Source organism: Balaenoptera acutorostrata, chromosome 3 (genome assembly GCF_949987535.1).
Source record: "Balaenoptera acutorostrata chromosome 3, mBalAcu1.1, whole genome shotgun sequence".
Lineage (NCBI taxonomy): Eukaryota > Metazoa > Chordata > Mammalia > Artiodactyla > Balaenopteridae > Balaenoptera > Balaenoptera acutorostrata.
The window spans coordinates 53,183,233-53,327,411 of NC_080066.1; the positions used below are offsets into that span (position 1 = coordinate 53,183,233).

A 144,179-nucleotide genomic window follows, 5' to 3' on the forward strand; every position below is an offset into this window, starting at 1 on the left:
GGACATTATAATAAATAGCTTATAAATAAGGAAACTGAGGTTTGAAGAATTTCACTGACTTGCCTAGGTCACATAATTAGTAAGCAGGAAGGAGCTATTCAAATCTAGGTCTGTCTGCCTTTCTAGCCCATGTTCAGTCCACTTCATCATGCCTTCACCCCAAGAGTAGAAGCAAATTATAGATTGACTTTTGATCTTTTGCTATGATACCAAATTAACATATTTGCATATTTTTATGGATTCAGAAACACCTCCAGGTGACAAGGACTCTGTAAAGGGCTGATGGAATACAATAGGAGAATAGAAGGTTCCAATCATATATATATATGATTGTATATATATCTGTGTGTAGGAAGGCAACAGAGTTCTGGCTTTCTCACTTCCCTATTATACTGCTAAAATCTCACTGAGCCTAAATTTCCTTATCTGAAAACTGCATAAGATGAGTCTTATCTCACTGAATTAAACGGGAAATGCATATACATACAGCAGGAACCCAATAAGTGCAGATTCTTGCTAACCCAGAATTATCTTCAAACTTATATAAGTTAATTTGATTGCTTTTAGAAAAGACAGAATATTTTTAATGGGAAGACTATACAATTACAGTCAGTATGAACATACGCCTATTTTCCCCTTCAAGAATTTGTCCCTTTGTCCAGCAATTCTACTGATGAAATTTTAAGTGGAAACCCCTTTTTTAAAAAAGGCTTGTAGGGGAGAGGAATGAAAGGTCTTTAAAGTCTGAATCCTCACTCATGGTAGAGAAGGACCTTGGACATTATAGATTAATGAATAAATTAATATTCATCATCTGGTGAGTCCCAAAGGTTTCTTTCCTTTGCTCTGTGTAAGGCTTTTCAGGAAATAAAATTGCTTAAAAGAACATCTTCACTAAACATGGGTTAGAAAAAATAAAGTTTTGTTTTTGTTTCATTTTTCTGCACAAAGCTGGCAGTTTTAGAATTAATCAGCTAATGTCTTCTGGACATGACATTGAGACTATCTCCCTTAAGACAGAACCAGCTTAGAAAACCTTGTTACTGTGAGATGAGCAAATTCTGCCTTGTTCCAAATTTAAGACGTTCTGAAATGGCTTTTGCTATGCCGCCTGGAGATCCTCAGTGACCCTTTGCATTTCAGCTTGAGTCAAGGCTTTCCAAATAAACCAAGCTATGCCGATTGAGCGTTCAGCCGCATGTGATTTCACTCTCTGAACAATTCTTCCTGTTCCTTCAATGAATCAGTTTAAACTTGCCAAAGAGCAAGTAATACAAGTTAGAAGTAGAAGTTTGAATTCAACATTTACTCTCCACTACTAAAGACTTCTGAAGTAAAACTCATCAAGCAAATGGCTTCAAAACTCTCTTTTCTGTATCTCTCCCACAATCAGGCCAAAGACAAACATTTTCATCATTTCTCTCTCACTCTCTCTCTCTCTCTCTCTCTCTCTCACACACACACACACACACACACACACAGAGCCAAGGCCAACTTGGTTTTGAAGGTTCTCAAATAGTAACAACATCCACAAGATGATGCTTACCTTTCTGAAACCTCAGTCCACAAAGATGCCCCTTGGTTGTGAAGAGAGACAGAGCCAGACTCCCAGTGCTCCAGCCAGCTTTGTTCTCATCAGAGAGCAACACACCTCAGCTCTGTGTAAGCTCTGAAATTCTTTCAGAGACCCACCCTCTAAAGTTGCAGGTCAAGATTTCTGACTGAGGGCAGTGAGTGACGTTAGGCACAGCTACTGGATGGTACCTTCAGATTCTTCCTGATGCAATGCTGTTTCCTGTTTGACCACTTGGAGAGGAGAAAACTGGAATTCAGTGGGACACCGAGTCACAAATGTATCAACTGCTTCATCATCATTGCATTTCAGTGCACACAGTCATTAGTCAACTACTGAACAGGACAGTCTTGCTGTTTGTATTAAAAGGAAGGGGTTTGTGTGGCGGAAAGAGACCTGAAACACTGCTGACAGCCCTGCACTATCCTCCGAGCTGGTCTGACAGCCGTAGTACTCTCCAGAAGCCTGGAACACAGGCAGGGCTTTTTGCTAACTAAATCACCACCACTACCACCAGCACTGCACCACAAAACTCATTACCAAGGAGCATCAGTCTCAGAAATGCAACTTTTCCACCTGTTTCCTAGCAATTGAAAAAAAATCCCTTTTTTGAACCATAAAATGACCAAAAAAAGAAAAAAAATCAGATCATCTTTTCTTTTTAGAATAGTTGGATGCAATTCGCTTTGTTTTTATTTGTGTCTCAAAGAACAATCATCACAGACAAGGAAAGACAAACCTATTAGTAGCACAATATAAATGTTGTTTGTCTGCTTGAGGCACTTCAATATTAAAGGCAAGTGTCCCTCATTTTATAGTGTTTATTTGAGATGTTGCACCTTTTGGGGCCATTTTCACTTTCTCTTGCCTGAAGATGAAACTACTGCAGGCATGGATTATTTAAAGTTGCTTTGACAAGTAAGAAAACTTCAACAAGTTTATTCCTGTCCTTCTTATAAGCCAAACCTTGCCTCCCAGGAGGTCTGGGCAGGAGGTGCTGCCTCCTCTGAATGCCTGATTCGAAGCTCTTCTCATTGGCTGACTTCAACTGCTGAAAGACAGCTTTTTTCTTCTATCAGCTTAATAGCTGAGAGCAAATTAAAAGCTGACTAGAGGCAGAGAAGGGGAAATGCCAGTTTCAAGTTCTTTGAAACTCCATAGTTTCTCAAATTTCTCTAATGAATTTAGTTCAAAGAAGGAAGACTGGTCAAGGCCCTTTCACTCAACACTTGCTCACTCAATTCTCCTAGGCTGTTTTTCTCTTCCCAGACTTTCTTTTTTCTATTAAGGTGGTCATAAAATTTAAAGCTCATCTGGCAGGTGGTGAACTTCCAGCAGAGTGGGCACTAAATGCACAGATTGTGGTTCAGACCCTCATCAGATCTTGCCAGGAGACTATGAAGAATTACCTCACACTATCCATTTCTAGACTATCATCTTCTAACTGCCACCAGACTTATTGTAATAGGGACGAACAAATCTTGTTTCTTTTTCTTTAAACCTTGTATTCTATTGCTTTGGCTACAAGTTAAGAATGCTGCCTATAGCCTGAAATATACAGGATAGCTCATTCACAAGGCTCTGACCTTTAAAGATATAACACTTTTCCATTCACATGGAGATAAAAAGTTGCAGAACAGAGAATAACATTTGTCTTGTTGCAAGTTTATAGGAACATTGTGACTGGACCTCTGCAAGAACAAAGGATTCTGGCACCAAGAAATTGCAGCAACCAAACGCACCCCCTCGCCTTTTAGTATAAAAGAAGCTTGAATTCTAACTCAGGGAACATGGTTCTTTGGGACACTAGTCCACTATTTTCTTGGTCTGCTGGCTTTCTGAATAAAGTTGCTACTCCTCACCCCAACAACTCATTTCTCAGTTTATTGGCCTGTTGTACAGTAAGCAGTAGAGCTTGGACTTAGTAACATTATCTACCCAATTAAGTTTTTTTTTTTTTTATCATGTCTCTTTCCCCTGCTGATAAAGCTCTGCCAGCCACCTTTTCCTATAGGTCTCCTTAGCAGAGGAGATAGCTACTCCTCCAGAATCTTCTCTTGTCCCTCCCACTAACTCCCAGGCAAAGCAAACAGGCAGCTTCCATGCCCTTCCATTGACTGCTCTCTGCCCTCTCTGAGTGATGAAAGTCTGACTCCCCTGCCAAGTCCTGCAGCTTTCAGCCCTCCCTGTTCTGTGTTTATACCTATATTACAATGCTCACTCTACTATTACAACTTAGCTGGTTTTGTATCTGCTTCCCCACTACACTGGGAATCCCTCTGGGACATGCCTTACACATCCTTATATTCCTGGAGCTTAGCACAGTGCTGATCTGTTCAATACTTGTCAACAGTTAACACTTGTCAACAGTTAAATTGTGGGCATCAAACACTCAATTTCGCTCTGCAGATATCTGGGGAAGAGGATATTCCTGAACTCTACTCTGGATGCCCTTTCTCAGAAATAAACAAGCCAAAAGAGTATTGTAGGACCACATTTTTTGTTTGTCAATTGTATAACTAAATACATGTCATCTACTGATGAGATACAATGTTCAAATCAAATATGAAGTATTTATACATAGCTGAATACCTTCTCTATCATTAAAAGAATTTCACATCTGTATTTTTTGAGTCAAGGTCAAGGTGTAGTTCCTCCTTCTTTAGAGACAGATGAAAAACCTATGCAACAGGGGACAGCTAGAGGGATGGAAGTGAGGAATTTGAGTTTCAACAGCTAGAGGGATAGAAGTGAGGAATTCTGGAGGTTTGCTAGTTGTGACCTGGGGGAGCTGTGAATTGGGGGAACTCCCAGACATGTAAGCCTCATGTCTGGGAGTTCCTCTGAGGAAGATAAATAAATATAAACGAGGTTCTTTCCAGGACTCCTAAGGTAATGCTTTTCTTTTTCTCTTTTTTTTTTCTTTCTTTCTCACTGTGCTTCATGATAAATGTATCAGTTCGTTGCTAACAGAAAACAGAGAACCTGAAGGAAGCATGATAGAGCAAGATGCATGTGTGGGGGTCACTTCTAGGCAATACTTAACTGTTTCATTTTATGAGAAAACTTTAGGAGTTAAGATATTGAATCAGTTTTATATATCTGAATCTCCATTATAGATATTAAATCATTTATTAAAATCTTAATGATCATTGCATTTTAAAAAGTGAATATTACCTCTGACAATTAAATGTAGGCAATTAAGCCTGATAAGAGTGGAGAAGTTTCAAGGGGAGCAATAGGGGGTACATTACAAAACTGATGCGTTTTTACACACAGACCAATCTTGTCACTAACGGTTACTAAAGTAAGAAAGAGCGTGAAGGATATTTCACAGAATAAAAGAGGGGTGGGGGAGAAGAGCAGTGTGGACCCAGGTAAATCCAATCAAGACTCCGGAGGGCTACTTAGGCTCTCAGAAGAGGAAAACAGAGGAAGCAGGACACAGGAAAATGGACTGTGGGCCCCAGCAGGAAGCAGACAACTAGACACAGTGCCACAGCTCTGCTAGCAAGCAACAGAGGGTACACAGCTGCACGCGGGGTGGGTGTGGAGGAAAGGGAAGTGGGGCAGCTTCTGATATTCTAAGCTGCATGTTGTGTTTGACATTGAACCTTAATCTAACTTTCCAGAGAAGAAAATACAAGTTTAATAGAACTGATCTGCTTCTCTCCTCAAAGGAGAAAATCCCTTCCAAGAAACATAATGAATACAATTTTGGCCATGTCGATCTTAACCTAACCAGTCCAATTTTCTGAGCTTTTGCTATCAACAAACTCTGTTTTCTTGTAATGTTTCATCTCATCGTTTTCACAGATTTTTCAAATGCAAAGGTTTGCTCAGAGATAGAAATGTTAACTCAAAATGCTACCAAACCGTGTATTCTTTAAATAGGTATATGGGAAAACTCCTGTGGGATATAATGAAACAAGGAAATGTCTGCACAAATACCTACGCTGATTGAATATTGACATAAAATAGTCCCCCTGTCTCCATGATTCAATCTCCACAGTAGATTACAGACTGTAGAAACTGAATTGTGTCTCCCTTACCCCACCCACCAGGGTCCACACTTCCCCTGGCCCAGTGTTGAAAGGGTCCCTGACAGGTGATTTGAGAGGCTACTTTGTGAGAAAGTGAGGAAACTGAAGAGAGAATCATCAGAACTAAGGGTTCTCCTGCACTCAAGTGCCCTCCCTTTCCCAAAACTCCATCCTCTCTCCTGCTTTGTTTCCCCTCGTCACTCCTCACTATCTCTTACTTATTTGTTTTACTGTCTGTCTCCCCATTAGAATGGCAGCTCCACGAGGACTGGGACTTCCATCTGCCTTGTTCACTGCTGAGTCCTCAGGAGTCCAAATAGTTCTTGGCAGAGTGGACACTCAGTGCTGAGAGAGTACATTCAGTTATCTAGCTATTTACCATCCTCTCTTCCTCTCTACCACAACGGGTAGTTACTTTCTCAAAGGTAATTCACTGGGCTTTTTCACAATTGAAAGTCGGCATTTGTGTGTCGAGAAGATGGCCAGTTCTACTTTGAGCTTGTTAGGAGAGGGGGAGAGTCTTCCCTTGAAGACTTAAGTCTGTCACGTATTGAGCATTTGAAGCAAAGGATCTTCAGAATGCAGCTGGCACATTCTCTGGGAAGGCTGTGGTGTCACGTGCCAGCCAGATCACACATCGTCATGTTAGCGGGCTCTCCACAGCTTCGTTTACCACCCCCAGTGATGGCCAGCAGCTGGTCTGTGTCTCAGTGACGGGGCAGGCCACATCTCAACTCGCCTCCTGCAGAAAAAGGTTTTGTTGCTAAGCCCCATTGCCACTTTGTGCTCATTATGTGATCTTATTCTTATTGACTGTGTGACTCCAGACGAGTCATTTAACCTCTCAGTTCCTCAGGTTTCTCAACTGCAAAATGGGGACGATAACAGCAATACCTTATAGAGTTAAGAAAACAGTAAATTAGTTAATATCCATAAAAGCACTTAGGAGAGTACCTGGCGTATAGTAAGCACTCTGTGAAATTTAGCTATGATTATAATAATAATTATTATTAATATATTTAATCTATAGGTTTTATTCCTATGTTTATTCCTAATAGACTTTATTTCTTGCACATAGACTTAGTTTCTCCAATTAAATCTTGAGTATAAGGACTGTATAAAGTTTCCAAGTAGCACCCATTACCATTCTCTGAACAGAGTATTTGTTCATTTGTTATTCAATGAATAAATACTCATTCAGCAAGTATTTATTGGGTTCATACTAGTGCCAGGCACATCACATTATGTCTTTTGAAGGAGCTAAGGATCTCACGAATAATAATATAGCATGACTGCCCAAACTGACACAGACGCATACTCACACAAATGAGCAGAACTGTTCAATAACCCTATTATACAGAGTGTAGAGGGAAACAGACACATGTGTACGTGTTGCGGGTATATTTATATGCTCTACCCAGGTACAAATTGGGATGATAGAGGAGATGGACTTCAAAATTTATTATTTCATATCCTTTGTGCATGCCAGTGTAAGCCATGGATTTTAAATGAGGAGCTCAGACTACACAGTATGGCATCAGGAATCAGACTGGAGTGGGCAGATAAACTTTTCATCCTCAAAATCATTAATCCCATGATTATCTCAGTCTGTGAAGGCTGGACTTGGTAGCTTTAACATCTACAGTCCCTTTATCCAGCATTGTGCTGGGCATTCCATGTGCTTTATGAGTTGCATCAGCACTAAACAGGTAGGAAGGAAGAGGAGGTAGGAAGAAGATGAGTGTTTGAATAAATATCTGGGCCATTGATACCATGTTATGTGTGACTAGACAGTAAGGAAACAAAATGCCCCTTATCCATCCGGCCATCATTCATTCAACACATTTATTATATCAGCTGCTTGAAACACAAAGATGAACACAAGACCCCTGACCTCAAGGAGCTTACTGTCTATCTTTTCCCTCCCATTCTCCCTCTTACCCCATACCCTACATGCCATCTGCTGACAAAGAACTGGGAGAAGATGTGCTTGGCAACCTGAGACCCCCAAAGATGGGTACCTCTCTTCAGCTTATGAATTTTAGGGAGCAATTTTTTAAAAATCAGGATGGAGTGCTTTATGGAAAACACAGGCTGGACTAAATTTCATGAGATCAGCAACTAAGACTCATTCCCGAGAACAAGAACTCAAACTTCTGCCTCATTGTTAATAAAAGACTTTGTTACTCCACAGGGCATTAGAAACACGGACAGGCTTGAGGTTGGGAGGGAGCATGTGTGGTTCTGTGACAGTTGAACACACTTGGTCACCCTTTAGTCATTTCCAGACCCTCCTAAAGTGAAGTTCTAGGCCAAAGGCATTTCCCCTCATCAGTTGCTTTTGTGCCACCAAAGCATCCAAAGTGACCAGAACATCCTGGTGTGACTGAAAGTGGTGCTGAGGTTCCAATACTGGGGGGCTGCTTCCTGTTCCTTTCTGGTCCCTGAGGGAGAGCTGCCCTCCTGCTTGCAGCTACCAAGTACTCTCAAAACACAGCCTTCAACAAAATGCTTCCTTGCTCCAGAACTTATGGCTTCTTTATGCTGGTTACATGAAATCTAACTTCCATGACTATCTATTTCCTAACCTCTCCTCCAAAATATAATCTCCACCCAGGCTATCCCGCTTTACTCTCCACTGTACCCCAATACCAATCTCCCCTTGGGCTGAGCCAGTGGCTATGCTCATGCCCCACCTGTGATCCCTCCTTATCCCAGCCCCATCCATTTCCTCTGGGAAACTTTGCCTCTCAAATCAACCTGAATCAACCTTTCTCTTTCTCTTTCCAGTTATTATCCAAATCACACCATTAGCCCCATTTTATGTGCAGCCCCATTTTTTAATAGTACTGCACAAAATCCTCCTGTAACACAACTTGATCAATATGTGCCTTGTCTCCCCTAGGCTGTAAACAGCCCATGAGCCCAGAAACACTACCAGGTTCATAGGAGACCCTCAATAAATATTAGTTAAGGATCTGATAATACTCTTTCCCCCATGTTTTAAGCTATATATACCTTCTGCTGCTGCTCTTCCTCCTTCCATGGTATTTTCATTCCTTCAACAATTATTTATTGAGCACTTCCTATGTGCCTGAAAATAGGAAATCACAGTGAACAAGGCAGCTATGGTCCCTGCTTTCTAGCTACTTAAGAGTCTCAAGCTTTGGCTATGGCTGGAAAAAGCAAGTACATTCCCTGAATGTCCGCAGTCATTTGCTCTCTCTCTGTGGGAGACTATCAACAGATCAGCTGAACTACACAGCAATTGCTGGGGTCTAACACTTTGAAAGAGACTAAAGGGATATGAGCAAAATACCACATACCAAGTTGATTATAAAATGCCCCTCACTGGCTTCTCCTGAGACCTCAAATAAGGAAAAATAATACCCCCTCCCCCTTTTTTAACCTCTTTTGTGTTAGGCTGGTTTTGAATTAGAAATTCAGATGTCACATAACTTGTTTCACTGTTAGGTGCTGTTTGAAAGTGTCCTGTAGGACAAGATGACTTCTATTCGCTTATCTCATTTAAAATAGATGCTTTATAATTTCTCTGGACTAAACCTGCCAAATATGTTTCTCTTAAAAGAAACCAGTTTCTCTTAAAAGTTGCTATGCAACTACACAACCTTTCCAGGTATAAAAATTGTTTTACTAAAAACTAATAATATGTATCACCAAATGTTAACATGAATAATTTATAGTGTTCATTCATTCACACATTTATGGAATTCCTATCATAGCAGTTACTACACCAGTAAGCATGGTTAAAATAAAAATATAATAGTTTGCTTGATCATGTTAAACTGTCTGCAAGGCCCATTTGCAAAATAAAATACTAGCCATTTACAATTAAATGTCTGGCCTAAACATCAGAGGATAAATTGTACACTGGGAAATTAGTTTCAACAACTATAGTCCAAACTTATAGTTATTTAAATCCTTAAAATCAAAATTAACCAACTAATCATTCAACAAATAAATACAAATACAAAATATAAAAAATAATTATTACAGTAAGAATTAAGAGCTTTAAATTTTAGTCAAAAATTTAAAAAAAATCTTTTGGGCCTTCCCTGGTGGCGCAGTGGTTAAGAATCCGCCTGCCAATGCAGGGAACTCGGGTTCAAGACCTGGTCTGGGAAGATCCCACATGCCGCGGAGCAACTAAGCCCGTGTGCTACAACTACTGAGCCTGCGCTCTAGAGCCCGTGTGCCACAGCTACTGAGCCCGCATGCCACAACTACTGAAGCCCACGCGCCTAGAGTCCGTGCTCCGCAACAAGAGTAGCCACGGCAATGAGAAGCCCGCGCACCGCAACGAAGAGTAACCCCCGCTGGCCTCAACTAGAGAAAGCCCGTGTGCAGCAACGAAGACTCAACACAGCCAAAAATAAATAAATAAATTTATTTTTAAAAAAAATCTTTTATCAAAGCTGAAAAGAAAAACATCTTTCAATAGCAAAAACCCTTTGACCTCAGATATGCTTTGCATCAAGTTTTCAGAGAAAGTAACATCATAACTAGAACAGAACAGAAAACTCTCAGACTGTTAAACTTCATCGCTGGCTTTTAGCAAGGACAATGTAAAGCAAAGATCTTCATATGGTCACACATGGTAACAACAAACATAACCTATAAATCATGCATATTTTCACAGTAACAATGATGGCTTGTGGCTTCTATAATCGGCAACCACCAGAGTGTCTGATCTCGTATATTGGAGCAATTCTGCCATTCCATTCCTTACACATCAGCAATGATCCATAATGAATGTGATGGATCAGATACCCAAATACATGCCATGCTAATACCATGTAAAGTAAATATCAAACATGAAGCTAATTAGGGCAGAAATACCATTTGACTCTTTCATAGTTCCAATCTTTGCAAATAATTGTTATCAAGATAGATTATTACTATTGCAAGGGTACTTTGTATATACATAACATATTTGTCCTGATCTAAACCTGTAACTTAATTTTTTAAATGTAATTCACAATAAATACATTTTGCATCACAACCTAGTACAAATACACCTATAAATATATATATATAACTGAAACCAAAGTTTTGCACAACAATACTTATCCATACTATTTTTGATGTACTCTATTGTCTATTCTAGTCTAATCTTTTAGAAAAATGCTGGTCTGGACTTACTAAATTGGTTTACTGACCTATTAATGGATTATGAGGCACGATTTACAGTGCCCAAACCAACCTAACTGGATCGACTTACCCTTTCTACAACTCCACATACTACTTAGATGTTTCCTCCCCTCATTTCAGCTGATTTAAAGACATTTTCTGATGGGGTAAAAGAAAAATTGGAGTAAGCATCAAATATCGGAGGGTGATTTAGGCCTCCAAACTATGACTGTGGGGAATAGGATGGGTGCCTTTTTCATTATTGAGGTGCCAGCACCCAGATCTCATACTGGGTCTAAGCACATACTGGGTCCTTGATAAATTCTGTTGAATTTTTAGAGTAAATAAAAGGGTATTGTTAGAGTTTGTTTAAAGTCACATAGGGATAATAACTTTCACCTGAGAAAAAGCCCACACAGAAAGATGTCCTGGACAGGAGTACAAAGGCCACAGTGGCCTGTGGAATCAAGTCTAGGCCTTCAGTCCACTTCCCGACAGTCTCTGAGGTTCCCTTACTTCGAACTCGGCAGGTATCTGGGCTTGACCTCTACTCACCTGGGTGAGAAGGTGGAGCCAACCCAGCAATTCACAAAAACCCATGAAGGCAAAGACAAAGGCAAAGATGGAAACCTGCTTGGCACTGTAGCCCTGGGACGCGCCTAACCGACTTTGCAAGGCCTGGTAAGCAGGGGCTGCAGCAGGAGGGGAAGAGACTCGGCCCAGGACGCGGCCTCGGCCTGCGTGGGCACAGGGACCCAGACTCGGCCTCGGCCTGCGCAGCGACGTCTCCCGGCGGTGAGGTCGGGCCGCCCGGCGCACACCCGGCCGCAGGGCCCCTGAGCCGCATCGTTCCCACGTACCTTTCTCCTCCTTTGTCCTGAGGTCGAGCCTCCAATTGCTAAGCCGGGCTGGGCGGTCAGCGCAGCGGTGCATCCTGGGACGCGGGCCGCTCGAGGCCTGAGGGCGTGGGACCCCTGGGTGGGGCCGAGAGGGAGGCCCAACAGGCCAGCACGCTGCACCATAGTAACAACAGCTTGCTTTTGGTGGCAGGAATTTACCTGGGCCTACACCTCTCGTAATAGGCACACTGACCTCGCAACACAGGCATATAATGGAGGGGCTAAGTAACTTGCCCAAGCTACACAGCTCGTACATAGCACAGCTGGGGTTCGAATCTGGGTTTTTCGTGAGTCCAAACCCAGTTCCCTTGCTACTCAACTACACAACGTTTCTAGGGGGAAAATAACATTGTAACTGGCCTACAGACTGTTCACAATTCGGGAGGTAAGGAGAGGAAGAGGAAACTTCTAGAATAATTACATAAACCCAGGTCTGCAGTGATCTCTCATTACAAGGTTGAATTAACAGAGATAGATCATAAATAGAAGATAGATAAAATGGGGCAATGAAAAAAACCCCTCCAGTAAAAGGGGGAGTATTATTCCTCTGAATATTTTATTAAATATAAACCTATGAAAATCATTTATAGAGAAGATAGTATAGTGTAGTAAGGAAAGCAGGCTTTGGAGTCAGACAGCCCTGGGTTTAAACTACAACTCTTCAACTTATTAACTTTGGGATGTGTGACCTTGGGCTTTTTAATAGTCCTTTTAAATGCTACTTTCCTCATGAGTAAAATAAGGGTAATAATTCTTCCTTGCAGGGTGTCCTGAGGATTAAATGAGGGGAAAAAAAGTCTAGAAAGCATTTAGCATAATATCTGGAAAAATTAAGCACTCAGAAAATGACAGCTATTTTTACTATTTGAGCGCACAAAAAATGTAGAAAATTATGTTCTTAATAATGAGCAACTTAATGATTAAGTCTTATTAAGTGCTAAGTCTTAATTAGTTCTCCATGAAATAAAAACAAAAAGGCATCAAGGAGAGCTCAGGATGAGATAAGAAAACAAGGAGTTGGGATGCAGGTAATATATGAATAGAGATGGATGAAAGGAGATTTCAAGGAAGTAGAAAAATAACCATAATTTAACAACCTGCTTTGGACGTAATGAGCTGAACTGACATTGTAGAAGATCAAATCAGGTATGAAGAAGGAAAGAGTTCAGATATTCCACCAGAACACTCAGAAAAAAGAACAAAGATGAGGGTGTTAAGAGAGGAAAGTAAGCATGGAGATTAGAAAGCAGAAACTCAATCTACAAATGATGATTTAAAAATGAAATGTAAAGAATACTGAAGGAATGGCAAAAGAGAACCTAGAAAACATATCTGGGATGGTATGTAAGACTCATCTTGTTCTAGGGAAGAATACTCAAAAGAGAACCATATGTAGTCAGAACCTCAGGAAATTTCTGGGTTTCAAGGACAAGAAATTATTTTGGTTGCATCCATCAGAAAATCAGCTAACCTAAACATAATCAAATGAGGATGGTCTCAGCTTTCTTCTCCAGAAGCTAAGGATAGAAAACAAGAGCAAAATGGCAATGGTTTAAGAAAAGTTGTAACACAAAAACTATTCTCAAACAAGTTGTTATTCAGGTCAACAAAGGAATGGCAACCAAAAGACACTCAGATATATAAGGTCTCAGAAAATATATCCCCCTTCCTAGAAAAATTGCTGAGAGACATACCCTAGATTTCCTTCATGGAAACATTACCCAAGAGGAGCCAAAATTGAGATTAGTTCATTGGACACATTGTGAAACAGAGTTAAGACTAAGTAATAAATAAATATAATGGTGATAATAAAATGGAATGTAAAAGGCAAAAGTAAAATTGGGAGAAGCTATATAATGTACAAATATTGGGGGAGCAGCAATTTGGTTTATGAATTCAGATGAAATTAACAATGGCCAGAAAACTGGAGGGGGCAGGAAAAGTGAAAGTGAACTAAATTTGCATATAATCGAGTCTACACTTATGGCTTCAGTCTTGGCTTTGATGAAAAAGGAATTTTCAAACATTTTTTTTGAAAGCATAAAAGGTAATGATTTGTATAGTTAAAAAAGTAGGTATGTTTTCCAAATAACTACAAGACATAGTACAAATTACTAACAACCCATCTGCAACCCAAGAGAAAACAAAGGAAATAACAAGAAAGAATAAACTGTAATGGCAAAAATGTAATTTATGACAAGAAAAATCATTTTAAGGTTAAAACTATGTATGCTATACTTCAGTAAAAAGGAACAACTTTTCAACTATTAAAAGAGAACAACTTTTTGATTGTTTATAATATAAAGCCCATTTATTTATTGTCTGCTGCTTGTACATGATCAGACCAAAGAACTCATACCCAAAGGTTTAGATTAAAAGTCACATAATACAGTTGGAGCCTCAAACTCTGGTCTTGGATGGTCCAAAAGCACTTTTCTTGAGATACTACAGTGATTTCTTTTTCATCAGCTGGTCCACAAATCAAATTGCACAGCCCGGGTGTATAACACAGATGGCATAAGAGTTCTAGCATCATATTTTCTACTTATCACTATCCCACATGGCATGCTACTGTGTTTGTGAGTCCAGCCTCCCATGGTGGGTATGTCACCACTGACCCATAACACCTGGAATGACATACCTTTGCTGCAGATGACCCTTTGCCACCCTCCATAAGACTATTAAAGAACAAAATAAACAATACTGTTAACTAACTTTTTATAATGCTGTTAAAAGAAATACTTCTGATGGAATCTTGGTTGTTTCTTCTCTCTCCATGCCGATCTAGGAAGTACAGAGTGCTGTTCAAGATCCATTTCCAAATCCCCATCTGGAGGTGTACTGACATACTTTTTTGGCCATACGGACCTTTCAGAGAATCAGGCTGTTTGTGATTACTCCTAAATGTTACTCTGATTTCACTATTAGTTTTTAATAAAACTCATTCGTATAGTGGAAAAGCTGTTGCCAATCAATTTTATTTTCTAGTTCACCACTCATTTTCACTTCCATATAACCATCAAATCATTCATTGTACATATTAAAAGTGACACACAAGAGGACATATGCCATATTCAAGCAAAGAATGCTCCATGACACCAAAAATGATTTACTTGTCAACAATCTAGTAAGGGGAATCTTTCCACTTTATTACAGAAAAAAATAGCAAAATCAGAAAAAAAATTTAAAAGACAATTTATAGGAAAATTGGCAGTCAAAAATCCAATTCTATTTTACAGTAGTGGGCTATACTACTCTTATGTTTTACAGAAATGAACAAAGTCAGCAATTTAGAAATGGAGAATAAACTTCCTTTCTTAGCAAATAAAAAAAAGTTTAGCTGCAGGAAAACCTGTGCTTCCTTATTATAGTTTGTTAAATAACTTAAAAAACAAAGTCATAAGCAATCATAAATGTGCTGCTGGTGTGTTCACTTTGTGGGCCTCAAGGGAGAAATGTGTCTGGCAGGAGGTCTAAAGCACTTTAAAAAAAAACCCCACATGCTATCATGATGCCACAGACAATCCCAATCCCCACTCCTAGACAATATCTTTAATGTAAACCCATGTTTTAAACTCTACGGCTTTCAATGATTAGGTAGACTCTTGTCTCAAACCAGACTAAAAACACCTGAACTTTTCTCACTGGAAAGGAAATCATACCCTGATCACATTCCATTTTTCATTTCTTCTAAGTATTAGAAAACTGTACTTTCTTTGAAAAAATAGCAAAACTCCCAAAGAGAAAAAAAACCCACAAGCAATCCAGGATATATATAAACATGTATTTTACCCAACACAGTAACTGTACTACAGTTTAGTCAATCTTCTCGAAAAGGTTAATGTCAATGGCAAATTTAGAAGGGGAATCCCTGTTTTTTCTATATCTTAAAAAATATACTAGTGAGCTGTATAATTAGGAGGGGATACATGGGGTTAACTGTAAAGGCTTTGATCTGCTTTGTTCAGCTCCACTTTCCTTAGAATAATTAGAAAAACTTACAGTTGATTTGCTAGTCTGACCTATAATAATATAGTCAGAAAAGGCATTTTATCAACCACAATTTTCAAATGAGTATTTTAATATAAGGCAAGACAACTCTATATGGTGTCACAAATGACAATTCATAAAAGACCAATTAAAGTTCAGTATTTAGGTCAAGTTTTTCCAAACCCCTGGGCAGTCCAAGTGGGCTAAATGCAGCATGAGTGGACCACATGTGCCCTGAGGAGAGGTCAGGAGGCAGGTCAGAATCCCAGCAGGTGCTTGGTGACCATTGCCTCCGGGGATGGCATTCAAGTCAGTGATGACACAGTCATTTCACAGGTGCCACAACAAATCCCAGTATTCAGATGGCACCGAAAACACAAATAAGTTGAAAATCACTGTCCTTGTGGTTTCTACCTCCTCTCCCTCTCCTCTCTCCAGGTCCAACTAAAGCTGGTTTGTCACAAGTGACCAACAGCTTCCTGATGGTCAAAACGCCCAGTGTCTTCTTCTCAGATACTAAACTCCATATACATTTCCCTTCTCAAAGCCCTACCTGACCTTAATTTCTGCAAAGTATTCCTTGTTCTCTTGCCTCTGTAATTTTTTTCACTCTCCTTCTTCATCCAGACCTCTTTCCCCTCCTCTCTCTAGTCTCAGGGAAATCAGACCTTCTCCTGTGATTTTCATAATGCATCGGCAAATGACTCCTATGTTTTGCTCTAATGCTGATATTCTCATTTTCAACACAGGATTTCTCTCTGTCTGCTGGGCATCAACATGTGCTGAAGACAGTGCCCAATCACTCAGGTGAAGATGGAACTCATTTTCCTCCTCGAGACTGTAACGATTTCCGTGAACAGCAGCAGCTGCATCTCCACCGTGCAGGTGCGAGTGAGAAAACAGCTCCTGCCTCAGGCTGATCCTCTCCCTCCTTTGTAAAATTTAGGTGTATTTTTTTTTTCCAGTTATATATTCACACATTGTTGAAAGACTCAGTCTTTCAGTTCTGGAAATTTTTCCTGGATTACTTTAGTACTTTTCCCTCTCTGTTTCCACTTTTCTGTCTAGAACTTCTGCTATTCAGTTATTGAACCTCGTGAACTGTCCTCAAATTTTGTCATTTCTCGTTATTTTCCAATTTTTTTTGTCCTGCTGTTATACTTTTTAGAAGATTTCCTCAACTTACTATATTTCTATTGAGTTTTTCATTTCTGCTATTGCATTATTCATTTATAAGAAGTTTGTTTCTCCTCCTGAATATTCTTTTTTTTTATGTATTATCTTTTACAACCATTTATCTGAAGATATTACTAGATTAATCTCCTCCTTGCCTAATCTGTCTTGTTTGTTTTGGCCTCTGTCTGTCATGTTAAGAGACTTTCGGCAAATGCCTCGTGATCCTTGGCTGTTCACTCCTATGTAAGAGTTGGGCACATAAATGCCAACTAGAAACTGCCCATGGGTGGTTTGTGACTGTGGGCTTCATAGTTGGGAGACTTGGCCGAGTAATTTCTTTGGGGAACACCCCCCCCCCCCCCCCGACAATGTATCTTTAGATCTTTCCTCTTAAATCTGTGTCAGATTCCACAGAACTCTCTTCTAATTTCCTGGGGGAAAAGGTTAGCGGTGGTGGTGGTTCTCAACATTCAGTATGTGTCTAATTAATCCCATTTCAGTGTGGTAGCCCTGTCCTCAGCTGTGCCTGTTCCTCAGTCCAAAGACCTGCTAAGGATTTGGCTTTCTTGGACTGCTCAGTCAGTGCTTGTGTGTCTCACTGCTCCTTTTCTCATGTCTTAGTGGATCTATGGAGGGAGGTGGCCTGATGCAGGCATTCAGCAAGAAGGCCTTGCTCCCCCTCTTCCATTCCCATTGCCCCTGATGCCAGTGGGACTTCCCCAGGATTCTTTTCAATCTTTCTACTTGTCTGCCTCGCCATTATATTGCCATGGAAGTCACTTTCTTCAAACACAAAACCAGTCACTTACTTGAAAACCACACTGGCTCTCCACTGCCTACAAAACAGTCAAAACTCCTTAGCACAGCACACAAGGTCTTGGATGCTCTGACCCCAGCATAGCTTGCCAGCATGACTTCTCTTCATACCACTTACCACACATAGTACAACGTTAGTTTTAATAGTGCACATGTATCACCCTCTGCTTGAAGACAGGCAGTTATGGAGAGAAGGTTGGAACTAGACTGACTAGATCCACTGTCTCGGCTCTGCCACTTTACCAGTTTACCAAGTTAATCTCATCTGCAAAATAGGGATCATAATAGTACCTATTATTGTGAGGAATATCAGAGCATTTGGAACAGCAGCCGGCATATAGGAAGTGTGACTGATATATGCGTTAAAGATTTTAGGTCTCTGCACACCTGTCTGCCCCAGCAGACTATCAAGTCCTTGGAGAGGACCTCTTCTCATTTGCTCAACATTTGTGGTGTGTTTATAATAATGGGGCAGACATGATGCTGTTCACGAGGGACAATGTAAAAAGAGCATGGCAAATGGAGACTGTTGGCAAATTATTAAAACATAATGTGACAAATGCTACAATACAGGAAAGAGCACAGTGAAGAGAACATAAAGCATGTAAGATCTAATGGTTCAAAACAGGTGGAGAAGGCTTCACAGGTCCAACATTTAATATGGGGCTTGACCAAAAAAAAAAAAAAAAAAAGATGGGGCTTGATGAATGAATATATAAGGCAAAAGGTGGTGCTCCTAAGACAGTGAGTGGGGCGAGAACCACAGGTGAGACTAGAGGAACAGGTTGGGGCCAACTGCACAAGGCCCTGTATAACCTGTTTGAGTCTCTATTTTGTTTCAACCACTGTTTGTCAATTTCACCATCCTAGCACACTGGGAGTGCCATAGACAATTTTGAGGAGTTATAAGTATTTTGTTACTAATAGTTGAAATGCAGCTACTTGGCAATTATTTAAAAAATAAATTAGAACACACTTCCAAATAATGTTGAAGAAACCAGATATAAAAGAACACATACTCTATGATTCCATTTACATAAAAGACAAAACTAGGCAAAATTAATCTATGTTGTCTCAATTTAGGGTATAGTTACCTTTACCGCTGGATAGTGACTGGAAGGGGATCCAAGGGGGACCCCTGAGTGCCAGTAATGTTGTTTCTTGATCTGGATACTGGCTTCACAGGTATGTTGTTTGTGAAAATTCATCAAGTCGTATACATGTATTTTGCTGTGTATGTTGTATTTTAAGTTAAAACAATAAATTAGATTCATGACACTTTGTGGTCACTTGGACACACATGCGTTTACTTGAAGAGGTGGAGTTACAGACTGGAAACTCATCGTGCAAATATCACTAGTTTTGTGTTCCCTTATGGACTACCTCAGGACAGCCCTGGTACTCTGAACAGCCAGGAAAGTTATCACATAGCCAGAGTCAGTCACCTTCACCAATAGTAGGGCTTCAGTGAGGGTGGGAGGAATTGGCTTACCCCTAAGGGTTAGTTATATTGAATATATGTAGCGTCTCTGAAATGGCAACACTCTGCATACATAGGAGATTGCCTTTTCCTCATTTTAGATATAACAAGGGACTGATGGTTCCTTATTAACCTTATAGAGAAACACAGGTCAAAAACACATCTGTATAAGCATGACTTTTAATGCATTTAACATTTATGTACCCTTAGGAACATAAAGAACGTTTGTTTTTTTCCTTTCCTTAAAAAAATTTTTACTAAAAAAAAAAGTACCCAATTAAAAACAAGAGTAGAAAGAGATATATAATGAGAAGTCAAATGTTCTAAAGAGATATATAATGAGAAGTCAAATGTTCTACTTCAGATCTGTTTCCCAGGGCAACCACTATTAGTATTTTCTTATATGTTCTTACATAAATATTTTATAAATACACAAAGGCATATATAAATATGTGTGTGTATTACTCCTTCCCCATGTTCTTTTCTTAAACAAATGGGAGCCCAGTATACTCACTTTTTTTTTTTTAACTGTAGATGTTTCATTTCTGTAAACATGAATACAGCCCATTCTTTCCACAAGTATATATAACTTAGCATACATACTATGAGTATATATATTATGATTTACTTAACCAGATTATTTCTAGTCTTTCGCTTTTATAAACAATGTGGCATTGAAAATCCTTGAAGATACATACTTTTTATGTAGAAGCTGCCCCAATGTACACCCCCAACTCTGTTACCAGAGTTTTTGACCTCTGCATTTCTCTTTGGTTAACATTAGTATCTCACTGTTACTTTGATTAGCCATCCTCTGTTTAGTTCCACTGATATTCCCATTTCTACCTGAATGAGTACTACCCTCTTTTGATTAACACAGCCTTAAAGTATATTTTAATGTCTGATAGGTTCAGTCTCCTTATATTTCTCTATAAAAGGATCATTTAAAAAATATTTTAAGGACATTTCAGATCGTCTTAATGACAGACTGACCAGCACAATATAGTTATGCTCTCAGTATATAAATCCATCACAGACCTTGGAGATATTGCGGGTTCAGTTCCAGATCACCACAATAAAGCAAGTATCACAAGGTGAGTCACATGGATTTTTTGGTTTCCCAGTGCATATGAAAGTTATGTTTACACTATACTGTAGTCTAGTAAGTGTGCAATGGCATTATGCCTATATATCTTAATAAAGAAATACTTTATTGCTAAAACATGCTAACCATCATCCAAGCCTTCAGCGAGGTGTAATTTTTTGGCTGGTGGAGAGTCTTGCCTCGATGTTGATGGCTGCTGACTGATCACGGTGGCCATGGTAATTTCTTAAAATAAGACAGCCATGAAGTTTGCCCCACTGATGGACTCTGCCTTTCATGAACCATTTCTCTGTAGCAAGCAATGCATTTGACAGCAGTTTACCCACAGTAGAAGTGCTTTCAAAATTGGAGTCAATCCTCTCAATCCGTGCCGCTGCTTTATCAACTAAGTTTATATAATATTTTAAATCCTTTGTTGTCATTTCAACAACCTTCACAGAATCTTCACCGGGAGCAGATTCCATCTTAAGAAACCACTTTCTTTGCTCATCCATAAGAAGCAACTCCTCATCCATTAAAGTTTTATATTTGTAACAAATAATGAAAAAGTTTGAAATATTGCAATTACCAAAATGTGACACAAAGTGAGCAAATGTTGTTGGAAAAATGGCACCAAAAGACTTGTATGACACAGGATTGCCACAAACCTTCAATTTGTAAAAAATGCAATATCTACAAAACACAATAAAGTGAAGCACAATAAAATGAGGTATGCCTGTAATGACATGAAAACTTGAATTTTCTGCCTCCTCTCAAAAAGACAGAATATAATTATCCATATCACAATTTTAAATAGGAAAATTACCTATTAAAACTCTTTTTAAAGAATACACTTGTGTTCGTAGACCACATATATACATATAGAGCTAATCACCTCTCTTTAAAAAACTGCTAAGATTTAAGTTTTTTACATATCACATTACACGTAAATACCTCAGGGGGAAATAATAACCATACTCGCTTAAACAGCGTCCCTCCCAAAATTCACATCTACCCAGAACCTGTGAATGTGAGATAGGGTACTTGCTGATATAATTAAGCTAAGATGTGGCCACACTGGATGAGAGTGGGCCCTAACCCAGTGACTGGTGTCCTTACAAGAGGGAAACTGGATACAGACAGGGAAAATGCCATGTGACAACAGAGAAAGAGACTGGAGTGATGCAGCAACAAGTCCAGGAATACCAAGGATTGCCAGCAATGGCCAGAAGCTAGGAAGAGGCAGGGAAGGATTCTCCCCTAGATCCTTGAGAGAAAGTGTGGCCCTGTAGCCATCTTGATTTTGAATTTCTAGCCTCCAGAACTAGAGGAGAACTAGAGAACTAGAGGATAAATCTAGTTGTGAAAGGATAAATCTCTGTTGTTTTAAGCCACCAAGTTTGTGGTAATTTTTACAGCAGCAGTAAGAAACTAATACAATAACTATCCCAAATTTGTGTAAGTTGAACTACCATAAATTTTGAGTGCTGTACAACTGTATCAAGTGACTTGTCATTTGATGTATCTTTTTCAGTCACTAGGCAGCTTCCAAAAGGCAAAGGAAAGGCATGTTAGAAAACCCTTTTGAATTCTTTTTTTTTTTTTTTTTTTTACTGTTATCTCATTAAGGCACAATTATATTAGGGAAAACCAGTTCCTGTTTTACAAAGGCGTCATACTTCTATTATATATTGTCTCAATATGTTTTAACAACTTCAAAAGTGCTGTTGGATTATATGGGAACAGATTTTTCTTCTGCAAACGATAAATGGCACCTTGTAGCTCTTCAAAGCACTTTACTGTTCTGTGAGATATTCCCACTTTAGAAGCAATGTTATTTGGGCCTATGTCACAATCAACAGAGAAGGGAGTATTAGATTCTTTGGAAACCAGAGACCTTGACTGAGACTCCAGGCTAAGTTCTTTTTTATCCCTACTTGTTCCAACTGTGTCCTGGATTTTCTTCATTGCTTCTTGGTGTAAAGATGTTAGTCTACTGTTTGCTAAACGCTGGCCTGTGGATTCTTCTTCAGAATCATCAGAGGTTTCATAATCTACCAGACTTTGAGAAGTTCGTGGGGGAGACAGACTATTAGCCTGGAGTGTGGCCTGGGCCTCCTCAGACATCACAACATGGTTCAGTGGTTCAGAAGAAGCTTCAGAAGCCCAGGAGACCCAAGCATGAGCATCTCTGTGATTACCAAGAACAGCCAAAGGACTAGGTTCTGTCTGGTTGCTGCTTCTGTCTTGGACAAGTGAGGAGATACAACAGCAAATATTTATGTTATCTTTAGATTCAGTTATATCAAAGTACTTGCAAATGGTGAAAAAATTATCCCAGTCTTTTTGCAATAATTTTAAATATCTAACAAAATATTCAAGAAAACAGGTTTCTGATGAAATCAAAAAATCAAGAAGAACTGTAGAATCAAATCCTATATTTTTTAGTAAGAATAAAAAAATACAGTGTGGATTATAGCCATTTTCATGTGTGTGATGGTTCCACATTTCTTTTTCTTGGGTCAAGCTTTCAGTAGCTTCACATTCTCTGAAAACAAAGAGAGCAGAGACTTCAGATTAATGACTGTTTACAAATGTAAGTTTTGACAGATGTAATTCACAAACCATAAATTCTCCTATTAGATTTCTTTTTAATGTATGCATTATTTTAAAAAGAAAAAAAATTTCAAAACCATCTCTTTTTCTACAAACTCCATATAAATCTGATTCAATAAAATAAATAAAATCCATTGACTTTGGTAGTTCTAGTTTTTACCTGCCCAATTAAAGTCCTCTGTCTTCCTGTCTCTTGACATCAGAATTCCTTGTTCCTACAGGTAACTAATTCCCCGTGGTAAGGTGGCAATTAACCTCCTTCCTTTCCTTCCACACTTGCCTCAACAGGGGTGGGCATGTGACCCAGACTGACCAATCAGAGTACCCAAGCTCCTGGCCACCATGATTCCAACATGAATCTGTGACCCACGCAGGCTAATCAGATCTCTCCAGGACTTCTGCTGGCACCATTAAAGATTATAACTGTAAGGCTGCTGTAAGCCTGGCACTGCTGGTGGCCCTGAGAATTAATTCAAAGCCGTGAGATAGAAACAAAGAGAAATAATCAATGACATGGTTTGAGTCATATACAGTTATACCTGATGACAACTTGACCCCTTAGAATTCCCAATTAAGAGCCAATAAATTCCTTTTTTTTTTTTGCTTAGACTAACTTATGTTGATTTCTATCATTTACAGCCAGTCACTCTTAACTAATACAGTTACATTAAAAAAAATACATATGACATGAGCACATGCCTCTGCGAGCACACTAAACTCAAGCTAAGAAAGTTAGAAATTCACATACAAAGTAAATTTAATTCAGAGGCTTCCTCTTTCTTGAGGAGTAAGAAGTCAGCTCTGAATACAACTAAGATATACTCTACGAGGTATGTGCATTCAGACGGAATTTGTATTTGACCGTTTCTAAGCCTAATTCAAATCGCATGCAGGAATTCTGTGTTCTTGATTAGAACCTTTTGAAAATTGGCCCCAAACTCTTACAGTCTGAAAGCAGCCACTGCCAGCAGTGTCATAATACAAGTAAGAACTGGCAGCACAACACTGCACCGACAGTCATTAGTAAGAAATCCCTTTCTCTGAAGCCAAGAAAGAAATGGAAATAAAGCAAATACTTTAAGGTTTTAATAAAGCAGAAGCAGAAACAGTGTAAAAGGTCTTCAGTTATTAACTTCATTACCAATTACAGATATTTGCCACAAGATTGACCCAAGATTGACCAAGTACAGCTGTTTTAATAAACAGAAATAGGATCAGTATAAAATGTCATCAGTAACGTAAGTTCATAATCAATTTCAGATATCTGCCTCAAGATGATATCAATCCCAGTTCAACTGTACATTAAAATGAAAATTTACAAGAGTTCCTTTGATTACTTAGAAGATTGTACTCACCTTTACAAAGGCAAAAATCACCTTACAGAAGTTCAATACAGACAAGTTAGTCTCAGAGGTGAAAAGAGTTCTTAAACATCAATTAAATTAAGACTTAGACAAGTGTATTAACTTATTCCTGATCACACAGGTAAAGCAAAGGTGGAGACTCAGCCAGAACCCATGCTGTCTAATCTCAGTCTAGTTCTAATCCCTAGATCTGCCTAGCCAGCCAGGTTTTCATAATGAGAACTCAAATATAATCTATTTTCATGTAGGGCAGGGTTAAAGAAAGGAATTGGAACTTATAAGGAAACCACAAGATTGTTAGGGATTTTTTTTTTTCCCCTAATGATGGAAAGTAAATAGTATGTCCAACACATTATTAAAAATGTTTTCTGCTTTCCTGGCATGTAGTTAGTATAATTACTTTAAAATATACGAACCTGGTCAACTTCAGGTAGATGCCCATTGCTGTTTTGGCAGCCTCCAGCATGTCATCGTCTTGTTCTATGAAGACCCTAGACAACCACTCACAAAGATTGTGTGATTGCAGAGAGGGCTGAAGGTGAGGCTTTAAGAAGGTCAGTAACTCAGACATGAACCTCTGTAAATCAACTTCAAAAAATGCAAATTTCAAAAGCAAGCAACAGTTTATGAATGCATTTATAATAACTTGCCTATATATAAATTTATAATATCTAGAGTATTTTAAAATTCATTTTCATAATTCACACTTTCAAAAAGTTTGTGAGTTAGGGATTATCTCTACTTTGTATATTAGGAAACTGAGCTTCAGAGAAAAAAAATGACCCACTCAGTAGGATACAGTTAAAATGTATAGCCAGATCATCTACTTCCCACGCTGCCAAATAACTAATTATCTCTGAGAAATAAAAGTTACATAAATTCTTGCTAAATGCATATAAATGAATGAGTAGTAGGCAACAGAAATCACTTCACTGGATGCCACATGGTTTGTTACTAGACACAACAATGCACCCAAACAAAAATAATTTGCCCTCAAAATAACAGAAAAAAATTTTTTTGTTTGTTTAAAATTGTTTAAAGTATTAAAAGAAAGTACTACTATTAAGCACAAAAGTCAAAAAGGTTTTGAGGAGTTTTAACTGCAATTTAAAATTCTTGACATATAACACACGCCATCTAGTGTTGTAAATGATAACTGCACAGGATTATATCTTACATGTTGTTACTACAAGCTAAATGTTATCTAAAGCAATTCAGGGAAGTCATTGCTTACAATTCAAACCTTTCACTGAAACTCTATGCTGCTTGTTTAGAGACGTTTACTATTCATTTTCCTCAAATGAAACAGAGGACATAACCTTCCCCAGCACCTACACTGAATACTTTAAACGGCTCTCTTTGGACTCTTAAGTTAACATCCTGGAAATTTTATACAAAAATTTCTTCATCAATATAACTTCTGACATATTAGTTTCGATTCAACTCCTAATTGTCAAAAATCTGTATTAGTAGATATACCAATTTTATGAAGGAAAATATGAATAATATACTACAAATATCTGAATATGAATTGACTTACATTGCTTACTTCGAAGTGACTCAACAGAATCTTTTTTTTTTAAACACAATTATTAACTATACTACGCAAATTCAGTTTAGAGCACAAAACTGAAACTTTTTTTCTTAAGGCAATTCTAGTTTTTTCTCTTTTTTTTTGAAGAAAATTAATAAATTATAATTAGAATAACATATAGCTTAAATTGTGAAATTACAGTCCTGAGATTTGATAATTATGAATAATTTTACTTCAGTAAATAATTACCCATTACTTTGCATACAAAAGGAGATGAGAGAGTTACCTTTCATTTCATTTGCTGAAGCACCATTTTGAAACTTGATTTCTAAGGATCTAATGATAAGTAAGCTCGCTGCTCTAAGGATCACATGATCTGGACCAGGGACACACTCACATCCAGGTTGGACTTCATCGCCTCCAAAGCAGGAAGGTTTTCCATAGACAGACAGTGTCCTCAACAAGCCCAAATCCACAGCTTGCAAAACAGCATCAGCCAAAGCCAACAGGTCCACATCTAAAGGATGATCTGGTGCCATGAAGGTAGGGACAGATCCCCGAGAAAGGTCTTCACCCACTTTGCAGAGAAGGCACTTTTTGATGAATATGATGAATTTCCTTTTGACAAAAGCCTGAATAGGCCAGGTAATAACGTCGAACACGCAAGAAGGTTTCAAAAATAAAATCCTCTGGCAAGTGAAATGTAACTTCAGGTGGATTCTGGAGGCTATAAGAAGTTCAAGCAATTCCAGGAAACATATCAAGCTATTTATTAGTTTAGAAGTATCTTGGTGGTTTTCAAAATGCTGAGAAAATAAGGAATTGTAAAAGACTTCAAAAATAGTGTCAAAAGGAGTCAGGAACTGCTTTAGAATTTCTGTGATTAAAAAAATAGTAATTATAAGCAACAGGAAAAACAAAGACTTCTTAAAAAACAATTTTACAATTCAATTTTTGTAATTATTATCCCTTTATAAGATGAAAAAATGGATTGGATTGTTTACCTCTAACATGAACAAATGAAGATACACAGACTAAGTAAGAGCTAATAACCATGGCTAATACCCATTTTACAAATATCAGTAACATCAGACGATGCAAAGGATATATAAAAATGAAAAGCTTTAATTTCAATTTTTAATAATAGTGAAGTTTTACATTTTTTCCTTTTAAAAAGGTATCCTCAATCAAAAAATATGGGGCACAATTCTTTAGGTTTTCGTACTTCAAGACAGATCAGACGTTGCAAAGTAAGTTTTACTCTTCATTGTATAACTATAATCCTCCTTGGGAACAAGATAATGACCATTGTTTACGGGGAAACATAATTCATACCTGTTTTTTGTGAACACGTATCTTTAAAGATTTCTTTTATTACAAAGGTAAGCATCCAGAGGCAGTATACTACTTTATCACTTTCAGAATATTCAGAAAGATTTTTTTGGCAGAAAGAAATCCAGGAATTACTCAATGTTATCTAGAAGTTAGAAAAAATTTAAAGGAGTAAGTTATAATACAATATTTTCTTTACAATTACAAATTACCTATTATATACAACTCAATACAACATTGCTTACTCCCTTCCAAAAAAAAAAGTATGATAATATTTGTTAAAACAAGGACACAAATATCCTAATATTCCTTAAATCAAGAAATTCAATATGCCATAGAAATAAAAGATCAAAGGGAACATGAAAATATTAGCAGTGGTTATTATCTCTGGTAGCTGGAATGATATGTAATTTTTATTTTGGTCTTTATACTTTTTCTCTTTTCCCAAATTTTCTACTGCAAATACCGCCTTTTTTAATTCAGGAAAGAATGTTATTTTAAGAAAGGAACAAGCAATTATAGCTGAAAGAAGTCAGTAAATTTAGATTTGTTTATTAACTAATTCAGAGATAAGAGAAAAATCTGATAATTTGTTCATATTTTTTCATTATGCTGAGGACCACTCTTAGAATTTATTTATATTAAACCTGTGAAAATGGTCTTAGTCTCAAGCAGGGGTTCCTAAACCTTTTTTTGGAGGGGAGGAAGGAGGCCCACCTACTCCTTTGACAATCTGAAGAAAGTTATGAACTCTTTGACTTGAAACCCATCTTTTGGGTTAAGAATCTGATCTGTGAAGATTTACAACATATTTAAGAGTCTAATCCTTGATATAAGCCATCATATTATTCTATTCTTACACTTTTGTGGATTTACACGTTATTATGTGAGCAAATATTTTATTGATAAAATATTGAATGCCAGAGAGCAATTTTAAAGAAACTATAAAAGAAACAGTAACATAATTTGATTACTTATCTTACCTTTTCCTTCAGTTGGAAATACAGAAGTAGTGCAAGGCACTTTGCAGCCATGTGAGATAACAATTTATCCGAGGTTTGGAACATACAGGTCTATAAGAAAACAAATAAATTTACCTACTGTTACTGAATGTTAAAACGTATATTTTAAAAATCTAGATCTTAAAATAACCCCCCCAAAGCAAATGGGCTTACTAATTTAGAATCGATGTCAGATGATTTTAAAAGAATTTTAATTATATCTTTATATTTCTCCTTAGCATGCAATTCAGTTTCGACAGATAATATTCTGGTTATCATCACTTTGATCACTGTTAACTGAAGGAGCATTATTTCTCGGGTACTGCTCAACTGAAAATGTCTCTGCAAACACACAGGTGCTACAGAAGGGGTAGCCAAATTCACAGAGGATGGCTGATGCTTGCCCTGAACATCAAGGATGTTTGAACAGTCTGAGGAGGTGGCTGTAGAGCAATCTTGATCTGAAAATGCTGGGTTGAGATAAAAGATGTAATCATGGCTGTCATTTTCAAGTGTGGCTCCAAGAAGTACCTTCCGGTATAATTGTTCTAAAACTTCAAAGAAAGCTTTCATTTTGATTGCCAAATATATCTTACAAGAAGGTCGACAAATCCAAATTGTAAATATTAATCTTAGAAATGGGATGAATCTCTGTTTCTTCAATAAAACCTAAAATAGGAAAAATAATTTAAAAATATAAGTGTTATATACATTACATTACAAGGGAAAGGCATCTGTTTCCCCTTAATCATTTAGTCTCTCAAGGTAAAGGTAATACTGATGGCTTAATTTCTAAAAATGGAAAACTGGTAATAAGATTATTTTAAAACCATAAAAATAAAATTCATGTTTTTCATATAGATTTAAGATCATAAAATTATTTTTAATTTTATTACAGTAAAACTTTAGCTTTCCTCTAACATTTTTCAATGGGCTGTCAGAGTTTCTCAACCTTGGCACTATTAACAGTAGGAACTGGGTAATTTTGCTTTGGGGGAGGTGTCTTGTGCATTGTAGGAAGTTTTAGCAGCATTCCTGGCCTCTACCCACTAGATGCCAGTAGCATGCCCTTGGGAGGCAAAATCATCCAGGTTGAGAACCACTTGGCTAATAACTCAAATTCATTAACTTTTACGTTCAACTTATAGATGAAAACCTAAAGTTAGATTGCTATATGGTCAAACTATTATGGTTATTGCTGGTTAACTCCCAACTTAAAATTATATGATAATATAAAGAAACCCTGGTTATCACTTATAACATTAAATTAAAAAATTTTAAATGCCATCCCAAGAAAAAGACAAGATGTTAAGCAAAAGCAATCCAAACGTGAGCAAACTGTATTTTGTATTTGTAGCTGGATATAAATTTAGACATCCTGGTTTGACCTGATGGAGACCAGACCTGGCTCCTTTGACCTGATGGAGACCAGAAAGAGTGGGGCAAAAGGAAAGGATCAGACGTGGCTTTTAAAGCAGAGAAATGGGCAATCAACTGATAAGTGAATATTAGAGAAAGCATGTAGTTACTATACAGCAAGCGTAGCTAGGAAAAATTAAAGACTTTGGTGCAAGCAAAAGAGATTACTGAATATCCTTTCAATGGGAACACTGGAGCCTCTGGGAATTATTGGATCCTACAGGGCTTGGTCTTTTCACTGCCTTTGAGCTATTTTACACCTTGGTAAATTGTAAGTAACTGATAGCAATGCAAATAATTCTTGTCTGTGGACATGCCCATAATTGTCTGGTGAAGGGGCAACCCTCCCTGCAGTGGGAAAAGCCAGTTTTGCTTCCATCTGTAAACTCATTTCAACATTCCTTTACTCTATATAAAGTCAACTTTTCTTTTAAAATGGTTGTGACATTTGTCTAGCTCTTTCATTAATTAACTAGTTAAATAAAATCGTTGCTCTGCGTTCATTTTATATGGGTCATGATTTTGTCCTTTTAAAATTTATATTTAAGAAAATCCACGGAATTCCCTCCTTTACCCGGACCCACTTATAAATGCCCATCTTTAACTTCCTTCCTTCCTCACTGGAAGAGACCTCTTAGGGAGGGCTGTCACTTTTATCGGTTCTCACTTTTACTATAGGGCCCACTGGCCTGCCCTTGGTCTTCAAACCTCCCTCTCCACTGGTTTCTTCCCCTTGCTTAGCTTGTAAGGAATTTCATTTCCTGGTCACCCCACAAGACAAAGCCGCCCTGTTCTAGTCCTCCAGTGCAGAAATAAATATTAAGAAACCTATAGATTTTAAGGTTACAAATGAAGCTTCTGTAAAGTTTTCACTGAATTCTATTTTCAAACCGTGGTATCTCACACAATTTATAAACATAACTTAATACGGTAATATCAGTAACCTTGTTCCATCTGACAATGTTAAAATTTACCTGAGCCCTGTGCTCCCAGAAAGCAGCTATGGTTAAGAAGCACTGAACCTTCTGTGTTCCAAGGAAGGGCTGACCGTATTTCCAGATAGGACCCACCTTCACCCTTCCTTACTGACTCCCTAGTTTTATAAAACTCCCCATTTCTTCCTTCTTTGAGAGGTTTTCCATTAATAAACATTCTCTCTGTTGCAACAGCTTGAATAAAATCATCTCCTTAATTGTCTGGTATATTTTTGTCTGTCACAGACCAGAAATTAGTTTTCATATTCTACTTTAAAGATGAATTCCATCATACTTATTTTACTTTATATTTTAGTTATAACATTTCTTCCCAATAAAACTACTGACATTTTTACATATAAAATATTCTATTATATAAAATATTCTGTGGCAATATTTTTTATTTTAAAGCTAATTTAATCAGTACATCTACCTAATTAGGTTTTAATTAATATTGTATACTCAACTCTATTCATATAATTTTCAACCACAAATGGAATTATTTTTATTTCAATGCTATAGCAATAAAAATACTTATAATATTTCTATACATCTTAAGTCCTTAAATTTTACCACAAATGAGAATAAAACTGCTGCTATTTCAACTATTTTCAACCTATAAAAAGACCCATTTCAAATGGTTCAATCATTTCAGCACACAAAACTAAAGTGAATGCCAATAAATAGGTAAACAAAAAAGCATTTTGGGGGTTTGGGGGGGGTTGGAGGGGAGGATGGGCTATTTTCTATCACGGTGGGACCCAGGGTCTTGATAAGAGTGGTTATGAGAAATCAGATTGAAATGTTATAAACTTGAAGATACAAAGAGTCAAAATGATGCTTTATAGACAGAAAGAAAAACAAAAGCATCAACTAGGGGTCGCAAATGCCAGGCAGATAACAAATGAATGAAGACAATAGGTGCTAGGCTGCTTCTACTGTGACTATCATAAACCCTTCCTAATTACAGTGTCTTTTAAGATATTAATGCTGGCCAAAGAAACCTGCATTGAAACAAATGTCTATGGTAACCCATTGAGAATTGAGAACTGCAGTTGTTGTTTTAAAGCAATCATAGCACTAAAGCAAAGGACAAATCCTGAAAAAACGAACTAGGGGATTAACCAACCACACTTTTTTCCTCGTAGTGGCTGCTATGAGATTGGGACATCTCAAGCTGCATTACCATGCTGGTCTGGAGGAAGGCATACCCCTGCGACACCAAGCTCTTACGAGACATCAACAAAGCGAAGTGTCTGGAGAAGGATGCTCAGAATGCTGAGAGGCTCTGGAGCCAGCTATCCTGGATAATGAGAGAGATTTGTCTAGCCTGTAACGGACACTAATGTTAGGAGAGACCTAATTAGAAAATGTGAATGAGCAGTGCTTCTCAGAGTTCTTTCAGAAAACGCCTCCTGGAAAAGGAAAGTGAATTCCCATGTCAGGGAGCCTAAGGGGGTGCCCATTACAAGCACAAAATTTATTTAAAGTCTCTCTTTTATTGTTTAAGGACTGTAAACTATCTGAATTTTGCAGTCAAATCCTAACAGAATCATGCTTGTCTTAATATAAAAAATATATTCCCTTGGGGCTTCCCTGGTGGCGCAGTGGTTAAGAATCCGCCTGCCAATGCAGGGGACACGGGTTCGAGCCCTGGTCCCGGAAGATCCCACATGCCGTGGAGCAGCTGGGCCCGTGAGCCACAGTTACTGAGCCTGCGCGTCTGGAGCTTGTGCTCCGCAACAAGAGAGGCCACGATAATGAGAGGCCCGCGCACTGCGATGAAGAGTGGCCCCCACTTGCCACAACTGGAGAAAGCCCTCGCACAGGAACTAAGACCCAACACAGCCATAAATAAATAAATAAATAAATAAAATTAAAAAAATATATATATATTCCCCACCCATCTTCACATAAAATCAATGATTTAGGGATAATAATTGCTGAAGTTTATCGAGCGCCCACTATGTATCAGAAACTGTTTTAAGTGAGTAATAGCGTCATAACAACTGTAATAGGTGGGTACTTAATTACCACACCCATTTTACAATAAGGAAACTAAGGCACAAAGAGATCAAGTTACAGAGCCAGTTAACTGGCAGAATCAGGATTTGAACCCAGAAAGTCTAATTTCAGAGCCAGTGCCCCTTCTCAAATTTCCTCTGATGCTTCAAAGCCTCAGGGCAATGGTTGAATAGAAGCTCTCTAATAAACTTCTTAAGTGTAAGGAGTAACTCACACAGCCTAATCTTTAACAGTTTCTATATGTACTCCCACAATACCTTAAAACAGAATACTGATCCTCAGAATCATTTCTACATGCTGCACAAATTCTAAAATCAAGGCCAATTACAATACAACTTCCCAACTATGCAAATTCCCAGTGCAAACTACAATTAATTTTTTCAAATGATACTTAGCAACCAAAGGTTGAAACATTAATCAGGACAACCATTTGATTGATTTTTTACATTAAATTACTTTTAGTAGCTACATCAAACCCAGGGTGAAAAGCCTAACTATCCACTGATCATACTTTGATATCAGTTCATCAACAGTTTAAAGGCAGTATAAATATGAGTGACTAAGACCTTGATTTAACTTCATTTAAAATAATTTCACCCTTTTACAACAATTAACTCAAGATGAATCACAGGCTTAAAACTTAAAATTAACCTTTTAGAAAAAAAAGGAGAAAATCTTTGGGATCCAAGGCTAGGCAAAGAGCTCTTAGACTTGGCCTTCAAAGCCCAATCCATAAAAGTAAAAACTGATAAACTGGACCTCAACAAAATTAAAAACTTTTGCTCTGTGAAAGACCCTATTAAGAGGATAAAAAGATAAGCACAGACTGAGAGAAAATATTTGCTAACCACATTTCCAACAATGGACTAGTATCTAGAATATATAAAGAACTCTCAAAACTCAACGTTAAAAAAGATAATAATTCAATTAGGAAATGGGCAAGAGACACGGACATGTTCACTAAAGAGGATATAGAGCAAGTAAGTACACAAAAAGATGTCCAACTACCTTAGCCATTAGGGAAATGTAAATTAAAACCACAGTAAATACCACTATCAATATGATTGAAATAAAAATTAGTGACACCAAATTCTGGCCAGAACATGGAGAAAGTGGACCACTCTACATTGCTGGTGGGAACACAGAACGGTACAGTCACTGAAAGACAGTTTGGCAGTTTCTTAGAAAACTAAACATACTCTTACCACGTCGCTCCAGCAACTGCACTCCTCAGTGTTTACCCAGAGGAGCTGAAAACTTACGCCCAGAAAGAAACCTGCACATGCATAATTGCCAAAATTTGGCAGCAACGAAGATATCCTTAAGTAGGTGAATGAATATATATAAACTGTGGTACATCCACTCAATGGAATATTATTCATGCTAAAAAGAAAGTGCTATCAAGCCATGAAAAAGACATGGAGGAAACTTAAAAGCATACTACTAAGTGAAAGAAGTCAATCTGAAAAGGCTACATAGTGTATGATTCCAATTATATGACACTCTGGAAAAGGCAAGACTATGGAGATGGTAAAAAGATCAGTGGTTGCCAGAAGTTGGGGGATGAGGGGAGGGATGAATACATGGAGCACAGGACCTTTAGGGCAGTGAAACTACTCTGAATGATACTACAATGATGGATACATGTGATTATACATTCGTCTAAACCAATAGGATGTAAAACACCAAAAGTAAACCCTAATGTGAACTATGGATTTGGGTGATTATGACGTGTCAATGTAGGCTTATCAACTGTAACAAATGTACCACTGTGGTATCCCATCTGCAGATGCTGATAATGGAGGAGACTATGCATGTGTGGGGGCAGAAGGTATACAGGAAATCTCTGTACCTTCCTCTCAATTTTGCTGTGAACCTAAAACTGTTCTAAAAAATATAGTCTTTAAAACAAAACAAAAAAGCTAAACATGCTACCATATGACCCAGTAATTACACACTTGGGCGCTTATTCTAGCAAAATAAAGACTTATTTTCACACAAATACCTGTATGTGAAAGTTCGTAGTAGGTTTATTCACAGCAGCCCAAAACTAGAGACAATCCAGTTGTCCTTCAACGGATGAATAAACTGTGGTACATCCATACTACTCAGTAATAAGAAGGAAAGAACTATTGATACATGCAATAATTTGGGTGACCCTTAAGGGAATCATGCTAAGAGAAAAAAGCCAATGTCAAAAGGCTGCATACTGTATGGTTCAATTCTTGAAATGACAAAATTAGAGAGCTGGAGAGCACATCAGTGGTTGCCAGAGGTTAGTGAGGGCCCCTCCCACTTGGTGGGTAGGGTCATAAAGACCTTGTGATAACAGAACTGATGGGGAACACGCTAACCTATATATGTGATAAAATTGCATTAAACTAAATACACACACGTAAATGAATAGAAGTAAAAGGGGAATCTGGGTTGGAGCAGTAGATTGATTGTATCAATGTCAATATCCTGGTTGTGATACTGTACTACAGCTTTGCAAGATGCTACCATTGGAGGAAACTAGTTGAAGGGTACACAAGATCTCTCTGTATTATTTCTTACAACTTCACGTGAATTTACAATTAGCTCAAAATAAAAAGTTAAATTAAAAAAATAACAATTTTAGCTATAGACATCAGCCTTCTGATCCTTAGCAACAATATGCATAAGACTTCATTAATATCAACTAAAATATAAACGTAAACTTATTGATTTTAAAAATTTCTAGACTGAAAACTGAGAATGGTATTTAAAAATGTTTTAAAAATATTTTCTTAAAAAGTATTCCTAAGAAATAGAGCTTTTAAGTGCACAGTCTATTCACTAGAAAACATTCTCCCACAACTTAATTTAAAAATTATCAGAAAACAAGCTGCTAGTAATTTACTCCTTTGTTTAAAAAAAAAAAAAAAGATGACTACTTTTAGGAAGTTTTTCTTTTACATAAACTCTACATTAAATTCAGAATACAGAAAAATAATTACTTTCATGGTCAGTACGTAAAGTAAAAAACTGCTTTTCTTTCTATGAGAAGCTAATGGTTTGCTAAGTGACTAGAATCTCTCAATATTGGGCTTTGGCCTAATGGAACAATAGGTTCAAATCTGACCACAGCCAGACAGGTTACTTAATCTCTCTCTCCAATAACGAGGCTGCTGCGATTCTTGAGGCAGAAGTTGAGGCACTCTAAACAAAGGCTGCTTCTAAGATTCCAGTTCCTTCCCCCAACTGAGACGGCATTTACTTTGTGCAAAAAACAAAAAATTAAAGTGGGTCTGGTTAGACTCTACAGCAAGTTGGGAGGGGGCAGGGAACCTGGGTGGCAGTGCCAAGGTTAGGAAAGTCTGAGAGGGCAGTGAAGGCACTGAGAAGGCCCAGAAGATGAAAGGAAAGGGGTTCCCGTCATCCATGTCCACCATCAGGGCCATTATAGCTGGCCAACTCTGATTTCAAGAGCACCTCTCTACCCTAGTGACAAGAGGGGGAAGGATATGTTCCAACAGCACATCCTGTGTTGGGCACCTTCCCTTTGCCCTGCTAGTTCTACTCTTCCCCTTTCTCTGCGTCCCAACATGCTCCTGTAGTAGATGGGGGGGGGGGGAGGGGGGAGAGGGAGAGCAGGAGACTGTTCTTTCCAGTTTCAGGAACTGCTCCTTCTACTTACTTCCAGGCCTAGAGCAGGTACTGGCAGTTACCAGCCCCCAGGGTACACCATCCCTTGCTCATTTCCTTAAAACAAGTTTTAGCTGCCTCAGAATCACTTGCCAAGGCACGTAAAAGCAGACTGCAGGCCTTACCCCAGGAGTTTCAGATACAGCAGTTCTGGGATTGGGCCCCCAAATTTTTATTTCTAACAAGTTTCCAGGTTATTGCTAAAACACTAAGAACGCTTAGACCCTGCCTCATGTTTGTAAATTGTCCTCCTATTAAACTCTTGTTGGCAGGACCCTGATCCAGGTCAGGCATTTTTTTTAGCATAAAGAAAAAGCCTGATAATTAAGTTATAGATAAAAGATAAAATGTATGATTAAGACAATACTTAAAAGTGTTTTTCTGTCAACGTGGTATACTAGTAAGAACCTGGGATCTGGGATCTAGAGTCATATGTCTCAACCACATCAGGGTCACCATGGGGCAAGCTACACCTCAGCTTCAGTCTCCTTCCAAGTTCAAGGGCATAATGACGCTGGGAGGGTTAAGTTAAATGACTGTCTCCGTAGTAATCCCCAGTGCACATCTGTCAGTGTTTTCTGCGCCCCAGGCGGCCCTGTTAAACAAGACAACACACGGCAGGAATGACTCCAGGCCCTGCCCACCCCACTCCTTCCTTTTACTTCCTTTACACTTCTATTTATGGTGTGAAATTGTTAAAAAATGAATGAACATGATTTATTTTGAGAAAAAACAATGCTCCTCCCCCATTTTTTAAAGGAGTGGCAAGTTAAGAAAAGCACAAATAGAAGACACCGTTTACCAGATTCTTTTTTTAATTGAGGTATAATTGATATATAACATTATGTTAGTTTCAGGTGTACAACATAATGACTCTCTCTCTATATATATTGCAAAATGATCACTACAATAAATCCAGTTAACATCCATCAACATAGTTTCAAAAATTTTTTTGTGTGATGAGTACCTTTAAGATCTGCTCTCTTAGCAACTTTCAAATATGCAATACAGTATTATTAACCATAGTTACCATGCTGTACATGACATCCCCATGACTTATTTATTTTATAACTGGATGTTTGTAACTTTTGATCCCCTTCACTCATTTGCCCTCCACCTCCCCCCACCCCACCAATCTCTAACAAACACCGATCTGTTTTCTGTATCTATGAGCTTGGTGTTTTTGTTATTTTCTTTATCATCCATCGACACATACTTAGGTTGTTTCCATAAATTGCAAGCAAAGGAATCAGGCAGCAAATGCAAAGGCAACCTACAAAATGGGAGAAAATATTTGCAAACCATATATCTGATAAGGGGTTAATATCCAAAATATATAAAGAACTCATATAACTTGATAGCAAAAACAAAAAAACCAAAAAACTGATTAAGAAATGGGCAGAGGAGCTGAATAGACATTTTTCCAAAGACATACAGATGGCCAACAGGTAACACTAAAAGATGCTCAACATCATTAATCATCAGGGAAATGCAAGTCAAAACCACAATGAGATAACACCTCATACCTATTAGATTGGCTGTTTATCAAAAAGACAAGAAATAACAAGTGTTGCTGAGGATGTGGAGAAAAGGGAACCCTTGTGGGAATGTAAATTAGTGCAGCCACTATGGAAAACAGTATGGAGGTCCCTTAAAAAAATTAAAACTAGAACTATTATATGATCCAGCAATTCCACTTCTGGGTATTTATCCAAAGGAAGTGAAAACACTAACTTGAAAAGATATATACATCCCTATGTTCACTGCAGCATTATCCACAATAGCCAAGACATGGAAGCAACCTAAGTGTCCATCAATGGATGAATGGATAAAGAAAATGTGATATCTATATATTTATATATCTATAGATATAGATATTATTGTTCAGCCATAAAAAAAAAGAGCAAAATCTTGCCATTTGTGACAATGTGGATGGATCTTGAGGGCATTATACTAAGGGAAATAAGTCAGATTAAAAAAGACAAATACCATATGATCTCTTTGATATGTGGGATCTAAAAACACCCCAAATTCATGGATACAGAGAACAGACTGGTGCTTACTACAGGCAGGGGGTGGGGTGTGGGCAAAATGGTTGAAGGTGGTCAAAAACAAGTAAGTCATGGAACGGAATGCACAGCATGGTGACTATAGTTAACAATACTGTACTGTATACTTGAAAGTTGCTAAGTGAGTAGATCTTAAAAGTTCTGACTACACACAAAATCTGTAACTATGTGAGGAGATGGATGTTAACTAGACTTATTGTGGTGATCATTTTGCAGAATATACAAATATTGAATCATTATGTTGCTCACCTGAAACTAATAATAATGACTTTCTCCAGCAAGGTTAGGTCTTCCTGAGATACTCTCAGTCTCCCAGCACCACTGCTGTCTTACAGAATGTGTCACAATTGTACTTTAAGTTATCTGTGCAATAATTTGTAACACTCCTGCCTTAAGAGGAGTCTGGTTCATCACTTCTTCCCCAGCTCCTAGCACAATGCCAGGTACACAGTAGTATTAACAAATATTTATTGAATATGTTCATGGCTGAATATTCTGCTTCAGTCAAGTTCTCAGGGATTTATTAACTTCATTCAGTGTCCATGAGTAGTGTGTATGTCCAAAATAATCCTAAAATCAGTTCCAAAGTTCATTTTAGTACTGTTTTGATCTCAAGAGAATTTTTAACTGCTGTGTAATTTTTAACTTCTGAATTTTAAAATACAATAAAAATTTCATGTCAAAAAATTATAAATGCAGTACTATCTATAGCAGGGCTTGAGTTCTGAGCTCATTCAGTCTTTACTGTGTTACACACCTAACAATGTGCTCGAGCTGCACATGTTGAAGTCACAATAAAGTGCAAATTAAAACTACCCTTTAGGGAAAAAAATCCCTTAAATTAGCAGAATCAGGGCTACAAGAAGCTCAAGAGCCAGTAGTTAGCTTCCTTTCTTTCAGCATTTTTTTGCTGGGACTGTGAGGTCAAAGAGGAATTTCTCTATCCATCCCCATCCTCCTTTCCTGCCAGGTACTGCTGAACAAAGTTAGGCTAAAAGGCAGATGATGGGACTGCATGTCTGGCGGCCCTATTTACAACACACAGGTCCAGATCTCCCTGCAGTCCCAAGAATGGTGTCTGCTGTCATCAGGGCATAACCTGCTTACTCTCTCCACCAACACTGCGTGCTTTAAGACACAGCCTCCTGGGCAGTGATTCCTGACTTCAGTCACACACTGAACTCTTTGGGGCACTAGGAAAAATGGCTGAGCCCTAGGCACCAACTGAGTCAGAGTTGCTGCAGTGGGGCTTGAGCATTTTTCCAATGATCAAGTCCTCTTCCATGCAGGGTATAAACTCAATTCAGGTTGAGTCAGGGTTTTATGAACTAAAACATCATAAATGTTGATCCTGAATTATTTCATTTATATGTTGTAAAATTAGTGTGTCCATTTGTGTGAATTTGATATCACCTAACTGAATGGAAAAGGAAGTCTGGTGAAATCCAATCAATTTTAACTTGTTAAAAAATATTATGCAATCTAAACTTTTAAATCAATGAAAAGTTATAATTTAAGAATTACCAAACTTGAGAGCACCAATACAATAAAGCAATTTAGAATTATCTAGTAGCACATTCTGTGAAAGTGTGGTAATACCATGTTCCCTGGTTGTGATATAATTGTATGTCAGTAATCTTAAAAATTGTTGCAACCTGAACAAAGGATTTCAAGTGAAAAATAAATGACCAGAGAAGTGGAAAAGCTAGGAAAAATTAGGACCCAACTCAGATACCAGCTTCTGTTAAGAAGCTCATAGACCTTCATGTCTTGGTTGAAGCAGCATTTTGCAAACACACTATCCAAACTGCGTGGGTGCTGAGGATGCTGTAAGACTGAACATGTTCTCCATAACTATTCACATATTTATTCATTCCTTTCATTCTTTTCGGAATTCAAAACTGCCTGATTCTATAATCAGTACACGTTATAAAACTGAACTTATAATTTACATTCCTACTAGTAAAATACCACTTTTAATAGACTTCTTTACATTGGAGTCCCACTGCTACGAAAATTTGAAAATCACTGGACCAGGAGATTCCTAAAGCCTCTATGCAATTCCAGAAACCAAGAGTACTAGGGACGTCAGGTGGCAATCCAGGTTCCCAAGAAAGAAGCAGTAATTATTCAGGCAGAATGCACAGATAAACTCTAGAAATTCATGGCATGAGGTTTTTTTTTTTTTTTTTTTTTTGGCCACGCCATGTGGCTTGTGGGATTTTAGTTTCTCAACCAGGGATTGAACCTGGGCCCTCGGCTGTGACAGCATGGGAGTCCTAACCACTGGACTGCCAGGGAATTCCCCATAGCACAAGTATTGTTGGAACTGTGTGAAATGTCTGAAGACAAAAAGAGTATGCAAAAATACAGTTCGTGGTGGTACTGAAGTTGAGGTATTGTAAGTTGTTTTCCAAACTTTTTGTGATGTTATTTTGTTTTTATAATAAACCAGTAACAAATCATGGCAGAATTGACAGATCAGAAGTTGCTAATATGTAATATCATTTAATATGTCTGAATATAACTGGTTTCTAATTATAATTCAGCTACGTACTTCAAGGAGGAAGGGAAATTTAGAAATTCGAAGTTATGAAATATTGCTGAGAAGTATAAAGATATAAAAAATAGCTTATTTTTTAAAAATTGGGAATTATACATCCAAAAATATGTAGTAGCCTTCAAAGTAGTTTTTTTATGAAGAGTTACCTAGAATAAATAGAGTACCTCTGTTCCATGCTCTTGTTTTAGATATGATACTTTCTGGGTGGATTTGGTTTAAAGAAACAGCCAGAAGTGATTAAAAACTTTTCTTGTATAATTTGCAGCCTGGCTTTTAATAATACACAACTTTAATTTTTTCTAATCTAAGCAAATGTTTAGCAAGAATGTTCTTTTAAGCATTTGTATTTTCTGAAAAGCCTTACACAGAACAAGGGAAAGAAGTCTTTAGGGCTCACCAGATGTGAATATTAATTTAATCATCAATCCATAGAATTTCAGTGCCTTCTCTATCATGCATGAGGGTTCTCACTTTATAATACATCTTTTCACTCCCCTCCCCCTGCAATCTTCAAGTTTTCTTCTTAAAAAGGGCTTCTGCTTACAATTTCATCAGTAGACTTGCTGGCCAAAGGGGTATATTCTTTAAAGGAAAAATGGGCACATGTTTACACAGATAATAATTGTGTAGTCTTTCCATTAAAAATATTTTTGCCTTTTTCTAAACACACACTAATCCTTGACAAGTCAATTTCTCTTGGAGTTCCTTCTTCCTCTCTGGAGATTCCTTCTCAGACACACTTGCTGGACCCCTTTCCTTCTACAGTCATTTCTGGGTATGAGATTGTTTCTGGACCCCTCAGGGATACCAAAATCAGTGGATGCTCAAGTCCCTTACATAAAATGGCATTGTATTTGCATATAACCTATGCACATCCTCCCCTATACTTTAAATCATCTCTTACTTACAATACCTAACACAACGTAAATGGTGTGTAAATAGTTGCTAAGCTGGTGGCAAGTTCAAGTTTTGCTTTTTGGAACTTTCTGGAATTTTTTTCTTTTTACAAATATTTTTGATCTGAGGTTGGTTGAATGTGGAACCCGTGAATACAGAGGGTTGACTGTAGTCCCTTAAATGTTTCATGGACTCTCAATGTCTTCAATTAATATCTACATGCTAACAACTCAGAACCCACAGTTAGGTCTAGCTCTCTTCTGGGCTCCACACTCACGTATCTAAATGCCAGTGGAGAGCTCCACTTGGAGTTTCCACAGCACCTTCAATACAAACTCATCTCAATCTATGGCCTCTCAAACTTGCCATCTCAGTGTACGGCACCTGTATCTCGTAGTCACCCAAGTGAGAAACCTGGCTATGTTCCTGGACCCTTTCTCACCTCACTTCTCTCCATCCTCACTGCCACTGTTACAGTACACCACTCCTACCCTGGACAACCACAACAGAGTCCGTGCTAAGTGGCTGTTTCTTGGCCCACCCTACACCCACTTCCTTCTGAAAAACATCTCAACTTTCATTCGGATAAAGTCCAAATCCTTGAACATGGCTTAGCATGTCCTTTGAGATCTGGCTCTTGGGGTCTTCTTACCTCTGTGCCCCACAAACTTAGCTCCAGGCTTTCTCTGAGGGCCTCAGAAACTCTGTGCACTTTAAGGATTCCCAAGCTTTGCTTGGCCCATTCTTTCTAAATCACACTCAACCATTTCCCTCCCACTCTCAACCTTCAACTAGGAAACCTCCAGTCTTGGAGAGCCTTCCACATATCCAAGTCAGGATTAGAGGGCCCTGCCAAGTGCTCCCTCAGCCTATACACAGTATTTCTCTCACTGCATTGTCCATAACTATTTTCTAGTTTGGTTCCCCTACGCTTGACTATGAGCTTCCCTGGGCAGGCCTGAACCCAGTTTGCCTACCTAAGCCAATAAGTAGCTCATGTAGAAGGCACCAAAACTAGTATTCTTGATAAATGAATGATAATGTACAATAAAATACCAGGATATCAATTTAAAGTGTTTGCAGTGACCCCCATCTGCCACAAAACATCTTAATATATTTTATTAAACAAAAACAGCTGATATGTTGAAATGCATACTTCCTTTATACAATTAGGCCTCTCTTTGAGGACATCGATGGGAGTCAAACGTCTGGCGTACTGGGTGACTTAGTTTAAGATAATGTCAACTACTGCCTGGACTACTACAACAGTCTTTCACATTTGCCTTAACCTCACTCCTAGCTACAGTCTTCTCCACTGAGCAACCAGTGATCTTTTCAAAACATAAACAGATACGATAACTTTCCGACCACCCGCTACAAGGTCTTGCAAGATCCGCAGCCTGTCGCACCCCCCTCCCCCCCCCCCCAACTTCATTACTAACCATGCTCCCTCTTACGCTGCTTGACTACCTGGCCTTCTTTCTTGCAGTTCCTGTCAACAGCAAAGATTATTCCAGCGTCAGAAGCTTTGCGCTTTTGATGTCTCTACCTGAAAAATTCTTCCCTCAGATCTTGGCATGGCTAGCTCTTCCTCACTCAGATCGATACTCAAATGTCACTTCCTCAGAGACCTTTCCTATCTAAAATAGCCATCGCACCCTAGGCAATCTCGATCCCATTATTCTGCTTTTCTTTACATAACCTATCCCTATCGGATAAATAATTTTGTGTTTGTCGGTCTCTCTGTTAAAGTGACGAAAGCAAATGATTGCATCTATCCTATCTTGCTCACCGTTGTCTCCCTAATGGCTAGAACAGTGCTCGGCAGGTAAATACCGGCTAAACGAAAAAATGCACTTAATAAACACGTCCACTTCCCATATTTTCCACTCTTTCCCCTTTCATTCACAGGAATTCGTGAGGGTCGCTGTTCTTGCAGGAAAGCCCTTGAAGCGTCACCGTCACCCCACAGAGAGTCCTCTTTTCCACGCTAGGCGAGGCACGCCCAGCCTGGGAGCTAACGGAACCTCAGGGACCAAGAGAGGAGCCCAGGACCCGTCACTCGCGTCTAAAAAGCTCTGAGGAGAGCGGCTGGACAAGGCGCCCCTCTCCTGGCTTCCTGGGGACTGAGGCCTCCGCAATCCTAAGCCCCGGAACAGCCTCTCAGTCGGCCGCACACACGCCTCCCCCGCCGCCGAGGTTAGCGGCTGCTCCCAGTTACCTGCCAGGGATCTGACTGAAGCCACTATGCTTTCGCACCGCCATTCGAGCGAGCCCCGGCCCCTTCCGAGCCACCGTAGTTCACGGAAAGTACAAGGCGTTTCCTCTTCCGCATGCGCAGAGGGCCTGTTCGGCCTACAGTGTTTCTTAGCAACCGCTTCGAGTCCCTCCGCCAGGGGCGGAGCAGCGGAAGCCATGGGGAAGGGGGAAGTGAGTGAGGCCAATCGGAGACGAGTCCTAACCTCGATCGGCACGCCTCCTCTAACTGTCGCGAATGCACAGGCAGCTTTACGGCAGGCAAGGGGTGGGTGCTGCTGGGGTAAGGAGGAGGGAAGGAAGCAACCAACCAACCAAGTCGCCTCCACCCCCCCCACCCCCCCACCCACCCCGGACCTGGTTTACGGCTCCGGGCTCAGGCTCCAGTGCGGCTGCTGATTGGCTGCTGAAGGCTTGGTCCCATCCCAGTGACCCCAAAGTGCTGGAGGGAGGGGGCGGGGGTGGCTCAGTGCAAAGTGCATCTCGAAAGCCCCCTGCCTGGAGTCCCCGCGGCTGGCACTTTGGACCCTGAATGACCTGGGACCTCGCTGCCCCGAGACCTCCCGTGTCCCCTCGTAGCTGGGAGCCTCCGGCCCGGAGCGCGGCAGCCCCCTGCTCCGAGCCCTCAGACGGGGACTGCCCCCCCACACGAGCCGGGACTTCCTCCCTGCACCCCTGCCCCGAGGCTGCCGGCGGCTAGGACCGCCGCCTCCAGTCTGCTCGGCAGTCTGGATGCTCGCCGGGTTGGGGCCGTGAGGCATCGAGGAGGATCAAGAACACCCGTGTCCGGCCCTGCCTGGGCTGTTTCTTCAATGGAGAAGTTGGTGAGTGTGGAGGAGGCTGAAAGAAAGAAGAGAAGCAGCAGCTGAGGAGACAGGTAAAGTCAGTTACCTCCCCTGAGGGGAAGGGGGCTGGCCTGGGAGGGAGGAGAATCACTGCTTCTTCCTGCTTGCCTTTTACCTGTCTCTTTCTCTGCTCCCCCTTCCTCAGAGCCCCTCTCCTCCTCGCCCCCGGGGTACTGCATCACTCACAGGTTTCTGATTTCCAGGTTTGAGCTGGCTGGCTAGGGGAGGCGAGAGAGCAGGAACGGGGCTGCCCACCCACCAGAGAAGCAGCAGAGAGCCTCTGACCAGCATCCTCCATAAAGGTAATAAGCCAGCCCTCCCCTCCCCCACTGTTTATTCCTGGTCCCTACTCATTAAGCAGTGCTTTATTTTCAGGATAGTTACCTGGGCATGCAACCCTTTCCTGGCTCCCAGTTTCCCAGCAAAAACAAAAACACTGCCCGTGCCCCAATCCTTAACATTTTAATAACTTTTCTTTCCCAGGACCATGTTTTTCCCCTTTCTCTGTGTACAGTGTGTTTCCATGTTTTGCATTATCTTTTGGTGCACTGTACCATTTACCCTGCTCAGAGACTTTGAGACCTTTTTGTAGCTCCCCCTGCCCCTCTTACTCTCATAGGAATTCCTCAGTTCCTTGTTAATGGCTTGTTAATTCTGAATGACTCTGCTTTTCAGTTAAACCGCAACTTTCTGTTTTCCCCTATTCTTTCCTATCATCTTTCCTCTACCTCCATCAGAAAATCTTTTGAGTTACCTAACTGACAAGGGTTTGGTAGAGGAAGGTACAGTAATAGCTTGAAATTTTTGAGTTTCAGAAAATAATGTGACTTTTTTTCTCTAGTGAAAAGTGAATCTGTGTACCTTAGTAGTATGAATGGTATGAAAGCAATACTCCCTCCCGAAGCACTTATGTATAATTAACTCTTTGGGCTTTTGTGTGTTTCTGTGTGACAGATGTGGATGGGCTCTGAAACACTTATAAAAAGATAAATTGTATTTGTTATACCTCATTTTCTAATACTTATAAAACTTTACACAATATCTTGTTAATCACTTGACAGTCAGGAATTTTAAAACAAAAGAATGTTTTAGTGTGTTTAGAATCTAGGGTTTTATTTTGGCACTCTTCATAAGATTTCTCATTTCAAAACCCTTACAGAGAATTTGTTAAATTGAAATTTAAGCATCTAATTCATGTGATCACATTTCTGCTGCTGTATTTCGTTGCTGCCTCTGAAAATGCACTGAAGGTAGGTTTAGGACATTCATGTAAGTCCTAAAGAGGGGATGTGAACAGGGAAATTATGTAAGAGTTAATTCAGAAATTAGCCAAATGAATAGCTTCTCTAACATCCAATAGCAGGAGTATAAAGTGACTTGTTAATCTCAGAGTTATTTTAATATCTCAGATTGTTTAGGGAATTTTAGGTACAAAGAAGTACTTAAAATAGCAGAAGTTGTTAGGAAATCTTTGACTTACTCTGTTCTACTGGCTTTCTGCCTTCCAGAAAAAGAAATTAATGTCTTTCGTGCTTCTTCTAATTGTCAAGGTACAGCTAAAGAGACTTTTAAGGGGCTCTGAGGGTTTGCATATTCTTGAGACCTGGAACTGGACACCAAAATGAGAGTGTATGCTACTGAATGGGATGTAAAATCAGTATCTACCAATGACTATTACACAGTGAACATTTAGGGCACCCTTTGTATGTATGTGTAGGGTCCACTTCATTTCAGTAAAAGCTAGGTAGAATGCGGTTTTCATTATTTAAATATGTGAATCACTAGAGAAATGCCTAATGATTCCTTTAGAACTTTTAAAAAAGTGCTAAAATACTTGAAATATGTTTTTAAGGTAAAAATGAATTATGTATTTTCTATTGAGGCCTTCTCAGTTAAATATATTTCTGCTTTAGATTGAACTCTAGTATGTTTTCATTTCTGAGGGATATTATCACCTGTGCTGAGTCAAGTATGTAAAGTAAAGAGAGGACACTGCTTTCCTCTGGTTTCCAGTCAGTTCATTCTCATTGCTTAAATAATGTTTTGTTGATCCTCTCAGCTTTTAATGATTTTTCTAAGATTACAGAATATATATAAATTGTCGGCATCTGTTCCTAATATTAGCATGATTGAGAGTATTTGGTCTAGATTATGCCAGTCATGTAAAATATTTAATTTAGTACTTCGTTACCAACATGGCCAGTTAGGTAGTTTATCTTTTACAATCTGGTAGTTCACTTTGTGTTAATTCTGTTGTCAGTCACATGGTTTTGAAAAGAAAAAAAATTTAAAAACACCCAATTTTTTTGGTAACCAAGTAAGATTTATGATCACATAGGAAGAATCACTGATTTTAATTGAAGTGATGCATTTTGAGTATGCTATGGCTAGTACTTATTTTCTTCATACCTAAAGTGATGCCATTCACAATTATGACACATATAATCTCTCTTTATTTGATAACACAGAAGTACATACTGTCCCTAAAAAATCTAAAGTCAGGTAGTTTCTATAAGCATATCTAATACCTGACTTTCAGCCTTTCATTTCATTCTCAACAGAAGGCATGCCCTATGTGGAATGCTTGTCTCATTTCTTACAAACTTAGGTACCGACATGAGGTTGCTAAGGTGGTAATGCCAGACATAGGTTAATGAGATAAGATTGACAAGACTTCATCATTTATAATACTTGTGATTTATGCTTTGAATTGGGTCTGGGTAAGTGAATTACAGAATTTCCTCTATTGCCTTGTCCACGTTTCATGAAATTTGTTGGTCTTTCTATTAGAACTTAGGAGACTTATAGATAAGTCTTGCATGATAATAAATCCTTATGTTATATGGAGGCCCAGTAATTTGAAGGAAATACTAATACCCTCACTTGTTTTGAAACATAAACACTATGGTACTTTGTTGAGTGATACTAAAATAACACTTCTACTTCATTTTGGGTTCCAGGCTCTTAGTTATACGAGTAGACCTCGTTAACATCCATCTCACCCATGTCGCACACTTTGGGCATGGTAGTGTTTCTGCATCCATCTTCCTTCTTAGGACTTGTGAACTATTGGTTTTTTTGTTTTTTGTATTTTTTCTCTCCTCAGAGCCAGTATCCTTGGAGTTGCTGATTTTATTTCCTTTCCAGCCTGTATCTCTGTTTACTCTGCAAAGAAATGCTTATTTCTTTTTTTGAGTAGCAAGCTGTTATCTTGTTTCTAGTTTGTGTGAAATCTGAAAGCACAGTTCTAATGTGTGTCACTTAATCAAAAAAATGTGTGGCCTTTTAGTGAAAATAATATGTAAAAAGCCATTAATGACTAATCATTTATGCCAAAGGAAACTGGGGACATGTGGGCAAATTTGGTGGAAGTTATATAATTTCAGACAAATCTTAAATATATTTTGTTTTATAGCTATTTTATTCTTTTTTCTGTGAATATAGATTTATTTTAATTATATGAAACAAGAAGCTTTGGTTTTAACTTAATGAGGTTCACTTGGCATCTATATAGAAATTAGATGGCAACATTTTAATTCCTAAATTTATAGTTTCTAATATGGTCAACATTATAAAAGCTCGGATGCCTAGATTGTTTTCTTTTGTAAGAAAAGTGTAGAGTAGAAAAGATGAATTCGTAAAATTTAAACACACCATTAACATTGGGCAGTAAAATCTTATATAAAAGTGATATACATTGGGAAGCAGCTCATTTTGATATATAATTCTGAAGTCTTCCTTGTTAGTATGTTTTTTTTTTCTTTTTCTGACTGTGAAACCTAGAATGGGATTTCTAAAGATTGCACCCTCAGAGTTTTAGTCATTCTGAGTCAACTTACATTGTACATATGTTTATTTAGAAAATTGCCTCCTTCGTCATATTTTTTTATTTTATAGGTCACTACCATGAGCTATCAGACTTTCAAACTTGCACTTTTTGAGGGGGAATAGACTTTTTTCCATCCTCATCTCTGGGCTTCCTTTGTAGTTTTTAATAGGTAACTTTACCACTGGATATTATATTTACTAAGTTCAATAGTCTTCTTTCCCTGTACTTATACATACATGGATGGTTCTACTCTAATAAGTGCAAACTCTCATAAAATTACACCAAGATGAAATTAACTCGTCTGATGCTTTGAACTATTAGGATATTTTGGTAATAAGTCATTGGCCTTCATAATTTAAGGTATGCAGTTGACAGGGGTCATGTGTGCATGTTATGTGTGTCTATGGGTTTTTTTCCCATAAAGACTGAAGCGATTTTTTGGTTTAAATCTGTGGTTATTATTTATAGAGCTTGGTATTGTCAGAAAAGAGAAAAAGGATCTTAACCATTCTAGGAGTATTTGATTCATTTGAAGTATGCAGAACTCTCTATTAAAGTTCTACCCAGAGATAATACCAGTGGCCAAAGCCTAGTAGTATGCCAGGCATGTGTCAGGCACTCAGTAGACTTTCATTTGTGTAATTGAAGCAGACCGTGTGGGATTATCACAAGTTGCTATTGTTTGTGCGTCTTTCTTATAAGAGAGCAATAATTGAGTCACTTTGACTTTTAACAAAGCCTTTCTTGATATTATTAATAAATTAATACCATTTCATATTCTCTTCAACCCCCACCTCACATGTCTTCCCCACCACTCCGCTGCATTCATGGAAGTGGTGATGGCTATATGGAAAGCAACAACAACAAGAACAAGGACTCTTAAAGGCTCAAGACCATAGAGGGTCATCTCCACTTTTCTTGGGAGGCAGGGAGTACTGAGGATGCACTTAGAAGTAAGGCATTCAGTGGTGTTCATTCTTGCACTGTAGGTGTAGCTCACATGTGAAGTAATCACATGTTCCTTTGTGGAAATGCTGCAGGCTCATCATTGGAGACATTGGTTTGCATTTTTTATTTTAGTACAGTTCTAGATTTATGGAAAAATTGCGAAGGTAATACAGAATTCCCATATACTGCACACTCACCTTCCCCTAATTAACATCTTATATTAATAGATACGTTTTCCACAATTAATGAACCAGTAATGAACATTCTTATTAACTAAAGCCCATACTGTATTCAGACTTCTTTAGCTTTTACCTAATATCTTTTTTCTGTTCTAGGATCCCATCTAGGATATCACATTCCATTTAGTCGTCTCTTTAGGCTCCTTTTGACTATGAGTGTTTCTCAGACTTCTTTGTTTCCTTGCTTTTGATGACCTTGACATTTTGAAGAGTACTGGTCAGGTATTTTGTAGAATGCCCCTCAGTTGGAATTAGTCTGATATTTTCCTCATGATTAGGCTAGGTCTATGGGTTTTGGGGAGAAAGAGCACAGAGGTAAATTGCCATTCTCATCATATCATACTAACAACATGACTTGGCACTCTTGATATTGACTGACCACGTGGCTGAGGCAGTGTTTTTCAGGTTTCACACTGTAAAGTTTCTTCCCCCCTCCCCCATACTATCCTCTTTGAAAGGAAGTCACACTTAAGGAGAGAGGAGTTGTGCTCCACCTCCTTGAGGGGAGAATTTACACAAACTATTTGGAATTTTGCACAGGAGATTTGTTTCTTCTCCCCCTTTTAAAATTTAGTTAGTTATTTATATCAATACAGACTTATTGGTATTTATTCTGTACTTTGGGTTAGACTCTAATAGTACTTTGATTATCTTCTTGTTCGAATTGTTCCATCTTGGCTATTGAGAGCTCTTTTGGTTGGCTCCTGTGTCCCTTTGACATACCCCCATCATTGCATTTTTCTTGGAGCACTTCCTTGCTTTTTGGCACTGTGAGGTGCTCTAGGCTCATCTTCTGTATTTCTTGCCCAGTCTTAGAATCAGCCATTTCTGTAAGGATAACTGTGCATTTTTTACAGCTTGCCATGTAGGAGTTGTTCTGATCATGCCTAGTTCAGTTAGAAGTGTTAAGCAGAGTTTTAAACCAAATATTATTTATTTCCAAGTGCATGTTTGCAAAGTCTTTGGCCTTCCTTGAAGAAGTTTGACAAGGAAAAATAAGGTGTGAAAAGAGGAAAGGGTCAAAGTAGACCATACTAATTTGGATTGGTTGAAAATTCTGGTCTGTAGCCACCACCACCTATGACTGTCACTTTTCTCCATAGCTCATCAGGTTGCCAGGCAGCTTGACCATTCCTTGTTTAAGTGATGGAGGGCTTATTAGCACACCCACCCCACAGGGATGGAGTGGCAGTTCTCCCAGTGAGTAATTCCTAGAGGGATTCTGGTGTAATGCATGGAAGTCACTTTGCCTGTGTTCTTAACCTTAATGGAATTCACAGATCTAGGATTTATTTATTTGACGTGGAGAAAGATCCCTATTCTTTTAGTTGTAGAGAATTTTTTCAGAATCCATATGGAGAAGCTGGCAAGACTGTTTATCTTTTACCTAGTTTGGTGTATGCATAAAGGAATAAAAGTTTCAAAATTATTAACGTGATGCCTTTTGCATGTACGAAGAACCAACATTTAAAGAAAATCTCTTTTTACTTGTCATAGATTCCATTTTGACCCTGGCCACCTATTGTATTGAATGCAGATATATTCTCATTTTAATTGTTTAGAAAGGGTAAGAAACTTGTGATGTCAATTAAAAAGTAATTCAGTACTGAAAATATATTTTGAATAGAGCAAAAAGAAGAATTTGTGTTTGCATCCAAATTCCAAGTGTGTGATTTATTATTTTCCTTATTCATTGAAAAAAAAAAAACCTGCCTTTTTAGAAAAAAAAAAATTCCTGAAAATAAGTCATATCCTATACCACCTTGCAGATTAATGTAGATTTGAGATCATTTTTTCTAAGAATTGATTGGAGTTCTTTCTTTGCTCTGTAAGTTTGTTGTAAAGTGCTAAACTATAAGCTCATCAAAAGGTAGACTACTCAGGCAGCTATGTTTATTTTTTAGAAAATTTCCCGTGATTGTTATTTCATTCGTTTTTAGGTTAAGAAAGAGCTCATTGACACCGGAATCTGGACACACTCTGAGCCCCCTACTCACGATGCTGTATGTGCACAATGGTTATTAGGCAATCCACGTATCAGGAAAAGGGGCATTCTTCCCGTAAGGTAAGTGACTGAGGGTCATAGGTCATCTGTGCTGTTCTGGGGGAAAATCCATTTAGCTTTTATTTCTCCTTCAGATCACCTAATGTATACTAAACACAGCACTTGCTAAAAGAAAATCCAGGTTTGTTTTGATATTGTTTGAATCTTCTTCCTTGCATAGTATGCCTTAAGTGCCAATGTGATCATCCCAATTAAAAAAGAAAAATCTGTTAAAGATGATTGAGTATATGGTAGTAGTTTCTATTAACTCCTTCGAATGGTCTTCATCTTTCCTTATAATGCTAAAAATAAGCAAAAACCTATTCCAAAAGTATTCTTGGTTTTAAAATTTCTAAGACAAGAGACTTAATTTTAGTGTCAGTTGAAAAAGTAATTAAGTGAAGAGATGGGGGAAATCACGTTTATTAAGAAAACACATTGTCAGGAAATTTCTCATTTCCCAATTTTCCTTGAGGAGATAGCCTGATATTTTTAAATTACATTACTTAGTAGTGATACTTAGGAGTTTGTAATAACCATTTTCTATGTATGAAATAAGGTAGGATATGTGATTATACTATTAAGCTGTGATAATATGACCTAAGTTATGACCTAAGTTAGGCTTAAGCTGACCTTTGTACAGTCTATAAGGAGAAGTTTTACAAGGTAAACTGTTATCGGTAACAAGATTATCCCAAGATGTCTAACCTACATATGAGACCAGAATGTCTTTAAAGGACTTTCACATAATTTTTTATTTTTAGAAATGGAAGCTACTAATTAGGAGGTGAGTTTAATCTATACCTTAAAGTTAGCCCAGATGGAATAGCTTCCTAGAATTATGTAGTTTAAGTTTCTGTATGTATTTAAAAGCTTAAAAATGTACTAAAAAAAGTTTTTGTATACACACATATAAGATGTAACTTTTCACCAGTTCAGTTTGGACTTTTCCTGTTTGCATGAAGGAGATCTCATTTTACATTGAGTTTGAGTACACACCTCTTTTGTGACCTATTAGAGAGTGTTGGAATTCTATATACTACTTTTACTTTTTTCATGTGGTTAATCAACAGATTGTTTAGATTCCTTTAGTTTTTAAATATTTTGTATGATCTTGCTACTTTGAGTATGTGTAGAATAAAACTTCTGGAAAATGGAAATTAGAAAAGTGCAAAAGAAATGTGGCAGAAAAAGAGGAGTAGTAAATCATGCCTCAGAGGACATAAAGTGGGGAGGATAGAAAGAGAGACAGAAACAAAAGGAAAGTAAATATAATCTACACATTTTCCTCTAATTTACTTAAACCCCACCCATTTCCCCTTCCCCCCAGCTTTCCACTCTTTGGGGCTAAAAATAAAATATTGTTGAAATACTTTAGGGGACCAGCCTAAAGGTTTTTGCTTTTTTTAAATTTTAAACTACTTCTCATAGCTGAAGGTCTTTAGTCCTCCTAGTCTATGAATTGTCCATTTGATACTCGATATTTACTCACTGATCTGTGATAGAATCATTGAATGGTTTATAACTTAAATTTTCCATGTGCATCAGGTAAATGCAAACTCCTAAGACAAGTACTCATTTGCTTCCTCTGTTGTCTCCATCTTCAGCTGCCCAGCATCACTTTCCATTTTACCTAAAATAAATGTTGTGTTCATTGATGTTTGCTTTGAGTTTACAAAAGGCTGCAGAAGAAATTTCCTGTTTCGGCATTTTAGGGCTTTATGCCTCACTTTCTTTTTGAAATCTTTTATAATCTTAGGGAAATAACTGAAAGTTTTGGTCAAAACTGATACATGTTAATTTGTTGTAGTAGTATGAACTGTCATCACTAAAGTTTACATGATTTAGCAATGGAAAATTCTGTGCTATTTAATGAACACACTGTCAGGTGTCAAGTATTCTAAATTTTATGTATTCTACCTACCCTTCAAGGCTGATCCCTGTGACCTAATGAATCCTTTGTAAAAAGTGGACTCAGCTAGGATGTTACACCACCATTGTCGAAGGAACCCTGAACTCCAGGAAGAGTTGCAGATTCAAGCTGCAGTGGCTGCCGGGGATGTTCACACGGTACGAAAGATGTTAGAACAAGGCTATTCTCCAAATGGCCGGGATGCTAATGGCTGGACCCTGCTTCATTTCTCTGCAGCAAGAGGAAAGGAAAGATGTGTTCGAGTATTTCTAGAACATGGAGGTGAGTTTATTAGGAGCAAACCCTTTTTTCCCAAGGAGAAACTTAAAATGAAATTCTATTTAGTTTAAAATATATGAGTGCTTGTGTATGTAATTTCTAATGCTTCTTTTTGCTAATACTCGAATTCTTATTCTCTCCTTTGTGAAGATGTGTTAAAATTATGCTGAGTCTTGTTTAAAACCAGATTGTCTAAAAAATCAGTTTGTTGAATGTGCTTTTTTCCCCTTGTAACTCTAGTTTCTGTACAGCCAGATTTCCCCAGATTATTTCAGCTAAAAGCAGCCCTTCTTCAGGTTGTCCAGTTGCTTTGTTTCAGAAGCAGAAGTGGCTGTGGTCCCAACAACTGAGAGTTGCTCAAGCTCCCCCGGTTGAGACTTGCTCAAGCCGACTGAGCTGGCACAGGCCCCCTGTCAATACCATGGCCTTCAGGATACCCTATCTTTTGAATTTACTTCTTCATAGAAAAATTTTAGTTGCTTTTATTACTGTTTTAGAGCACTTGCCTTTTCTAGAATTGTACATAGTTTCTAGGTATCCTACAAGATTGGTTAGCTGAGGTCCAATTTTGTGTAAACATATGCAGTTGGAAACTACATTTGACATTTAATGTTTTTGCATGAAAAACTGTCCATTCCTGTAATTAATAGTAACTAATAATTGTCTTAAAGTCATTTACTTTTTTCTCCCATTAGATTTTCACTTAATTTATTTTCCTAAAGATGAACAAGTGTATTTTGTCATTTGTACCCATATTATTTTTGTAAATTATGGTGTAAAACAGTTTGGTTGGGACTCAGGATCCATTATGTACCATTCTAGGGCCTGGATTGCTTATTAACAGTCATTTAGTTCCATTTCTATGGTGTACTTTGTTACAAGACTAGTCAAACTTACTTGCAAACTAATTTGAAGTACAGAAAATGTTAGAAGTCACACAGCTCTCATTAGGGTCTTGTGAATTATGTGAAGATAGGAATACAAAGGCTATGAGCGTGGACTTACTGCAAAGTGCTGCTAAACCTGAGACTAGGAATCATCACACATCCGAGTGGCCCTGAAATAAGAATTATATCCCCGAAATAGTTGACTGTTGACAGGACACCACCATTTGCTAGCCTGTGCCTCCTTTGTAGCCATCCTCCATCCCTCCCTGCCGCCCTTGCTCATATCTCATTTCACCTTGAAACTTGAAAACCTCAGCTCTGAAGGCAACGAAGGAGAAGTGTAAGAGGAATGCCAGGAGAAGGATCTGAAAAAACTAAGAAGTGGGTGTAGCATCAGAATACTTAAAAGTCTGGCAGTGCTTAGTAAAATTAAGACCAAGATCAGAACTCACATTTTAAAATTCTACCTAGTCCCGTTACTTTTCTGTTTCTGCCAGCCTTGCTTTTAAAATATTTAAAATATTAATTAAGAAAGAAAGTTCAGTTACTCAGGTAATATATGAACTTGTCTCCTTAAAACAAATAAAATACATTTTCAAATAAATTACAAATAAAGCCAAAGTCCCCTTTGGCCAACTCCCAATCCTTATCTGCCTACCCCTGCCCAGAAGTAACTCATGGGTAGGAGTTTGGTTTGGTCCTTATCTTTCTAGATCATTTCCTAAATGTGCTTATAGAAAATATGTCTTATTGTGTGTGGTTTTTAGAACATAAATGATATCATACTGACTGTATTATTCTGCAACTGTTATTTTTTGCTCAGCTGTATATAACTTAAGACTTTTTAAATATTGGGTTGGCAAACTTTTTCTGTAAAAGGCCAGATAGTAAAGATTCTGGGCTTTGCGAGCCCTCCTGTCTCTGTTGTTAACTACTCAACTCTGCCTTTGTAGCATGAAAGCAGCCATAGACAATATGTGAATGAGTGAGTGTGGCCGTGTGCCGATAAAACTATATTTATAAAAACCAGTGGTGTGCCAGATTCGGCCTCTGGTCCCAGTTTGCTGAATCCTATTTCCTCACCATCCCCTTCTCTCTTTTTGTGTATGTATGTGTATGTAGATATTTTTAACAGCTTTTATTGAGGTAGAAATCACATACCTTACAATTCACCCTTTTAAAGTGTACAATTCAGTGGCTTTTAGTGTATTCATAGAGTTGGGCATCCATTACCACAGCCAATTTTAAAACATTTTCATTACCCCAAAAAGAAACCTTGTACCTATTCAGTATTAATACATATAGGTTTACTCTGTTCAGCTGCTAGATATAGTATTTATTAGTATGGATATACTATCGTTTGTTTAAACCATTCTTTTTTATTTTTTGAGTGGCTGAAATTTTCTCAGTAGGACATTTTATTAAGAAGGTAACACGTACATATATATACATGGTTAAAAACACAACGAAAGGTGTTACGGACTGTTCCGTGAGGGGGAAATGTCTGCTCTTCAGCACTGGCCCCTCCTCTCCTTCCCAGAGGCAGTCACTCTTACTGGATTCTTTTGTGTCCCTGCAGAGATAGTCTGTGCATATAAGAGTGCCTATTTTCCGCCCTCCATCTTCTAGCCTGCTCCTCTTTTGTTAATCGTCTGTTCTGCATCTTGATTTTTTTCACAAAACAGTTTCTCTAAGTGATAGTTCCTTGTCATTGATTCCATCGTTTGGATGTAATTTATTTAAACTTATTCCCCATTGTTGGACCTTCTAATTTTTCATTTTTCTGCTTCTAGAAACAGTATTACAGAGAATGTCCTTGACTAATCTTTTTACATATGTGAATTTATCTCTTGGATAATTCCAAGAAGTACAATTGCCACATCAAAGGGTTGTTAGGTTTTTTTGTTGTTGTTGTTGTTTTGATGGATATTGACAAATTGTCCTCCAAAGAAGGTTGTTAATGACTCTGCCCTTACCAGGTGGGAGAGTGCCTGGTCCCCTGCCTTTGCCAGGAGTGTATCACTAAGTGGTTTGCTCTTCCTCTGTGTGATTTGCTTGCCTCCTTTTTTCCCAAAAATGACATATGAGTAACAAAGCATTGCAAGACTGGGCTCCTTGCTTGTCTTTTTCTTATGACTTGTAGGAGTTGTTTATGTATTCTCTGCTGTTAGTTATATGTTACAACAGTCTTCTCCCAGCTTGTAGCTTTTCCACATTGTTGTTTTGCTTGTTTTTTTGGGGCAGAAGTTTGCATCTTAAGTAGGTAAACTGTGTTTTTCTTTTGGCTTATGGTTTGTGCTTTTTGTGTCTTGTACATCATACCACAGGGTCATTATTTGCCTATATTTTTTTCTAAAATGTTTCATGGCATTTAGGTCTTTAATCTATCCAGAATTGGTTTTGGTGTATAACATGAGGTGGTCAGGTACAATTTCATACATAAAGGTAGCCTAAATCATCCTTTCTTTCCTCATTGTTATGTCTTGCCAACTCAGGTATAAAGTTTTTATATACACATGGTTCCGTTAGTTCTATTGTCTGTTGTTATATCCCTGGGTCAGTATAATATTGTTGTAAATTATTATTATTCTCTAATAAGTTTTAATATCTGGGGGAGCAAATCTCCTCTCCTTGTTCTTTAAGGATGTCTTGGCTATTCTTAGCACTTTACATTTCCATGTAAAATTTTGAAACAACAAAATTACATATTTTGCAGAAGCCCCTCACTTATTCTTGTATAGCACCTTTTACTTCCTCCTTTTACCCTAGTACAATAAGAGATTTAGGGAGTAGTTTTTAATAGCATGTTATGTATCGATTTGGAAACAGGAAAGGAGACCTCCTCCTCCTCCTCGCTCCCCTTGGCCACATGTGATGCTTAGACTTGCTGTGTATTTAGTCTAGGCCTGGCTTCTGATTTCTAGACCAGTGTACCCAGCTGCCTGTTCAGCTTCTCCACACTTGTGGCTCACAGCACAGCACAGCATGAGCTGCTGCTTTGACCGTGTTCTTTTGCAGTAGATGGCACTACGGCCTATGACTTCTGTGCCAGAAATCTAGAAACCATCCTCCTAAATAGTTGTCAGATCTTTTCACTTCCTTTCGTTGGAGGCACTGCCCCACCTTTGGGCAAGGAAACCTTGTTCCTCACCAGGACGGTTATGAGGTCTCTTTCGTCCCTGCTTCCAGTCCTGCCCCCTTCCAACCAGTCTCTAAATGGAGTGATCTGTTAAAAATGACAATTAAAATATTTCCTTTTAAAATCCGTCGGTGGTTTCCCACTTCTCTTGGGGCAATATTGAGGCCTTGATGTGACCTACAGGGCCCTGCAGCGTCTGCTTCTCTGCGATATCTTTCCAGCTTGTCTTTGAGCCGCAGCCCATCTGCATTCTTTCAGACTCACTGAGCTCAGAGGCGTGTGCCCAGGACCTGCTGGGGTCCCTCCGCTCCCTGCACTGCTGCCACCTTCGCCTGGCTCCTGCCTGCCTCTCCCTCACCTCTCCCCACACTTTCTCAGGAAAGCCTTCCCTTACCATCCGGGCTTGGTCAGATCCTTCTATCATGTGATACTATCGGGCTCTGTACCTTTTTATTGTAGTTCCTATCACAAGCATAATAAATTATTTTTGTAGTATTCTATTTAATTCTATTCTTGTTAGTCTGAGGCTTCATGAGGACAGAACCCGTATCTGTATTGTTCTCAATGAGAGAGAGAGAAAGAGGAAACAAACACCAGTTATCTAAAATAATTGTTCCCCAGCCTTACAGAGACAAGGCTGATCCTTTTCTTTTTATTAAAAAATTTTGATTGAAAATGGGCCAGCCTTCTGGTGGGATTAGAAAAGTCCCTGAATTCATCAGACCTGCTCTTTTCCTTAAACCACAGTTTCTTTAAGAGCTTATAAACTTCCAGTTAGATTGGTCCCCTCCTGTTAATACGTTTATTTTGTGATGGACATTAAGGTGAAATGCAGTCAAAGATTCAAATATGGGAAAGTGAGCAAAGAAATGCACAAGAAACAAGGGTTCACCTTCCTCTTTCCCTCCCTCTCCCCTCCCCCACCTCCGTGCCTGAGATAGAGAGAATTCATATAGATAGTTAGACGAGGATGAGGTGGCCAGTTGGTCACTTATTCATATATTTATTCAGCAAATATTTATTGAGCACGTAAAGTATGCCAGGCTCTGGCCAGGCCCTGAGATACGGACGTAATCATTGTGCTCGCCTTCTGGCACTTCACAGTCTAGTGGGTGGATGGATTTGTAGCCAACATTTGTTGAGCATTTCGTATCAGCCTAATTCTTCACAACTATTCTGTGAGGGTAAGTAGTAATTTTTCCACTGAGAAAACTGAGCCACAGGATGGTAAGTAATTTGCTCACAGTCATTCACCTCATAAATTGTAGAGCCAGGATTCAAACCCATTGTCTTAACCATGATTCTGTATGACCTGTAAGAAAACAATGCAGTCCCAGCAGAGTGAGCTAAGCGCCGTGTATAAAAGACCACCCCAGTTGTTGGGGTGAAGGTGGTGGGAGTGGCATGGAAGGCTTACTAGAGAAGGCATGGTTTGCATCAAGGTCTTGAAAGGTGAGGCTGTGTGGGGTGCTGGAAGGGTGGAGGTGTGGGGTTCTTTCAAACACAGAAGACACTGAGTAATAAAGGGCTGAAGAAGAAAGGGAGCATGTTTGGTTTTAGGAACTGAAAAAAATTCAGTATGATTGGAGCATATCTGGTCATTTATTTTGGGGACAGTGGTGAGCCATTTGACAGAGGAGTGGGAGAAACAGCTGTGTGTTGTAGAAAGCTCACTGGTTGTAGTATTGGGAGCTTAGTGAAAGGGCCCAAGACCTCAGGCACTGCTGCCTGCTCAGGACTGCAGCCTCATTTCCCTGCACCCCACACGTATTTATCGAGCACTACTATGTGCCAGGCACTGTTCTGAGGGCTGGGAATACGGTAACAAAGTAAAGTCCCTGCCGTCATGGCACTTACATTTCAGTAGTTGACAGTAAATATATGATATCAGGTCATGAAGAAAAAGGAAGCAGAGAAGGGATAAAGAGGTACAGGCTTCTGTTTTAAATTAGGTATTCAGGGAAGGCCTCTAATGTGACATGTTAGCTGAGGCCTGAAAGAAATGAAGACCAAACCATGTGTGTATCTGGGAGAAAAGTGTTAAAGGAAAAGTGTTAAAGTAAAAACTCTAGGCTGGGAACATGCTTAGCACTGTCAAGAAAAAGCCAGGAAGATGGTGGCTGGAGCAGAATAATGGGAGAGGGGGACAAACAGGGCTAAGGAGAGTCAGCTGACGTGTTCTGTAGCTCCTAGAAGGCATGGAAAAGACTTTGGACTTTGTTCTGAGTGAGAATGGAGGTGCCGTTGACTACTTCTCAACTGAGGAACGATATGAACTTACTTAAGGGCTCACTCTGGCTGCTCTGAGGGAGATAGATTGTGGAGGAGCAGAGGAGAAATTGGAAAACCTGTCCGGACGCTTTGGAATAGTTCAGGTGAGAGATGTTCGTGGCTTGGGCTACATGATAGCAGTGGATGTGTTGAGAAGTGGTCGGATTCTGGATATATTTTGAAAATGGAGGCAACAATATGTGCTGATAGATTGGCTATGAGGTGAGAGGGAAAGAAATTAAGAATAACTGAGGTTTGGGGGCTGAGGATCAGGAAGAAAAGAGTTGTCATTTACTGAATGAGCAGGGGAAAGTTAGCCAAAGCAATTGAAAAGAAGAAAGGATATAGATGTTTAATATCAGTCGTTTACCCTACCAGAAGATTTTAATCTCAAGTACATTAAAGGATCAGATCTTATAATTAAATGTGTACACCTGCACCATGAAACCACCAATGAGTGATCACACAGAGCTATCAGAACTCAGAGCTAAGAGGCTGCCTGTCTCTGTGCTGTGGTGACAGCCATGTGGCCACAGAGGGAAGCCTGGTTGTGGAGCAGGTATGTGAAGTACGCTTGCTGCTGCTTGGGAGAAATCCAGTTTCATTGAGGAAATGAGCAAGTTTGACTTGAATCGCTAATACTGTCTATATTCCAAAAGGAAAAGAAAAAAAGTGAGGCTCTCTATAGTTTAATCTAAACCTGTGCTGTCTTTAGCACATGTGGCAGCAGGCATACCTCAGAGATACTGAGGGTTGGTTCCAGACCACCACAATAAAGCGAATATTGCAACAGAGGGAGTCACATGAATTTTTTGGTTTCCCAGTGTCTAAAGAAACAATGTACATATCTTAGTTAAAAAATACTTTATTGCTAAAAAATTGCTAGCCGTCACCTGAGCCTTCAGTGAGTCATAATCCTTTTGCTGGTGGAGGATCTTGCCTCATGTTGATGGCTACTGAGTGACCAAGGTGGTGGTTGCTGAAGGCTGGAGTGGCAGTTTCTTAAAATACGACAAAAATGAAGTTTGCCACCATTGATTAACTCTTCCTTTCACGAATGATTTCTCTGTAGCATGCAGTGTGTTTGATAGCATTTTATCCACAGCAGAACTGCTTTCAAGATTGGAGTCAATTCTGTTAAACCCTACTGCTACTTTATCAACTAAGTTTATGTAGTATTCTAAATCCTTTATTGTGATTTCAACAACCTCCACAGCATCTTCACTGAGAGTAAATGCATCTCAAGAACTCACTTTCTTTGCTCATCCGTGAGAAGCAGCTCCTCACCTGTTAAAATTTTATCATGAGATTGCAGCAATTCAGTCATATCTTCAGGTTCCACTTCTAATTCTAGTTCTCTTGCTAAGTAATCTGCAGTTACTTCCTGCACTGAAGTCTTGAACTCCTCAGAGGCATCCATGAGGGTTGGAATCAACTTCTTCCAAACTCTTGTTAATATTGATATTTTATCCCCTTCCCATGAATCATGTATGTTCTTAATGGCATCTAGACTAGTGACTCCTTTCCAAAAAGTTTTCAATTTACTTTGCCCAAATCCATCAGAGGAATCACTATTTATGGCAGCTGTAGCCTTAGAAAATGTATTTCGTCAATAATAAAACTTCATAGTCGAAATTACTCCTTGATCCATGGACTGCAAAATGGATATTGTGTTAGGCATGAAAACAACATTAATCTCATTGTATATCTATCAGAGCTCTTGGATGACTAGGTGCATTGTCAGTGAGCAGTAATATTTTGAAAGGAGTCTTTATTTCTGAACAGTAGATCTCGACGTCGAACTTTATATATTCAGTAAACCATGTTTAACACCGATGTGCTGTCATCCAGGCTTTGTTGTTCCATTTATAGAGCACAGGCAGAGTAGATTTGGTAGAATTCTTAAGGGCACTAGGGTTTTTGGAATGGTAAATGTGCACTGGCTTCAACTTAAAGTCACCAGCTACATTAGCTCCTAACATGAGAGTCAGCCTGTCCCTTGAAGCTTTGAAGCCGCGCTTTGACTTCTCTTCTCTAGCTATGAAAGTCCTAGGTAGCATCTTCTTCCAATAGAATGCTCTTTCATCCATATTGAAACACTGTTGTTTAGTGTAGCCACCTTCATTAATTATCTTCTGGATAATTTGTTGCAGCTTCTACATCAGCACTTGCTGCTTCACCTTGCATTTTGATGTTATGGAGTTGGCTTCTTTCTTGGAACCTCATGAATCAACCTCTGCTAGCTTCAGACTGTTCTTTGGACGTTTCCTCACCTCTCTCAGCTTTCACATAATTGAAGAGAGTTAGGGCCTTGCTTTGAATTAGGCTTTGGCTAAATTAGGGAATGTCGTGGCTGGTTTGATCTTCTATTCAGCCCATTCACACTTTCTCCATATCAGCAAAAAGGCTGCTCTGCTTTCTTATTATTCCTGTGTTCACTGGATTAGCAGTTTTAATTTCCTTCGAGAACATTTCCTTTGCATTCACAACTTGTCTACCTGTTTTGCACAAGAAGCCTAGCTTTTGGCCTATCTCAGTTTTCAACATGCCTTCCTCACTAAGTAAGCGTAATCATTTCTAGCTTTTGATTTAAAATGAGAGACATGTGACTCTTCATTTGAACAGTTAAAGGCCTGATTTCAATATTGTTGTGTCCCAGGGGACAGGGAGGCCTGAGGAGAGGGAGAGAGACTGGGGAACGGCTGGTTGGTGGAGCAGTAAGAACACATAACAACATGTATTGATTAAGTTCGCTGTCTTATTATGGGCGTGATACATGGCAACCCTAAATAATTAAAATAGTCACATCTAAGATCGCTGATCACCATAACAAATATAATAATGATGAAAAAGTTTGAAATATTTTGAGAATTATCCTAATGTGATACAGAGACAGAAAGTGAGCAAATGCTGTTGGAAAATGGCACCGATGGACTTGATCTAGGTGGGGTTGCCACAAACCTTCAATTTGTAAAAATTGCAGTCAGTATCTCTGAAGTGCAATAAAGTGAAGTGCAATAAAATATGTGCCTGTATTTACATTTAAATCAAACAAAAAATTCAATTCCGCAGTCACACTAGCCACGTTTCAAGTGCTCAGTAGCCATACGTGACTAGTAGACATATTAGACCTCGTAGATATAAAATGTTGACCTGTGCAGATAAGTGATATTTTGCTGCTTTACTTTCAAACATCCTGCTTCAAAATGATAAACACTTAGGGTTTTATAATGTCCAAAAATATTAGTGTTTCTACACACAAATGTGATGCATATAATAGTACCTCTGTCCAAATCCTGGTGATCTTTCTGACCAGGTTAGTGTGCTGTTGGAATTATGGGGAAGAGTCTCTACTATAAGAGTGTGAATTTTAAGAAACCCACTATCATTATATTCATTTTCCCATTTTGAATCTTTCTAAAAATTCTAATACTACACTGGACATTTCAAGATAGTAACATTAAGAGACCCTATATTAGCTAGTGTGTTTATTTATCTTCAGATTCAGTGTTTATGCAAACTGACCTGGAGGGCGGTCAGCTGAAGCTCTAGAAGTTAATTCCATAAAACACATCCTGGAGGGCGGTCAGCTAAAGCTCTAGAAGTTAATTCCATAAAACACATCCCTGGAGGAACCTGAGATAAGTGTCTCAGGTCTTCTCTTGGTACAGTAGGTAAAATCCTCTTGATGAAACACAAGAAAATAAATGAGAGAGATAAGTGATTAGAAAAAGCCATAGCAGAATGGTGAGAAATTATTTTTAGCTTTTCAAAAATGAAAGATTTTACAAATGGTAATCCCGAATGTGATGAAACAGGGACATTGATGGTAGAAGTTTATTAAAGCACTTGTGGAAAGAAGTTTAGTAGTATGTTAGATCCTGAGAAATGGGAGATTTTTTTGCCAATAAATCTACTTCTATTAATTTATTCCAAGGAAGCAGTCTTAAGTACAGGAATTATTTTCTGTATGAAAATTTTACCCTTTATTATATATAATTTTAAAAATGGAGGCATTTTCAGTGCCCAAATATAGAGGAAAAATTAAGTAATTAGACTATGATTACAGTTATGAGTAATTTTTTAAAATGTATAGAAGCAAAGCTGAAAGAAGTCTATCATAAGTGTTGACAGTAGTTATTATAGAATGCTGTTTTTTGCTTTGCTGCCTTTCTAAATTTTTAGTTTTTCATTAACAAAAAAGTAATATTTCTTGGGGAAATTCTGTTTGGGAACATTATACCATCTGACTTTCCGGCTCTTTGTTCTGTGTTGAATTACTAGTCAAGTTTTAGGTTTTTGTCTAGATTTTTTTTCTTTCCTCCATCGTTTCTTTTTTTTCCTATAATAACATGGCACAATGCATAACTGGTTTTTAGAACTCCAAGCAGTGCCTATGCCTGTGTAACTTAGCTAATTGCATTTGGTGCTTTCTAAAAGTTTTAAGAAGAGTAATCACGTAAATAGTAAATTAGGTTACAATGCTTATACGTATATTTTGTAAAATTCTGACTTTCCTGCTTTTAGGATTTTGTAATGTCCAAAAGTATTTGAGCTTTTAGACACAAATGGGAAGCATATAATAACCTCCGTACAAATCCTGGTAATGTTTTGAACAGTTTAGTGTATATATTCCAATCCTTAGAGTAACCAGTAAAAAAAAAAAAAGATAATGCAAAGAAGTATAGTTAGCTTTTTCGCAATGGGTTTGTCGCCAGGACACAGGTGTCATGAAAACCACCGCTAAACCTAAGCAAAAATGGGAAAGGAGAAGACCCACGTCAACATCGTTGTCATCGGACACGTAGATTCTGGGAAGTCCACCACTACCGGTCATCTGATCTACAAATGTGGTGGGATCGACAAGAGAACCACTGAAAAGTTCGAGAAGGAGGCTGCCGAGATGGGAAAGGGCTCCTTCAAGTATGCCTGGGTCTTGGACAAACTGAAAGCTGAACGTGAGTGTGGTATCACCATTGATATCTCCCTATGGAAATTCGAGACCAGCAAGTACTATGTGACCATCATTGATGCCCCAGGACACAGAGACTTCATCAAAAACATGATTACAGGCACATCCCAGGCTGACTGTGCTGTCCTGATTGTTGCTGCTGGTGTTGGTGAATTTGAAGCAGGTATTTCCAAGAATGGGCAGACCCGTGAGCATGCCCTTCTGGCCTACACACTGGGTGTGAAACAGCTAATTGTTGGAGTTAACAAAATGGATTCCACCGAGCCACCCTACAGCCAGAAGAGATACGAGGAAATTGTAAAGGAAGTCAGCACCTACATTAAGAAAATTGGCTACAACCCCGACACAGTAGCATTTGTGCCAGTTTCTGGCTGGAATGGTGACAACATGCTGGAGCCAAGTGCTAACATGCCGTGGTTCAAGGGATGGAAAGTCACCCGTAAAGATGGCAGTGCCAGTGGAACCACACTGCTTGAAGCTCTGGATTGCATCCTGCCACCAACTCGCCCAACTGACAAGCCCTTGCGCTTGCCCCTCCAGGACGTCTACAAAATTGGTGGTATTGGCACTGTCCCTGTGGGTTGAGTGGAGACTGGTGTTCTCAAACCTGGCATGGTGGTCACCTTTGCTCCAGTCACCGTGACAACTGAAGTGAAGTCTGTTGAAATGCACCATGAAGCTTTGAGTGAAGCCCTTCCTGGGGACAATGTGGGCTTCAATGTCAAGAATGTGTCTGTCAAAGATGTTCATCGTGGCAATGTGGCTGGTGATGGCAAAAATGACCCACCGATGGAAGCGGCTGGCTTCACAGCTCAGGTGATTATCTTGAACCATCCAGGCCAAATCAGTGCTGGCTATGCACCTGTGCTGGATTGTCACACAGCTCACATTGCCTGCAAGTTTGCTGAGCTGAAGGAGAAGATTGATCGTCGTTCTGGGAAAAAGCTGGAAGATGGCCCCAAATTCTTGAAATCTGGTGATGCTGCCATCGTTGATATGGTTCCTGGCAAACCCATGTGTATTGAGAGCTTCTCTGACTATCCTCCTCTGGGCCGCTTTGCTGTTCGTGACATGAGACAGACAGTTGCTGTGGGTGTCATCAAAGCAGTGGACAAGAAGGCAACTGGAGCTGGCAAGGTCACCAGGTCTGCCCAGAAAGCTCAGAAGGCTAAATGAATATTATCCCCAATACTTGCCACCCCAGTCTTAATCAGTGGTGGAAGAACGGTCTCAGAACTGTTTGTCTCAATTGGCCATTTAAGTTTAATAGCAAAAGACTGGTTAATGATAACAATGCATCGTAAAACCTTCAGAAGGAAAGGAGAATATGTTGTGGACCATTTGTTTTGTGTGTGGCAGTTTTAAGTTATTAGTTTTTAAAATCAGTACTTTTTAACGGAAACAACTTGACCAAAAATCTCACAGAATTTGAGACCCATTAAAAAAGTTTAATGAGAAAAAATTTAAAAAAAAAAAGGTATAGCTAAACTGTCAATGGAGACATTAAAATGGAATGTTAAAAAATGTTCTGATAGTACAAAGAAAAGAAAAGGTAGTAAAGGGAAGAAGAGGGACAATAGAGGAGACAGATGGAAAACAAATAATAAAATGGTAAATCTAAACTATATCAATAATTATATTAAACATTAATGGACTAAACACTCCAATTAAAAGTTAGAAATTATCAGAAAGGTAAGTAGACAAAACTCAATTAATTACATGCTGACTACAAAGATAATACTTTAAATATAAAGGTACAGGTAGGTTGAAAGTAGATGAATGGATGGGATATATCATGGAAATATGTCATGCAAATGGCAAGCATGTGAAGGCCCGAGTGGCTACATTAATATATAAAATAGATTGCAAGACATAGACTATTATCAGAACTAACGAGAGACATTTCACAGTGACAAATGGGGCACTTCATTAGGAGGAATAACAGTCATAAAATGTGCATACACCTAGAAAGAGAACTTCAAAATACATGAGGCAAGAAATTTGAAGGGAACTTCAAAATATGTGTTAAAGGGAGAAATGGACAGTTTCACAATCTTGAATGTTGGAGATTTTAACATCTCTCAGCAATTGATAGAACATCTAGATTTAAAAAATCAATAACTATATAGGGCTTCCCTGGTGGCGCAGTGGTTGAGAATCTGCCTGCCAATGCAGGGGACATGGGTTCGAGCCCTGGTCTGGGAAGATCCCACATGCCACGGAGCAACTGGGCCCATGAGCCACAACTACTGAGCCTGCGCGTCTGGAGCCTGTGCTCCGCAACAAGAGAAGCCGCGATAGTGAGAGGCCTGCGCACCGCGATGAAGAGTGGCCCCCACTTGCCGCAACTAGAGAAAGCCCTCGCACAGAAACAAAGACCCAACACAGCCAAAAATAAATATAAAAATATGTTTAAAAAAAAAATCAATAACTATAGAAAAATCTAAAAAACATCAAACACATTGACCTAATATTTTTGAAAATTGCCTCCAATACCTTCAGTATATACATTCTTTTGTGTGCATGATGTGGACACTAGGGTAAACCATATGCTGGCAGTAAAATATGTGTCAGTAAATTTTAAAAGGCTGAAATCTTAAGGGTATATTCCCTAACTGTAATGGAATTCTGTTAGAAATCAACAACAATAACATGTCTAGGACAAACTCAGATATTTAGAAATCAAACAAATTTTGTACTGAATGATAGTGAAAATACAATATATCAGAATTTGTGGGATGTACTAGAGCAGTGCTTAGAGAGGAATTTATAGCTATAAATGTTTGAATAGGAAAGAAGAACCATCTTAAATCAATTACTGAAGTTTTTACCTTAAGAAACTTGGAAAAAAAGAAATTGAGCCCAAAGTGGCTGTTGCCATTTACCCTCTCTGCTCCCCAACAGTCTCTGTGTCACATTATCACGGGAGCCGGAATCCTTCTCGATGATGGAAGGGACTGACCTGATTTTGGAGCCCATGGGAATTGCCCATGCCTGGATCGTTGTTGAAAATAACTGTGGTCTTGATCTAGGTGGCAAACAAACTGGAAAGGCCAACAGCATAGCTGCTTGACTGAGGCTGTAATACCAGTTGGGGCAAGCAACAGAGCAGCCTCACATTTAACAGGAGACCTGGCAAATGAGAAAGCCATGTGGGCTTTGATAAGCTGCTACATATTTCTGGGAATGTGGAAGGCTGATACATACTTAAGAAAGGCCAGAGAGGACCCCAGTTATCTACTCACCCCTGGCTGAACATGAGGCCAGAAAATGGAAGCTGTAAATTGTAAATTGTTTGTTTTTTGAATGTGTGTCTCAGCCTATACACAGATCTCCTTGGCAAAGGGTGGAAGCCTTACTGGCTCAAATTGTTTAAGCACAACCTCTGACCAGTTACTGGTCAAACATAAGTTATTCCTAAGAGCAGCCCCTAGAAGCCAGACTTTAGTAATAACAACTGAGCAGAGACATTAAGTGGCGGTATACTACAAGGGAGACAGACTATGTAGAATTAGTCTAGGCAATTCACTAAAACAAATAGCAACAGCAGCCCACCTGGAAGAGGTGAGGATCAACATCCAGGGGTGCTATGATATAGTCTAAAATCTTCAATTTTCAGTAAAATTATGAGACATGCTAAGAAACAGGAATGTATTGCTCATACACAAGAAATGAAACTAGCTAATAGAAAGTGTTTATGAAGGGGCCCAGATGTTACAGTTAGTTAACAAAACTTCAGAATAGCTATTATAAATGTGTTCAAAGAACTAAGGAAACCATGTTGAAAGAATTAAATGAAAACATGTGATAGTGACACATCAAATAGGAATGATCAATAAAGAGATAGAATACATACAATTTTATATATGTAAATGGGAATGTATGTATATACATATATATAAATAGAAATTCTAGAGTTGAAAGTACAGTAACTAAAATGAAGAAGTCATTAGAGTGGTTAACAGCAGATTTAAGCTGGCAAAAGAAGGAATCAGTGACCTTGAAAATTTATCAATAGACATTATCTAGTCTGAGGAACATATAGAAAAAAGAATTTTTAAAAATATCAACAACAATAAGATATGTAAGACATCTTATGGCCAAAATAACTTATGTTTGACCGGTAACTGGTCAGAGGTTGTGCTTAAGCAATTTGAGCCGGTAAGGCTTCTACCCTTTGCCAAGGAGATCTGTGTATAGGATGAGACACATTTAATAATCAGACAATTTACAAGTATGCCCCAGCTTTCATTTTCTGGCCTCATGTTCAGCCAGGGATGAGTAGATAACTGGGGTCCTCTCTGGTCTTTCTGAAGCATGCATCTGCCTTCCAAATTCCCAGAAATATGTAGCAGCTTATCAAAGCCCATATGGCTTTCTCATTTGCCAGGGCTCCTGTTAAATGTGAGGCTGCTGTGTTGCTTGCTGCAAGCAGTATCACAGCCTCACTCAGGGCCCCATAGACCTGTGGAACATTATCAAGCATACCAATATATGCATAAGGCATAATGGGAGCCAGAAAAGAGAGGGGAAAGAGAGAAAGGGAAAGAAAAAAATACTTGAAGAAGAAATGACTGAAAACTTCCTATATTTGATGGAAAATGCTAAACTATACATCTGAGACACTCAGTGTCTCCAAGTAGGATATTCATCTAAGAGATGTAATAGTCAAACTGGGGAATGTTAGAAACAAAGAGAAAAATCTTGAAAGCACCTAGAGAAGTGATGCATTATGTACAACGGATCCTCAATGATAAGATTAACAGCTGATTTCTCATAAGAAACAACAGTGGCCAGAAAGCAGTGGGATAGCATCTTGTAATTACTGAAAACAAATAACAGTCAACCAGGAATTTTAAATCCAGCCAAATTGTCCTTCAGAAATGAAGGTGATAGGGCTTCCCTGGTGGCGCAGTGGTTAAGAATCCGCCTGCCAACGAAGGGGACACGGGTTCGAGCCCTGGTCCAGGAAAATCCCACATGCCACGGAGCAACTAAGCCCGTGAGCCACAACTACTGAACCTGCGCTCTAGAGGCCGTGAGCCACAACTTCTGAGCCCGCACGCCTAGAGCCCGTGCTCTGTAACAAGAGAAGCCACCGCAATGAGAAGCCCACACACCACAACGAATAGTAGCCCCCACTTGCCGCAACTAGAGAAAGCCCGCGTGCAGCAACAACGACCCAACTCAGCCAAAAATAAGTTAATTAATTAATTTTAAAAAAAGTAAAAGCCAATAAGAATATTTTTTTAAAAAATTAAAAATGAAGGTGATATAAAGATGTTCCCAGATAAATGAAGGGAATTTGTTGCTCTCAGACCTGCCTTACGAGAAGTACTGAAAGAAGTCCTTCCAGCTGAAAGAAAAGGACCATGTGTAATCCAAGTTCACAGAGCAAATAAAGATCACTGGTAGAGGTAATTATGCATGTAAAAAACAGTATATTTTCTATTGCTGTGTAACAAATTACACAAACATATGACTTAATACAAGACATACTTATTACCTCACAGTTTTAAGGTGTTGGCCAGACTGTTCTCATCTGTAGGCTTAAATGGAGAAGAATTTGCTTCCAAGCTCATTCAGGTTGTTAGCAGATGAATTCCCTTGGATGTATAGGACTGAGGGCCTCAGCTTTTTACTGGCTGAAGGTTGCCAGTAGTTCCTAGAGATAACCGGCAGAGTCTTGGCCTGTGGGCTTTCCCACCAAGGCTCCTTAGTTCATCAAGGCAGCAGTGAAAGTTGCTACAATGAGTCTGCTAGCAAGATGGAGTCTTATGTATCATAACATAACCACAGTAGTGACATTCCATCACCTTTGCCAGATTCTGTTGGTTAGAAGGAAGTCACAGTTCCTGCTCGTACTTGAGGGGAGAGAATTACACAAAGGCATGAGCATCAAGAGGCAGGAATTATGGGAGGGGCCCCCTTAGAATCGTGCTGCCAGAGACAATGGAAATATATTACCCCCTTTTCATCTCTTAAAAGATAACGACATAAAACAATAATTATAAAACTGTTGTTGGGCTTATATAAAGATGTAATATATATGACAATAATAGGACAAAGGAAGGGAGAGGAAAGGGGGCTATCTTGGAACAATTTCTATATACTGCTACAGTTAAATTCAAAGTAAGAATAGGAATGAAATAACAAAGAGAAGAAAAGAAATCAGTGAAAGTGAAAATGGACAAATGATGGAGAAAAGTTATGAAACCAAGAAAAAGCTGGTTCTTTGAAAAGATCAGTAAAATTGATAAATCTCTAGCTAGACTGATGAAGAAAACAAAAGACACATACCAGTATCAAGTATGGAAAAAACTGTTTTCACTACAGATCTTATAAACACTAAAAGGATAATAAGGAATATAGTGAACACCCTTCTGCCATTTAGAAGAAATGAACAGATTCCTCGAAAGACACAATTGGCCAAAACTGACCCAAGGGAAAAATAGAACAATCTACTAGTCCTACATTAAAGAAATTTAGTTCATAATTAAAACTTTACACTAAAAATCTTTAAGTAGGCCCAGCTGCCTTTTCTGTTGAATTATTTCAAATATTAAAGGAATAAACAATAACAGCACTACCCAAACTCTTTGAGGAAACACTTCCAAACTTATTGTATAAGGCATATAGTACCCTGAAACCAAATAAAGACATTGCAAGAAATGAAAACCACAGGCCAGTTTCCCTCATGGCAAAAGTTAGAAATAACCTTAACAAAATACTATCAAATCTCATCCATCATTATATAAAAAAGAATATTACATCACGACCAAGTAGTGTTTATCCCAGGAATGCAAGCTTTGTTTAACATCTGAAAATATGATGAGTAATTTACCCTATTAATAGAATAAAAGTAAATACCAAATGATCCTTTCAATAGATGCAGAAAATGCATGTGACGATATAGTATACCCATTCATCATAAAGACTCTCAGCAAGCCAAAAGCAGAGGACAACCTCCAAACCCTAAGGAAAGGCACCTGTGAAAAACTACAACTTACATCATGGTAAATGGTGAACTGCTGAATTCTTTCCCTCTGAGATTAGGAACAAGGCAAGGGTATATGCTTTTACTACGTTTCGTCAACACTTTATTGTTCAAATAAGAGTCTTGGGATTGGAAAGGAAGAAGTAAAGCTGTCTTTATTTGCAGAGAACATAATTGTATGTTTAGAAAATCGTAAGAAATCTCAAAAACATTCTAGAACTAAAAAGTGAATTTAGCTAGATTACAGAATACACAGGTTGGTATACAAAAATCAATTTTATTTCTCTATACCAGCAATTAACATTTAGAAAATGAAATGTAAAAACAATTCATTATGATAGCAACAAAGTTTAGTAATAAATGTAATGAAAGATGTGCAGTACTTGTATGCTGAAAAGTACAAAACGTTGCTGAGGGAAATTAAAGAAGACCTAAGTAAATAGAGAGGTATTCTGTGCTCATGGTTTGAAAGAATAAATATTATTTAGATAATTTGGGGCAGATTTACATTTTTAGAGTTGGTAGAGTTCCAATCAACATTATAACAGGCTTGTTTGAAGAAATTGGTAGGTTGATTCTAAAATTTATTGCCCAAAACAGTTTAAAGAAGGTTTGAGAATGTTACCTGCTATCAAAACTTACTCTAAAGCTGCAGTAATCAAGACAATCTGGTACTGGTATATGGATACACTTTTAGATCAGTGGAACAGAATAGAGTTCAGAAATAGATCCACACTTGTATGGTAAATTGGTTTGTGGCAAAGGCACCAGGATAAATCATCGAGGAAAAGGTAGTCTTTTAAACAAGTTGTGCTGGATCAAATAGATATTTATATGGAAAATAATGAACCTTGATCTGATCTTACACTGTACACAGAAATCAGCTAGCATTGGACCATTGCCCTAAATGTAAGAGTTAAAAGTATAAAACTTCTAGAAGAAAACAAAACCTATGTGACATTATGTTGGGCAAAGATTTTTTAAACAGGACACAAAAAGCACAAACCATAGAAGAAAACAAATGACAGTAGATTTCACCAAAATTCAAAACTTTTGCTCTTCAAAAGACACAGTATAGAAAATGAAAAGGCAAGCTACAGACTAGGAGAAAATACAAAACATACCTGACAAAAGGGCTTGTATCCAGAATATATACACAATTGAGTTTTAAACTCAATAATGACAACAACTACACAATAAAAATGGGTAAATGATTTCAACAGACACTTCACAAAAGAAAGTATATGAATAAGCCCAGTATCAGAATAAGCCCAGTATCAGTAGTCATCAGGGAAATGTATATTAAAATCCCAATAAGTTACCACTTTATACTCAATAGAATTGGTAAAATTAAAATTACTAATAATGCCAAGTATTAGTGAAGATGTAGAACATTAGGAACTCTCATACATTGCTGGTGGGAGTGTAATATTGTATAGTCACTTAGAAAAACAGTTTGGCCCTTTTTTAGGAGGTCAAATGTACATTTAACATATGACCTGGCAATTTTCTCCTAGGTATTTACCCAAGTGAACTGAAAACATATATCCACAAACAGACTTGTATATGAATGTTCACAGTAGCCTTATTCATTATAGCCTAGGAATAACCCATTTATCCATTTGCTACTGACTATATAAATAAACAACTGTATATCCATATTATGGAATACTGTTCAGCAATACAAAGGGATGAACTTTTGATGAACAACAACAACATGGATGAATTTCAAAAACATTATGATAAGTGAAATAAGTCAAATACAAAAGCCTAATACTCTATGATTCCACTTATATCAAATTATAGAAAGGCAAAACATTAGTGGTTGCCTGGGGTCCAGAGTTTGGGTAAGAAATTGTCTATAAAGAGGCAGGAAGGAACTTTTTGAGATGATGGGAATATTTTGATTGTAGTGGTAGTCACATGACTGTGTACAATTCATCAGAGTTCATCAACCTGTATACTTAAAATGGTTCAGTTTTATTGCACCTCGGTAAAGCTATTGGAAAGAAAGAAGCCATATTGGTAGGGAATGTTTGTCTGCTTTTATTTGTATATACTTTCAAGCTTTTCAAATGGGTTTCTTGAGACTGCTACAATTTGTATTAAATAGGTTGCACCTGGGGGGAGAAAGCTTGCTAAAGCAGACAAAGTTATGAGGTTGATGGGGCTGCCATGTTAGTGTTCAGGGAAGGCTTTTCTGTTGAAGGAACATTTGAATAGACACAGATGAAGTGAATTTAGTTAAGTCAAAGAAGGTCTCTTCACATGTGCCCTGCACATTTCTTACAGAATTTATATCTAGGTGTTTTGTAGTTTCTGCTACTATTACAAATAAGACCTTTTTCTTATCTTATTGCATTGGCTAATAATCCTTAAATTAATTTTTGTTTTCATCTTTGTCTTATATTTCCCATTTGTTAATTTCTTGAGGAAAGAAATTAACAAATTATTAATTACAGTTGTTAACCTACAGTCTTCCTTCTGTGCTGTGTTTCCAGTGTGTGCTCAATTAATGCATTTTAGTGGTTTTTACTTAGACTAAGCAGATCATTGCTGTATTTGTTAATCTTTGTTTTTCCTAGCTCAGTAGAGCACCAAGTTGTAAGTAGAATCTAAAAAAGACCTGAGGTGGAAAACTAAAGATGCAAGTGCAATTTTATGTAACATAATTTTAATTTTACTGTCAAATAAAGCAAGTATAGGATGCACATGAGACTGTTTGCTAGCAACTTTAAAGGCACCCATGGTGGATGAAAGGTGGGAGAAGTGAAAAAGGGTATTCTTAAATTTCACTAACAGATTAAGAGAGAATATCTGGAAGCAGTTGATTGGTCAGGTATAGATTAGGAATGGCCATCTTGGCAAGATTTACGGTTTTATTTGAATAGAAGGGGTTCTTTTAGATTTCATGCCTGTCTTCACTTAGTCTACTTTAGGTAAGTAAGGTATCTGAAAACAGACTTGAGGGCTCAGCATCATCTGTCAAAATGGAAACATTAGTAGCTCATGTTCATGCCTTACCAGTAGATGGCAGCAATGTGCATTGTTTAAATATTCTTGCTCCTTTTTTTTTTAAAATTAAGTAGTGAATAGGTACTGTATATTTTTCTTTTAGTGAAGACCAAGGCAGATATGATACCCTCATTTTCTTTAAACACATAAAAGTCATATTACTGTTGTGTAATGTCAGTTTATATGAAATAATCTTAGAAATACAACTGATATAGCTTACCTAAAAAGTGTTAACTTTTTATAGCTTTTGTTGTAACTATTTCTTAATTGAAATTTGTATGCTCCACAGTATTATTACTATTTTAGATACAGTTTTCTGCCTCATAGGTTTTTCTGAGAGACCAAGCTGTCATAAAATGTTTTAGAACTAAGCAACATTTTACTAAACAAAACGTGAGTGTTTAATCACATGACTGTGGAGGCTTTTCGTTTGTTTGTTTGAAGAACACTTATGAATTTTTCTCTTTCATGAACAAGCTAAAAATTAATGGTGACTTTTATAAGGAGAAAGTATTTTAATCCTTGGTAGTTAGGTCCAACCAGTTATCTTCACACAGAATTGCTGGCCTCCAGGAAGTGACCTACCTATAGCATATGAGGGTTCTTGCCCCTTTTCTGCCCTTGTCCAGGAAGGCTAGTGGGATGAGAGCTGTGTAGAACTGACCCTCAGCTTTAGGAAAGATTGGGGGCAGGTGACAAAAGTCTGTGACTTGAGGAGTCACACAGCAGATAAATCATTTTAGTTTCTTTTCTTCTCTTTTATTTCTTTTTTTTCTTCCAGAAATCTGTCGATTTAGGAGAGAGGTTTGGAACTGTTTTAGAAAATAATATTTATTCAGTGCTGAGGTTTCTCCCAATTTTTCACACAATGTGTGCTGCTTAATTCTTACAAACTCCAAAGTTCTTGTAAAACGAAGAATTCAGAATAGAGTTTTATCTTATAAAAACATGATTTACCAAGATCACTTAACATATATCTTACATGTTTTGGAATTCTTACAGATCACAGAAAACCTTTTTTTTTTTTTTAATTTTTACCTAATACACCCTAAAACAACACAGTCTGCCAGACCACAGTACATCCGTAATTTAGAGCAGCAGATGTTGCTACACATGCTTCTTTTTAAGACCAAGAAGCAGCAGAAGAGAAAATAAAACAAAAAGTTCAAAACAGAAGAGAAACATGAAACAGTACAGAGATGAGGGAGTTGGGAAGCCAAGGGCAATTGGTGAAATTAGCAAAGAGAGGGGATGTGGTGATCTGCACTCTGTGTTTTTTGTATATAGCTTTTAAACGCTTTGTAAGTCATATACTCATCCTACTAATTGAGGTTTGATAACTTTCTACTAAAATGTTTTTTCCATTAAAACGGTATTTCAATTAAGCTAAGGCAAGAAGGACTTGATATTCATTATAGTGTTTAGTCATTTCACATTTCATATGAGAATTGGCTAAGATGTGCTGTGCCATGGCAGAGTTTGTTGCTTTGTCTCAGAGTCTGCTAATGTTTTCATTTTGGTTTTAACTCTAGCTGATCCCACAGTTAAGGACTTAATCGGAGGCTTCACTGCACTTCATTACGCAGCCATGCATGGCCGGGCCCGGATTGCACGCCTGATGTTAGAATCTGAATACAGGAGCGACATTATTAATGCAAAAAGCAATGATGGCTGGACTCCCCTTCATGTGGCTGCTCACTATGGTAGGGACTCATTTGTCCGACTCCTACTGGAGTTCAAGGCTGAGGTCGACCCGCTCAGTGATAAAGGTACAACACCGCTTCAGCTCGCCATTATCCGAGAGAGGTCAAGCTGTGTGAAAATCCTCCTGGACCACAATGCCAACATCGACATTCAGAACGGTTTCCTGTTGCGATACGCTGTGATCAAAAGCAATCACTCTTACTGCCGAATGTTCCTTCAGAGAGGAGCAGACACAAACTTGGGTCGCTTAGAAGATGGACAGACTCCTTTACATTTGTCTGCCCTTAGGGATGATGTGCTTTGTGCACGGATGTTATATAATTATGGAGCGGACACAAACACAAGGAACTATGAAGGACAGACCCCACTGGCTGTTTCAATAAGCATTTCTGGAAGTAGTCGACCATGTTTGGATTTCTTACAAGAAGTCACAAGTATGTAATTTAATTATTACTATTATTACATTTTTAAAAAAATTTTGCATCTTCTGAGGAGCTTAAGGTATTTTTACAACTTAAAATGACCAGACATTAATGATTCTTATTAGCCCTGCTCATTCCATTCATCTGAAATGAACAGAAAGCTCTATATCACAGGATTTCATTAAAAATTCAGTTGTGTTACTAAAAGTAAATGGGGGTAGATAGGGTGTTAGAACACCCCCGATGTTAGATGTTAAGATCGATGCTAGAACAAGGCAGTTCCTACTGGTCATAAACATAGTCTTTCCAGGCTTTCCTGGAATTGAGATTGAGGAATTAGGAGAATTTTGGATCTTAGCATCCATAGCTATGGAAGTGTCCTAGAATTTGTGCTTTATTGCTAAGCTGTTGCTCATGTTTTATTGTTGCTTTTCTTCTTCTTTACAATGTGAACACACATGAAATGGAACAACTGTTATTTATCAGGCATCTTAGTAATGCAGGTTAAGGATGATAGAAATCAGAAAGTGTTGTAAAGAAAAATTTGCTCCCAGTGGAAAATTTGGTGCCACTGTCTCTGGCCCACACAGGATTGTATAACTGACCTGTTTTTGTGTGGGCACTTTTTTTTAAAGCCAGGAAAAGTGTCTGACCCACTGTGTGTAGTGGTGCACGTGTTTGTGTTGTTTTTCAGATAGAGGTATTAGTTTGTGTGGAGTAGCCACCCTCTCCTGTCTGACTTCCTTGTGACCAGTCGAGTATGTGTCTCAGAGCTTAACATCCCACATGAAGCCACAGTCTATAAACAAAACATTTGTCTGTCACACTTTTTAATGAATTCCCCTTCCTCACCTAAGTTTTATGTTTCATTCATTGTTATGGAAGAAGAAACACATTCTGGGTACCATGTACTGGAGGGTGAGGAGTTTACTTGACCTGCTTGTAAATAATCCACTGCCCTCCTGAGAGCTGAATTTGGGAGTAGAAAACTTATGAAGAAATGAAGTGTAATTTGGATTTTGTTTATTCATAAGAAGGGAAGGATGAAATTATTACCGCTAAGTATATTCAGACTCAAGCATAAACAGAAATCACACTCAGGGTCTAACTCATGCTGTCCAATAGAACTTTCTGTGATGATGGAAATGGTCTCTGTGCTGTCGACTGTGGTAGCCACTAGCTCCATGTGGCTGTTGAACACTTATTATGTGGCAAGTGCCACATAGGAACTGAATTTTTAATTTTATTTAATTGTATTAATTTAAATTTAAACATCCACAAGTGCCTAGTGGCTGTCGACTTGTACAGCACAGATACGCCTGCCTGGGGAGAGGTGTTCTGGGCTATCTGGTAGGTGGTCCCTTGCAGAAAGCTTTTGAGGCACACTGATGTACCCAGAGACAGGAGATGTTTTGTGTGCTGATTCCTCCCCAGCTGACCCTTCAGATCCAGGCCACATTTTAGGAAAAGACTACAGCAAAAATTCAAATGCTGATTCTCTCAGCAAATGTTCTAGCAGTTTTCATTTATAGACCGTTAGAGGTGTTGGTGTAGTGAAAGATAAGATTACTCTTGAACTTGAGGTTAGAATTCTGTTGTGGTATGTAGCCTATAAAGTATATCTTATTCTTAATAAATTCTGAATATCTCTTTGTTGTTGCTGCTATTGTTGTTGTTTTGACTTCCTTGTCTGTCTTCAGGAAGGCATTGTTACACACATAAATGCCGCAGCCTGTTTGTTAAATACTTTGCTCAGTGGTTAATGGTGTAGACTAGGGCTAGACTATGTTAGACCAGCCCTGACTCTACCACATATTAGCTGTAACTTTGGGTGGGTTAGCTAACCGCTCTGTGCCTCAGTGTCCTCATCTTAAAATTGGGGTAATTGTATCTGTCTTACAGGCTTGTTGTGTGGATTGAATGAGTTAATATTTATAAAGCACTTAAAACAGTACCTGGCACATTTTAAGTGCTATATGTGGTTTTTTTTTAAATAAAATATTTAATTAAGTGAGGGTAGATGAACAGCAAGAGCTGGCTTGCTACCTACAGAGTGAATCCCTTAGATTCTTATTCTACCCTAGCCTCTATTTTCAACTCTATAAACTGTTGTGTAGTCTGCATCTGGAGACAGGCAGCCAGGGGGATGGGGGGAGCTGCCCCTTTGTCCCCCGGCCCTTGGAGCTGCTCAGTTCCACCATGGAGTGCTGCTGGAGAGCAAGAATGTTGAGTTAAAAAGAGATTCACACGTACCTTTAAAATTAGGGCAGATAGAAAAATCGACGGGACTGCCTCTTTGTGTTTAAGTTCTCCACTGCACCTAGAGCAGAGCCATACACCTAGTAGGTCCTCAGTAAGTGTGGGTTGGCTGATTGGCTGCATCTGTAAGGATGGTGGCTGAGCAAACTTGGGATGCTTTTCAGAAGTGAAGGACCATCTGTCCTTGGAAGGCTGCAGTTATCCTCTGTCTTCAGGTGATGCAACATAATTCATTACTTCTTGACTTTGCCATCAGTGGTGTTTCCTGCCAAAAGCAAATTAAGTGTTTCTGCTTCACCTGTGCATTATTTATTAGACTTTCTTTTCCTAGTGAATAGTTATGTGCTAGAAGGACCAACTGTAGCTGATGCCCTCAGGAGCTCTGTACTGGCTCTCTTGGAAACCAGAGTGAGGCCTTCCCTGGTGGCGCAGTGGTTAAGGATCCACCTGCCAATGCAGGGGACATGGTTTCGAGCCCTGGTCTGGGAAGATCCCACATGCTGCGGAGCAGCTAAGCCTGTGCGCCGCAACTACTGAGCCTGCGCTCTAGAGCCCGCAAGCCACAACTACTGAGCCCATTGCCACAACTACTGAAGCCCACGCGCCTGGAGCCCATGCTCGGTAACAGGAGAAACCACCGCAATGAGAAGCCCGTACACTGCAACAAAGAGTAGCCTGCCGCTCGCCACAACTAGAGAAAGCCTGCGTGCAGCAATGAAGACCCAATGCAGCCAAAAATAGATTAATTAATTAATTAATTTTAAAAAAAGAAAAGAAAACCAGAGTGAAAGATGGTTGGGTGGTTCAGGGAGCCATCAAGTCAAATCCCTGAGCTCCTTTCAGTCTTTACTGCTGCTGAGAGCTACCGCTCTCTAGGCCCCAAGTCCTTGGCCTCAAATCTGAGAACTCAGACTCCTGAGGTGTAAGGACAGCAGAAATGCCACTTGGTGGTCTTTATTCAGGGCCATTTTAGTAGAGAGTGAGTTATTTAAATTGGAAGAGCTCAAGACAATCATAATCCTAGAACCTAAAAGCTACTGTGGCTTTTTAGAAAAATTACCATAAAGACTCTGATACACACTCCATAAAAACAGAGCAGGTCTAGTGGCTTAGTTATAAGGTAGTATCTGTGGGTGCCTTGTTGGTCACAGTAGAGGGAGAAGCCACAAAGAGGTGTTGTTATTCTACAGACAGACTTCCAGAAACCTCTGCCTTCTAGAATGGCTGGAAGTCAATGTGGTCGCCTCCAGAAAGCCAGTCAACTGAAGGAGCAGCTTTTTTGTGCCCTGGAACAGTAAATACAGCTAAGAAGAGCCAAAGATCATACCTGGAGAATGAGTATCACCTTGCTGAGGGAAAGATGTTTCCTGCTTAGAGAAGCCAGTTTTTGGTCTTTTAGTTCTCTTACTAGAAAAAAAAAGAGTGGAGCAAATAAACTAAAGGGACAACAACAGAGAGAGCAATGAAGATGTGACCAATGACAGGTAGAAATGGTGGTGATGACAGACAGCAGCAGACGTTCTGATGGAGGTCCGTTGATGGAGGTCTGTTGGAGACACTCATTCTGAGGGTCATGCAAATGTATGCAGTTAATTAAAGTAGAATAATTTGTACGTAGCGTTTGCGCAGACACCATTTGGAGCTAAGAGGATCATGGAAGCTCTGGCATATAGGAATGGGCAAAAATTCTCTAGCTGAAGATAAAGAGCAGAGATTGTAGGAATGTTTGCCCAATTCAAAAGAAAAAATTAACATTTATGCACAAGAAAGGGCGAGCACAAGAAAATGTTGTTAAAAGAGGTGCAACGTTAAAACTTCAAGAAAGACTATTTCATAAGTAAAGCTTACCCTGAGGAAATGGTTAAATAATAATAGAACTCTCCTTGAGCAAGGGGATTGTAATCTAGTGCTCTTTTCCCCTTATCATCTCCCTGCCCTACAATGTAAACTTTCCGAGTCAAGGAGTTACTCAGAATATGAAAGTTTTTTAAGAAAGAGAGATTTCATGAGAAAGCAGGTTTGCCCTCTCCCCTGTTTCATGCCCTGCCCCCCACCCCCAAATACCCGCACCTTGGTGAGCTAGGAGGACTGCTGTGGCTGGAGTCAGAGAAACGTTTATTCTCCAGGTGGGGTAAGACTCTGGTGAAGTCTCTTCCCTTGGAGAACAGACTTTGTTGTGAAGTTTCTGAGTGTATGTCAGATAATTACTCTCACCCTCCCCCTGGCAGAGCCATGAGGGGGTCTTTATTGGCTCTTCATGTGAGAACCTGATGGGGTTCCTGAAAAGAAAGCTCAGAACATGCGGGGGTTTCCTAAGACTGTGGCTCTCACTCTCAGGCTGGTCCATGCACAGCTACTGGGAGTTTGTCAAAATGACCATTTAAGTGTTCCTACCAGTTTGTGGCTCCAGTAGCTACTGCTGCAGGTGCACAGATTTCAGCTGTGACTCTAGATCTGATTCTCTCTCCAGATTTTATGGTGGAGGTTTGCCCTGCGACATCAGTTTACCGATGGGTCCTAGATAAGTCATTAATTTCAGTTTGTTCAGCTTTTTCTTCTTGTAAGGACTGGAGTGAGGACTTCAAGTTCTTTATATGTTGGAGCTGAAACCTGAAGTCTGTTCATTGTTTTTATCACTTTTACTTACAGTGTGAAAATCATCCTATCCATGGTCCCTTGGGCTGAGTAGAGTTTTGCCCACTTGTATTCAGAGGCACGTGTCTCCCTTATAGCGTCCTGAAGGTTTCTCAGCTGTGCCTGTGTCATGGGTGCTGTTGAATCAACTGAGTCTGGTGGTGGAGAGAGCAGCTAATGGGCTCTTGACCCAGTGTCTGACTTACCTAATAAACTTAGGCAAGCTGCCTAGCCTCCACTTGCCTCATGGATCTGTTTCCTCCTCTGAAAAATGGGGGAATTACACCATAGTCCGTGGGGTCCCTCCTTTTAAAAATTCTTGCCAATAAACACTCTTAAAGGGGATGATATCCTGCTGCTTGTGGTTTTATTTTATTTTGTTTCTGGATTCATGTAGAACAGTGTGGACTCTTGGGGGTCCTCAAGACAGTTTTAGGTGCCCATGAGGCCAAAACTAATTTCATAACAATACTAAGATATTAGTTACCTTTTCTTTTTTTTTTTTTAATTGGAGTAAAATTGCTTCACAACATTGTGTTAGTTTCTGCTGTACAATGAAGTGAATCAGCTATATGTATACCTATATCCCCTCCCTCTTGGACCTCCCTCCCCCCTTCCCCATCCCCCCGCCCCATCTAGGTCATCACAGAGCACGGAGCTGAGCTCCCTGTGCTATACAGCAGGTTCCCATGAGCTGTCTGTTTTACATATGGTAGTGTATTTATGTCAAACCTAGTCTCCCAATTCATCCCACCCGCCCCTTCCCCCTCCGTGCCCACATGTCCATTCTCTGCGTCTACATCTCTGCACTGACTGTTGCACTGATGGTGTAAGAGCGGTGGTGGGTAAAATGGCAGGTACCTCAGCATTAATCAAGGCAGTAGTCCCAGAGGGTACTAGTAGTTGTGTTCTTCATCACAAGGCAATCTCAGTAAAGAGTGTTCCAGGTACATTTAGGAATCTCTTTGATTTAATTTTATTAAATCTTATCCCTTTCAGTATGTACCTTTTAAATATTCTGTGGGATGGAAATTGAAAGTATTCTTACTATGTAATGAAGTGCTGTGATTGAATTGAGGAAAAGTACATCTGTGATTTGTTTGAGCTGAACCAGCAGCATTTTTGGTGGAATACCATTTTTACCTGAAGGATGGACGGACAGCCAAACTATAGCTGTTTAGGCTTTGGTATTTGGTAGACATTTTCTTGAAAATGATAAAGTTCATTTGTCACCTTAAGGAAAACAACTGACAGTATTTATGGTGTCATAAAATCTGAGCTTTCAAGTGAAAATTAGAATTTTGAAAAGCTTGTATTTTTGTATTTGCCACTGGGACATTGACAGTTTCCCAATATGTAAAGACTTTTTTGAGATTAGTAGAGATAATAACAAAAGTAATTTTTTGATATCATGTAATAAATTGGGTCAACATTTGGAAGATCTGCATAATAACCCAGGTAGCCAGTATTTTCCAAACAACTAATGCATGATGTTACAAAATCATGCATGGGTAAAAGATCCGTTCAGAGGGCAAAACAGACCAATGGATTTTAATGTGAAAGAGTATAAAAAAGTTCATTGTTGTGGTTTCAGATTCCATATTGCATCTAACCTTTAAAAAAACACCTCTTGTTGAGTTTTGGTGAAGTATCAAAGAAGATCCATGATTATCTAAAAAGGCCATTAAAATATTCCTTCCTTTTCCAACTACCTATGTGAGTCTGGATTTTCTTCATCTACTTCAATCAAGACAGCATATTACAACAGATGGTACGCAGAAGCAGATCTCTAAATCCAGCAGTCTTCTCTGAAGCCAGACCTAAGAGATATTTGCAGAGATGTAAAACAGTGCCACTCTTCTCATGAAATCTTTCTTGTTCTGAAAAGCAGCTTTTTTTCCCATAAAAACTTATTTCAACTGATAATAAATTTATTACTATTATTTTAAGTGAATCAATAAGTATTTTTAAAATTTCTAAAGTTTATTTTCTAGATATGATGAATATAGATGGATATAACACACTAAACAAAAATTCTTTGAGGTCCTATAATTTTAAGAGTGCAAGTCAGTTTAGAAGACTAGTACCCTGGATTCTAGATCCCAGTTTCAGAGATTCACCATGCACAGCAGCATATCAGAGGTGCCAAGGAGTCCTTGAGTAAGTTAACCACTTAACTGTTCACTAAACACCTTTTTTTTTTTTTTTTTTTTACATAGCATGGCAGGCTCTCATATAAATTACTCTTAAGGCAGAGAATATGCCAGTTGGGTTTGTGTTTAATATCCAGAGGAGTCTAAGGTAATGCAGTGACCTGTGTTTCTAGCAGATGCTGTTCAAATACTTGAAGTAGCTGCTCAGTATACTTCAGTGGTATGTAAAAGGTAGTGCTGGTTTGTATCAATATTTCGATTTGTATGTTTTAAGGAATTAAAGGAGTTAATAAAAAGAATTAATTATTTAAATTAAATTTTAAATAATTTTAATGTATTTAATAATTTAATTTAAATAATTTTAAAATATTTTATTTAAGTAAAAACTTTTTAAATAAGTAAATTGACCAAAAGGAATTTGAAAAATAAAGGGCTCATACTTCTAAGAGTAAAAGGTTAGGTAAATGGGAATGAGTTGGATAAACTGTTTTGCAGAGACTTAATCCATCAAGTACTTAAGATTGTTGCTTTCTAGAACATAAGTTATGGGCATTTAAAAATACTATTTTATAAACACTACAGTAACCTGAAATCACGGGCATTTTAAAATACTATTTTATAAACACTATAGTAACCTGAAATACGCCTTTATTTAAATTTTAGTCATAGTCAAGTAGTATGTTTTAGCTGCAAAGTTTTAAACTTTAAAAAAAGTAAGAACAGGGCTTCCCTGGTGGCGCAGTGGTTGAGAATCTGCCTGCCAATGCAGGGGACACGGGTACGAGCCCTGGTCTGGGAAGATCCCACATGCTGCGGAGCAACTAGGCCCATGAGCCACAATTACTGATATGGAGCCTGTGCTCCGCAACAAGAGGGGCCGCGATAGTGAGAGGCCCGCGCACTGCGATGAAGAGTGGACCCCGCTTGCCACAACTAGAGAAAGCCCTCGCACAGAAACGAAGACCCAACACAGCCATAAATAAATAAATAAATAGATAGATAGATAGATAGATAGATAGATAGAAAAAACTGCCAAATTTCTCTTCACAGAAAAAGAAAAAAAAAAGTAAGAATATAAATCATGACTTTAAGAAAGTGAAATTTAGGCTGTGACTTTCTCAGCTAAGTCCAGCACAGCAACAGGTAGGTATGTAAGCAGATGACCCCATACAACCGCTCGGCATCAGGTGCCCTTACTCCTGTGTTCCTTTCAAATGCTTCTTTAATCAATTTCTTTGACCTTTTTTTTTTTTTAGTATGACTTACCAAAATAGTGTTACTTAGTGTAACTCTTTGGGGAAATAATTTGTGTAACACATTTTAACTAAGGTTATTTTTGATTATTGATTTTTCTTCTCATTGGGGATTTTGCTACACATCTACATTGTAGTCTTATTAGGTTATTTAGTCCCAATTATTAAAATCACTTTTACAAATAAATAGTACACAGTTTTAAGTCAAATTACACCACATTTTAAGGTTCTTTGATATGGAAAGTATTACCTTATTCTGTACTATTTCTATCATATTTGTATTACTTTCTATTTTTTATGTAGGCTTCTAGGGATTTCTGTTATTTGTTAGGAAGCAATATATGCTTTTGTTTGGCTTAGTGCAAATGAGAAAAATAGGTCAAAGCTCGTGCGCCTGTGAAGAAAAGTGTAACAAGTGGACAAATGTCATCAAGGCTGATATTGTGTACTTTTGGATTCTATCTAAGAGTTAAATCAGAGTAGCCTTTTATTTTACAATACCATGATTTTCATTTTGAGGTGAGCTCACAACTACCTTTGTCCTGTAAAATAAGATTTAACACATTTCATACTAAGTCCCTGTGAAGGGAATTCAGAGGCAAGAGCAAAGGAATAAAACGTGTTTATGGTAGGATCTTACAATGGGAAACTGAGATAAAACAAAGAGGTATTGGGAGACCATTCCAGATGTTGACCTAAGATGGAGAGCGCTAAATAAATAAGTTTAGCCTATTATAAATGCAGTGGTTGTCGTGTCAAAAGGAGGTGCTTTAGGATATTTAATTTTCAAAATTATGCTGCTGTAATTATACTAGACCAGACCCTTCAAAAGCTGATTTCCTATTTTATACCAGCCCAATTATTACTAATGATGGGCTTCTTTACAAAATGGAAAGACTAATAACCCTTTGAAGTATTATGTAATCCCACTGTAGTTCATTAGTATGAATAATAGTTTGTAGTGTTTCTGCATCCCGCATAGTGTTTATAATTCCTTAAATTATACTCTTTTTGTGAGATGTCCCCCAAGGCCTCCCCTGTCATCCCACGGACAAGGCAGTTGCTATTTAACAGGACAGGAGTAATTTTCTAAGACACCTGGTAAACAGTGTGCACGTGTGTTGGTTTTTTGCTTTTGTTCCCTTTATTCTCTTTCTCTGCCTTCTTTTCCTCTGCCACCACCTCCTTCTTTCTCTTGCCCCTTTAATCTTTGGGACAGTGCATTTTTAAGTACATAGTAGGTGCTCAGCAAATACTTTTGAGTGATATGTTGACAAGAAAATAAATAATAGGCACATCTCAGAGATACTGCAGGTTCTGTTCCAGACCACTGCAATAAAGTGACTATTGCAATGAAGCAAGTCATACAAATTGTTTGGTTTCCCAGTGCATGGAAAAGTTACGTTTAGACTATATTGTAGTATATCAAGTGTGCAGTGTCTAAAAAAACAATGTGCGTACCTTAATTTAAAAAATACTTTATTGCTAGAAAATGCTAATCATCATCTGAGCCTTTAGCCTAGTAGTAACTTCAAGAAAAGGATCACTGATCACAGATCACCATAATAATATAATAATAATGGCAATGTTTGAAATATTGCAAGAACTACCAAAATGTGACACAGAGACATGAAGTGAGCAAATGCTGCTGGAAAAAATGGCGCTGATAGACTTCCTCAATTCAGGGTTGCCACAGACCTTCAATTTGTAAAAAATGCAGTATCTGCAAAACGCAATAAAACGAGGTATGCCTGTACTTCTTTTCAGTCATAATCTTCTATTCCTAAAATGACATTCCTGAAAAAATGGGTCCTTAAATAGTCTTAGAAATAACAGTCATTACAATTAGTCTTTATTACTCTTTATTATGTAGCCTGCTTTTCACTCAGTGCCACTACCTGGCAAGGTGAGGGAATATCTGTATATTTGTGGAACAGTAGTGTAACGACACACCTCACTTCATTACTGCACAGCTTTTTTATACAAAGTTCTCGCATCTCTGCCGAATCCAGGTCATGTAGTGATTTCCAGAATATGATTTCCATCAATTTGCTCAGGACTGTTTCCCAGGACTAGATTACGAGTTGTTCTTTTACTGTTAAGTTGTCAGCTAGTTTTCTTACCGTCTTAACACCAGGAAGCTTCATCTTCCAAAAAGGAGCCCTCTACTTTTCTGAGAAGGGGAAGCAAAACATATCCTTACAAGTATTTAAAATTACTATTTTAACATTTATTTACCAAATACTCTATAGCTCTTACTATATGCCTGGGTACTATTGTAAGCACTTTACCAAAACTAATTCTTTTTATGCTTGTAAGGCCTATTATGTAGGTGGTGTTATCCTTAGTTCATAGACGCAGAAACCAAGGCAGGAGGCTAAGTAGCTCACCCAAGAGCTACTGGGGCCAGCAGTTGATGCTGGCTGCAGAGTTGATGCTTTTACCCACTCTGGCCTTTACCATTCAAGGTCTTTCTGCAGACAGGAATTATACATGGTCAGGAAATCTTCAAAAGATCACATTCTCCCCAAACATTAAAAGACTGCCACAACACACTGCTTCAGAAGAAGAAAATTCGGTAGCAAATTGAGTAAAACTTTCTGATATTTAGGCATAGAAAGTGCATTTTTCCCTGGGAAAGGCTAATGCACCAATAGCTTCTGAGGGTGGTAGTAAGTATTTCTGTAGCTGCATCCCTTGAATTTATTAAACAATTAAAAGTCTCCCCTTTCCTCCAGCTTCTAGTAACATTTTTAAAACTTTCCTTTAAGCCCTGACCAACAGCCTCGTCAAAGCTTTTCCCCCCTGCCTGGTCCCAATGACAAAGCCACCTATTTTAGATTTTTTTTCTAATGGCAACCCCCTACTTCCACGTCCCAGAATCTCACTTGGTTATCTAATGCTGCAAATTTTAGTGGCTTAAAATAATAATAGTTGATTATTTTACTTCTCTACTCCAAGCAGTGTCATCTGGAGCCACTTGACTGGGGCCTCTCCACTGTCAAAACGGCTCACTCTGATGGCTGGCTAGTTGTGCGGGCACTTGGCTGGGAGCTCAGCCCGGATGTTGGGCAGTGACCTCAGTTCCTTTTTGTAGACTGCTGAGACTTCTTCATGGCGTGGTGATAGGTGTGTGCCAAGAGTGAATGTCCCAAGAGCCAGGTGAAAGCTATGATCTATGAGTTCCACCATAGTCACGAGCCCACCCAGTTTCAAGGAGAGGGAACCTAGATACCGTCTCTGAATGATGGGGTATCCAGTCACGTTGTAAAAAAAGAACATGAGGCATAGGAGGTACTGTGGTCGTTTTTGGAGAGTATAATCTGCCACAAAACGAGACCATCAGAAGATCCCCTATTTGGAACCTTTTGTCTCCATCTTTTCTATCTTAGCTAAGCAAATTCCAATAATACAGGTTTTCCACATTGTTAGATGATATGTTTTCATTTAAGTACACATGTATATTTATATATGTCAATTCTATGTCATCTGTTTTTTGCCTGAATACATAATGGTTGTTCTTTTCATTAATATTGTACTTGAAAAGAAGCTGCCATCTATTAGGAAAATCAAATTCTTTAAAAAAAGAAGATTCAAATCTGATACATATTCTGGTTTGCCTTTGCAGATCAAATACTATAAGCATTTATTGAAAAATGACAGTGATAATTTATTCTCTTCCTAAAGGTAGCCCATGAATGGTGATGAAAAATAATTCAAAACAGGTTAGAAAATGATTTGCCGTTGACATGGGTGTGTTTTGCAGTGAGCTGACTGTTTTATACTTTAAGGACAAGCGTATTAAGTGTTCATTTGTTCAACTAGTATTTGTTGAGTATTGTGTCAGGCATTGGACTTTTGCATTGGCAGCCAGAAATCGTCTTACCCTCATGGAACATGTGAGGAAGATCGACATTAATGGGTAGTCACCAAGTAAATGTAAAATCATAGCCTTGTTAAGTACTGTAGAGAAAAAGAGCTCAGAGAGTATCTGATGGGGAACCTGACCTCATCTCCCTTTCAGCAGTGCCCTTTTAGTAGAGATCTGGACGATGAGGGGGACATACCTCACCAAGAGACTCATGAGTGAGTGCTACAGCCTCACAGGGATCCTTATGCAGACATCCACGGATACACGTGCCCCTAGCTTACAGCCATTTTTAGGAAAGCAGTAGCTTCAGCTGTGATTCTGTTAAGAGACCATGTATTAAGTACCTCTTGGAAAGCACATGTTCATACAGGCCTTACAGAGCAGAGGTCTGTTTTAAAGACCCTTTTTTGTTTATAAAGAATTACTTAATTTTGAATAATGGTGATCCCTGTAAACGAGTACAATTCAAGTAAGTACTAAGTATAGCAGTAGTACTCCACGTATGGCCTCGGGACCCCTGGAGTTAGCCAGACCCTTTCAGGATATCGAGGTCAAAGCAATTTTCATAATAATACTAAGACATTATTTGTCTTTTCCACATTCCTTCTTTTATGAGAGTAAGTGGACTTCCCCAGAGACTGGATGATGTGGTTTCATCATCATCATAACAGATTGAGTGTAAGAGCATATATGAGAGTTCAGCTATCATCTGTTAAGCCAGACCTTTAAAAGGTTTGCAGAAATGTGAAAGAATGCCATTCTTCTCATTTATTTTTGAAAATATTGTTACCTTCATAACAGTGGTATTTATGTTAACATATAATGGGTTTATCTTTGTTATTTTTAAATGAATTAATAAGTATTTCTGAAATTTCTGTTTTAACTTCTAATATGGTAAAGTGTAAAGAGGTTCTGAGACCAAGAAGTTTGAGAATCGCTGAAGTATAGCATCCTGCTTGACTTTGAGCATGTTACTTAGAGACGCAAGCAGTCTGTAAAATGGGGATGATGATCAAAGTGTTTCCCTCGTAAAAGGTTTAAACGAGTTAGTATATGTCGGGAGCTTAATAAGACTACATGGCACAGAGTACACATTCAACATATGTTAGTTTGTATTATTATTACCATTGAATATGAAAGTAGAATTTATGTGAATCCAAACACTTCTGAGGCTCTGTGGCAAAGAATTTTTGCTTGTGTTGTGGTCATCTGTATTGATTTGGTAAAACACAATATTCGAAAGTGAAAGAAATTGCATTTTGTAATTTTTCTTTTGAGTTAGGTTATAGCAGAGGTTTTTATCGGCAGATGGTCTGGGTGGCATGTTTGAAGAGATGGAGATTCAGAATAGCTTGGGGTGCTTTTTCTGCCCCCCCCTTCCCTTCCAGTCCACGCCCTCCCCACAGCCAAGTTCTGCTGTGTCCAGAATCATGGTGAACAGCTGGGCAGATGTCATTTGGGAGAGCTCCCTAGGATTGTGTTCCGTGCCCTGGACAGTGAGCTGACAGGAGGAGCCATGTTAGAAAGCATCTCTTTTAGTTCCCTCACTTTTCAGGTGGAGAAACTGAGGCCCAGAAGAGTGATTTGCCTCACACTGGTTCACCCAGCATATTAGAGGCCTACCTGGGACAAGAACTGACATTCCAGTTTGTACTGGTAGGCATACCAGGCTTAGAGTCAGAAGATCTGGTTTTAGCCTCTGTCTAAAAAGCTTTAATTGGCCGTCTGACATTGAGCAATTGACTAAAATCCCTGATCTTTAGTGTCCCTATTTGTAAAGTGGAGGTGAAAATATCGACCCTCCCAGGAATGTGAAAAGAATCAAATGAGACGTCGTATGAAGGTACCCAGGACATGTCCTCCTAGCTAGAGTCTCTCTGATCCTTTGCATGTAAAGTCCACAGAGAGACATGTCCCAGTGAAATAAACTATTCTTTTCAGAACCTTAAAGCCGGCCTTAAATGTTGTGCTTTGCAGCTTTGTAACATTTTCTTTTTTCTGTCTTTATAGGACAGCCCAGAAACTTGCAGGACCTGTGCCGAATTAAAATTCGACAATGTATAGGCCTTCAAAACCTAAAGCTACTTGATGAACTACCAATTGCCAAGGTCATGAAAGACTACTTAAAACACAAATTTGATGATATCTGATATACACAGAACTGTGAGCAAGATTAGGAGTTATATTCCAGATACTTAAAAGGCTTTTTGCCTTGCACAAAGTATATCCTATGCAATTTCTGATTTGCTGTGAAATCAGAAAGCAGGTATACACTTTTAGGTTTTTTTTGTTTGTTTGTTTGGTTTTCATTGTAGGGGAGGGATGTTTTTATATATATAAACACACATACACACACACACACACACACCCCACATGCTTGAAGGTCTTAATTTGGTTTCTTGGTCCAAGTTTACAAGGTTCAAGCTTTCTATACAATATTGCATTTAAAACAATTGTTTTTCCAAAATGACACAAGCAGGTTAGGAGTGGAGAATTTACCCTTTTCAAATTTATGGTTTCATTGACGTGCACAATATTATAAACCAGCAGAGCACTTGTTACAGTTTGGAGGCACAGTTTTACCCGGGACATCCTGGGTTCTACTGGAAAACGCCCTAAGAAAATTTTAAAGTAACGCTGTCACCTCAGTCATTTTTAATGAGTACAAATTGCCTGTTTCAAACTGTTCTTTTCCTAATTAATGTAGCTTTGGATGACATAAATCCATTACCTCTGCTTTCCTGTTGGTGTGCTCTTGTTTTTAACTTATTTTCTTAACAACTGTAGTACACTACCCAGAGACGTTGCGTCTCAACTTCTGTCTCTAGTTGAATTGTGCTTTTAAAAAAACTAATGGGAAAGAAAATAACTTTGTAAAGCCCATGTATTCTGTTTTTAAAACAGTGCCTCCAGTGCAGTACTCTTTCTGGTGTATTTTATCCATTATTTCACTTGATGTTCCTCATTCCACAGCTGGCTTTGACATGCCTGTGAGAACAGGAACCACCACTAATTTTAATTGCAGAACCATAGTATGTCAGTTGCAATTTCCATTTTAAGCTTTGTCTTTTACTTCACTTTAAGCAGAAAATTTCATGTCCTGGTGGTAGAGTATTCCCTAAAAATAGCCCAAAATATTGTTAAACCATTTGGCTTTAATGGTTAAATAATTTGGGGTGGTTTCATGGTGTTTTTTTCTTCCCAGTTGAAATAAAATTTCTAAAGGGTAAAATTTCTAATGGGTGCACATTTGTAAATCTGGTTAATTCCTAATATGCTAATTAAGCATTTCCTATCTATTTTAAAGTTATACACAGTGACGCTCTTCAGAACAGTTATTTTCTGGGTTGATTGGCATATGTTTGCAGTGTAAACATAAATATGACAAAGTGTCAATAACGATGGTTCTAGAGGCTTTAGGGATCTATGGTGATGCCCTTGGAAATGAGTTCTGTGCTTGATTTGTCATCATATTAATTTCAGAAGAAACTTTAAAAATATCCCAGTATTGTTCTTAGTGCTTTAGGAAATTTCAGAATAGTTACACACCAGTAATAAATTCGTTATCAGAAGTTTACAAGATGAAGGGCTTCTCTTGTCTGAATTTGTCGTTTTAAGTCATTAAGTATAAAGCTGTTTCACCTGAAAAGTATAACCAAGCAGAATTAGGAGTCTACTCTGGCTTTACCCTTTTCAGAGCCAGCAGTGATATTTCCTCAAGCACAGAGTTTATTCTCTTGGATGCAGAGTAGCTGTGGCATCAGATGTCTGATCTGCTGGGCCTAGGCTGGGTACAGGTTTCTGAAGAACAGGCAGCTTCGGGAAGAGGTTGATGTGGGGCATCACGGATGGGCTACGTAGCCTCTTCTACAGGGAGCCACTAAGAGTGTGGCCAGTTTTGTAACCATCCCAAAACTGTAACTGGAACATGATGGATAGAAATGGGTGGTCTGTTCTTTGTTTTTCATAAAAATATCTCCAAAAAGTTATCTTCTGAGAGAGAGTCCTTTACGAAGCTAGGAGCTGAGCTGTGTTCTCATTCTGGAAACCAATAGCCAGGTCAGAGCTAAGACACATTTGCGGCATCAGGGACCTGGCATGGCCAGAAATGAATTGTGTTACTTCTCCCTGAAACCCTGGGCCCAGGGAGACGAGGAGATGGGAGGGCTTGCGGGGTCCTGCACTCTGAGCAGTGATGTTAATGTTACATTTGCACAGGACTTATTTCCTCATGTGTCTATTAATTTATTCAGTTAGTTCAAAATGATTTTCTTTCCCCAGCCAGTCAAAGGTTTCCAAACTAAGTTAGCCACTGAGTTTGAGTCAGGGAATTCCAAGTATAAAGGTCAGATGAAGGTAAATTCTTTGTTCTGTATTGCTGCTGCGACTTCAGAAAAAAATTATGAGCGCTCTTCCTGGAATCAAAATTTCTATTTAATGAAGAAGTGTATAATTCCATTATTTATTGTTTGAGGTTTCATTTTTCTGGAAGTTTAAAAAGAATGTTTTTTTTTTTGTTGTTGTTAATAGAATCCCAATCACATATCATATTTAACAATAACTAAAATGTCTCCAGGTTGGTAACTTGTGGAATATAGGGATGAACGTGCAGGTCTGCACTTGAATTTGATTGGCAGAGAAGCTTTCTGTAGTAACATAATGAGAACAGATATTTTCAGAAAATCAACTGATTGGTTTTTCCAGAATCTTGACTGAAATGTTCACTTCAATCTTGACTGAAATGTTCAGAATCAAATTTGTCACTGATCCTTCTATGTTTCTTTTGAAATTTATTATTTAAGCCTATTACTAAACCTTTATAGAAATATATTTGGCAAGTACACCAAAGAAACCAGCTCATAAAAGATTATGATCATTAATGAACTGCAGACCTCATCTTTTAAAAACAGATTTTTTTGTGTGTAAATATTTGTGTTTATAAATGTACAGCAGAGTAAGTTTTTTAGATTATTTAATTCCCATATTTCTAAACTATTTACCACAGAATAATCCACACTTGTTAGTTTGGAGGACTTGACTATTTTGTTTTTTTAATTCATTATCAGTCATGCTTGGAACAGCATTTCCGCTAGAGAATTCAGTGTTCTGGCAGTAGCAAGAGTACACATCTGGAGCGTGAGGGAGTCTAGCTTGATTTGTCGGATACACACCCTATGAGATGAGAATGTGTAGTTTAATTACCAGAGTGGACCATACAAAAACTGAGATTCTAACTTTCTTGCAGAATTGCTCATCAGCCCAGAATGTGATTGGGATGAGGCCCTTTGCCCACAAATTTAGCTTTCATGTAACTCCTAGTGTGTTATATCATAATGTATTTTGTTCTTCCTTTGTAATGTAAGTTTTGCTTTGGGTCAATTTGAATTAAAAAAAAAAACTTAAATCTGGTTTAAAACATATTGGAATCGTGTTTTATTTCTAGTCTACCTTAACTTTTTAATACTTCCAGCTATTTGGTCAAAAGAAACAGAACTCTGTCTTTCATTCCTCAGCATTTTAGATAATTGGGAATTGTGTAAGAATGTGATACAGAAAACTGCACCATTTTGGATCAGATAAGGAAGCCCCCCTACCTTTTTTAATGTATTCTGCAAATACCTACCAACAAAAGACTATCTATCCCATTCCTGAGTGTGTTGATCCAGCACTGAGCCTTTTGGGGCCGTATTCACCTCTGCCTCACCTTGACTGAAGACAGAGTTTGGACCACAGCATCTCTAAGCACAGAACAGTATATCCAGTTAAACAATGAATTTGAGGTAGTTTATTAGCTTGCAAGAGATAGAAGGAAAATAACTTTGATTTCATATTTCCTCTGTATATAAGCACAGCTTGAGTTAGGAGAGACCTCGGACTAATGTGCATGATGCTGTGCTAAGAAGAAGGGAGGACAGACGACTTAGCACCCCATGCAGAAACGCAGTGTTTTGCTACCATAACCTTGTTACAGACTTGTCCAGGGTTTGGCACAAATGAAAGCCAAGAATGGGACATTTGAAACTGTTCCTAATGATCAGCAGGGGAGTTCAGATGTGAAAAATAGCTGTTGCTTGGAAATCTTGAGGTCATTCCTTTTCCAATATGATGTAAGTAGTGTATTGTTTTTTCAGCTGAAAGACAACTTACAAAAATGGCTTTCTAGCTATTGATAAAACAGATTATCTACTTGATAAAAAAATATTTCCACATCCCATGTAGTTGGGTTTCAAAGGTAAAAGAAAGTGGATTTTTGTATCATCTTTGTATTTATGTAACAATGTAGCTTTGTGTTCTCTTAACACATCTGACAAACTTTGATGTTAGAATTTATATTAGCTTAAATACCAATAAAGATTTTAAATATCCACTGCCAGGTACTGTTATTTAGGTTGATGTAGACTCCTAAGATACAAAGGCAAATTTGTCTTTATTTTATCATTAGTTATTCTGTCATTACCTATAAGGTCTCTTAAGTCTTAGATAAAAAGCAAAGTGTCAGCCAGCATATGGCTCTACTGGAGCCCATGACTCTTCTCGTATGCTGCTGATAAATAGTGTTCAAAATCTTGTACTATATTTCTCTAAGATCATGGTACATTTTATAGATACTTCTTTATCTTCCAGAAAAACTCTTGATTCCTGAGTGACAGTTAACACGCTCAGTCCCATATGAAAAAAGACTGAGGTGCTTTGCACAAGGTCCTATGAGAGATCATCATTGTGTCAATAAAACCTGGCAATAGTGCTGTTGCTGCAGAGCATGGTCTCTTGTCCTGCAGGGGAGTGTCTTCCACCAAGTGTTGCTCTTTCTATTTCTCACTCACCTGTACCCAGAGTGCCTCGTGCTGGGTTTCAGTTGTGCATCCACAAGCTAAATGCTTTATCAATTCTGAAGACCCATAAACCATTAGAAGTAAAGGATCAGATTAAAGCAAAATATTTCTCTTCTGTTGCAGATATGACCTTTAAGAAAAAATCATGTAATCATTTGTAGTTATTGTAAATATATTTTAAATTAAATCTTGGTTTGTTCCAGCATCTTAAAAATCACACTCAGAACCTTTTTTTATGTTTCCTTGTAATTAGGAAATTGTTTTAAATGAATGCAAATGTAATTTATGTTACATTAGGTAGTAATTAAGTGACTCACTTTTCTGTGAAATAGTATTTTATGAATCAGAAATGAGATGGCTTAATTTGGGTGAGGGGATTCAGTTGAAGCTGAGAAACTCAGTTATGTGCTGAGTAGACTGACCCTTTGTGACTGACACAGAGGTAATCCAGCTGCAGATATTTCCTATTTTATCTGGCAAACAGAGTCTTATTTTTCTTGCTGCTCAGTCTTGAGCTGATGTTGCTTTTCTTCCTCTGATAGTTTTGGGTCAGGTCACTGCTCAGTTTTCTTTTTCTTTACTGAAAAAAAAGAACACTTGTAGGGGTGGACTTACTGTACATGACCATTTTATATTTCTCTAGAGGTTTTCTAGATTTTCCCTCTCTTACTTCTGTCCACTTAACCCTTTTGTGAAGTACACACACGTGCATAAAGCATGGCCTCGCCAAGTTGCTTTTTTGATTTTTGAGTTCCCTGATTGCTTGTTTTCCCTGCCTTACCTGGATGGAAATACAGCTTAATATTATTAGGAAATATAGCATAATATCATTTAAGAAGCCTAATGAATAAGTCTGGGCTACATCCATTTCCCATCTTGGGTAGCACCGGAGAGGAACAAATTGCATTTCTTCCTGGTTTATTACGTGTTCTTAAGAAATCATTTTCTGTGAGTCCATTGCCCAGTGAGCTCCTTGAGGATGGACCCTGAGTCTTATTTGCTTGAATCTCAAACAGTATTTGCTGAAAGAATCAGTTTTCCAGAGCCATAGGTACATGTGGCAGTTGGTCCTCGGCCAGTAACTTTATTCCTTCAAGCCTCCAAGGAACCCAGGGCCATGTGGATGACAGCATCAGCATTTCCCAGCTCCAAATCTCAGGTAAGTATCATCCTCCTAATTCCTGCCAGTGTTGTCTTTTGCTGTTCCTTCCTCCCTTCTGCCCCCACCTCTCTGCCCTCCCCTCCATCATGGTCACTGAGCAGTGGACCCATGTGATCAATGGTGCGTGGACACTGGGGTGGCAGACTTCCAAAGAGATGCCACAGGGCTCTGGTCATGGGGAATTCTGCCTACTGGGAGTCTCCCTCCCTGTGCTCCCACAGTGTGTTGAGCCTCTGAAGGATCACACTTCTCCTGAGGACCCTCCATGCATGTCCAGCTCAGAGCTTCCCAGCAGTGACCCCAGCTCACTGATGTGTCTCTGTGGGTTACAGCTGTGCTCTCCTCACATCTCAGGGCAGCTAGGTGGGGACTGAGGTAGAGCCCCTGGTTCGTCACCCCCGGCTGTGCTCTTCCCCACTTTCCCACGGGCAGCACGAACGACGTCACTGTTTACGTAGCAGGGGAGCACTGCATAGCTGGCTGCCGCGTCTAACCGTTGCTCCTCTCCATGGTGCCTGCCACACAGTGCCTTTCACATAGTGGGTGCTCAGTTGTTATTCTTCAAATGAATTAATCTAGTCCAAGCCCTTTCTTTTACAGGCAGGGAAGCCCTTTTTTATGGGTCGAGAATTGAGGTGACTCAGTAACTGTGGCCCTGCCTGTAGCGGCTGGCAGTGAAGGGCACAGCAACCAGGACTCCTCAACCCCTGGTTCTTCAGCGATCCCAGCTTCGGGTGGCTTGGCCCTCACTTGCATCCGGTGTTTTCTGTGGAATAGAAACTGACCCCTTGTTAACAGAGCAATGATGGAATGAGATACATTTTGGCAAGAGTTGGCAAGTCTCAGGACTCTATACGTATACTTCCTGGATTAAAGCCCACACATCCATAAAACTGCCTCTAATGTCCTACAAAATGCTTCCTGAGAGTTCCATCTTGGTCTCCAATGTGCCTTTTTGAAAAATCATGACTGAAAGGGCTTAGGTTCTGGAGGCGACCTTAGGAACGGCATCGCCAGCCTCCTGGGCGTGGGGATAGGAATTCTCGTTGTGCTGTGCTTTGTTTTGCTCTGTGTTTACAAGGCGAGTTGAATAACTGCATATATGAGGCTGCTCAATGATGCCAGTGGCATTTATACTCAGCATTTTTTCCCTTTAAGTTTTCATTACAGGCAGCTAAGAGGTTGATCCACCACTGTCTTTTCATCATATTTTATGATCCCTCACATTCACAGTATGTATTTCCATTGAGAGTTAAAGACACTTGCAGAGGAGTAGAGAGAGGAACTTGGACATTTTGACTTAGAATTAAAGTTGAACTGAAACAAATTGTACAAATCCTTGTATCACATAGCAATTGTTGTGTATACTTTAAAGTAAGCGTTTCTTAACCTGGAGGCCTCAACTGAAATTTTTCTGTAAGAAGCTGATTGATAAATTTTTCTGTCAGGTAATTATCTCTAACAAATAGAAAATAAGACTTGTCTATTTAGATGTGGTGGGCTGAGTGGAGCTGCTGACTTGGAGGATGTCACCTTATTAGTTTACACTAATTCATCAGTCCTTGAGACTAAAGTTATAATGCTTTTATTCCAGAAAGTACTGTCGACTCAAATATACTATCCATAGAACATTTTGAGGTCCCATGGTTAAAATTACAGTGGACACGTCAGTAACGAGGTGGTCATTTCTCTTCCAACTTCCTGTTAAACCCAGTGAAAGTCACCACCACCTCTCCACCCCTGGCAGGTGTTTCTAGGGCATGAGGTATAGGGGGTTAGGGCCTCCACCTGCTGATGTAATATCAGTGGTGGAGAGATGGAAGTCCCTTGCCTCATGCCTCTCCTTGTGGGGAGAGTGGGCCCTGGGAGAAATGGGCCAGGTACACAGCTACAGTCTGATGACAAACAAGGTGCACCAGGAACCTAGGTCTGAGCCAGGCAGAACTGGTAGCAATAACAGCCTTGCCTTGGCTCCTTAAAGAATGAGGGACACTGCCTTGCCTGGACCTGCACAGCATTGCCACTGCATCCTACACCCAGTATGGCCTAGGAAGCAGCAACTTTGCTGCAGCCTGTTCAGAACACTTGTCTTTAGTCCTGATTCCTATTAAATCTGTCCTTAGGCATATCTGCTCCATAATGTGTAAGTGACAAATGTGTGTTGTCATCCACCCCTGGAGGGATGTGTTTGTATGTGTGTGTGTCTTAGAAAGAAAGCCTTAGAAGACAAGGATGAGGTTCTGATGAAGGAAATGTGTTGGGGAGGAGAGTGTCACTCTCTCCTCCCCAGGGAGGGGGGCGGGCCTGTGGCGCCTCTGCAGAGAGGTCAGCTGTGGTTGTGTGTTGTGAGCAGGGCTTCTGTGTTGAGGGCCACCTGTGGACTTACAGTAACGGGCTGGTCAAGTCTGGAAGGGGATGGGAAACTAAGCAGGTGATGGAGGGGGCTGGTACTCAGGTGTGAGTACCTGGTAGCTGGTAGTCCTGTGGCTGGGGAGAGCAAGGGAGGGGTCCCATCCTGCTGGGCACTCAGCCCTAACCCAGGCTGGTAGTCGGGCTGCCCTTCCGACTGCTTCTCCAAGGCATTCCTGTCCCAGCCATGAGGATGCCCTTCCCTCCCAGCCTCCCACCCCTTGGCCCTGCCCCTTCCTTTGGGAAGTCCTAGTTGGAGGCTTTGCCTTGCAGTTCCTCTTTCTAGGGGGGAAAGTGGTCTGCATTTTTGTGCCCACCTGCCATGCCAGAAGCCTCTGGAAGGCAGGGATCTGGCCTTAGGCTTTGTGGCCCAACAACAAGACCAGCACCTGCGAGTAGACAGTCAGTTGCCTCCCAGATGTTTGGGGAGTGAGGAGGTGGGTGTGATAGCCCCTTCAAAGCCCTGGTAGCAGGTAAGAAAGCCGGAAGGGAACCAACACTAGATTCACTGTGTGGACTCTAAGCTGTGTGGACTTATACTTATTCTAACTTACTTCTCACCCCCATACTGCCAGGTAGGCATTTTGGTCATCTTCACAATGGAGAGGCTGAGGTTGAGTCCTCCCCACTCCAATTTTCCTGTCTGGCTCTGCCTGGCCCTGGCCCAACCTTTCATGCCTCCTCGCCAGAGGTGCTTCCCTGAGCTTCCCACCTGGGCTTACTCCCCCTTCCCCAGGCTCCCCAAAGTCTTTACTCCCTCTGTTATCACAGGTACCAGCCACTCGCTGTCTTGTTCTCTGTGTACCTCTGCTCCTCAGGTTCTTAACGCAGAGCTAGGAACCCCTCATAAGGCTGTGCAAATGTTGTGTGCATGCACACGTGGCTTTTCTTGGGAGGAGGGTCTGGGCCGTCAAGTCGTCAGAGGGGTCTGTAGCCCGCTAGTGTCAGAAACAGTACATTGACCGACCCCTGAAGCAGTTCCCGAGCATCTGTCTCCCTGCCAGCCCAATGCCAAGGGCAGCTTGCCCACCACCTCGGGGGCCCTGTCCGTGTCCTTTGCCCAAGTTACACACTGAGCCCGGTGAGAGGTGTAGCGCACACCTCCTGCCTCCTGGACGTGGAGTCCCCATCTGGCCCTGACTGGGCTGGGGCTTGGGGTCTGCTCCCTTGGCCCTCTTCTCCCCGACCTTATCATTTCCTCGCTTAACTGTTTCCACATGGGTCCTGGACGTCTTTCTTCAGTGAGAAGGTTTTAGGGGGCAGAGAGACTTGTTAAGCTGGAGGAGACCTGGGGGATCCCATGCCGCAGATCAGGGATAGGAGAGGCTGGTGGGCTTTGCCCGCAGCCTGGCAGCAGGTGATGCTGCTGGACCAGCCTCCAGGTCATCGCACCGTCAGTCTGTCCTGTGCAGGCTCCCATGTTACCTTGAAAGGAAGACTCGCAGAGCTGGGAGGGAGACAATAGCAACCTTGAGTGTCCTGGATGATGAGGCTTCATGTTACTCACCTGCCTGAGGCCACCTGGAAGGTCACTATATCACCAGAGTAGGCCCTGCAGTGGCCCACAGTGAGCAGGGCCAGTGGGTGGAAACTAGGTTCCCAGCCTTGAGCCAGGCTGGCTCCCCAAAGTATGTAACCCCTCGTTGCATCCTCTTCTGGACACTTTTGTGCATTAAGATAAAAGGGCAAGTATACAGGCTCCAGTATGGAACATCTAAACCCTATATTATATGAGGATCCTGGCTATTCCTTTGAGAATTCTGTAGAAGTGCTTTCTCATAAAGCCTATAATTAATTGGCTAGCTTCATGGAAATGCTTGATGTTTAAGAAGTTATTAGGAGCTTCCAAAAAAACCTGACCTGAGATTGACTGATACCATTACTACCTTCTTCATTTAAATTTTTTATAAATTAAAAAGTGCTTGAATCACCTTCTGTTTTAATGGACAGAAATAAAAATCTTGTTTAGTAGAAGCTCATCATCACATGCTAGACAAGTTGAGTTGTTCCTCCAGTCAGACTGGACCCCTGGTAATGATAATAAAGCTCCTGAGAGCAATCCCTTGGTCTTCCTGATGCAGTAGAACCCCAGCTTAGTGTTTCTGGGAGGTTCCTGATACAACCTTCATAGATTCCACCCTCATGTTGTTTACTGAGATGTTCACAAAATTGGGGAAAGTTTGGAAATGATCAGTTGAGGATTGGTTGTCCCTTCAATACATATTTTTGGAGCACCTGTGCTGAGGGGCCAGCATCGTGCCAGCACTCATAGCCAGCAGTACCTGGGAAAGGGAGGAGGCAGGGCTGGTGCGGGGAGACCAAGTGTGTGGAGATCGGGTAGGGCTATGCTTGACCGAGGGCTCCCACGTTCTAAATTCAAAATGTGTACAATTCCCGAGTGTGGAATTATGGTGCTCCACTGTATACATTACCGGGTGTGGGTCTCAAACTTGAGTGGGCATCAGAATCCCCTGGAGGGCTTGTTAAAGTATTGCTGAGCCTCCCAGAGTTTCTGATGCAGCAGGGCTAGGGTGGAGCCTGAGAATCTGCATTTCTAATGCAGATGATGTGGACGGTGCTGGTCTTGAGACCGTCTTAGAACCACTGCATTTGGGTATTTAGGCTCTTCCATGGCAAATGTAAGAGAGAGCTAGAGAGAAAAATCCAACAGTTACTATGAGATGTTTCAGAAACCACCTACCTACTTATCCATGAGTTGTGCGTATAGTATTTCTAGTGATTCTCAGAAGCCACGTGTGAAATGAGTCCCCTTATTCTATGGGCAGCCTTGAATAGTTCTGTATGTGTTATGTGAACAAAGACTACAAATCTCTCGTGCCACATTACAAGCTGACTCTACATCTGGGCCTCTATGTCTCCAATTATCTTTTGCAACTGCTTAATTTAAGTTGGGCACAGACAAAACTGGTAGCCTGTAGTTCTGTTATCCTGCTGTTATTATTCTTCAACCTAGTTTAGCAGCTCGTAAATAATATGTCTGCCCAACATTAATAATGACAGCCCTGGCCTGCTTGGGGGTGGGGGAGACAATGACTCTGGCTGCTCCAGCCAGCATGTGCCTTGGTACTGCCCACAAGGCAGGCTGCCAATGGCGTGTCCTGAAGATGAGAGAAGCATCAGCAGCTTTGCCCCAAGCACTGATGGCAGATGGGAGACACCTTGCCAGGTCAAGCTGGGTGCAGCCTGAGCTCCCAGAGGGGCCCAAGGGAAGCACAGCACGCACGAATCCTTACCCAGCCCATGGATGCAGCCTGGGTTTCTTGGGGGCTAAGCTGGTGTTACCTGCTTTAAGAAAGAAAAACTAATCTGCTAGGAGATGAGTGTGGATTTGCACCCGATGCCGCTGCTACCGGTCCAGGAGCCACTCTGAGAGCCACTGACATGGAGTCGTCCCTGGATGGAATCTGCCTGCTAAAAGGAAGAATCGGTTACTTTAAAAAAAAAAAAAAAAAAGTTTTATTGAGGTGTAATTATTATAGAAAAAATTGCACATTTTAATGTTAACAATGTGATGGGTTTGATTGTTCTCACTGGAAGGTGGTAAAACAGACAACTTGAAGGAAAGGGAATGTCCCAAGTTCCTCCTCATGGTAGGATAGGCTACTGCGCATAATCCAAGGCCTCAGACAGGTAACGAGTGGCACAAGTTTCTAGTCTCCAGGGGCAGGTGGCCTTGGGGTGGAGGAACAGGTTGAAACTCATGTGGCAAGGACAGTACATAGTGGTGTCCCAAATGTTCTGAGGGAACTCCCTGAGGGAGGCTCAGCCTACCCCTCGCTCCAAAGCCTGGCCTGGCGGGTCTTGGGAGGGGGCTGCAGGCAGCCCGCCCTGCCTTTGTCAGCCATGTGGCCTCCTTACAAGGGTGCAGCTGGCTGAGGTGGAGGTACAGGAGTCCAGAAATCCTTTGTCAGGTAAACGTACTTAATGAAATATTTAGGGTCTTTGGATTCTTGGAAGGATTTTAACAGTCCTATTCTCCAACCCCTGTATCTCCTAACTTACCTAATCGAGTATTTTTCTAAAGGGAAATGTAGCGGAATCCCCAGCCTAGAAGTCCAGGGTCACGAGCAGTCCCTGGCCTGCTGTAATATTGGTTTTATTTGTTTGGTTTTTGGCTTGGGGAGAGACCACGTGAATATGACAAAATTTATATGTCTGGGTTGTGAGTACATGGGTGTTTGTGCTATTATTCTCTGAGCCTTCATTTAATATTTTACCCAAAAATGAAAAGAAAAATTGTCTTCTTGCCCACTTGACTGTAGTTCTTTGCAGACTGGGTCTGTTTTTTCCTTTTTGGATTACAGCACAGAGGCTGGCACATGGCAAACAACCACTCATTAGGTGGAAATTTTGGTCTATTTGAGTAGAGGAAAGTGATTCCTAAAATTCATTAGTTATTAGTATAGAGAGGTTTCTTTCTTTCAACACAGCTGTACCTGGTGCCTACTAACTGCTGCAGTTGGCCCTGTGGTAATCGAAGAGAGATGGGGTCAGGAACCTGCCTTCCAAATGTTTAGAGCTTTGGGGAGAAGAGGAGGTAAACGGAAGTTACTAATGCAGTGGGAAAGGAGGGAGGGCCACAGAAGAGCACCAGACAGAAAGCTGCGGAGGAACACTTCTGATTTTGGCTCCTGAGATGCCGCTCCCTGTTCTTTCTTTCTTTCTTTTTTTTTTTATTCAAACAGAAAGTCACAAAAATTATAATCATCCTCATCAGTTCACTCAGTCCCATGTAATTAATTTTTTTTCATCTTGATCTTTTGTTAGCACTTTTATGAATTCATCAGTTTTCCATTAGAGTTCTGAAAATGCTTATTCATTCAGTTCAGTAGTATAGTCAGTTACAGAAACCTGTACTTGTCAGAGTCTTTTCCCTGAATTCCTTGAAGATGAAACCCTTTTATAGGAACATTTTTGCGAAAGCATCACAGTACACCCAGAACTGTCTGTAAATGACAAAAGACTTAAAAATGACCACGGTAAAAGATTTGATGAAAGTTCATAATAATGCAATTGACAAGGAAATTTAGTTATTTCTGAGATATACATTTTAAAGTAATAACTAGAATTATGACTTATAACATTATACCAGAATGTATAAGATTTTTAGAAATTTCATGTAATGTCTGAAACATTTATATTAACATATTTCCATACAAATAACCCAAAGAAAGTTTAGTATTAGTTGTTTTGTTTGTTTGTTTGTTTGTTTATACTGCAGGTTCTTCTTAGTCATCAATCCAATCGCCCAATTCAGCACACCACCATCCCCACCCCACCACGGTTTTCCCCCCTTGGTGTCCATACATTTGTTCTCTACATCTGTGTCTCAACTTCTGCCCTGCAAACCGGTTCATCTGTACCATTTTTCTAGGTTCCACATACATGCGTTAATATACGATATTTGTTTTTCTCTTTCTGACTTACTTCACTCTGTATGACAGTCTCTAGATCCATCCACGTCTCAACAAATGACTCAATTTCGTTCCTTTTTATGGCTGAGTAATATTCCATTGTATATATGTACCACAGCTTCTTTATCCATTCGTCTGTTGATGGGCATTTAGGTTGCTTCCGTGACCTGGCTATTGTAAATAGCGCTGCAATGAACATTGGGGTGCATGTGTCTTTTTGAATTATGGTTTTCTCAGGGTATATGCCCAGTAGTGGGATTGCTGGATCATATGGTAATTCTATTTTTAGTTTTGAAAGGAACCTCCATACTGTTCTCCATAGTGACTGTATCAATTTACATTTCCACCAACAGTGCAAGAGGGTTCCCTTTTCTCCACACCCTCTCCAGCATTTGTTGTTTGTATCCCTGTTCTTTCTGATTGGCTTGCTGAAGACAGAAAAGGTCTGTGACATGGATGTCACATGGCCTGGGTTTAATTGGCTTTGCTGGTAAATGGCCGTGTGACCCTGGGCAAGTGCTTTGCCAAGGATTAGACAATCTGAGCTAAGGGCTCCTTCACCCACCATCACTGTCTGATTCAAAAGTGACAGAGAAGACAGGAAGGGGAAGAACGGGCACCTGGGACAACAGACCAAATTGTGAGCTCCAGTGGGGGTGTGGGGGGGTGTTCGTTACTCTCCTCCCCTCCCCTCCCCACCCATCCTATTACAGCAGCTTATTAGAGGTGGTTTATGAAAACACTGGAATCCATGCTCCGGGGTCTGTACTGCTCTGGCGGAGGGTTTAGCACCGTAAAACTCACTTTGTAAAAGTGCAGCAGCTGTGATAAATAAGCTTAAGTCTCGGTAATCACTTTTTCACTTTTACCAATTACGCTAGGCTGCTTTGTGACAGAAGTTAATACCAAGTAAGAATTTTAAAGAAGCCTCATTTTCCTTGTCTAATTAAATTAAATACTTGAAAGGTGATTCACATGTTGATTTTCCCACCATTATTCAACTGAAAATTACAGGGTTTTTTAGGAGTTTGAGCCCCGTGATTCTCCTGCTTAGCCTGTAGGGTCAGGGAACCCTCACCCCTGGATGCTCTCCTGCCGGCATCCCACCCACCCGTTTTTTGTGTGCAGCTGTCCACGGTGGGGCTTTTTGGCCGCCACTGCCCAGGAGAATTTATGGAGGGCATGCTTGTTAGTTTTTTAATCCTTCCACAAAAATCTGCACAGGATGCCTTTGTTTCCAGGTGTTTGATATTCCCACCATGCGTCAGGTCTCTCTAGACTGAGAAACCAAGATAGGCTCGTCCTTCCTGGTTGGTCTTTTTTCACCTGGAGAGTTCGTCCACTCAGAGTCTCTAATCTTCCTCCAAGGTGACAATCTGGGTTATTTAAATACCCGTAGGTCCTGACAATTTTATTTCAACAGTGTCACCCGGATGCTATAATTTGAAACGTGAAATACTTTTCTCTATTTTCTGTTTTTACACTATGCTTTCTGCTCCTTGTTTCTGAGATAACACATATGCATGCGTTAGAAAATGTAGCATGCTCCATACAGGTATTTCTTGGACACGTGCCAGGCCCTGGGGCGTATCAGGGAGCCTGGCTGATAGATGGCATTGAGTGTGAGTGAGCTCGCTTTGCCCAAACGTTTGAAGAGTCATCACCTGTAAAGTGACTATCTGGTATAAGTTTTCATGATTGGATCAAATTATTCACCAGTTTTCATGCTCCATTTCCAGGTCGCCCCTCTTGATGCATATAATCATTGTGTGCATATTTCAAAAAGTCCTTAGTATTTCAAAATGAGTGTGTACCCTTAAAATGTAAACAATAAATATATATATTAAGTAAAAAGTGGAAGTCCCTTCTCTTTTCCTCCCAGCGTTAACCATGTAGTGTGTATTCTAACAGCTCTTTCTCTGTGAATTTAGTTTTACATTTAGTTTTACAAAAATGATCTCTCTGGAGCTTATCTCTACTCATAGAGACCCTTTCGTGTTACCATGTGTAGATGTACCTAATTCTCGTTAATGGCTAAATAATATCCCACGTTCTTTTTTTTTTTTTTCTTTCTTTCATGTATATTAAGCATCTTCCATGTGCCAGGCGCTTCTCTAGGGACTGACGATATAGCAGGAACTAGTTATTTTGTATTGTCTGTTTCTTGCTAATTTGTTTCTAGAATCTAAAGTATCCAGCCTGCTTCTCAATCGCTATATCATAAAGAGCTTTTATTTTCTCAGGCTGAAATGTGCTTAATGTGTATATTTTAATTGTCTACATTAAAATATAAACTCCACGAAATCGGTGATGTTGCCTATCTTATTCACTGATACATCCCCAGCACTAAAAACAGTATTTGACAAATAAATACCAGCAGCTCAAAACCTATTGAGTCTCTGCATAGCTGGATGGACATGTGGATGGACACACAGGTGAATGGATGATTCTTGTATTTCCCATGAATAAAGGGATCAGGGGAAGAAGTAGAACTGCTCATTGATCACCTTGCTTGGGTTTCCTTCAACTTCCAGCACAATCCTAGCTACTTTAGACAGAGATATGATTTAGTCTTATTTCTATTCATTATATCTTTATACAAGCGTGTATCTACCCATTCTTTTGTTAAAATATTGACCACTTCTATATTTGGGCATCAGGCATTCCCTGAGCCCTCCAATGTCCCCTGCCCCCACTGCCCCTGCCCTCCTCGACCTCGGAGACCTCACCCAGATCCCGCAGCTCCAGAACTGGCCACCTGCCCCAGCAGGGGCTTTCCAGCACCTGGCCCTTGTGCAGGACCAGCGTCAGTTCTGATTGGTCAGGACACTTGTCTTGAAAGTTGGTCAGTGTTTTGAATATCACCCCTGCCTTTGTGAACACAATAACGTTCTGGTTCACTTGTTCAAGAGAATCACTCAGCTTTAACCTTTAAAAACACAAATCAGGTATATCACTTCCCTGCTCAAAACCACTGATTGCTTTGAATGCACTGAATCTGAAGTGTTTATGATGGCCTCAGCACCTTCTGTGACCCTCATCACTTCTCTGGAGCTGCTCTGACCTCCTGTGTTCCCTGACACAGGGCACACTCCTGCCGCAGAACCTTCCTCTGCACTTACTGTTCCTCTGCCGGGAATACTCCTGCCCAGAGAACACACAGAAGCTCACCCAGTCATTCCAGGCCTGCCCAAAGGGCCCCTTCTCAGACAGCTTGCCCTTGGCTGCTTGGCAAAAAAGTCAGGCTCTCTGCTCCCAAGCCCCTTTATACACTTTATGTTGTCTTCATAGCCTTTGATTTATGCAGACCCTCAGTAAACATATATCATGCATTTATATATAACATCTATATAATACAATATACCTAGAATATAGCAGACCCTCAATAAATTATATATATGTTTATATACATACTGTACACCTGGAATATAGTAGACCCTTAATAAATATTTGTGGACTGAATAAAGAAGTGGATAAATAGAAACATCACGTAATGAGTATAATTGTTTGCTTCAGTGTTCAGAGGACTGAAGACTCCTACATGAGGAAATTTCTCATTATTCACATAACCAAGTACAGGAACTGGACAATATTTGATTTTACAAGTTATTTGAGCTACCATCTTCGGTTTGTGCATGGCCCACTCCCATTTTATTTATTCATTTATTAATAATATGTTATAGATGTCAAGTTTCCACAGAACCTAAGAACTAGAATACTGATAATAATGTTCACTGACATCTGTGCTCCTCCTTCCTCCTGAGACGTCACCACTAACCTGCACTGGGATTTTATAATGCTGCTCTTTCCTTGTCTCACTAGTATGGTTGGCCCTCCATATCCATGGGTTCCAAATCTGCAGATTCAACAAACCACAGATGAAAACTATTTGGAAAAAAAATTCCAGAAAGTTTCAAAAAGCAAAACTTGAATTTGCTGCCCACCAGCAACTATGTACATAGCATTTACATTGTATTGACAACTATGTGCATAGCACTTACATTGTATTAGACATTACAAGTAATCTAGAGATGATTTAAAGTATAGGGGAGGAGGTGCAGTAGGTTATATGCAAATACCATGCCATTTTATACAAAGGACTTGAGCATTCGTGGATTTTGGTTTCTTCTAGATCTTGGAACCAATCCCCCACAGATACTAAGAGATGACTGTAGTAGTGCAATCTTGTGTATGTGCTTGCTGGCAATATTTTCTCCACTATGCTTCTCAGAAGGCAAAGCAATGGAATGTGTGTCTTCTAATTACAACAAATTCCCCTTCCTTTTTAAAAATTTTTAGTTTTTAAAATATTTTTCCTTTTATTTATTTTTATTCTCTTGGATTTCTCTTTATTTTTATTTTGCTTGTTTCCCCCCCCCAGCTTTTTAACATGAATATCTTCACATGAAAAAGTAGAAAAAATTATACACTGAATACCTCCATGTAGATCCAACAACTGTGAAGATTTTAACATCATTGCTTTATCCTTGTGTGTACACACATAGATATCTTTTTTGTGCCATTTAAAAGTAAGTTGGGGCTTCCCTGGTGGCGCAGTGGTTGAGAATCCGCCTGCCAATGCAGGGGACACGGGTTCGAGCCCTGGTCTGGGAGGATCCCACATGCCACGGAGCAACTAGGCCCGTGAGCCACAACTACTGAGCCTGCGCGTCTGGAGCCCGTGCTTCGCAACAAGAGAGGCCACGATAGTGAGAGGCCCGCGCACCGCGATGAAGAGTGGCCCCCGCTTGCCACAACTAGAGAAAGCCCTCGCACAGAAACGAAGACCCAACACAGCCATAAATAAATAAATAAATATTAAAAATAAATTAAAAAAAAAAAAAAAAAAAAAAAAGTAAGTTGTAGACATCATGACACTTCACCCCTAAATACTCTACCCTGTATCCAAGAATAAAGACATTCTTCAATATAAACATGATCCCAACAACATTCCTAAGAAAATAATGGTAATTCCATATTCTAATGTAATATCCAGTCCATATTCAGATTTCCTCAATTGCCACAAGAATGTCTGTTATAACTATTTTGATATTTTTAATCAGGATTTAATATAGGTTTATATATTACATTCAGTGTGTCTCTTCCAGTCACTTTTAGCCTAGAACACTGCCTCCTACCTTTATCTATCTATCTATCTATCTATCTTCTATCTATTTAATTTTTATTTTCATGAGATTGAGTAAAGAGTCTAGAAGAGTTGCCTTGGAGAATATCCCATAATCTGGATTTGTGTGACTGTTTATTCCTCATGTCATTTAGCTTGTTCATCATCTACTGTTGGTATTTCCTGTAAGCTGGAGGTCAATCTGGCAGCTAGGCTGTATTCAGGGTAAACATTTTATAGATGATGCTGTGTATTAGAATACATATTAAGAGTTTCATCTTTAAAGGCAGTTGAAAGTAGACAGTTCCTAGGCCTTGCCAAAAGACTACTAATCTTGCATTAAAAAAGGCAAGAATCATTTCTACCCTAGGAAAGCCTTAATGAGGAAAACATCTGGCCACTTAGCAGAGGCTGGGAATGGCTTATGTCCCTTCCAGGAATAGCTAGTATTTGGTGATGCACAGCACTGCATCCGAGTTGCATTTCCCTTCCCTACACGTTTACCCTAAGCTAAAGTGAGGTGAGGAAACAGGCCAGCCGATGGAGGGGAAGGCCTGGCCAGGCCTATTTGTTTTGGTTTGGATGGAGAATTTTGTTCCTCATTTCTTTACACATGGTGTTTCTTTTTTCCCCCTCTCTCTAATCTTGTGTTTCAGCTCTCAGGCCAAAAACTGAATAACAAAGTAAATAGATGGCCCAAGCTGGTTGGTCTCACAGAGTTGGAGCTGAAGAGACTCACTTGAAAATTCCCTTCCTTAGGTTTTAAATTCTGTGACTCAGACTTGCTTGTGTTTAAACACACACACACACACACACACACACACACACACACACACACACACAAATCCTCCCAGAAATGTACTGTGCTGCATTTGGTCTGAGCCCTTGGCTGATGTTCCTGGGGCATTTCTAACTGTTCACCCAGAGCCCAGGTGATGTGGCACCACGGATTGGGTTTTTTTGTTTTTTTTGTTTTTTTATTTTTGGCTGTGTTGGGTCTTCGTTGCTACGCGCGGGCCCCCTCCAGCTACAGCGAGCAGGGGCCACTCCTCGCCGCGGTGCGCAGGCTTCTCGTTGCGGTGGCTTCTCTTGTTGCAGAGCACGGGCTCTAGGTGCACGGGCTTCAGCAGCTGTGGCTCTGTGGCTCGCAGGCTCAGTAGTTGTGACCCGAGGGCTCCAGAGCACAGGCTCAGCAATTGCGGCGCACGGGCCTAGCTGCTCCGCGGCACACGGGATCCTCCTGGACCAGGGCTCAAACCCGCGTCTTCTGCACCGGCAGGCAGATTCCCAACCACTGCACCACCAGGGAAGCCCCACGGATTGGGTTTTGATGGAAGACACCTGGGCACATTTCACCGTGAATCGTTTTCTCCACTTACTTAGACAAAAGTCACTGGGGCTTTCGGTCAACACTCTGGCGTTGCTCACATTGCCAGAGTGTTGGGGTCCTTGTCAGCCCATCTGGGGAAGGACAGGCAACAACGTCCCCACCTAAAGCAAGCAGCACCACCCAACCAAAAACCCATGGCTTTCTGGCCCTAGAAACTTAATGGTGCATAAAAACCATCCTCCCATCCTCCAAGAAAACTTGGTAGTTGGTTTTACTAGAATCATCCTAATTGTGTCACTGTGGTGGATTGGGTCACAGGCAGCAGGTGTGTTCGAGCACAGACAGGCAGTGACGTACAATAAGGAGCCCGTCGGCTGGGCTGGCCTGCTGCGCACTCAGCAGGAGAGCAGGACAGTGAGAGCGGGAGCTGGTACCGCAAGCCAGGAGCATCACTGTGCGTGCTGGCTCACTCTCGCAGGGCTTGTCTGAGAAGAGTCTGCTGGTCTGCGGGCACCACAGGGGCTTGCTAGGCCTTCCTTGGGGTGAGCCTAGCCCTGACACTGTCATGTGTGTTTGGAGAGCAGGAGGAGCATGTTTGCTTCCCTGCTGGGTAAAGTGGGTCCTGATGAGGCAGGCTTGCATGGATGGATCTGCACATATGGTGTCCATGTTTTCTGAACCCTAAATCAAGATTTATGGTCCCTCAGTGTGTTTTGCTGCTTTTAGGGAGTCTGGGAGGCAGCTTGGGAAAGAATATTTTCTAGCTGAAATTTGAATTTCTGGAATATTTTGACAGCTTATGAGGATTCAGGTTTAGAACATTTGGAATTGTAACTTTTCTGGAGAATCCAGGATGTCGGTCACTGTATTAGTGTGTTAGGGCTGCCACAGACCGGGTGGCATAAACAACAGAAATGTATTGTCTTCCAGTTCTGGAGGCCAGAAGTCTGAGATCCAGAGGTCAGGAGGGTTGGTTCCTTCTGGAGGCTGTGAGGGAGCATCTATCCAGGCCTCTTCCCCAGATTCTGGTGGTTTGCTGGCCATCTCTGGAGTTCCTCAGCTGGGTGAAGCATCGCCCTGATTTCTACCTTCATCTTCATATGGCGTCCTCCCTGTATGCATGTTTTTCTGCATCCAAATTTTCACGTTGTATAAGGACACCAGTCATATTGGATTAGAGCTCACCCTAATGACCTCATCTTGGTTCAATCTGCAAAGACACTGTTTCCTAATAAGTTACATTCTGGGGTACTGGGGGTTAGAACCTCAACATAGGAATTTGGGTGGGGGACACGACTCAGCCCATAACACTCACCGTGTTAAGCCACAACTGTCTGAGGTCTCCTTGGTCTAATCAAGCTCCCAGTGTCTTTGGACTCCAGATTTAGATGGGAAAGGTGAGGACTCACCTTTCAACATTTGCTCAGCAAAGTGATGGGAGGCTGTGAAAAAGTGGGGCTGCGGTACTAGCAGTAATGGGCATGCACCTGTGTTTCAGGGCAATAAGAAGGAGAAGATGGGAAGGTTTGGACACATAAACTACTGCCGGAGGAGAGTCAGCTCTGCTCCCCAGCTACCGAACTCCCTCTTTTTTAGCAGCCCAGGCTGGGCTTGGCACAAAGCCACACCTGTAAATGGAAGGCCCAAGTTCTCCACGTTGGAAAAGAAGCACCCTGAAGTCTTCCTAAGAGCGGCCAGAATTGCCCGGCCACCATCAGCATCCTGGCACTCGGTCCCCACCAGCCCTGCCCCTCAGTCTGTGGGAGGAGAGGATTGGTGGTGGGAGTGGGGGGAGGCAAAGGCTAAGTTTGCACTGGCAGCACTGGGTTCTGCAGCAGGAAGATGAATCGTGCACGTCAGTTTCTCCCGGGAAGAACATTAAGGAAACTGATTTGCATCATGGGTTAAAGCACCAAGGACGCTGTGCCCCTTGGAATCTCTGTGGCTCTGTGGAATGAGACGTACCTGCATTCAAGCCTTGACTACATGCCTCTGTGGTGTCAGGCAGCCCCCTCTGTCCCCAAGACTCAGTTTCCACATCTGAACAGTAGTCACAGGGCTACTGTGAAGATTACTAAGATGCTCTGTGTCATTCAGCACCATCAAATGACAGCCAGCAAGCAGAGCAAACTGCAGCCAGCCAAATGCCCAGCCTTGCTTTGCTATGGTAATTTCTCCCTCTGTAAAACAGTACTATTGGGTATGAGTGCAAAAGGCACCCCTGCAAAATATTTGGGACTCTAATGCCTGTAACCATCCAGATATTCCTCAATGTTTTTTCTTTTTAAGAGGAATTACCCAATAGAAGTTGGAATTTGTTTATAAGTGGCTCTTGTGCACATCTGCAAAAAGGGGAGATGAGTTGGAGATAGCAATATTAAAAAAAAAAATGAGTGCCCTATTTTTTTTTTTTTTTTTTTTAGTATATCACACAGGCCCTACAGCATAATGTGTTGGGCCTGTGGATTACTGAATATTTTAGAGTCAGGCTAGGTTCTAAATGACTCTAAGATGCACCATCAATTTAACAGATTTTCAGGGGGAGAAACACCTTCAATGTCCACATCGATTGTTAGAGATACTGTGATTTTGAAACATTAAAATGTGGGTAAAATGCAAACAGGGGAATATGGGTGAGTGCTGAGCGTCGGTGGTGGGGGGCCACTGCCTCACTATTGGGGGTGGTGGGAAACAGAGCCGGGGAGCCTTTGGGGATGCTGTGAGTTGGGGGTTAGAAAGGTAGCTCTGCGGTGTGAGCAGCCCCCTAAGGAAGGACACGGGCTCTCTTTGTCCTCATACCCCACTTGTGGACCCTTTCTGGACTTTTGAAATATTTTAAGTCAGGACTTGAGGCTTATACTTCTCATCTTCGAATATGTACAGTTTTTACACTTTAACATTTCTGAAATGGCTTAAAATTGATGGCATCTGGGAGTCAATGACATCCATAGCTGACCCACCAGCAGTCACATGGCGTTGCCCTTGGGGTGATGTTCAAACTCCCATTGGCTGGTGCTTAGCTCTCCTCTCGGCCACATCCCGGCGGCCTCCCAGGGTATGACACCCTCTCTCACTCACCCTCTCTGCTTCTGGCGTTGCTGCGGTTTCGTGTGGCCTGGGCCCCCACTCCACTTCACAGTCTCTTCCCCTGCTCCCATCCTGCCCGAAGCCTTCTCTGACCCCCAGACTAGGTGGAGTCCCTTTAGTCCCTGTCTGCTCTTTAGTCCATGCTTGTGGGACTCTCCCACTGCAGACTGTGACCCTCATGGACAGGGGCCCGTGTGTCTTGCTCATCCAGCTTAACACAAAGTTCTTAAGACAGTGGGTGGTCAGTGACCACTGTGTTACAACACTTGGTGAAGAGACAGTGATTAAAATGTTGCAACGGCAACTCCTGCTAGTACAGTCCATTCTCTAGAAGCCCTCACACATCATCCTCTGATCAGGGGGACAGAGATGAAAAGATTTTCCAGGAGGCAGGGATAAGGATGGTGTTCTGGGATCAAAGGATTGCACGGCACTTTCCTCCCAACTGCCACACCTCATAGAGCGTGTGTACCCAGGGGACAACCCTCCTCCCAGCCTCTTTCACAAACCACATGGCATGTCCTTTCAGAATGCCCTCTCTGTGTCATTTGCAAATTGAGAAACTGGAGGCACAAGACCAAACCTTGCACACGGGAACACAGAGAACCATCTGGGATGTGAATTCCTACTCCTAACTGAGGGCATCTCAGACGTGTCCTGCCTTCAAGGGCTGATGTGTGCCTCCTGGGGGGAGGAGCAGGCCAGGGGCAGTGATGGAGCTGCTCACTCAAGTTCAGTTCCCCCAAAGCCAAGCTTTTCTCTTTCAGTGGTGTTTGGTGATGAAGCAGTTGATGTCGTTGAACTTCCTAGGTACCACCTGAGAATTTTGCCTTTGTCAAAATACTCTGAAGTCTGATGGTTTTTCAGCATCGACAAATCAAAAGTGCTTTATATACTTGCTAACATTTTATCATCAGGCAGGAAAGGATATTTTAATGAAAGATTGGGTCAGTCATTTTGGAAGCAACTGGCAATTCTAGCCTAAGTATTGCACTAGCCTCAAAAGCCAAACGTCACTTCTTTGTAGAATGTTTTATTGTGGATTCTAATAGAGTCTTCTCTAAATATCTAAGGCCCTTGGGGGCCATCTGGGCAGGCAGGGGTCAGATTCCTGTGGACCCTGCTGCAGTTGAGGTTTTACCAAAAGCTAGTAAGTGGCCATGGGGGAGCGGGTCCTCGTTCTATTCCTGAATCCCTTTTTGTCCCCACCCTGCCACACAGAGCTACAGTCTACACATGTTTTCCTCTCCCTTTTCCCTGCTTAAGACATGAGCAGCCCCTTTAATTTTGGAGGCATTGGGGCACTGGTGACAGTCCTTCCATCTGTAGAGAAGAGAGGACAGGAAGGGTTTCCTCTATTCCATCCTCAGCAAATGCTCATGTTTTGCCATGCAGATCTGGAAGAGAATCCGGGTTCTTTGTTCCAGGAAGGAGACAGTCAGGCCCTGCCATCAGAGGTCGGCTTCTCCCTTTTTATTTTGGAACCTGGCTTCAGGAGGCTCTCAGGTCCTGGCCACAGAGTGATCCCAGGCCAGTCTTTTGGGGAAGAACTGCCTTGATGAAGCACCTCTTTAGGGCAAGAATGGAGGTGATGTCTTTACTTCTCCCCTTACTCCTGGACCCTGACCTTCCTGAGAAAAAGGGAGGGCTGATGGCCACCTTGAGCCCCCCAGCTGCCTCTTTACAGGAAGAAATGGTGATTCTGCTGATGAGCTCCACAGCTTCAGAACCTAACCAGCTTTCCTGTAAATGGAGCTTCCCTTGGCTGACATTTGGAAGCTCAGGGTTTATTGGAGGGTAGAGGTCCAACATAACTGTACAGTATCTGATTCCATTTTAAAGGAAATTCCGTGGCTGTGTTTCACTGAGAGCTGACCTTCTGGTGTAGTGAGAGGACTTCCAGGAAACAGCATTCAGGTGGAAGGACTTCAACAAAGACCAGAGCCTTGAAACGACAACAGATGACAAGCAGGCACCCGAGCCTGGGTTCCAGTGTGTGCTCTTGCTGAGTTCAGGGCATATGGCGCACGTCCTAGGACACCCCAGTGGGCTGCCCAGGTGCACAAGGAAGCATGGAGGGCGAAGCTGGGAAGGGGAGGGCCGGGCCCGGAGGATGGAGAGCTGGAGCCCGTCCAGGGAGAGCCAGCACGTCCCCTCCTTGGCAGACAGCTGTGGGGAAGTAGTGGTGGGGCTTCCAGAGCCATGCCTTGGACAGCATTCATGTAAGTAAAGGGTCAGCGCTGATTCTGCATCCCAGACGGGAGGAGGCCACACCCCTGCAGGACTGTGTTAAAGAGCTCTGTGACAGCTTCTTCCTGTCACCAGGTGGACCTAGGTGTGGCAAGTGGGGTCCCAAGCTCCCACACACCACCTGCGGCCCCTTCTGGGGCTCCTGGGGGGGTTGGGAGTTTGACGAGTGGTCAGGACAGGCCTGGGGCGGCCTTTGTGACAAGGCCCAGGCCTCTGACCTCCCTGGAACATGAGAGGCCTGCTGAGCTCCCTGACCAGGGAAGTGATGCACCCTGTCTGGCTTGGCCAGCTTTGGTTTTTAGAAAGTTTTCCCCGCTTTGCTTCTCCAGGTGATTTTCAGGCAGACAGCTAAGGTTTTGTGTGTGAATTTCTTCCTCAGAGAGGGAGGCGGGTGTTGGGGGAGGGAGCTAACACTTCCCGAGCCCTCACTCTGCTCCAGGTACTTTGTGGGGGGCTTATGCTTTGAAAGCCTCACAGTTTCCCTGTGGGTTAGAGGCCATTACCTCATTTAACAGGTGCAAGAACTGACGTAGAGACAGGCTGGGCCACTGTGCAGTCACCTGAGGAGCTGACCCCAATATAGCCTCCCCTCTAGTGCGAGCAAACCCTACCTCCACACCGCGCTCTGGGAGCACCCAGCATGTCTCTGTGGGGAGAGATAACTGGCTGGGGATAACTCTCAAGGGACAGGAGAGGTCACCTGGACAGAAGATTTGGAGGTTCCAGACTGCCACTGCCGCTGGCCCTTAGGGTGCTGGTCTCAACAGTTGTGGGGAAGTTAGCCCCTTGGGAGGGTGGGCAGCAGCCCCAGAGAGGAACGGGCCAAAGATGGCCATTGGAGGATGGATGGGAACACTAGCTGCTTCAACAAATGACCCCCACTTGGTGGTGATTTTTCACAACAGACCTCATGTCTCACCCACGTAACAGTCCAAGGCAGGCATTCTTGGTCAAGGGGCAAATTTTCTCCCATGTGTTATGCCAGGGACTGGTACTCTTCCATCTTGTATCTTTGGCATCCCCCAGGCTCTTGATTTACTCTTTGTCCACCCAGCAAATGGAGAGAAGAGGACAGGCAAGTCACATCTGCTCCTTAAGAACCCCAGCCTAGAGGTGACTCTGGCACGTCTGCTACAGTCCACTGGCACAAGAACCAGTGACACGGCCTCACCTGGGTGCAAGGGAGGTGGAAAAGGTAGTCCTGGTGGGGATCCCTCCCAGGGACCACCGGGCAGGGCAGGGGAGCACGGTTTTTTTTTGCACATAGCCCTCTCTGCCACAGAGGAGACACGGCCTGGAGGGAAGCAGGTGACAGGAGGAGAGGGCTGCTTTATGAGGGCCACTTATTCAGGAGTGAGAGGAGAAAGAGAAGAGAGAACCATCAGGATCCCAGTCATGGGGAGACAGGTTAACCACATAGGCAAGAGCATGGACCCTCGGCGTTTTAGACTGTCTCCCGGCTGCAGGCTTCTGGGCTGGTGCCTACATCCTGGGGAGCAAACTTAGAGCAGGGGACCCTGGTGGGGATTGGTGGTGAGCAAAAGAGAGAGAGAGTGTGTTAGGGAACGGTGGCTACAGCAGAGCCAAATGTGGGGGTCCTTTCAGAACAGGGCAACCCAGGGGCAAGAGGGTCCTGGGAGGTAGCAGCACAGATCCTCCTCTGGATCTAGGTGGGAAAGTGGGCAGGCCTGGGGTTCTCAAGGAGGGTCACCCACACCTCTCCTACCATCTTCCCTGGCCAGTAGCTTGGAAACAGTCCACATAAATGCAAATGCACCAAGGAAGGCATATATAACAGGTGAAGTTGATTTGAATTATGGGAATAACTGGCAGTATGAAAACTCTGGAAATCTGGACAAGCGAGTTGGATTTTAATCCTTCACCATGTTTCATGAGTGAGTAAAGCAGATGACTAATATTTTATTTTCCAGAGCTGAGATTCAATCTTTCTGCTGTCTGTCTGGGATATTCAAAAGACATCATTTTAGACCAGTGGTGAAACAAAAACTATCTATGACCCCAGTAGGAAGTGATTGAGCGTGAGTAAGACATGAGGAGGGCAGAAACAATGGAAGGGACTTTTTGATGGAAACAAAAGAAAATTGATTTAAAGAAAAGAATATTTGCTTAGTGCCATGGACAGCTCTTAGATAGCTGTCCTTGGGAGAAAATGAATGTTTAAGTACACAGCATGAGAGTCAAGAGCAGCAAATTACATCTTTTTATCCTTCCATACACCACCCCCCAGCCACGCACACTCAGCCAAAAATGATATAATACGTAAAGCCAAAAATTTGAGTGGGAAAGAAACTTAATAATGATAATTAAATGGATAAACATACATTCTGCCAAAAGTTCAGCAATGTTGTAATCAGCTGAGTGAGTTTCTCAGAGATTCTCAACATGAAGCTTCTTGGTTTGTCAGGAAACGTAGCGAGCTTTCGGCTGGAGCATTGTGAGCCAGAATTCGCTGCCCTGGTTTTCTTCAGAAAGTCTCAGGATGGACCAAAAGGGTGATGGAAAAGGAGAAATGGAAGAAACAAAATGGAAACGTTCTGGTGGACCTCAGGCTGCCACATGGCCTGCCAAAGAAATCCTTGCAGCAGTGGACAGAGAGGCATTCATTACATCACTCGGCCCAGGGTTGCAAGAGCGGGAAGAGCAAATTACAGGAAAAGTGGGCTGTGCAGCCTTTTAATGCTGATGCAAGTGAAGAAGGTGGCCCTGTTACCGACAGAAGCTTCCAGCTTCTCCCTGCAAGCCAGCCCGTCTGGCAGGAATGATCCACCCTGCCAGCCGGATTCCCAGGGCTGATGTCACAGCAGCAGTGAGGGAGGGAGCGTAAGCGAGAGAGAGGATTCAGGGCAATAAGGGGGATCCCCAGGACAGTGAGGTGCTCAGGCTCTCTGACTGTAAATGAACGCTCAGAATCAATCAAGCAAAGCCCAAACAAGATGTAGGGGAGAGGCAGCTGGCCCCACGAGCCTGAGCCAGAGGCTCAACTCCAAACCCTTCTTAGGTAGTGTTGCAGGTTCCCTCCCAGGGCCCTAGCTCAGCCGCTGCCACAAGCCTCAGGTACTGCCGTGGGGTGTGTTCCTGCCGAGAAGCTGCCCCGGGAACAGTGCCAGCTCTACTCTTTGGCCCAGAGCAGGAAGCCTGTGCCATGCAGGCCTGCACTCCAGCTGTGGGCAAGGTGTCAGCATGGAAGCTCAGGGTCTATGTCTAAAGTCCACAAACCTCAAAACTAAAGCCAACCTCCCTTCCCCAGCCCTCACTGACTCCCTGCCCTTCTGACTCCTCCCAGGAAGCCACAGGAAAGGGGTCCTGCACCATTTGCCTCCCTGGCCAGAGCAGATTTGGGACAGTAGGAAGATGTGTTCTGTGCACCCCAGTGACACTAGTGCCACAGAACCTGAACGTTTGTTTTGGCCTGAATGTTTGTGTCCTCCCCAAATTCATATGATGAGGCCAGAACCACCAATGTGATGGCGTTAGGGGGTGGGCCTTTGGGAGGTGATTAGGTTAAGCTGAGGTCAGGAGGGTGAGGCCCTCAAGATGGTATTAGAGCTCTTATAAGAAGAGGAAGAGACCCTAAAGAGCTTGCTCTCTCTCCACCATGTGGGGACACACTGTTCATTTACAGTGTGCAAGCCAGGAGTGGGCTCCCAACAAGAACCAAGTCTGCCAGCACCTTGACCTTGGGCTCCCAGCCTCCAGAACTTCGAGAAATAACTGTCTTGTGTTTGAACCCCCAGTCTGTGGTATTTTGTCATGGCAGCCCAGGCTGACTGAGACCTTGCACCATGAGCCTCAAGCCCACCAGGTGGCTCCTGGGGCACGTGGTTGCCGTGGCGTGTTACCAGGTCAGATGCCAGGTGAAAATCCACCTATTTTATGGCCAGTATTCCAAGACATGGGTGACATCAGGCAAGGGGGGGTGTTGACATGCCTGTTCCCAGAGGAGGATGGGTGAGGAGTCTCCCATCATGCAGACAGCTGCCAGTGGCCCACAGGCACCTTATGCAGAGCAGGGACCTGCTGTGTTTATATTGTCCCTTTCCAGATCCCTGCCTCGTGCTGACTGTGATTTGGAGCATAGCCACTGAGTACCACAGAGACAGGCTGGAATCCTGGCCGAGCCCTCTACATAGGTGACCTTGAGCATATCAATCTACCTGGTGTGTGGAGGAGACTCCCAAGCTTGTCTGGATCCAGCGCTCCACACTCTCAGACCACATGGAGGTTCCATTTTTCTTCCTCCTTAGGCAGGGCCACAGGCCCCCTCTGAGCCCAAGGGCTGTGAGAGAGGTGACATGGGTCACTTCTGAGCCGAATCACTGAGTTGTTGGTTCTATTGGTCTTTTTCACAATTCATTTGGGGAAATGCTCCAAAGTGAGGAATTGGTCCAGGTGTAGACCTGAGCCTAGATAAACCCAGCGGGCCACTGAGACTGCCTGAGGTTGCTGTGTGTGCACGTGTGCACACACACCCACACACGCACACCAGTTACAGGATGAAACCTAATGGGGACAGTCTAGATTTGACTACTGCTAGGTTGTCTTGACTTAAACCCACCTGGCTGGTCATGCCAGTTAGTATTTTTTAAATGCCTGAAAACCCTTGGGAGGAATGGCCTTGGGCGAGTTAAGATGGATGCCTACACAATAACCAGGGGTATTGTGGGCCCACAGGGCAAACTGGAGAGCTGCAAGGTCCTTCTCTTGTGATCAGAATTGTCCATCAGCTCCCGGAGAAGATTGGTTCCTGACAGGGAAGCTCTCTGGAAATGGACCTGAACCTACCCTTAGTTCACAGGTCACAAATGGAGCCCATTTTAGCACAGAGGTTCCAGGCCAGGGTCTATGGATTAACTCTGGGGTCCTTTCAAACTCATTGTAAATTGTGTGCTAGCAGGAATTTTTGGTCATTGTATTCGCAAAGGAATCTATGACCTCCTCAGTTTTAAGAACAAGTAGAACAAGAGGTTAATGCATTCTAGGGAAGAAGGATTTTTTTGTCAACTATGCAAATAAACAGAAAGACATCCTTTGCCAATTGCTGCATAGACAGCCTGTGCGAAGCCAATTCTAGTCACTTGATTAGCATTATTGTTACTTTCCTAGTAATTCCTGGACCAAAAACCTCCCTTGGTACCACTTTTCCTGGCCAAATGGTGCTTTCTTCCAAATGCCTTCAGGTGCCTCTCAAATTTTGGAGGGTAGCCAATGCCACAACTCTGCGAACACTCTTAACCTTTCCAGGCCTCCAAAGGGCTACAAAAGAGTAGCTTATCATCACAATGTTCCCTTTTCTTTCCACATTGTTTTGTGGCTTTTTATACTTTATTCTCTATCTCATTTCCAAAAAAAGATTTGAGGTATCTGATTTTGTCAAGATGCAGGGTGTGAATACTCTGCATATCTTACCAATGTCATTTCAGCACAATACTCAAGGGGCCCGAGACACTCAAGAGTCGGTTAACAAAATTGTTTAATTCACTGAGGATTAATGAGAGAAAAGTTTCCGTTTGCTTCATTCTCAACAGTCTGAAATGCATGTATTTGCTCTCTCCTCTGTGGAAACCAGCAAGGGTCTCCAGAATTAATTGTCTCTTCAGATAGTTAGGGTGGTTCCTTTGGGCTTGGATGGGTTTAGGGCCACCATCCTAAGTTTGCCTCCCAGCTGGTGACAAGAGCTAAGACCATTTTGGTTTGATTGTTGGTGTTGCTGTGCTCTAATTATATCCTTGATGTGAGTTTGTGTTATTGTGATTTCTTTTTCTGTTACAAGAGAGTCTTTCCAAAATAACCTGATGAATTTAGAGTTTTGATTATGCTCCAGTTTATTAAGGTTTTTTTTTTTTTTTCTGTAGTAAAACCTCTGAGTTGAAGAGGCCAGAAGCATGAAGGCCTACAGGTTGTGTCCAGCTGGCCCCTGACATGAACACACTTGGATGTGTGGATGGAGATGGCTTTGAGAAGGATTCTTATTTCTCCACGTTGAAGGCAGGGCTTCCCCAGCTCCTAGGGAGGGAGGCTGTGTTAGTCCTTGGCCAGGGAAGTCTGCTCAGCCTTTCTCTTTTGGATGTCATTCCCAGGAGTACAAATGATCGTGGTTCTGACGGGACCTTGTATTGAGAGAGACATCTACAAACACGTGCCGTACAACCAATGTCTCCATCCCCAGTGCCACCAGGGGCAGCCACAGAGCCTTCTCTCCAAGAACAGGAGCACGAATTGGTGCTTGTCACTTCTCACTTGGCTGTTCTGGCTGGACACCAGCCACTACCCAGTGGAGTGTGGGCAGTGAAAGTCATTAAAGTTCTTGATTCTGGCCTTTGGGTCACAGGTACCATCTGACCCATCCCCCTCAGAGCCCTGATGAAACTTGTCCTGCCCCGGTGCTGGGAGAAGAATCAGTGGAGACACAAAGAAGGGGTGGTCCAAAGGGTTAATTGACAGATGACTGGAGTCAGAAGCAGAACTTGAGCCAGGAACATATAACCTGGTCAGATGGAGGCCCCTCTCTCTGGGTGACCAGAGAGAGCTGGGTGTCCTCATGGTGGCTTTGTGGATGGTGGGTGAGAAGTCTTCTGTGGGAAGGGCCAGCAGCCAAATAAACAACCAACAGATCATTGCAACTACTTATCAATCTTTTGGGTAAAAGTCTATTGGTTGTTTAATTGGATCATCATCATCATAGAAGCAGTCTTTAGAGACCAATGGTCTCATGGAACAGATAAGACAGATACCCAGAGAAGCTGTGTGAGGTGCCCAGAGCCAGGCCACAGGTCCAGGCCTCACTCCTCCCCCAACAAAGGACGGTGCCATCTGCTCCATCAGTCCATTGACCCACATCTGGTTGGGACCACTTCCTTGTCTTCAGAGCATAGGAAATCCAGTGCCTTGTGCCTGAGCTACTTCTATAGGAGGTTTGGAATACTCCTGATGGATCTTCTTAGACTTTTGGGGTGTTGCTAACTTTGGAAGTAGAAAATCATAAGGAGGGATTGGATAAAGCTCCCTGAGTTGCCATACCACTCTTGGTCCTCCCTTACCAGGAATTTCATAAACTTTCAATTCTTAAAGGTTACTGAGCCAGTGACATCCTGAGCTGTCATCAGCTAGCCCTTGAGTGCTTGCTAAGAGCTGATGCACAGTTTGTGGGGACTTGGGCTGCTGACTCAGGCCAAGGAGCCTGGGCTGGCCTGACCTTGGCCCTTGCACACTCCCTGGATATCTGTGCCACCCTACGTTGTTGGATAAATGCAGTGAAACTGTTCTCTGACTCCATATCTGCCATTTCTTGACTAGGAGACAATGACGTTTCTTAGGACATAGAGCAAAGCCAAGCTGGGAGGACTCCAAGGTAACTGGGGGTGTCTGTAGTGCAGAACCAGAGCAAAGAAAGAGCAGCCAAGAGAAGCTGGGGAGGCAGCATGGCAGTGGCATTCTGCGTCAGAGAGGCAGCGACTCACTCCCGTTCAGTGAAAAGTCAGGATTCAGCAGGTACTGAATCCTGACTCTTCCTTTGCCCCTTCTCAGTGGCTCACATGCTAAGACACTATGTGGCTGAATAAAAGAGTCTCTGCCTACACAGTCTCTGTCTAGAATGACAGGACCTAGCACTTCAACTTCACAGACAGTCTTAGGGGTGAATGGTGACTCCACACATGTTTATTGAATACATACATTGTGTTGAAAGGAATTAAAAATATGTAGTATGAATGGAGTTCCTACCACATGCCAGATGGTGTTGGGCACTTTACTACTGTGTGGCATTTAATCCTCACAAAACCTTCTAAGGAGGTGCTGTTATCACCTCTACCTCAGATATGTGGAAACTAGACTTGGCCTGGGGTGACTCTCCCCAGGCTATGTGGGTAGAGCAGCAGAATGAGACTCAAACTCAGGTCTGTGTTACTCCAGGGTCCTATATTTCATGTGGCCTGACAGCCTCTCAGTCATAGATGATGGTGGCTTTGAGGGATCAGAGGGCACGATGGCTTCAGGTAGGCATTTAAACAGGGCAGTTCTTGAAAATGGGTAGAACTCAGATAAGCAGAGAAGAAAGGAGGTAAATTCCAGGTAGGATGTAACAGCAGGGACAAACACATGTAACTGGTTTGATGGATGGAGAATGAACAAGTTTGGTCAGAATCAAGCAGTGTTTCTAGCAGGGGCACTGCTGGCGTCAGGATGGGACAACTGCCTGGGACTGTCCTGGGCATCAGAGGGCAATATGCATGCTTGGACCCTGCCCACCAAATGCCAGTTGCCACCCCCATCCTTGGGACAACCAAAAGGCATCCATGCATTTCCAAACACCCTCTAGGGCACCTCTGGTTGAGAACCACTAGAGCAGATGAGAGTTGGAAATCAGGGTGAGATTTGGGAACAGACTAAAGAAGGCCTTGGAAGCCAGAGGAACAAGCTTGGCCTTGATCCTTAAGAAGATGGGAAATCACTGAAGGTTTATGGACAAGGAAGAGTGTTGGGGGAAGTACAGGGGAGGAACTGGTGTGGAGGAGAAATTGGGGAAAGGGAGACCTCATATTCAAATGAGAGAAGGCTGTCAAGATAGCTGAGAATACCTGTGAGTCACCTGCTGCCTTTCCTACTGTGGTCAGTCTTGTATGCACATGGGAAAGGGTCTAACACCACAACCAGAAGGGGTGATAACAAGACAGATGTGAAGGATGATCTCTAATCCACTTCCAGAGGAATCAGGAGCTCTGTGCTCCAGGTACTAGGGATCAAGACTATATAATAAAGAGATACCCTACTCTGATATTGTTAACGAAGGGAAAATAAGAAAGGGAGTGAGGGAAACTAGAAGAAAGTTGGCTGGCGAAGGGGTGGCTGGCAAAGATTATTTCTTCTGTGTTTTATTCAGATCTATTTAAACTATCTCTGAGCCTGCATCCCTTTATCCAAGAGGTCATCAAACTTTATCTTGTAAACTTCACCCCAGAATTAATTTACAAATAAGGAACATGCTGTACCAGACATGTGTACTTGATACAGTGATCACAGGGATCTCATGTCCACACTAACGGGTCCTCAGAAAACTTAGCCCTTTATCGCCAGGCAGAGAAAATTGCAGGCTCTGTGAGGTAGAGGAAGAAGCCCTCTGAGATCCATGCATGAGATGCCTGGGCCAGATTGGAGAGGTCTGAGGAGATAGCTGTCTTGATATGTGTCCTGTAAGGGGGAAGTTCCACTGGGGAGTGAAAAGTGAAACCCAAACCCCTGGTTGTCACTTGGGACCACTGGGCATCACACTTTGGCCTGGAAAAGATGCTGCAATTGCTTGCATTCCAGTTATCAGACAGCTTCAAGAATGATATGTAGTTTTGTTTATAAGGAAAAATACCAAGCCTCTGAGAAATTTCCCAGAACAATGATTGTAACTCATGACAAGACAGAGCATGTAACATTTTTCTGGCGCCTTGGTCTTGATTGCTGATGTAGAACCTTATGGGATTTTCCTTGTCCTCCTCTGAGGAAGTTATACTTTTTTCACCAATAATACTGATTTTAAAAAGTGAAACTTCATGGGTCTTTGTGGAGAATTCAAAGGAATCCTAACCTGAGAGCAGTGTTCTAAAGAACCTGCTCTGCTCTATTTCAGCTGGGCTGTAAATCATTACTTCCCATGCAGAGTGGGGGCTGATTTTGCAGTGTGTTATCACACCGACACTGGATTTTAACTCAGGGGATGGGGTGAAGTGATCCTGATTTAATAAAATTTAAAATTTTCCCAAGTCTTACCAACACCCACCACTATATGATAACAGAGCAAATTTTGCTATGTATTTATTGAGGAATACCATCCAGGGATATATTCCATACTTTCATCAGTTCTGAAAATTGCTGGTCATTATCTTTTCAAATACTGACTTTGCCTTGTTCTTTCTTTCCTTTACTCTGACTCTACCTAAATGCGTGTTTATCTGCTAACTCTATCTTCCATATCTCTTAATCTCTCTTTCATATTTTCCATTTTTAAATGTGTCTCTGTGTTTCATTCTGGATAATATCTACTAACTTAACTTCCAGTTCTCAAATTCTTTCTTTAGCTTTTTCTAACCTTTTGTTAAAAGATCTGAGTTTAGAGGAGAACTCTGTGAAGATGGTGCAGTAGGAAATGCCAGGAATCTATCTCTTTACCAACAATTGTACTGCAGAATCTGTCTGGCATACAGTTTTGGAACTCTGGAATCTGTTGAAGGCTTACAACTTCCAGGGGAAGACTTAGATCATAAATTGTGGTTAATCTTGGTCAATTTCAGCTCTTAGCACAGTAGCTGCTTACCCATCACCCACCCCCAGCCACGTGTCAGGCAGTGTGTCTGTGTTCCTGGAACAGCCTGCACACTTCTTGGAGGAGGCAGGGAGGGCAAAAAGGCTTTGTTCTCCTGTCCTCCAAGTATCAGGATCTGTACCAAATGTGATCACTGATTGTTGCTTTTGATCACAGAGATGCAGTCAAAGAGGCATGCAGCCATTGTTTTTGCACCTCTTCCCACTGTTGGGAGCTCTTTCCCCTCTGGCCAAAGTGACTTCCAGGGGATTTAAAAGGCTGCCATCTCTTTTTTCTCCAGTTTATGTTTTTCTTTCTCCCCCTTTTGGGAATCAGACATTAAAAAGTAGGACACTCAAAAAAAAAAAAAAAAGTAGGACACTCAAAAAACAACTGTATTTACAGGGAAAATTTAGAAGTGACCAGGCATCCTAGGGAAAGGCTCAGAAAAGACCTGAGAAGACCTTAAGTGTACAATTCAGCCTGATTTTCTACATAGCTATGGCCTACAACAATTTAAAAAATGAACAAATAAACAAAAACAGTAACAAAAAGCAGCAAACTCTGGGGAAGGGGGAGAGTCTACTTTCCAGAGTTCCCACATTATTAGATTCAAATGTCCATTGTTCAACAAAAAATTATAAGGTACACAAAGAAACAAGAAAGTATGACCCATTCATTCAAAGGAAAAAATAATTCAGCAGACTCTGTCCCTGAGAAAGACTTAATGGCAGATATAATAGACAAAAACTTTAAAACAGCCATCTTAAAGATGCTCCAAAAGCTAAAGGAAGATGTGGAGAAAGTGAAGAAAATGATGTGTGAACAAAATATATATATCAATAAAGAGATAAGAAATGCTCAAGAGATAGAAAACCTAAAAATAAACCAAAAAGAATTCTGGAGCTGAAAAGTACAATAACTGAAATGAAAAATTCACTAGAGATTCAAAGCCAGATTGAGTAGTCAAAAGAAAGAATCCATAGGGCTTCCCTGGTGGCACAGTGGTTAAGAATCTGCCTGCCAATGCAGGGGTCATGGGTTTGAGTCCTGGTTCAGGAAGATCCCACATGCCACAGAGCAACTAAGCGCATCTGCCACAACTACTGAGCCTGCACTCTAGAGCCCACGAGCCACAACTACTGAAGCTCACGTGCCACAACTACCGAAGCTCGTGTGCCTAGAGTCTGTGCTCCACAACAAGAGACGCCCCTGCTCACCGCAACTAAAGAAAGCCTGCGCGCAGCAATGAAGACCCAACACAGGCAAAAACAATATAAATAAACAAATAAATTTATAAAAAAAATAAAGAAAGAGAGAATCCACAACCTTGAAGATGAGACAATGGAAATTATTGAATCTGAGGAACAGAAGAATAAAGATCAAAGAAAAGTGAACAGAGACTAAGGGACCTTTGGAACACCGTAAAGTGGATTAGCATATGCACTGTAGGAGTCCTAGAAAGAGAAGGGAGAGAATATTTTTAAAAATAATGGCTGAAAACTCCCCAAATTCAATTGAAAACATAAATATAAACATCCAAGAAGCTTAATAAACTTCAAGTAAGATGAGCTCAAAGAGACCCACACTGAGACACACTATAATTAAAGTTTTAAAAGTCAAAGACAAATAGAAAATCTTAAAAGCAGTGAGAGAGAAGTGAATCATCGTATATGAGGAAGTAAGTAAAATTGTGAGCAGATTTCTCATCAGAAACATTGGAGGCCAGAAGACAGTAAGCCAATATATTCAAAGTACTAAATGAAAAAACTGTCAACCAAGAACCCTATATCCAGTAAAACTGTCTTTCAAAAGTGAGGGAGAAATTAAGGTATTTCCAGATAAACAGAAGCTGAGGGTGTTCATGACCACCAGACACAACCTACAAGAAATGCTCAAAGGAGTCCTGCAAAATGAAGTCAAAGGACACTAGACAGTAACTTGAGCAGTATGGAGAAATAAAGATCTCAATAAAGGTAAATACAGGGGCAATTATAAAAGCAAGTATTATTGTAAAAATGGTTTTTAACTGAACTTTTTGTTTTCTAAATGATTTAAGAGACTAGTACATTTAAAGAATAAAACTATTACTAGTGTAAAAAAGCTAGTACTACTGTAACTTTTGTTTATAACTCCAAATCTTTTTTTCCACACAATTTAAAAGACCAATGCATTTAAAATAATTATTAGTTTGTGTTTTGGGGCACACATATATAAAGATGTAATTTTGTGACATCAACTGCACATTAGCCCAATTAGATGTAACAGGCATGTAGAACATTCTACTCAACAAACAAACACAGTATATACATTCTTCTCAAGTGCACATTGGACATATTCCAGGATAGACCATGTGTTAGGCCACAAATTAAGCCTCAATAGATTTTAAAAGATATGTATGACACAAAGTATCTTTTGTAATCACAATTTTATGAAGTTAGAAAACAATAACAAAAGGAAAAATGGAAAATTCACAAAATTCTGGAAATTAAACAACACACTTTTAAATACCCAATGAATCAAAGAAGAAATCACAAGGGAAATTAGAAAATACTTAAAGATGAATGAAAATGAAAACACAACATACTAAAACTTACGGGAAAACGGGAAAGTTCCTAATGGGGATGTTTATAGATATAAACATTTACATTAAAAAAGAAAGATCTCAAATCCACAACTTAACTTTACAACTTAAGGAAATTTAAAAAGAAGAACAAATTAAACCTAAAGCTAGCAGAAGGAAGGAAATAATAAAAATTGGAGCAAATATAAATTAAATAGATAATAGAAAACAATAGAGGAAACAATGAAACCAAAAGCTGATTCTTTGAAAAAAAATCAACAAAACTGACAAACCTTTAGATAGATGGATCAAGAAAAAAGAGAAAACTCAAATTACTAAAATCAGAAATGAAAGTTGGGACATTATTACCAATTCTATAGAAATAAAAAGGATTGGAAGAGAGTAATATGAACAATTGCATGCCAACAAATTGGCATAATCTAAATGCAATGAGCAAATTCCTAGAAACACAAAACACACGAACACTAAATCAGGAAGAAATAGAAAAATCTGATTAGGTATATAACTAGTAAGAGTACTGAATCGGTAACCAAAAATCTCCCAACAAATAAAAGTCAGTGACTTGATGGTTTCACTAGTGAATTCTACCAAACATATAAAAAGGAACTATACCAATTTTTCTCAGACTTTTCCCAAAAAAATTGAAAAGGAGGGAACACTTCCTAACTCATTCTGAGACCAGCATTACCTTGATACCAAAGCCAAACAAAGACACTACAAGAAAAGAAAACTACAGACCAATATCCCTTATGAACATTGATGCAAAAATCCTCAACAAAATACAGCAAACAGAATTCAGCAGCATATTAAAAGGATTATACACCATGACCAAACAAGTGGGATTTGTTCCAAGTGGGATTCATTCCAAATGGGAATGCAAGGATGGTTAAATATAAATTAATGACAATGTAATATGTCACACCAACAGAATGAAAGGAAAAACTCAAGTAATCATCACAATTGATGTAGGAAAAGCATTTGACAAAATTCAACATGCTTTCATTATAAAAACACTCAAAAAACTAGGACTAGAAGGAAACTATCTCCACATCATAAAAGGCATATATGAAAAACCCACAGCCAACATCATACTAAATTGGTGAAAAACTGAAAGCTTTTTTTCTAAGATCAGGAACAAGGCAAGAATGCTTGCTTTCATGACTTCTATTTAACATAGTACTGGAACTTTTAGCCAGAGCAGTTAGGCAAGATAGAGAAATAAAAGGAATCCAAACTGGAAAAGAAGTAAAATTACCTATGTTTGTGGGTGATATGATCTTATATGTAGAAAACCCTAAAGATTTCACCAAAAAAACTGTTAGAACTAATAAATGACTTTGACAAAGTAGCAGGATACAAAGTCAACACACAAAAATCAGTAACATTTCTATACATGAACAATGAACAATCTGAAAAGGGAGTTACAAAAACAATTTTATTTACAACAGTATCAAAAAGAATAAAATACTTAGGAATTAGCTTAACCAAGGATGTAAAACACTTGTACAATGAAAACTACAAAATACTGCTGAAAGTTAAAGAATGCATAAACAAATAGAAACATATCCCATGTTCATGGATTGGAAAACTTAATATTATTAAAATGTCAATACTACCCAAAGTGATCCACAGATTCAATGTAATCTCTATCAATATCCCAATGACATTTTTTGCAGGAATAGAAAAATCCATCTTAAAATTCGTATAAAAGCTCAAGGGACCCCTGAATAGCCAAAACAATCTTTGAGAAGAAGAACACAATCAGAGGACTCACACTTCTCAATTTCAAAAATTACTACCAAACTACAGTAATCAAAATAGTGTGGTATTGGAATAAAGACATTGATAAAGATCAATAGACTAGAATAGAAAGCCCATAAATAAACACTTGTATATATGGCCGAGTGATTTTTTGACAAGGGTGCCAAGACTGTCATTTAATGGGGAAATGACAGTCTTTTCAACAAACAGTGCTGGGAAAACTGGATATCCACATGCAAAAGAATGAAGTTGGATCCCTACCTTAAAACCATATACAAAAATTAACTCAAAATGGATCAAGGACCTAAATGTAAGCTCTATAGCAATAAAACTCTTAGAAGAAAGCATAGGACAAAAGATTCATGACATTGGGTTTGGCAACCAATTTTTGGATATGATAACATATCCATGGGAACAAAAGGAAAAATAGACAAATTGGACTTTATGAAAACTAAAAATTTTGTGCATCAAAAAACACCATCAACACAGCCTAAAGGCAACCCACAGAATGGGAGAAAATATTTGCAAATCATATATCTAACTGGTAATTGATTTATATCTGGAACATATAGAAAACTCCTAAAATTCAAAACAAAAAACAAACAATCCAGTTTTAAAATGGGCAAAGGTCTTGAATAGATATTTCACCAAAGAAGATATACAAATAACCAACATACACATTAAAAGATGCTCAACATCACTAATCATTAGGGAAATGTAAATCAAAACTACAATGAGATACCACCTTACACCCATTAGGATGACTACTTTTAAAAGAACAGAAAACAACAAATGTTGGTGAAGATATGATGATGTTGGAATACTTGTACACTATCAGTGGGAATGTAAAATAGTATAGCTGCTGTGGGAAACAATGGTGGTTCCTCAAAGATTTAATGATAGAATTACCATATGATTCAGTAATTCCACTTCTGGATATTTACCCCAAAGAATTGACAACTGGATCTTGATGAGATATTTGTACACTCATGTTCCTAGCAGCATTGTTCACAATAGCTCAAATGTAGAAGCAACCCAACTGTCCATAGACAGGTGATGAGCAAAATGTGGTATATACATACAATGGAATATTATCTAGCCTTGAAAAAGAAGGAAATTCTGCAATGTGTGACAACATGTATGAATCTTGAGATCATTATGCTAAGTGAAATAAGCCAGTCACAGAAGGACAAATACTGTATGGTTCCACTTATATAAGATACTTAGAGTAGTTAAATTGACAGAGACAGAAAGTAGAATGGTGGTTGCCAGGAGCTGGGGAAAGGGGAGAATGGGGAGTTATTGTTTAATGAGTTTCAGTTTTACAAGATGAAAAGAGTTATTGGGATGGATGTTGGTGATGGCTTCACAAGAATGTCAATCTATTCAAACCACTGAATGGTACACTTAAAAATGGTTAAGATAGTGAACTTTATGTTATGTGTATATACCATAATAAACTTTTTTAAAAGGAAGGAAATGTTGATACTATGACATGGGTGAATCTTGAAGACATTATGCTAAGTGATTTAAGCCATACACAAAAGGAAAAATACTGTATGGTTTCACTCATATGAGGTACCTATAGTATTCAAATCCATAGAGACACAAAGTAGAATGTTGGTTGCCAGGGTCTGGGGAGGAGGCAACGGGGAGTTAGTATTTAAAGGGTACAGAGTTTCAGTTTGGGAAGATGGAAATGTTCGGGAGATGGATGGTGGTTATGGCTACCCAGCAATAAGAATATATTTAATGCCACTGAATTGTACACTTAAAAATGACTTAAATGTTAAGTTTCATGTTATGTTATATTTTACCAAAATAAAAAACAAGTTAAAAAAAGATAAGAGTTTTAAATTTTGATGATTCTTTTAAAAATTATTCCTAGAAGTTCTATTTGGTTCTATTTCAAATTTTCTGTCACTTTTTATAGATTCTTATTCTCTGCAGATTTTTTTAAGCTTTAAATATCTTTTAACACCATAAATTACAGTTATTTTGTAATCTATGTCTTATGTTTCTAATACCAGACTTTTTTGTAGGTCTGTTTCTGCTGTCTATTGTTTCCGCTGGATCTCACCATGGTGCCTTTTTCCTTATGGGCTTGGTTATTTTTTATTGCACGCTGCTCATTTTCCTTGAAAAAGTATTTGTGGGACGAAATGTTTTCTTTCAGGATTTGTATTTGTTTCTGCAAGTTGTCTGGGGTCACTCCCACCAAGGCCACTTTAAACCAAACTCACATTTGAGCTTACTTTGGGACCCTCCTAGAAATGTGAACTTGGGTTACAAATCTCCATAAAGATCAACTTATGATTACAAATTTTTAGGGGATTCCCTCCTCCCATTCTGCTCAGCATCTCAGCAACTCTCATTTAGTTCCCTGATTCATCTTTTTTTCTAAGAGTATAGCTTTTCAGGTTCATAGAATATTGTGGGAGATTCTCCTATTACACTTTTGACTTTTGCCCCCGCACCATCAAGAGGCCAATCAAAGTGCAGGTTTGCTTAGATCAACAAATGCACTTGGACAGAAATAGAGACACAGATGTAGAGAACAAACGTATGGACACCAAGAGGGGAAAGTAGGGGGTTGGTGGTGGGATGAATTGGGAGATTGGGATTGACATATATACATTAGTATGTATAAAATAGATAACTAATAAGAAACTGCTGTATAGCACAGGGAACAACTTCACTTCGCTGTACGGTGGAAACTAACACAACAGTGTAAAACAACTATACCTCAACTAACTAACTAACTAACTAACTAAATAAATAAATAAATAAACAAAAACAAATGTCCTTGGAGCAAAAGCAGCTCCAGTACTGCTCTTACCGCTCCCTCTTTCCCTTAGATTTTTGTCCTGTTACTTTACTACTAGATTCTTTACTACCAGATTGAAACATATGGAATTATTATCAGTTGGCCATTTTTGGCTGTCAAAAGGCAAATCTAATATTTAGCCAGCCTTTGGATATTTCTTCTATTTTTATCTAGCATTTTAAATTGTTTTCAGCAGGAGGGTTGGCCAAGTAATCTTGTCTGCCAAATTCCCAGAAATGGAGTCTATCTTTCAGCTGTCCCTGATGATGGTTGTGGGAAGACTTCCCTTTCCAAAGCCAGCTCATTCATGTGTAATCTCTGGAAACTTTCTCCTACAGATTATCTCCTTATCTCGGGTGATCACAATTTCTCTCTTTTAGCTAATTCCTTCTCATCTGCCTTTTTTGGTTAAAGTTTATGTTTCTCTCTTTACTAGAAAACATTTTAAGCAAGTGGGAATGACCTTCTCTTTCTCACAATTTACCTTCTATTTACCAGAGAGAGTAAAGCAGGAAAAAGAAAGATGATGAAAAACCAGAAATAAATGAAAAGGAGACACAGTTGAAAGGCAAAAGGGTGTTGTGAAAGGCTAATGTGAATGACAGTCCAGGATTGCAGCCACGTTGTTGGCTGACCACAGCTGGTTTCATTTGGAGCAGGAAGATAGAGAGCCACAGGAAAAAGATATCCAAAAAAGAAACAAAACTGATAGATTATTGGATGTGTTTAAATGTTTTGAGAGGAGAATGTATCAGAAGTGATGCTAGTGAATAACTAAGCAAAACAAAATAATAATGACAACATACATATACACACATCTAAAACAAAGAAACAGAAAAATAAAGCCATTATTAACTCTGGGAAAAAGAAAAGCTGTAAGTAAAGGAAAGATGGTCATAGTCATTGGGTGCATGGCTCATCTATAGATAATATTTACAAAGCCTTGACTTTATGAATATGGAAAATTGGTTTATTGTGAAAAAACTATATTAAGAGATGTGGAATATACATGTGGGTGAGGGGTGGTGTAAGAGACTTAACTTCTTGTTTTCCATTTGGGGAAGTGAATAGGTAGTATCTAAACCTAAAAAATAAAAAGATACTAGTATAAGCATGTCATTTAGAAATACGGCACTGTGAAAAAGTCAGAAAAAATAACTAAAAGAGATAATAGTGGCTTTGTCTGAGGATATGGAAACAAGAGTGTGGCAAGAAACTGCTGCTTTTAAATTTTAAGTCTTCTAGTATTATATGATTTTTAAATATATGCTTTTATTACTAAGATAAAAAATAAAAATTAATTAAAAATATAAATATTAGAAATAAAGGTGAATTTGGCTTTATATGCAGTTGTAATTGATTGGACATCTCGAAAACTCAAGAGACTAAAAAAATAGTATCGGTAAGAAAATTAAGTGAGCTTGCTGGATGCAAGGTAAATATATAAAAATCAGTAGGCTTTCTTCATATTAACAAAATTTAGTTAGAAATGAAAATAGAAAGATCCTACTCATGTTTGTGACAAAAATTCAACAATATTCATAGAAATAAATCTAGCAAAAAGGAAATAACACCTAATGAAGAAAATTATATAACTTTATTAAATAAAGTAAAACAATGAGGGAGAGACATACTGTGTTCCTAGATATAAACACAAATTTGTATAAAAACAAAAATAAAATATAGTTCTAAATGGAATTCCAATGTTATATGTTGGGGTTGAACAAATATTTATATGTTGGGGTAATATGAAAGAATAAAGTCTGAGAATAACTCAGAACATTTTATAAGAGAATAGTGGCAGGGGAGTGGTTTGCCTCCCCAGATTTTTACAACTCACTTTAAAACTGCTTTAACAATTGGCATAAAAATAATCACATAAATCAGAAACAAATGAAACAAAATAAAGTCCATAAATATTAACATTTTTATTGTCTTTACATTGTTTCACTTATTATAGACATGTATTGCTTCATAATTTAAAAAATCTAATAAAGATAATTAAATAAAATCTAATGAAGTATTTCTATTTAAATGTGTTTTTAATATCTTTTTAGAAAAACAATGGTATTTTTGTCAGATGACTTTTTCTTTTTCTGCATGTCTTACTTCATTTTAAAATTCCAAGGATTATTGTCAAGTATCCAATAACAGAAGTATATTGAGAAAAATGTGTATGTCCCTCTTCAAGACCCAGTCCCAGTTCCTTCCCCAGAGGAATTTTAGTGTGTACCCTCTCCATTGATTATTAAGATCTCTTTGCATGCTTTCAGATAGCACAGTCAGTTTTTGGTCCACACTACCATGCAAAGTGAGGACCACTATATGTGTATTTAAGTACTTGTCTTTTAAAAACTAAAATGGAATAATTCTGTACTTATTGTTTTAAAAAAATCCTTTTAAAATATCAAATTTAAAAGAAGTATAGATTGTAAAAAAATTTTTCTTGTTGCTTTATTCATTCACTTGTGCGTACATTCAACAAAAATTTTTTAGTCAATATAACAATTTATTGTTAAATAATTCTACTTTAAATAACTCTGGGCAATTAGTTTTTATGGATGAGTATCTTATGGAGTTTTTTTTATTGAAGTATAGTTAATGTACAATATTATATAAGTTACAGGTGTAAAATACAGTGATTCACAAACTTTAGAGGTTATACTCACATTTATAGTTACTATAAAATATTGGCTATATTCCCCATGTTGTACAATGTATCTTTGTAGCTTATTTTATAACTAATAGTTTACTTCTTAACCTTCTACCCCTATATTGCTCCTCCCCCCTTCCCTCTCCCTACTGGTAATCACTAGTTTGTTCTCTATATCTGTGAGTTGGAAAGTATAGATTATTAAAACTAATGAACATTGGGGTGCATGTGTCTTTTATATACAGTAGCCAGGGCATGGAAGCAACCTAAATGTCCATTAACAGATGAATGGATAAAGAAGATATGGTACATATATATATAATGGAATATTACTCAGCCATAAAAAGGAACGAAATTGGGTCATTTGTAAAGACATGGATGGACCTAGAGTCTGTCATACAGAGTGAAGTAAGTCAGAAAAACAAATACCGTATTTTAACACATATATGTTGAATCTAGAAAAATGGTACAGATGAACCTATTTCCAGGGCAGGATTAGAGATGCAGACACAGAGAACAGATGTGGACATGTGGGGGGAAAGGGGGGGTGGGATGAACTGGGAGATTAAGATTGACATATATGCACTACCATGTGTAAAACAGATAGCTGAACCTGATGCGTAGAGCTGGGAGCTCAGCTTGGTGCTCTGTGGTGACCTAGATGGGTGGGATGTGGGGGTGAGGGAGGTCCAAGAGGAAGGCAGTATATGTATACATATAGCTGATTCACTTCGTTGTACAGCAGAAACTAACACAACATTGTAAAGCAACTGTACCCAATTAAAGAAAAAAAAGGTAAATGTTCTTCATTGCAAATCCAATATCTCCACCTCACCTCCGATCTCATTTTTCTTGCCAGAGTAATATAAATAGTTTTGTGAGGACCATTTTAATTTTTTGTTTTATAATACATTTTTTTTTGCACTTGCACAAAAGGGTCATAATAAAGGTGTTGTTTTGAGGCTCTATGTCTTGCATTTAAGAATAGATCTTTGGTCTCTTTCCACTTCTGGATATCTAGAACCACCTCCTTTTTGAGAAAGCCTGCATGATATTTCATAGTAGGACTATACCATCATTTACTTTACAAGTCCCATCCTGACATGTTTAAATTTCTCCAATTTTAGCTATTACCGACAATGCTGTAAAGAATGTTCCTGAATGCATGGCCCTGTTCATGGCATAAAGATTTAGGTCAGTTATATTCTTAACTGTGAGATTGTTTGTCCAGAGAGTGGTCCATTGACGGGCACCACTCAATGCCCTCCACAACACAGTCCACGTTCCACGATCCCACCAAAAGCGTGTGATGGATCTCTTTCTCCCACACTCTAACCCACATTATCAATCTTAAAAAAATTTTTGCCATTCTGATAGATTTTAAAACGTCCTCTTGTTAGAATTTGCATTTCCATGTGCAACGCTTAATGACTTACTAAACTTTGTAGTTCTTCTGTGGATTGTTTTTAAATATATTTTGCCTATTTATTTTTACTAGGATGTTCCCTTTTCTTTTATAAATTTTTAGAAATTTATATAATTTGTAACTTGAACACTGTTTTTTATACATATTACAAATATTTTTTCCCTAATTCTCTCTCATCAATAAGCTTTGCAAATGATGTCATTAATGTACAGAAGTTTTAAAAATTATAGATAGTAGTTAAATCTGTTAGTGTTTTCTTTTATGGCTAATGGATTTGGGATCCTGCTTAGAAAAACTTTTTGCATATCAAATTTGAAGATATGTCCTTATATATATATTTTAATACTTCCATAATTTTATTTTTTGGCATTTGATTCATTAATCCAGTTGGATTCTATTTTTGTAAATAGTGATATATTAAGGATCTATGTAATTTATTTTAATACTAATTAGTCATCCTATCTTCATTTATGGGACTAGAACATTCTAGTCTGTCTCTGCTGGTTTAAAATGACACCTCCATCATGTACTACATTCCTAAATAATCATGAGTCTGTTCCAAGACTTGCTGTTCTTTTCCATCCATCTACTTGTCTATTCTGGTACCAGTACCACAATATTTTAATTACTCTAACTTTATAGACTATTTTGATATCTAGACTTTTCCTTTTTCTTATTTTTTAAACACTTATGGCTATACTATCAGATATTTTTAAAATAGAATCATTTTGCAAATTTCAAGGAATCCTTTAGGATTTTGGTTGGGATTTTTTTCAGTTTGTGTATCATTTCAGGGAAACTTTATAAAATTGAGCATTTCCAATGAAAATTATGGAGTTATTCAGGCTTTTAAAAATGTTCTTTAATAAATATATATTTATTTTTTCACATAGAATTTATAACTTTTTTCCTATGGGGGTTTAAAAAATATTATTTCATGTTCTTTTAAATGACATTTCTCCTCTATTATAATTATAAAGGTTATTGCTGAAGTGTAGGAAGTCGATGACTTTTTGTATTGTGGGGTTGGGAGGGAGAGTTGCTGGGGAAAGAAAGGGATGGCACTAAAATCTATTTCCTCACTTGTTTTCATGGAAGCACTTGGACCTCATCTTCCTCACCATCATTTTTTTTCAAAATATGGTGAGTCATGCATACTACTTATAATTCTTCCATTCTTCAAATTTTGTTTTATTACTCATTTCTTATTTCAGTGATTCATAACTAGAGATGGGGTAGATACACCTTCCTGGGAGGGATATCAATATACCTCAGGGGCTTTAAAATGTATTAAGAACTTTTTTATACATACAAAGAATAAGTATAATGTCTGTCTAAGGAATAAAGAATAATATAAATAAACCCTCATCTACCCAACACTCAACTTAATAAATAGAACATCACCAAATATTTGGAGGCCCTTTGAAGGTCATTCTGACCTCATTCTCTTCCTTCTCTTGAAGAAGTAAGGAATGTCTTGAATTTCTTATTTTTCTCTTGCATTTTCTCATCACTTTACTACGTATGTACATAGAGGGACAATTTTTCAAAGTCACATGCGCACACACACACACACACACACAGACATTCTAAATGCTTCCCTTTCCATCTCAGGCCCTTCCAGTGAGCATCTTTGTCATGGTGAGTACTGTTACCCTGAGAATGTGTGCAGTACTCCAGAGTTTGGGGATTTGAAAATAATTAAACTCTTGTCACTTATGCCTTTGGAGTTTATCTTCTATTTATCTACTGAAATACCTGGGTTTCTTTGTAGGCTTTTTATTATATTTCATTGATATGTTTATTTCTCCACCAGTACCATGCTTTCTCGATGATTATGGCTTTAAGATAGGCTTTTAATATCTGCTCGTGCATTTGTACTTTTCCCGCCAAATTTTCTCCTCTGTTACCATTTCATTCTCCAAGAGGAACTTTATATTAATGCTGTCAAGTCTCTCAAACAGTCTTCTTGGTATTTTGATTGGAAGTACATAACACAAACTGATTTGGGAAGAGTTTTCATTTTTACAATGTTGATCTTTCTAATAAAAAACTAAATATCTTTCTCCATTTATTAAAATTTTATCTTGTTTCCCTCAGTAGAGTTCATAGCTTTCTTAACAAATCCTGCTTTCCTCCTGGTAACTTTGTTCCTATGTATATGTTAATTTTTGATAGCGTGGTAAAGAAGTCTTCTTTTCCACTTTGTTTTCTACAGAGGAAAGCCACTGATTTCTCTATGGTTGCTATTTTTCAACTGGCCAGAAGGTGTCCATTTGAAAATGTTCAAAGGGAACTACCTAGTTCATGGAATAGGTGAGTATCAAATGAAAGTAAGCAAAAGCTCTTGTAAACTATGAGATAGTTTGGGAATATTACTAATCTTGTTATTGTTTAAATTGGTTCCAAAGTCTTTGGTCAGTGGTATTCATCAGAGAAATCTATGCCATGCTGTCACAATAAATTAACCCTGTAATAAACAAAAGTTTATTTCTTGCTCACATAAGGTCCAATGAAGTCTGGTAGTAGTTCTTTCCACCTAGTGACTCAGGGAACCAGGCTGCCTCCATTTTTTCCCAGGTCACTGGAGCAGGGGAAGAGAGGGAAGGAGGACACACACTGCCTCTTATTGCTTATCTTGGGAGGAAATCATATCACCTGTGCTAACAGTCCATTGGCCAGAGTTAGTCATGTGACATGACCTAATAGCAAGGGAGGCTGGGAAATGTAGGGGAGCTCATGGATAGTAGGTAGGTGAGCATCAACTGTTTCCACAAGACCAGCAGAGTCGTGGTAAAAAGAATGATGTGTGTGGTCTGATGCCTTCTCTGAGAAGTTTCAGCCACAGAGTTGAAGAATGACCTTACAGTTGCTGACAGTGTGTGGGAAAAAGTGCTGAATCCAAATAAGCTCCTGGGTCTATTTCCTGGATTTCTCATTCACACCCTTTGTTCTTTCTGACTTCAGGCTTCTATGTGTAAACATAGCCCAGCTCACTCAAGCCCTTGGCTTAGTCATCGCCTCTAATTCCTCACAGGGCAATGGGTGGTTTCTGAGGCAGTGTCTTGCCAGGCCTTGAGCCCAGTGGAAAGGCGGGCTTGAGAAGGCCCACCTTGAGAGTTCTGGTGAGAGCAAAGGGGACCAGTTTCAGGACTCACCTCTTTCGGCTGCAAGCAACAGAAACCCACTCAAACTCAACCTTTCTCTTCTCTCACAGCCCACATCCAATCTGTCAGGAAACCCTGTTGGTCTTCCTGCAAGATAGATCCAGAACTGCCCGCTGCTCACCAGGTTTCCTGCTCCCACCTTTGTCAGAGCATCATTGATTCACATCTGAATTATGCGATAGCATCCAAACTAGTCTTCCTGTTCTGCTCCCCATCAAGTCCCAAATAATAGAGTGATCATTTTAGAGTGAAACTCAGATGCTGACATTCTTTGGCTCACTTCTTCCAGTGGCTGCCCCCGGCCTCAGGCCCCCTCACCTTTCCTGTCTCCTTTCCCACAGCTCTGCCTTTCCCTCACTCTGCTCCAGCCCCCGGTCACCTTGCTGATCCTCAAACATTCCAGGAGCACTCCCACGTAGGGTTTTGCACTTGCTGTGCCTTCCACCAGGAGCACTCTTCCCTCAGATACCCTGACAGTGTCTCCTTCACCTCCTCAAAGTCTTCTCATTTCACCTGCTCAACAAGGCCTCACCTGACCAGCTTATGCCCTATTTAATGTTGTAATTTGCTCCCATACTCGCTAAGCCCCCAATTCCCTCACTCTATTCTGCTTTCTTCTTCCTGCACCTACAACTTTCTACATACTATATAATTGACCTATTTGTTATGCTTATTGTTTATTGTCTGTTTTCCCCTTCTAGAACACACACTCCATGAAAACATGGGTCTTTGTTAAAATTGTTCTCTGATATAACTCAAGCACCTAGCATTACACCTGGCGCCTGGTCTATGCTTAGTAAATACTTTTTTGAATAAACGAATGAACAAAACTGGTTCATGTAAAATATTTCCTTAAATAAGACTACAAAGGGCTCTCAAGAATCCCAGAAGAATCAGCCCCAAATAGTTAGGTACTACAAGCATTAGCAGAGGGAATCTGTGTCCGGGTGGCAGGGTTCCCATCTCAGATTCTCGACATGTCTGCTCCTCCGGGCTCTTTCTGCCCTCTCTGCTTGGTCCTTCTGGCCAACCCTAGTGCCCCCGCAGGCCTGTGGACTCAGGGGCCAGTGGATGAAGTTGCAGAGGTCATGGGCTACACTGGGAGAAGTAAGGCAGCATGTGGTGCCCAGACAGGCCTTGATTCTGATACAGGAGGCATTGGCCTCTTCTATCTCAATCCACAGGTAAAGGCCAGACTCCATCTTGGTAGTCCTCCTCTCAAGTCCTTCCAGAACTTTCTATTTACTTTCATCCCAGCATTACCATCTTGCCTTGCTCCTGCTTGCTTATCTGTCCCCCACCCAATATTGTAAATCCTTTTGTGGAGAGGATTATCTTATCACCTCTGTATCTCCAGGCCTAGCACAGCACCAGCATGGAGCAGGCACTCAATAAATATTTGCTGCATGAATGAATGACTTACTGTGAGGGTGAGACAGAGCCCAGAGGTGGGTGCAGGGCCAAATCCAACTGGACAAGGGTGCTGGATTCCAGGCAGGCCCTGGCCCTTGGCCACCTGCACTTCTGTTGGTCAGCATGTCAGGCCCAGGGCCACTGCTGCACCCTGTGGTTCTCACACCAGGGTCCATCTCCATCATGCAGTGTGCTGGAAACACTTCTCACCTTCTGTCTTCTTGGGAAATGCTGGTGCCTTCATCTCTGTGCATTAATATCCACCCTCCTAAAGCTTGACAAGAGACCTAGGCAAACTCAGGACAGGATTTAAACTCTATTGATTCCAAAGAAGGGAGGAGATATTTCCTCCCAGTAGAATTTCCGTCTACTTGTTTACAATAGATATCCCCTGATAGGGCTGGAGTGAGGCCTCAGCACTTCTGGGAAATCTTATGATGCACAGGTTGCCATAGGTTCAGCCTTGTTCACGGATGGTATATTGGGTTCAAAGATGTGCTGAGGTTTGTTTGTCCTCCAGTTCTCCCCACAGCTCTGTGAGCCAGGCCTGGTAGCCTCCTTTTTCCAGAGGAAGCCCAGAGCCAGCCTCAGAGAGGCTGAGGAGCTTGCCATAGTCCCTGAGCTGGTGGAAGGGGGCAGCCACGATGTGAGCCAAGGCCCCCACTTGGGCTCTCCTGTGATGGGCACTGAGCTGGAGCTGGGGACACTCACCCATGAACAAGACCAGACCCCCAAGCCTGTAACTCACAGGAGCAGCAGATCTCAGTGTGGGACCCAAGGACCACCCGTAACAAGACCACCTGGTGTGTT

The 144,179-nt window shown here is 40.0% G+C and overlaps 2 protein-coding genes and 1 pseudogene across 8 annotated transcripts; 2 read left to right on the plus strand and 1 right to left on the minus strand.

The window, feature by feature from the left end:
• Nucleotides 1-20,739: 20,739 nt before the first annotated feature.
• LINS1 (lines homolog 1) lies at nucleotides 20,740-43,979 on the minus strand. Of its 7 annotated transcripts, none has more exons than XM_057544397.1 (8): nucleotides 43,894-43,977; nucleotides 43,115-43,164; nucleotides 28,591-28,728; nucleotides 28,042-28,131; nucleotides 27,062-27,203; nucleotides 26,013-26,603; nucleotides 24,609-24,780; nucleotides 20,740-22,760 (listed from the first exon to the last, which is right to left on the minus strand). In XM_057544397.1, exons 2-8 carry the CDS (start codon nucleotides 43,115-43,117, stop codon nucleotides 21,875-21,877), a joined length of 2,022 nt encoding a protein of 673 aa, XP_057400380.1. In that variant the 5' UTR covers nucleotides 43,118-43,164; nucleotides 43,894-43,977; the 3' UTR covers nucleotides 20,740-21,874. The 7 variants fall into 7 exon arrangements, with proteins under 7 accessions (XP_057400380.1, XP_007191212.1, XP_057400378.1 ...); XM_007191150.2 differs by having other exon boundaries at nucleotides 26,124-26,603; nucleotides 28,234-28,728; XM_057544395.1 differs by having other exon boundaries at nucleotides 28,234-28,728.
• Nucleotides 43,980-44,342: 363 nt separating this feature from the next.
• ASB7 (ankyrin repeat and SOCS box containing 7) lies at nucleotides 44,343-95,004 on the plus strand. The gene is made up of 6 exons (XM_007191151.3): nucleotides 44,343-44,805; nucleotides 44,977-45,075; nucleotides 51,730-51,854; nucleotides 53,766-54,027; nucleotides 76,838-77,443; nucleotides 91,612-95,004. The coding sequence occupies exons 4-6, from the start codon at nucleotides 53,817-53,819 to the stop codon at nucleotides 91,749-91,751; spliced, it is 957 nt and encodes a 318-aa protein (XP_007191213.1). The 5' UTR covers nucleotides 44,343-44,805; nucleotides 44,977-45,075; nucleotides 51,730-51,854; nucleotides 53,766-53,816; the 3' UTR covers nucleotides 91,752-95,004.
• LOC103008311 (elongation factor 1-alpha 1-like) lies at nucleotides 65,066-66,714 on the plus strand (annotated as a pseudogene).
• Nucleotides 95,005-144,179: the final 49,175 nt, after the last annotated feature.

Coding starts and splice junctions, on each gene's coding strand:
- LINS1 (XM_057544395.1), bottom strand. Junction 28,132..28,233: donor CTGACATCGATTCTAAATTA/GTAAGCCCATTT, acceptor GTTTTCTTATAG/ACCTGTATGTTCCAAACCTC. Junction 22,761..24,608: donor ATCTACCTGAAGTTGACCAG/GTTCGTATATTT, acceptor CTTTGTTTTCAG/AGAATGTGAAGCTACTGAAA.
- ASB7 (XM_007191151.3), top strand. CDS start 53,817: ATGTTACACCACCATTGTCGAAGGAACCCTGAACTCCAGGAAGAGTTG. Junction 54,028..76,837: donor AGTATTTCTAGAACATGGAG/GTGAGTTTATTA, acceptor TTTTAACTCTAG/CTGATCCCACAGTTAAGGAC. Junction 77,444..91,611: donor TTTCTTACAAGAAGTCACAA/GTATGTAATTTA, acceptor CTGTCTTTATAG/GACAGCCCAGAAACTTGCAG.